Raw genomic sequence first — 118,888 nt, forward strand, 5'->3', positions numbered from 1 at the left:
TATCATGTATCCTATTCCTGAATAAGGTCACATTGGAGGAAACTTTTCATTTCTTTCTGCCTTTCTTAAGAAATATACTGTTTCTACAGTATTACAAAAGCTCTTGTTAAACAAATAAATACTTCGATCATTTTCATGCCCCTACTCCCTTGATTTATCTTCCTGAGTTTTGCATTTTTAGGAGGTTTCAGTGCATAATATATGTTGCTCATATCTACCTGCCCTTATATGCCCTCCCCTCTCTCTTATTCCCTTCCATTTGTCTAATAATAGTTTCTCTTCTATCTTCTTGTTATCAATTTTAGATTCCATGTGTTAGGGAAAAGATTAGATATTTGTCTTTCTGAGTCTGGCTTATTTTGCTCAACATGATAGTCTCCAGATCCATCGATGAAATGACTCCATTCTTCTTTACAGTTGAATAATACTCCATTGTGTATATATGCCTTTCATCTGTTGATGGGAATCTAGGCTGGTTCCATATCTTGGCTATTGTGAATTGTGCTGCAATAAACATGGGTATTCAGGTATCCCTAGAGGATGCTGACTTTAATTGCTTCAGGTGGTATAACTGGATCAAATGATAGCTCTATTTTTAGTTTTTCGAAGAACTTTCATACTGATAGTGGCTATACAAATTTTCATTCTGACCAGCAGAAACACTACCTTTTCAAAACCTCAACTCTGGTTAAATCCTACTGTCTCTTTATTCCCTAACTGCACATAAACAGTAAAAAGACAGTACTGCACTCTTGTTGGTCTCATTTGGAAGAAAATTTGGAAAGGGAGAAGTAAAACTGTGTTTTCTTTCCATGCCAGGAATTGAACCCAGAGCCTTGCACATTCTAGGCAAATACTCTACCATTGAGCTACATTTCCAGCCTGGGAAACTCTTTTTATATACACATGCCATGATGATCTATGTAGAAAATCCAGTGGATTCTATAAATAAGCTACTAGAATTAATGAGTTAGAAAAGTTGAAAGTTACACAATTGATATGAATATCAATTTTATTTCTAGGTAATAGCAACCAACAATCAGAAAAGAAATGAGAAAAGATATAATCTGTGATAGCATCAAAATATGAAATACTTAGTGACAAAAGTACACATATTGTATGATTCTGTTTATATAAATATCTAGAATATTCAGTCTAACCTATGATGACAGAAAGCAGATCAGTGGCTACCTGTTGATAAGGCATCAGGAAGGGTTCACTTGAAAATAGTTGACTGTAATTCACCAATAGGCTATGTGTGCTGTGCAACAATTATACTAAGTGGTCAGTCAATTCTCTCTCACATTCTCATTCACTGGGAAGTCTATCACACCATCTCCACTCTCTTCTGACCTGTAATATTCCCTTTCTATTCTCCTCATGATGACCTTGCATTTTATTTCATTGAGAAAACAAAGAACCTGGTGTGGTCTAGGAGGATGAGGAAGGAGGATGGCAAATTTGACCCCAGCCTGGGCAACTTAGTGACTTAGCAAGACCCTATTTCAAAATAAAAATAAAAGAACTGGAGGTGTAGCTCAGTGCAAATGCCCTAGGTTTAATCTCTAATACTACAAGAAATAAATAAATTTTGAAAAGAAAAGAAAAATAGAAGCAATTAAATGGAAACCACTTACCCTTATCTGCATCTATATTCTGGCTATGGTGCAGGGAGAGTCCTTCTATCAAGGGCCTTCCCCTTGAACTCTGCATCAATTTGCCTCATGTATTTGAAAACCTTGGCTTCCACCATTACCTCTTCTCTCTCATGCATATTAATTTCATCTTCTCTACTTCATCATCCCTGTGTGCAGATAAACATGCTCTAGTATTTCTTCTCTTTAAATGCCTTCCCCTGACCCCAGATTCTGTATATATTTGCATATACTTGATGTCAATAGGCACCAGAATATTTACATGTCCCAAACAGAATATTTCATTTCATCCTTTTTATTAGTCTTCAGTTATAAGAAACAGGAACTGTTTTGTTGTTTTGAGGAGCAAAGGACATAACACAAAGAATTAAGTGCTTACAAAAACCAATGGTGTGTGCAAGGCCTGAGATTTGAATACCAGAACTGAAAAAGAAAACAAAACTAAAAATCAGTGAAAGGGCTGGAGGGACAGGCTATAACTTCAGGCTGCAGGAATGACTCCTAGGACTTTGTCACTAAATAAATAGTTCCACCAGGGTGCTACAACTTCTTCTTGCAGTCAGCAAAGTGAGTAATCAGGAGAACTATTGATTGCAAGAATATAGCACCATAGCTGCAATCCATTAAATCTGAGCCACTACCACTGCCACCATAAACTGCTCCCCATTATCCATGAATTAGTGACTGGGACACAGGAGCAGAGTTGAGTTGTTGCCATTACTGTAATAATAGCATGACTACCACTTCCCTTGCTCTTTCATCTGAAACATAGGCATACACACCTGCTAATATATAATACTTCATACGTGTAAGGCACTATTCCAAGTTCTACTCATATTATTCTTACTATTATATCATTTTACAGATGAGTAAACTGAGGTAGAAAGGTTAGGTAAGTAGCCCAAGGTTGTACCACTAGTCAGTTATATATGCAAGCATCCACCCCGTTTCTATCTCTAACATGCCTTTGTCAGAGTTTTCTGTGTAACTAAAATTCTCTGTGAGCATTTTTTTTAAACCCAATAGTCTTTAAGTTTATGCTTTTCTTAGCTCTCACAATATTTAAAAATCAAGACATTTCACACAAGTCTATACTTTCAGTTCCTTTAAGCAGGGATATTCCTCTAAATGCAAATGCCCCTATCTGCATTCCTCTTCCCACAGCCACAGCACTTGCTGTCCCTTAGCTGCCTAGCTCCCAGAGGTGTCTGTCTGGATTAGAAGCTGCAGAGGACACTATTTTGCTCCCACAACTAAGATGTACACTTCAGCTCCCCCACAACAGACTGGTGTTCTAGAGCTCAATTTCCCCCTTGGGAAGGATGGAGGAACTCCTCCTGTAGGAGTGCAGAAGTCCTGCATCCACCCAGGAGTCTTAGGCTGTAACTGAAAATGGATTGCTGAGCCCATCTTGACCAGCTCTTCAACCTCTCTTCCGTTTCTTTTTCTTTTTGGTTCTCTTCAGTGCTGGCCAACGCTCTCTTCTGAATTCTGCTCTCTCCTTCCCTAGTCCTGCCATCCTTCTTATCTTCTTCATCACTTACATTCAAGACCTCATCCTCTCCAGGCTGCTGTCTTTCTTCTTGTTTCTTCTGCTTCTTCTGTCTCCTGCAGTCTCCTCCTCTTTTTCACTTGCTATGCACACGTCCTCTGCATGCTACTGCCTCTTCTTGCTTCTAATTGCATGGGTCGCTGTATACTTTGGTCTTCATTTTGTCCCGGTACCACCAGCACACTCCTTACTTCTTCCTCACTTACCCAAGAACCGTGTCTCCTCCTCCTCTTTGTGGTGCTACCCCTTTTTCTTTTCCTGAGGGACTGATCGGATTGTGCCCTGCTCTTCAATTTCCCAAATCCTGTAGCCCCTATCTCCTTACTCCCTGCAGTTGTTCCCTCTCTCATTTAACTCCTCCTCCTCCTCCTTCTCCTCCTACTTTTCTTCCTCCTCTTCCTTTACTAGGAATTGAATCTAGGGCCTTGAACCTGCTAGGCAAGCACTCTGCTGTTGAGCTATATTCCCAGCCCCAAGGTCTTTTTCCTTCTTGGTATCATTTTTTCTTCTTGCTTTTCTTGATGTTCTGGTTAGTGTATTCTGAGTGTTCCTCAACTGCATTCTTTTCAGTTGCTCCAGGCTCTTCCTCCTTTTTCAGCTTCCTTTTCTTTTTTTGGGGGGGGGCGTGCTAACAGTCTGTAGTTGAGAGGCCCCAGGGTCCTGGCCTTTGAGATGAGCCAGGAAGGCCTGCTCTTGAGCCTTGAGCAGAGCAAGCTTGGTCTTCATTGTGTTCTCAAGACTGGCAACTTTGTGTGCTGGTGGCCCTCACAGGCTTGGAGGGGCACCTCTTGGTCAGGACCTTTGGACCTGGCTGTTAGCACTGTAGCTCTCCAAGTCTTTACTTCTCTCCATCTGAAGTCAGTGTAGCCGTCTTCAAAAACTTCTGATACAGCAAGTGTAAGTTGGGCTTTGGACAATTATCATGGGTGGTCTCCTTTGAAAGGCACCTTATCTGCATTCTATCCTACCTAGTTTCAACTACTGAGTTGGCTGCAGTCTTGTTGTAAGGCACATTCCATCAGTGGTTGGAGAACTCCTTCACAGGGTCATGAATGTCTAGCTTCAGTGTCACCTTGACAGCCTGGTTAATGACATTCTTCCAGCCCAGGCCTTTACCTTGAGTCTGTCCGAGTTTTAGCAGCCATTCCTCAGTAAACCTCACCACATAACTCTTATTTTTTCCCTTAAATTCTTTTATTGGTACATTTTAGGTATACAGTATGTTGACATTTATCATTGGGTGCTTGTACCTTTACATGATTTATCTTGGTTCTTATTTTTTCCCCATTACCTGTGCGTCCTTCACATAGACTTTGTTTCCTTTTTTTTTTCTTTTCTCATAATGTTTTCTTTCCCTTCTTTCCTTTCCCTTCCCCTCCCAACACCCCTACACCATTGGACCTTTTCCTATTTCAAAGTATCAATTATTAGTTATTAAACCTTTTAATCCTTACTTACACTCTCAGTTTCTCACACTAGAGAAACTGTTTGGTATTTACACGTGTGTCTTATTTATTTCACTTAAGAGTATGGCCTCAATATGCATCCATTTAGCTATAAATGTCTCTAATTTGTTGTTCTTTATCGCTGAGTAGTACTCTATTTTATAAAAAAACTACATCTTCCTTACCCAGTTTTCAGTTGATGGGCACTTGGGCTGTTTCCAAGCTTTAGCTATTACAAACTGTGCCACTATAAACACGGGTACACATACTTCACTGTGGTATGATTCTTTTAATTCTTTTGGGAAAATACCCAGCAGGGGAATAGCTGGGTCAAATGAGACCCCCAGCCCTAGTTCTTTGAGGTATCTCCATACTGATTTCCATAGTGGTTGCACCAGTCTGCACTCCCACCAACAATGGAGAAGGGTTCCTTTCTCCCCACACCCCCACCAGCATTTGTTATTGGTTGATTTTCTTTTTTTTTGGTACCAGGGATTGAACTCGGGTCCTTGCACTTGCGCAGCAGGAGGTGAAACCACTGAGCTAAATCCTGGCTCAGTTGGTTGATTTCTTGATAGCAGCCACTCTTTCTGGGGTGAGATGGAATCTCAGTGTTGTTTTCATCTGCATCTCTAGAATGACCAGTGATGTTGAACATTTTTTCATATGTTTCTTTCCTGCTTTTACTTCTTGGTCTGATAAATGTCTGTTCATTTCAGATGCCCATTTTGAATTGGGTCTTTGAATTTGGGGGGCCTGATTTTTTTCAGTTCTTTATATATTCTAGATAGTAGCCCTTTGTCTGAGGTACAGCTGCTAAAAATTTTTTCCCACATTGTAAGTTGTCCATTAGCACTGTTGGTGGTTTCTCTTGCAGTGCAAAAGCTTTTTAATAAGATGAAATCCCAGTTGTTGATTCTTTCTGCTAGTTCCCATGCTATTGAGGTTTTGTTCACAAAGTATTTTCCTATGCCAATATCTTCAAGAGTTCTACCTAACTTATCTTCCAGCAAGTTTAGTGTTTCTGTCTTAATATTTATATCTTTAATCCAATTCGATCTTAGTTTAGTGCATGGTGATAGATATGGGTCTAGTTTTAGTCTCTGGCAGTTGAAATCCAGTTTTTCCAACACCATTTATTAAATAGGCTATCTTTCCTCCAATGAGGGTGGTTGGCTCCTTTGTCAAAGATGAGGTGGCTGAGTATGTCTGAAGTTGTTTCTGTGTCTTCTAATCTATTCCACTGATCCTCGGGTCTATTTCTTTGCCAGTACTGTGCTGTTTTTATCACAGTAGCTTTAGTAGTATAACTTCAAGTTGGGTATTGTGATACCCCCAGCCACGTCTCTGTTGCCCAGAATTGCTTTTGCTATTCTAGGTCTCTTCTGTTTCCAAATGAATTTTTGGATTGTTTTCTCTAGCTCTGTGAAATATATTGGAATTTCAATCAGCATTGCATTAAATCTATATGATAGTTTTGGAAGTATGGCCATTTTCACTATATTGGTTCTTCCTACCCAGGAACAAGGAATGCCCTTCCACTTTCTTATATCCTCCTCGATCTCCTTTTTCAAGGTGCTGTAGTTTTCAGTGTAGAGGTCTTTTGCTTTCTTTGTTAGATTGATTCTTAGATATTTCATTTTTTTGGATGCTATTGTAAAAGGAGTTGTTTCCCTAATTTCTCTCTCAGTGAATCTGCTATTTGCGTATAAGAAGGCTATTGTTTTTTGAGTGTTGACCTTATATCCAGCTACTCTACTGAATCTGTCTCTTAAGTCTAGAAGTCTTTTGGTAGAGTTTTTTGGGTCTTCTATGTAAAGTATCATATCATCAGCAAATAATGACAGTTTAACTTCTTCCTTTCCCATCTTTATTCCTTTTACTTCTTTCTCTTTTCTAATTGCTGTGGCTAATGTATCCAGAACTATATTGAACAGGAGTGGTGATACTGGGCATCCTTGTCTTGTTCCTGATTTTAGCATGAAAGTTTTCCATTTTTGACCGTTTAGTATGATGTTGGCTGTTGGATTTTCATAGATAGCCTTAATCAGGTTGAGATAAAGACCTTCTATTCCAATTTTCTGTAGCTTTTTTATCATGAATGGTTGTTGGATTTTGTCAAATGCCTTTTCTGCATCTATTGAGATGATCATATGGTTTTTGTCCTTGACTCTGTTAATATAGTGTATTACATTTATTGATTTATGAATATCGAACCATCATTGCATCCCTGGGATAAATCCAACTTGGTCAGGGTGTATAATCTTCTTGATGACACTCTGTATTCTGTTTGCCAGTATCTTGTTGAGGATTTTTGCATCTATGTTCATTAGGGAGATTGGCCTGTAGTTCTCTTTTTGGGTTGGGTCTTTCCCTGGTTTTGGAATCAATGTAACACTTGCTTCCAGGAATGAATTTGGAAGCCTTGCTTCCCTCTCAATTTCCTTGATGAGTTTAAAGAGTCATGGCATTAGCTCTTCTTTAAATGTCTTGTAGAATTCAGCAATGAAGCCATCAGGACCTGGGCTTTTCTTTGTTGGTAACATTTTTGTATTCCTAAAAATTAACCATGTATACAGGCATCCCTTGGTATTCATGAGAGATTGGTTGCAGGACTTCTTACAGACATCAAAATCCACAGATGCCCAAGTCTCTTACATAAAATGGTGTAATATTTCCATATAACCTACAAACATCTTTCCATCTACTTTAAATCATTTCTAGATAACTTTTAGTACCTAACACAATGCAAAAATCTATGTAGTTATACAGTTGTTGATGAAACAGTGATAAGAAAAAGTCTGTGCATATTTAGTACAGGTGAAATTCTTAAAAGAATATTTTAAATGTATTTTAGTATATAATAATTATATAGAATAAATGGGCTTCATTTGGCATTTTAATTCATATATATGTGTGACATTTTGATCATACCCATGCCCTTAATCTTGTTCTACCCCCCCATCTTTTTCTTCTTCTTCTTAAGTCTACTTCTGCTTTCATGTCCTCTTTTTTTTTTCTCTCCTACATTCCACATATGAGAGAAAACCTGCAAAACTTGACTTTCTGAATCTGGCTTATTTTGCTTAACGTGATGGTCTCCAGTTCCAGACCATTCATTTTTCTGCAAATGACATGGTTTTTGTTTTTTTATGGCTGAATAACATTCCATTCTGTATGTATACTACATTTTTAAAAGAATAATTTTGATTCATGGTTGGTTGAATCCAAAGATACTGAACCCTAGGATATGGGATTGACTATATGTTCTCCTAACCAAGTTGCTGGAGACATTTAGAATTTTCCAGAACTAGATGATGTTAAAAAATAAATTTTTTGTGGTGTTGGGGATTGAACCTAGGGCTCAGAGCATGATAGGTAAGTGCTGTACTACTAAACTACACTACCAGGTCAGTAATCCTTTTTGATTATGTCACTGTCTAAATAAAAGGAGCTAAGAGTAAACTACCACCAAGGTCACCACCAATAAGAACAGCTAACATTAACTGGTTGCCTAATATGTGTCAGACACTGTTCAAAGTGCCTTATAGAATAATCCATTCCTTATAACCAATAAGACCGGTACTTTCATTACACGCATTTTACAGAAGAGAAAACCAAGGCATCTTTGGGTTAAGTTGCTCAAGATCAGAAAAGTAGTGATGAAGATAAGACTTGAATCCAAGAAATCTGACTCCAGAGGCCGTACTCCTATAATTAAATACTATACTCCTTTCCATAATATGAATATAGCTGTCATTTACTGATTTCCTGCAGGGAGCCAGATTCAGAGCCTGGCATTTTGCAAAATGAGGTCATTATTACCTCTTTCCATTAGAGGAACTTGAGGCTCAGGAAGACTAAGTAATTAGCTCATGTTCTACAGGCAGAAACAAAACCTAGGCCATTAGTAAATGTAATTCTATGATGTCAAAAATAAAACAGGAATAGACATATAAAACAAAAATAGTAATATTTACCACTCCAGAGAATAATTCTACCTTAGTTAGAGAGAAAAATAGACTTTGGATGTGTTCAATGTTTGATGAAAAGCCATTCCTTTTCATTTCAGCTTTTTGGATAAGGAAACGAAAATAGTTTCCTTCTTTAGATTCTTCTCTTTGGGAACTAAAAAGGATATGAAAACCAAACACAGAATTGGAGCCTGACTTATTTGGGAACTTAATTTTCTCATTATGAGGATGTTTTCTCACAACATCAAAGTAAGAAAATTAGGCAGCTTCCAAAATTAGATGAGCTCTGGGAAGGAACCACGTCTTCAAACAAAATGATTGTAATATTTGAAAAAGTGAACTAAAAAAGAGCTAAGAAAAGTTTGAGAAAGGGAAATGATGCTATTGAAATATATTATGAAACTATAATGTTAAAACACTGTGTAGAACATTGATGGAAGAGAACAGATAACATAGAAACAAAACAAAACTGTGCGTATATAAAGATATGTATACATGCATATATATATATAATTTGTAAGGTATAGGATATTGCAAATCAATGGGAAATGGAGAGATGATTCAATAAGATGATTTGTAATCTGGGAAAAATAATCACATCGTACACCGAAATAAATTCAATATATATAAAGACAAAACTCTAAAAAGGAGAAAAGGAGATTAACTATCTGATTTCTGAATAGTGAAGGGCCTTTAGGCATACATGTGATAGAAGAGACCATAAAGGAAAAAATTGATTAACAATCCTACTGTTAGTGTTTATATCTAGATGTCCCTTCAAAGCCTCATGGGCTCATAATTGGAGCTTTTAGGAGGGTATTGGATCATACAGTGTGATGATCATCAGTGGATTGTTCACTGATGAGGTTATAACTAATTGTGATGTTGGGAGTGAAGCCTGGTAGGTGGGTGACTGGGGGTGTGGCCTGGAAGGGTCTATCTTCCCACCCCCACCATGCCATCAGCAGCTTTTCCTCTTCTGTGTCCCTCTGTCATGCTGCCCTGCCTTGGAGCCAGCTGACTATGGACTGAAACCTCTACAAACTGTGAGCAAAACAAACCTCTTCTCCTTTAAGTCATAGGTATCAGGTATTGTGTCTCCTTAATGAGAAAGTAAGACAAACAAAAATTAAGCCTTCTGGACATCAAGAAATAGCATGCACAAAATTAAAGTTAAAAAACCCAACCTTAAAATTTTTTTTTCAAGGGATTCCTTCTTGCTGGAGGCAGAAAGAGATGAGAATTCTCTTGTTATTTTTATTGACTCTGTTACAACTATAAGACAATATAGCATATACTTAAATACTTATCTCTATCAATTACTCTGGCCATAATTTATATTCATTTCTTGAGAAAGGCAGACCTGAGACAGATGGTAGAGGATTTGGCAGAGAGTCAGGTTTCTGGGTTATAATACTAAAATTGCTTTTTTTATTAGTGCATGTTTGCAGTACACAATGTTTACATTCCTTGTGTGGAATTAACACATGTACATTACACATCTTAATTCCTTTTTTAAAATTCCCTTTTCCCCTTTCTCCCTCCATCTCTCAATTCCATTCTCATCTGAGATAGAACTAACTCTGTACTTCCTTTATCTGTCTTTTATGTTTCCCATTATTTATAAGAGAAACTATGCAATATTTAAGCTTAGGTGTCTTATTTAATTCACTTAACATTACAGTCTCAAAATATAACCATATTCCTACAAATGACTCAAGTTTATCTTTCTTTATGGCAGAATAGTACTCCACTCTTTGTAAATACCGTATTTTCTTCATCTGTTCATCTGCTGATGAACATATGAGCCACTTCCAAGATTTAGCTATTATGAATTGTGCTGCCATAAACATTGGTATGCATGTATCACTGTAATAGGATGTGTTTAACTCTTGTGAAGATATTTAGAAGTGGAATAGCTGGGCCAAATGGAATTTCTAGTTTTAGTTTTCTGAGAAATCTTTATACTGATTTCCATAGTGGTTGTGTCAATTTAAATGTCCGCCAACAATGTAGAAGGATTCCTTTTACCCTGCAACTTTCCAGAATTTGTTATTATTTGATTTCTTGATGAAGGCTATTTTTCTGGGGTAAGATGGAATCTTGTGTTGTTTTAATTTGCACTTCTCTAATGTGCAAAGATGTTAATAATTTCTTCAGATATTTATTGCCCTTTTGTACTTTTATTTCTATGAAGTGTCTGTTAATTTCACACCTATTTTTTATTGGGTCTTTCATTCTGGGGGCTTAATTTTTTTGAGTGCTTTATATATTCTAGACATTAGCCCTCTTTCTTAGGAATAGCTGGCAAAATTTTTTCCCATTTTGTAGGTGGTCTTTTCGCTCTGTTGGTGTTTCTTTTGCTGTTCAGAGTCTTTTTAATTTGATACAATCCCATTTGTTGACACTTGGTATTATTTCTTGCCCAACTGTGGTTCTGTTCAGAAAGTCCTTCAGAAAACCTATGATTTCAAGAGTTTTACCTATTTTATCTTCTAGTGGGTTAAGTGTTTCTGTTTTAATATTTATTTTTTTGATCCATTTTGATTTTAGTTTAGTATGTAATGAGAGATATGGTGCTAGATTCGATCTTCTGCATGTACATAGCCAGTTTTTCCAACACCATTTATAAAAGAGGCTATCTTTTCTCCACTGTATGTTTTGGGCCTCTTTGTCAAAGATCAAATAGTTTAATGTGCTTTGTGGTTGTTTCTGCATCCTTTATTCTGTTCCATTCATCCTCATGTCTGTTTTTGTGCCAGTACCATGCTATTTTTATTACTGTAGCTTGTAGTATAACTTGAAGTCTGGGATTGTGATGCCTCCTGCTTTGCTCGTATTTACTCAGAATTGCTTTTGCTATTCTGGGTCTCTTCTGGATCTGTATGAATTTTAGGATTGTTTTCGCCAGTTCTGTGAAGAATATTGTTGGTATTTTGACTGGGAGTGCATTAAGCCTGTGTATGAATTTTGGAAGAATGACCATTTTGACTATGTTAGTTCTGTCTCTCTGGGACAAGAGATATCTTTCATTTCTTCATTTTATGATGTCCTGTAGAAGCATTGGATTTGGATTGTTCTTGGTTTTCTAGGACCTTCAGGTGTATTGTTAGACCATTTATTTGGGCTTGCTCTGTAGATGTGGCCATTGACAGCTATAAATTTTCCTCCTAGCACTGCTTTCATTGTGTCCTATAAATTCTGCTATATTGTACTGATATTATTGTTTACTTCTAGAGACCATAGTATTTCTTCCTTGATTTCTTCTGTAACCTGTTGTTTGTTTGAGTGTATTATTTAGTTTCCACACATTTGCATAATTTCTGTGATTTCCTTTGGAGTTTCTTTTTCTGTGGGCTTGCTTGGGGATAGGGCTGGGGCAGCAGGAGGGAGGCTGGGCCACACAGATTGTCTTCTTCTTTCCATTTTTTTAAAAAAGTATCCTCTTACTCCATTTCTTCATGCTGCAGACAAAGCCTGGCACTGAGGAGGCATGGAGAGAGTCACGTGGCACTCCTCTGCATTCAAAAGTGAAAGATGGTAATTGTGGGAAGCATGACAAAACTGTTAAAGGTGCTTTTATTCTCCTACACAAATTGTGAAACACAAGTCATCTCTCTCTTTGTTGTGGAACAGTATAAAAATGGAAAATTTAGCTGAGTGCAGTGGTGTGTGTCTTCAGTCCCAGCTACTTAGGAGGCTGAGGTAGGAGGATTCCTGGAGCCCATGAGTTGAGACCAGCTGGGCAACGTAGTGAGACCCATCTGAAAAGAAAGAAAGAAAGAAAGAAAGAAAGAAAGAAAGAAGGAAAGAAAGAAATTTATCCTCAAGCTTAAAAATTAAAAGATCACTAGTGAGCAATCTTTACTCTCCCTTAGCTCCTGCCAATCCTTTTAGGGACTATATTCCAGATAATTAACACAACTTTTGTTAACAGAATTGGTCTAGATTTTAGGGAATGCACTATTTTATGACTCTAACTTGTGATATCCACCATAGTTTCCACAAATGTGCTGAGCCCAAATTAAGTGCCTTAATTTCCCCTCTGCAGGAAAGGCACAGCAATAGTCCTTATCTTCTAGAATTGCTGGGAAGGCTAAATGAGATATTCGATGGGAATAAGGGTTTTAGCCCATAGCAAACTTCTCCCCATTAATAGAGTATCATTATTGAAATTTGTGGAGTGCAAATGAAGTTTTTTGGTTTGGTTTGGTTCTGCAACAGTAAGCTTGGAAAAGAGGTATTTGATAGGGGCAATGGAATCTTCCTACTCTCAGTACCCCTAAACTGACAACCCCTGAGGTCAATCCCACTGGGGTTGTTTTAACCATTATGAATTTTAAAAATGTTCCTAACCAGTCACAAAAACACTCCCACTTCTCCTGTCTAGGCATAAATACCCTCCAAATCAGTGACGTATTTTTCTGTGTAAATCAGCCTATAGAAATTTTTTTGAGGCAGGGTTTTGCTATGTAGTTCAGGCTGACCTTGAACTCACTATGTAGCCCAGGCTGGCTTTGAATTCATGGCGATCCTCCCACTTCAGCCTCCCAAGTGTTGGCATTACAGGCATGCACCGCTACACCCAGAAGCCTATATAAGTTTAAAACTGAATCATCCCTGCCTTCTTGCTTCTTGTCTGTCTTTTGGTGTTTGGAAGTATCCCACTGATTCCCATTTCTGATCTCAGCATTAACCTCCTCCTGGATTTGGTTTTCTAAGTTGGTATGCACTATAAGGTGGTCAAACTGGAAAGAGCTTTAGACAATAATTATTCTACTTCTCTTCCTCCTTTTACAAAAGAAAATGCACCAAAAAGGGGGGAGGGCTGATTTAACCAAAATTGAGCATTGACTTTGCGTCAGAGCCATGCACACATGGAAGGTTTGCAAACAGAGCCCTATATTAGTTCTCCAGGTTCATGAGGTAGATAGCCTTTGGTGTGAACAGCACTGTTGAAATGATTGGCCAGGCATGTCTTTAGGGTAGAAATTCAAATGAAGTCGTGAGAGTGGCCAAGAATGACTAGGAACTATCCCACAACAACTAACCCAGAGAGGTGTTTCTGGACTCCCTGCCTGAGCCAAGTGGCAGACCTAGCCTTGGACAGGAGGCAAGCTTGACTTTGGCACAAGTTCATCAAGTCTTTTCCTTTTCACTGAAGAACTTTGGCACCTAATAAACAATGCTTGGGAGAGTAATTATGCAGCCAGAGAGACAAGACAGTCTGAGAAGCTGTCTTGCTCTTTTATGGTGCCATGTGCATGGTAAGCATTTGACTTTCATATAGCTCTGAGGAAAAATCATTTCCCTGTAGTGTGGATGAAGATGTGGGCAGGGCTGTGCATCAAAAACACCTTTGAGAGCTCATTCAAAATGGGGAGTTGAATTAAATGGCAGACGTTGAGAAAAACTTGCTTGTGCCTAGAATCCCAGAGCAATAAGGTGAGCACAGTTCATTCTAAGTCAGGGTTCTTCAGCAGTACTATTGAGGCCAATAAAACTCTGGGTTATCTGAAAGATATGCACTCACTAATCACTTTTATGGAGTTGGTTGGGCTTTTGGTTGTGTTTTTGTAGTTTTCATTAAGACTTGTTTACCCTTTAGCCTCATTATGAGAGAAAATAGGCCTTTGTCTACTTACTTTACTTCATTTCCAAAGAGGAATTTGGACAACTTAAAAGCTATTGCTAAATATTAATATAGCAATACCAACTCTTAAGTGCAATTTGACAGTGAGAATGTAGCAACTTTCCAGTGGGCATACATATGTATAAGCTTTTTAGGAGACATGAATGCAATAATATAACTGACCACTTTTAAATAACAGCTTTATTAAGATACAATTTACATATCATAAGTTCATTCTTTTAAAGTGTATAGTCCAGTGCTTTTTAGTGAATTCAGAGAGTTGCTCAACCACCACAACTCTCCAATTTCAGAATATTTTCAACTCTTCACAAGAAAATGGTGTGCCTATTAACAGTCCCTCTCCATTTTCATCTTCACAGTCCCTGACAACCACTAATCTGCTTTTCATCTCTATGGGTTTGCCCATTTTGAACATTCCATACCAATGGAATCATACAATATGTGGTTTCCCTGGTCTCAATGTGATGTTTCACTAATGAGTTCTCTCTGTTATCCTTTAAGTACTTTTTCTCATGTCATTTTCTAAGCAACAAGCACAAAAAATAAAGGAGTGGTGATAGTGGATATTCTTGTCTTGTTCCTGATTTTGGTGTGAAGGATTTCAGTTTTTGACCATTTAGCATGATGTTGGGTGTTGGCTTTTCATAGATGGCTTTTGTCAGATTGAGGTAGAGACCATCTATTCCAATTTTTTGTAGGGCTTTTTTTTCATAAATGCATGTTGGATTTTGTCAGATTCTTTTTTTGCATCAATTGAGATGATCATATGGTTTTTGTCCTTGGCTCTATTGATATATTGTATTACATTTATTGATTTTCATATGTTGAACCATCCCTGCATCCCTGGGATGAATCCCACTTGATCAGGGTGTATGATCTTCTTGATGATCTTCTGCATTCTAGTTGCCAGTATCTTATTAAGGATTTTTGCATCTATGTTCATAAGTGAAATTAGCCTATAGTTCTCTTTTTCGGTTGGGTCTTTCTCTGCTTTGGGGATCAAGGTGATGTTTGCTTCCAGGAATGAATTTGGGAGTATTGCTTCCCTTTCAATTTCACTGAAGAGTTTAAACAGTAGTGGCAGCAGTTCCTCTCTAAATGTCTTGTAGAATTCAGCAGTGAAGCCATCAGGACCTGGGCTTTTCTTAGTTGTTTAGTTTTTAACTACGTTTTCAATTTCATCTGTTGATATTGGGTTGTTTAGAATTTTTAGGTCTTCTTCGTTCAACTTTGACAATTCATACATATCTAGGAATCTGTCCATTTCTTCTATGTTTTCCATCTTATTGGCCTATAGGTTCTGGAAGTAGGTATTAATGACTCTGAATTTCTGCTGGGTCTGTTGTAATTTCACCCTTTTCATTCCTAATTGCATGGATTTGGGCCTTTTCTTTCCTTTTTCTGATAAGGTTGGCTAAGGGTTTGTCAATTTTGTTGATTCTTTCGAAGAACTAACTCTTGCCTTCATTGATTTTTTTGTGTCGTTCTCTTAGTCTCCATTGCATTGATTTCTCCTCTGATCTTTATAATTTCCTCCATTGTATGAGCTTTGGGTTTGTCTTGCTCTTCTTTTTCTAGAAGCTTGAGATTCAGCATCAGGTTGTTTAATTGGGCTCATTCTGTTTTCCTAATATGAATACTCACTGCTATGAATTTCCCTTGTAAGACTGCTTTCATTGTGTCTCATAGATCCCGGTATGTTGTATTGTCATTGTCATTTAATTGAAGGGACTGTTTGATTTCCTCTTTAATTTCCTCTGTGACTCATTGGTTATTCAGAAGTGTGTTGTTCAATTTCCATGTGTTTCTGAAATTTTTGCGGATTCTTTTGCTATTGATCTCCAATTTCATTGCACTATGGTCTGATAATATACAGGGGATAACTTCAATTCCTTGCACTTACTCAAACATGTTCTATGAGTATGTGGTCTATTTTGGAGAATGACCCATGTGCAGCTGAAAAGAATGTGTATTCTGATTTTGTGGGGTGGAACACTCTGTAAACATCTGTTAAGTTCATTTGTTCAATAGTTTGAGTTGTAGTATTTCATTACTTATTTTTTGCCTAGTTGATCTATTTGTGACAATGGGGTATTGAGGTCCTCCACTACTATTGTATTAGTGCATATGTGACTTTTCGTGTCCGGTAGTATTTGTTTTATATATTTGGCCTCGCTAGAGTTTGGTGCATATATATTTATGATTGTCATCTCTTCCTGTTGGATTGTTCTGTTTGCAAGGGTGTAGTGTCCTTCTTTTTCTCTGTTAATCAGTGTTGGTTTGAAATCTATTTGATCTGCAAAGAGGATAGCTACTCCTGCTTTTTTTTGAGTTCCTGTCACATGGAGTATTGTTTTCTACCCTTTAACTTTCAGTCTATGAGTTTCATTTTGAATTAAGTGTGTTTCTTGTATGCAGCATATTGTTGGATCTTGCTTCTTGACTCATTCTGCCAGTCTATTTCTTTTGATTGGTGAATTCAGACCATTAACATTGATGGTTATAACTGAAACATATTGACTTATCATTGTCATGACTTTTTCTTTTTGTTGGAATCTCCCCCTTTACATTTAATTTCTTGCTGTGCCTGATGTGTTCATTCTGTCGTCCTTCCTGGGGTTGTGATCCCCATTGTCTTTTCCTAGGATATTGTGTAAAATTCTTTGGAGTGCTGGTTTGGTATTCATGAAGTTCCTAAGGTGCTCTTTGTCATGAAAGTATCTTGTTCTTTCATCAATTGTGAAAGATAGTTTTGCAGGGTACATCAATGTGGGTTGGAGGCTGTTTTCCTTTAGGGCTTGAAATACATCACTCCAAGCTCTTCTTGCCCTGAGGGTTTACATTGAGAAGTCTGCTGTGATTCTGATGGGCTTTCCTTTGTATGTAATTTGTTTCTTTTCTCTAACTGCTTGTAGAACTTTGTTCTTCTTTTGAGTTTCCGGAATCTTAATAATTATATGTCTATGTGTAGATTTTTTTGATCAAGGCTAGTTGGAGTCCTATATGCCTCACTTATCTGTAAGTCAATTTCTTTTCCCCTGCTTGGGAAGTTTTCTGCCATCACTTCTGTGAACAGGTTTTTTTTTTATGTCATCTGCACTCTCTCCTGTTTCTTCGTTGACTCCAGTCAGTCTTTTGTTGTTCTTCTTGGCATTGTCTAGCAGCTTCAGCCACCTCATCTTCAACAAAGGAGTCAAACACCCTCACTGCAGGAAAGATAGCCTCTTTAATAAATGGTGCTGGAAAAATTGTGTTTCAACTTCCCAAAGATTAAAACTAGACCTATATCTCTCACCATGCACTAAACTAAAATCAAAATGGATTAAAGATCTAAATATTAAAACAGAAATGCTGAACCAGCTGGAACAGAGGTTAGGTAGCACTCTTGAAGACATTGGTGTAGGAAAAGATTTTATGAACAAAGCCTTGGTTGCCCATGAACTAGCACCAACAGTCAACAAGTGGGATCTCTTCTTATTAAAAAGCTTCTGCACAGCAAGAGAAACCACCAACAGTGTGACGAGACAACTCACAATGTGGGAAAAAACCTTCACCTGCTGTTGCTCAGACAAAGGTCTACTATCTAGAACCTATAAAGAATTTTAAAAAATCAGACCTCCCAAATTTAAAGACCCAATCCAAAAATGGGCATCTGAAATGAACAGACATTTCTCAGACAAAGTAGTAGAAGTAGCAAATAAACATATGAAAAAATGTTCAACATCACTGACCATTCGAGAGATGCAAGTGAAAATAATCCTGAGATTCTGCCTCACTTGAGAAAGAATGGCTGCTATCATGAAATCAACCAATAACAAATGCTGACAGGGCTATGAGGAAAGAGGAACCCTGCTCCACTGCTGGTGGGAGTGTAGACTGGTGCAACCACTGTGGAAATCAGTATGGAGATACCTCAAAGAACTAGGACTGGAAGTCCCATTTGACCCTGCTATTCCACTGCTGGGGATCTTCCCCAAAGAATTAAAAGCATCTTACCACAGTGATATATGTGCACCCATGTTCTTAGCAGTACAATTTGTAAGAGCTAAAACTTGGAAGCAGCCCAAATGCCCATCAACTGGAGACTGGATAAAGAAAATGTGTGTGTGTGTTCTTTTTTATAAAATGGAGTACTACTCAGCCATAAAACAGAGAAATTAGAGACATTTATAGCTAAATGAATGCACATTTAGGCAATACTCTTAAGTGAAATAAATAGGACACACATGTGTAAATACTGAATAGTTTCTCTAGTGTGAGAAACTGAAAGTGCAAATAAAGATCAAAATGTATAATAGATAATGTGAAATAGGAAGAAAAGGGGCAAAGGGGAAGGGGAAATAGGAGGGGTAGGGGAAAGGGAAGAAGGGAATGGAATTAATATGAGAAAATGAAAAAATGGAAACAAAGTCTTTGTAAATAGGGAGGGATGGAGGGGTTGAAGGGAGATCAGGGGAAGGGTGAAAAATAAGAACCAAGAGAGATTATGTAAAGGTGCAAATTTCCAATGATGAATGTCATTATATTGTATATCTAAAATGTACCAGTAAAATTGATTTTAAAAAAATAATAAAAGAACATTGAAAATGGCAAGATTCCCACAACATTGACAAAGAAATAAAAATGGAGCTACCAATAGCCACTATAAGAAAGGAAACATGGTATCAACACATGTACTGTAGCTATCAAAGGAATAATGGGGGAGCATTTCAGACAACTCTACAGATAAATTTGCAATTTAGATGAAGTGGACCAATTCTTTGAAAACTGCAAACTGCTAAAATTCATCCAAGATTAATTGGATAACCTGAGTAGTCATATTATTATTAAAGAAACTGAATTAGCAATTTAAAACATGCCACAGTGAAATATTCCAGCCCAAGTGGCTTCATTCATGAATTCTACCAAACATTTAAAAAAAAGAAAATACCAGGTCTACCTAAATTTCTTGCTGAAAATAGAAGATGAGGAAACTCTGGTACCAAAACAGACTGCTCTAAATATCAATCAATTATTTAGTCAATCAAATTATTGACTCTTATGAATAGAAACAAAAATCTTTGATATTATATTATCAAACAGAATTCAGCAAAATATTAAAAAATACACTACAACCAAGCAGAGTTTATATGGTAATGTAAGATAGATTGTATATTTGAAAATCAATGAATGTAATTCACCATCTAAAGAAGGAATTTTAGGTACCTAGCCTAAGAGGCAAGTTGACTCAGCATCTCTGGGAGCAAAAGCAGAAGTCTGCATTTTGATAAGTCTCCCAGGAGTTTCTGAGGGTGTGTCGAGACCAAAGCCCTTCAGGATAAAGAATGCCATCCTTAGCTTGGCATATCAGGTGCTTCATTTGCAGACTCCTGCCTACCTGGAGGCCCTGCTCCCATCTCTTACTGATCCTCTCCTGAAGATGGAGAAATACTTAATAACTTGGAGTTATCATTGCCTACCATACACAGATCATGTTATCTCATTTGTCTGTTCTAAACCTCTCTGACCCCAGCCCAACCAAGCCCCGTCTTTGCCTTGTTAATTCATATTCTGCTTCCATAACTTGGGAGAAATATCATCTCCTCTGGGGCCCCTTCCCAATCTCCCAGGCTGGCCCAGGTACACTTCTTAAGGAGCCTGCTGTCTCCTTGGGTTCTTTTCTCCCAGATTTCACCTCAAACAGTACTGGAATTGTGTGTTACTTGTGTGCCTTAGCCATCTCCTTCACTCAGGGCTGAGTCAGCTGGAGACCCTTGACAGTATAATTAATTAGTAGGCCAAGATTCCTTGCAATAGTAAGAAGTCTAACTTATCTACTCTTAAAGTTATTTTTAAGTAAAACAGCAACTTCAATTAATACTCAAAAAGATTTAACTAAGTAGAGGTTCCCTTGACCTTTGTTAATGAATAGATAAGGTACAGTAATTAACACATAATTATCAAGCAAATTGATGCTACTTCTAAACAAGTTAACTGTCCCTCAGTTACTTTTATTCATTTTATTTTTATTTTTATTTTTTTGTACTGGGAATTGAACTCAGGACCTTGCACTTGAGAGGCGGGCACAGCACCACTGAGCTAAATCCCTGGCCCTGAGTTACTTTTATTTAAATGATTGATTCTCTCTCTCTCTCTCTCTCCAGACTGAACTACATCCCTACCTCTTTTTTATTTTGATCTTGATAAATCATTAAGCCCAGGCTCTTGATAAATCATTAAGCCTGGGCTGTGTTCAAACTTGCTATCTCTCTGCTTCAACCTTCCAAAGTGCTGCTGAGATCATAGGCGTGCGCCACCATGCCTGGCTTAGATGATTTTCTTATTTTGTTCTTTTTTACAGTTGGGCAAAGGCAAACTTGAGCTGTCTGTAATAGTACTTGTCAAGTAAGGTGAATCATGGCTCTTTTATTTTTTTTATTTTTTTTCATTAAATAAATTTATTTGTTAAAATAATTTAACTCCAAATACAACTGTTGAATTTGCATTGAGTTATAACTACAATTCATGTTTTAATTGAAATGTCAAGGTTTAACAACTGACATTGTTAAAAAACAATAAATGGTTGTTCAATTTTAAATGGTCAGTTGTATTAGAGCTCAACAACTAACTGTGAACTATAATCTCTGGGAAACCCCAAATCAATAGTGATAAGTCTGTTTTCAAAACCTACTGCAATCATTCTTGAAACCCTGATCAAGATTTAATAGATGCACTATGACAGTTAAAAAAAAAAGAAGAAGAAAAAGAAACAAAAAAACCCCATAGTCTTTAACATTTGATTGGCTAAAGAGACAATTAAAGCTTAACCAGTGCTAACACAGAACTACTGACAAGAACAAAAAACTAAAAAACAAAACCCAACAGAGAGAAACAAAACGCTCAGTTCACACAGACACTGACAACATTCATACGGGGAAAATCCACCCTTGAAAACAAATACCAGACATCCTTAGGCAACATTCCTTTATATAGAAAAGCAAGTATCAGTAGTTTTACCACAGAAAAATGATGGCAACTGTAGCAGAGAGTCAAAAGTTCAGTCCTAATTCTACAAACCAAAGGACAAAAATCATCAAAGCACCTTTCAACAGTTTAAGGAAAGATTTTATATAATACTTCTGATCAGATGCTGGCTTCTTTTGTGTAAGTTGAATAAAATGAAAGGCATCAGTTACCATCACTATCACAGCTTAAAGGAACCCAAAAGTCGCAACAGTAAAAGAAAAAAAATTTTAAGAAAAATGCTGCCCTTATATAAAAGTAAAAAACAAAAGAAAAGAAAAACCTGACCACAACAGCTAAAGAAATAGTGTGTCTTTGGATCAAACCATAATATTTTTAAGGCATGTTAGAAAAACTTTCACTTATCTAGATGCTAGTCTGATCAGGGCATAACATAAGCAGTGACCCAAGTCACCAACTTTCCTCTGTAGCCACTATGATTTCATGTGCCAACAAGTGTAATCGTCCTGCTCTTGAGCTTTTTTTTTTTTTCTGGATAAAGAGTGCTTTGCTTTTATTTATTTATTTATTTTTTGTATTTTTATTTATTTTATTTATTTTATTTTTATTTTTAATTTTTTTTGTATTAAATTCTTTTATTGGTACATTGTAGGTATACAACACAATTACATTTCTCATTGGGAATTGTACCTTTATATAATGCATCTTGGAGCTTTTTATTCCCATCTCGGCAAGCACATTCATTCTCGGCGATTTGGATTCATGACGATGACGGCAGAGGCAGGAGGCCTCCGTTTCTGGGAAGGTTTGATGTCTTGTCACTACACATGTAGGGCTGCTTGCAAACACTCATCAGGCGGCCAATCAGTTCTTAGCAACATCTTCACAGTAAAAGCCCACCTTACTGTCTGACAAACATTTCTAGTCAAAACTCCAAATTTGATAATCTTTTCCACCTCATTTTGCCAGACCTTTCACATTATTTCACCTATTTTTTGTGTCTGCATAGCAATCCATGATATTAAACTGTGGAGTCTGTAGGGCTGTTTCTAATACACAACATTAGTTGTCACAAATTGGTATTATGGAATTCTAAAACACAGAATCATTATTAGAGGTTAAAAGCTTCAAAACAACCAATTTACTAACAAATATTTCTATTTCAGTAGATAAATCATACTTCTTGAATCTTTGATTATTCTGTTTGGGTCAAATCAACTTTTACATGGTGAAATTTGCCTAAAGAAAATTGGTTAAAACTTTTTTGTCCTATAAACAAGGTGCTTTGTAATCGAAGATTATAAAAAATTTATACTGAAGAATGTAAATATTCACAATTCAAAGATTCTCTAACAAACATTGCCTAGTTTTATTCACATTTTTGCTTCAGTTTTCTCATCTATGAAAAATACTATCAACCCTTTTTCTACCTTTAAAGCCTGATGCCAGTTACTAAACACTTGGGGGTTACTGATGATTTCCAGGATGTAGAAAAGATCCTTAAATAATTTCAAAGAAAAAAATGTTTTTGATACACTGTATTCTGCAGTATAGATTCTCAGTATAGGCAATTATCTCTGACTTGTGCCAAATTCTTAGGAACGATAAACACACATGCACACACAGACACACACTCTTCTTTCAGTTATACACGGAAGACCAGAGGTTACTTGCACAAGACTGTGGAACCAAGAAAATTTGGGCGCTAAGTATACCACAGGCTCAGTGATATTGCAGTTCTGAAGGCCAAATTTCTCTCCAGAGGGTGGGCTCAAGATCAACGCTTCAGCATTTCTAACTCTGAAGTGAGGTGAAAACCTTTCCACATTTGATTGTAAAACTTTTGAATAGGTTTTTCCTGTGCCATTACTCATGCAAATGATAAATACTTCACGGCTATCAAAACCAAAAATATCAGAGCTTGAGCACCTTTTCAAAACAAAATATTCACTCCAGCTTTATTTGCCACTTCAGTAATCAGGGCAGAATTGTTATAAGAAAACCTTTATATAATTCTCCAGGAAAATTAAAGATAAAAGGCTTTTTGTCCCTCACCTTCCACACTATAATTTATGTTCTACTTTTAAGCCCAAATTATTTCACATGGTTATTCAATTGTTTAAATGCCTGCAGTAAAGCTCTGCTACAGCAAACTGGATTTCCAAAGCAATTTAGCCAAGGGTCACATCACACCATAGCCCTTAAAGGCGAGAAGGAATTTGCTGCTTTAACGAACATAAAAATGCCAGATATTTGTACAGTCCTGTGAGGTTTCTGCAAACAGGAACATGTGGCTGCAACATGGCTTCATTTTCCTTACATGATTGTACTAGTTAAGCTACTAGAATGCTTCTTGTTAGTAAGGCTAGACAATCTCTCCATCTCAGTTGCTTCCTTCTTGTTCAGGAAATAAAGACCATCCCTGCTTGGTTAACAGAGGATTTTAATTCCGGTCAAACCCTTGTGAGAGCCTCCATTTTCTGTGGCAAAGCAGGTGACTTAACAAATTCCAAAGCCAGACTGTATTTTCACACAACTTTGTTCTGACTTTTGCTCTATCAGGATTGATGTGTGAGTTAGTACTAGGTCACAAATTAGGATAACATCTACAATTAAGCATCAATTTTGAAAAACAGACATGTGTCAGCTGTGCAGACTCTCCCTGCAATGCTGTTGGCAGGCCAGCTGTTATGTTACTTGATGGAATACACTGGTTAGGAGCTCTCTTCCAATTCCTGAAATTCAGTACTCTCTTAGGAAAATATTCTCCTTTGGTTTATGTTTTTTGTAAAGAAGACAAAATATTTAACTGTGAGTGGTCAGAGGAATTCTGGTTTCTCCCTCCTGATTCAGTTGAATTTATACAATAGTTGCTCCTGTCAACTCAGCGACAATGCCATCATCGCTTTCAAATGAGATCACCCTGTAGATCGATGGGCTATGCCTTCAAGTTGCAGATGCATAAAGGAGGCTGAGGACAATGGTGAAAACTGTAGTTACTGAACCCACATGTACTCAAAGACATCAACTGACAATCACTGCTCATTTCTGAATAAGGGCTGCAGCGCACTGTAGTTGCACAATACACAGCCTGCCAACTCTGCAATGTGGTAGGCGAGGCCTATCGCCTGTGATACCGGGCAAGTCCTGCACAGGACGGCCAGATTTGGATGCTATTGTATGTTACAGGCAGAACAGCACGGATCATCTTTGTCAGGCTGAGCAGCATAGTTCATCTGCCTCACAATTTCTGCAAAGAGTTCGTCCACCATTGTTTTACTCTTAGCAGAAGTCTCCATAAAGGGACGGCCCCACTCTTCGGCAAGGGCTCGGCCTTCATTGGAGGATACTTCTCTCTCACTCTCCAGGTCCACTTTGCTCCCAACCAAGATGACTGGCACTTTCTCATACTGCTTTCCGCGGATGATCTGATCCCGCATCGGCTTGATGTCCTGGAAGCTCTGCTGGTTGACCAGGCTGTAGACAAGGATGAAGCCCTGGACGTTCTTGATGTACAGGTCCCGCATGGACGCGAACTGCTTGGTGCCCGCCGTGTCCAGGATCTCCAGCACAGATGGCGACGAGTCCACCTCGATCTCCTTGCGGTAGAAGTCTTCGATGGTGGGGTCGTATTTCTCGATGAAGGTGCCGGTCACGAACTGCGCGGTCAGGGCGGATTTGCCCACCCCACCCGAGCCCAGCACCACCACTTTGTACTCGCGCATCGTCCCTCCGCGGGCTCCGCCGCCGCCGCCCGCGACATAGACCTGCCCCGCGCCGCCCTGCTCACGGCCGCCGCGTCCCCCCCCGGGTGCCGGCGGCGGGGCGGCGGCTGAGGGCGCAGCCGTCCTGGGCATGGGCCGAGCCGGGGGCGATGCGGCCCCGCGGCGCCGGCAGGGACTGAGGCATGGCTCTTTTAATTGAGGAGACTTCACTCTGTTTTGCGAAAGTCCAATCAAGAATTCATGTTAATTTTTAAAAATTATCTATCTATCTATCTATTATCTTTCTGTTTATTTTTGATATGGGAGGGGCCCAGGCTGATGATTCTCCTGCCTAAACCTCCTAAGTGTCTGGAAAGAGCTCCATTTTAATGTTGTAAAGAGTATAAAAAGACGAAATCACGTAGAAAAAAATATATATGAACGTCCACTCTCTCTCTACCTCTTTCTCTGATACACATTCTCTCTCTCTCTCTCTCTCTCTCTCTCTGATACACACTTTCAATACTCTCCAGCAGAGAGAAATAATATACAATATGGGAACTGTGGTCATCTCAAGAAAAGGAGGTTTGAAAGCACTTCTAGGATTAGGGCTTATGTTCTGTAATGAGGGGAGGGTTTAAGGAAACTGGGGTATGCTCTTACATTGAATTCTGTCCAGAAGTGGGGCCAATTCTACTATTGGGTATTTCAATAAATTTTATCTAGAGAAAGGGTGAGCTAGTGAGGCCAAAGCTGTGATGGACAAAGCAGCAGCAAAGAAGCAGCAATCACTCCTATTAGCCAGGAGAGGGAGATGTTCTATCATTTCTGTGGTTTGCAATGTTCTGTTTAGTCCGTTTTAAGACATGATTCCAGTGTGGTCCTGTTTATACCTTGGTTTGTCACCATCACGGTGTGGCTTTGTCTGATATTGTTGCTTTGTGAGATTATTCATGTTAAACAGGTGATCACAACCCCGAGATCTGGCTGACCAATCCCTGCCAGCTTCTAGATATCAGGGGATACCTAGTTCTTTCTTTACATGTGATCTATATAATTATATTATATTTATACATACATATGCACATATGTTAATGTTTGTGTGTATATATCAGATGCAGAGTCAACTACAAATAACTTAATATGTTTCCTTCTTTAGTGCTTAAGTTTTTGTTTATTGGTCTTCTTTACATAAAGACTATAAGCTTGTTGTTTAGTTACCTTAGGAGATGTTGATTTCCCATTTATTTTTCTTGTTTTGTTTTGAGACAGGGTCTCACTATATAGTCCAGGCTGAGCTTGAACTCACTATGTAGCCCAGGCTGGCCTTGAACTCGTGGCAATCCTTCTGCCTCAGCCTCCCCATCGGTGGGATTACAAGCATGTGCCATAACTCTTGGCTGATTTCCCCTTTGAAACATCCACAAAGGTACTACCATTAAATTACCCCCTCCATAACATTCTTCAGGTCTTCTCTCATCTTGGTATGGGCTTTTCCCCTTCCAACCTGTCCATTTCTCTTTATGTTCACCTCAGGCAAACTCCTGTCCTACATGGCATATGCTTGAGATCCACTATGTGAGCACCATGGCATGTAGTCTCCCCTGAAAAGTTTTGCATTTTGGCCACTTTGAAGATCTAGCAGGTGCATACCTCACAAAGGATACAAGTGGGGCAAGGCAAAAGGAAGGATAGAAGTTCAGGTGTGATAAATAAGGGAAAGATTAGGTACCCTGACATTATACTGCTCAGATTTCAGGTCTCTTAGATGAAGGGTAGAGTTTCCCAACTTGGTGAAGGAGGAGGTTTGAATCCAAACATATGATCAAATTGGGATTCTCATCATCTTCTGGCTTTTTAGAGCTTATCTTCATCATACTGCCTGTCACCAGGGAAATGGAAACCTTGTAGCCTTATGTGAGCAAGTGCTGGCTGACTCCTGAGGATGGAGAGGTGCCCAGAGAAGTGACTTTTGGGCTCTTCAGGAAAGTCTTCCTTGAACCTTCCAAAGGTGGATCATGGGGCCCAGACTACACCTCGGTTTTTAATTTGGCTCTGCTAAGCTTCTTGACATTTCTGAAGCTATTTCTACCTTTTAAAGGAGGTACTAAAATATTTCCTTCTCTGTAAGATTTGTTGTGAAAATTAGAGATGCATGGTTCTCAACACATAACAGGTACTTATAGTAGCTCATATCATCTTCAACATCATCATCATCATCATCATCATCATCATCATCATCATCACCATCACCATCACCAACATTATCTTTATTATGGGTCTGCTTGCTCTGGCTTGTTGAACTGGCTTGCTCTGGCTTGTTCCCCAAAGGGTGAGGGATAGGCCTTGATGTGTTAGCTTTTCATAGCTGTGACAAATATCTGAGATAAACAAAGTAAGAGAAGGAAAGGTTTATTTTGGCTCACAGTTTTAGAGGCTCCAGTTTACAGTCAGCTGACTCCATTGCTGTAGGCCTGTAGCAAGGCAGAAGGATATAGTAGGGGAAAAGCTATTTACCTCATGGTAGCCTGGAAGCAGAGAAAACGAGAAGCTCTGAAAGAGTCAGAAACAAGGGAGCTGGGCACCAGATATAGTTCCCCAAAGTCACACCCCCATAAGCTGCTTTTTTCAACTAGGCTCTACCTTCTGAGTTTCCATTACCTCCCAAATGATGCCATCAAATTAGGATCTCATCAATGGAGCAGCCCATTGATGAAGACAGAGTCTGATAATATGACCCCCCATCTCACCTCTGAACACATGAGACTTTTAGTAGGCATTTTAGATATAAACCATAATAGTTGACATGATGTATTGTTCACACAGGCCTTGGCAGACTTACACAGGAAAGGTATACTTCTCCCTCTTCTTACCAATATTCCATTTCCTGCTTCCCTCATGTGAGAGCTTCCATAGTCTATACCTATCAAAAACTAAAGTAAGATTAGGGCTTTAACAGCACTAAGCTGAAAGACAGAAAATCTAAGGAGGAAAGCCAAGCATTGGCCAAAGGATAGGAAAGAACTAGATGGGGAAATATTCACCTCAGTGCCCCTGAAATCTCAGCCTACTGTACACATATAAAAATGTGAATTTTGAGGGGACTGCCTCAATTTGAAAAAGGAAATCTATGAAAAAATTCTAATGTTACATACTTTTCCTTTTAAACCATGAACAAGGCAAGGATGTTCCTTCTAGCCACTGTTTATCATCATTAATCCAGAAGTCCTAGCTAGTGCAATATACATGAGAAGGAAATTAAAACAATTGCCTTTGCTTGCAAGTGACCCAATTATCTCTGTAGAGAATCTCAAATAATCTACACAGAACTTCTAGGGACTAATAAGTGACTGTAGCAAGGGTATAATTTTAATATATAAAAATCAATTGCTTTCATGTATAAAAGCAATGCACAAGTAGGATATGAAATAAAAACATTAGCATTTACATTTAACCCTCAAAAATGAAATGCTTTGGTAGAAATCTAACAAAATATGTATAAGATCTATATTAGGAAAACCACAAAATTGATGGAAGATATCAAAGAACTAAATAAATGGAGAGATTTGATATTCCATGACTATACACAGGAAGATTTAATATTGTCATAATATTTGCAACTTCATCTATAGATTCAGTGTGATCCCAGCAAGTTATTTTTGAATGAATATTGACAAGCTGATTCTAAAGTTTATATGGAGAAGCAGAAGACTAGGAATAACCAACTCAGTATTGAAGGAGAAAAACAAAGTTGGAGGATCGAAACTATCTGACTTCAAGAGTTATTGTAAAGCTACAGTATCAAGACAGTGTGGTGTCGGTGAAAGAACAGACAAGTAGATCAAAAGCAGAGTAGAGACCCTGGGAACAGATTAACATAAATAGAGTCTGCTGGCCTTTGACAAAGCAGTGAATGCAATAGAGTAGAGAAACAAAATAGTCTTTGCAACAAATAGTGCTGGGAAAACTGGACATATGTATAAAAAATGAATCTAGACCCTACACTCTCTCACAAAAAATAACTCAAAATATATTACAGATCTAAATTACAAAACTATAAAGCTCCTGAAAAATATAGAAGACAATCTCTATGGCCTTTGATATGGCAATGAATTTTTTTATATAACATTAAAGGAATCCTGCGTGAAAGAATGAATAATAGCCTGGATTTTATTCAAATTAAAAGTTTTTTCTCTGAAAAAGATTGTTGTTGTTGTTGTTGTTGTTTTTGTACTGGGGATCAAACTCGGGTCCTTGCGCTTGCAGGGCAGGCAGGAGAACCACTGAGCTAAATCCCCGGCTCTGCAAAAGATTTAGAGAATGAGAAGACAAGCCACAGACTGGGAGAAAATATTTGTAAAAGACATAGCTGATAAAACATTGTTATCCAAAATACACCAAGGACACTTAAAACTCAGCAAAAAGAAAAGGAACAACTCAATTAAAAATTAGTCAAGGAGCTCAGTGGTGCCGCCACCTGCCTCACAAGTGCAAGGATGTGAGTTCGATCCCCGGTACCAAAAAAAAAAAAATTAGTCAAGGATCTTAACAGACACCTCACCAAGAAGATATGCAGATGGCAAATAAGCATATGAAGAAACATTCAATATAAAATCTAGAGCATTAAAATCTAAAATAATAATGATGGTATGGGGATATAGATCGGTAGTAGAACACCTGCCTAACATGTTGGTAGCTCTGGATTCTGTTCCCAGAACTGTAAAAACAAAACAAAACAAAACAATTTAAAATAGCAATGAGATAACATTGCTTACCTATCAGAATGGCCCAAATCCAAAACACTGACAATATCAAAGGATGGTGAGGACGTAGAACAAGATTTTACTTCTTGTCTCCTGAGGGTAGATTTTTATCTAGGGTTCATAAAAAAACCCCTACATCAATAAAAGAATTAGAGATATAAGTTCAGAAGGAGAAACAAAATCACTTTATTGGAAAAGGAAAAGAAATAGAGAACAAAGTCACTTAATTGGAAAAAGGAAGAGAAATAAAGAGATAGATAGCTACCTTGTCAGAGTAAGGTAGGGAGTCAGGAGCCAGAACTTGGGGATCTTTGTTCTCAACCTCTTTTATTATATGCCAAGAAAGAGACTTTCCCCCTTGAGAGTTGTTTTACCTTGATTGGCTATTCTGGGCTCTGAGAGCACCGATTTGGCCATTGCCCCTTCCACTGCCTCCGTGTGCATTCTTGGATGAGCATTTCTGTGAACTCTTTGTGATGTCCAGGTGCTTATCTTGTGAGATTTACAACAGAGTTACATCAAGGCTGAGTAAAAAGGTTACATGTGCATTTTAGGGTATTAATATGGTGAGAAAATAATAAAATATATGTGTGTGTCCAGGTGTTAGTGTGTATTTTATATACCGAGATTTCTATAATATAGCCCCCCCCCCACTTTTCCCTACTTTGTTTCTTTGTTTCTTTGTTCTTGTTTTTATGGTTAATTGGAGGTGGAGGAAGGAGGGAATTGGGGCCCTGGCCTGAAGTGAGCCAGGGTCTTATCAGCTCACCCTGTTTGTTTTTCTTAGCTGCTCTCTTTCTAGTAGGGGTTTAACTTTATTTGCCAGAAACCTCACTGAAGCTCTTTAACTTTCCCTGGCTGTCTCCCAACTTTCCCTACAATCAGAAACTCTCATTCATTGGTGGTAGGAATGTGAAATGATACAGACACTTTGGAAGATAGTTTGGCAGTTTCTTACAAAACTAAATATATTCTTACCATATGACCCAGCAATTTCACATTGTAGTATTTGAACAAGTGAATTGAAAAATGTATGCCCACAGAAACCTCCATGTGCTGTTTATAGCAGCTTTATTCATAATTACCACAATCTCAAAGCAACCGAGGTATTCTTTGTAAATAAATAGATAAATTAACCATGGTGCATTCAAACAATGGAGTGTTTAGTACAGAAAAAAATAGCAAGCCATGACAATATATAGAGGAAATTGAAGTGCATATAATTAAGTGAAAGAAGCCAATCTGAAGAAGCTACATACTATATTATTCCAACTATATGACATTATGGAAAAGGCAAAACTATGGAGATAGCAAAAAGATCAGTGGTTTCCAGAAGTTAGAGGGAAAAGAGGGATGGATAGGGGGATTTTTAGGGCGGTGAAACCACTTTACATGATGCTGTAATGATGGATACATGCTATTATACATTTGTCCAAAACCATAGAATTTATGTCACTGTTTTAGTCAGGTTTCTGTTGCTGGGACAAAATACCCAACACCACAATTTATAGGAGGAAAGGTTTATTTGCACTCACAGATTTTAGAGGTTCATTCCATAGTCAGCTGTCTCCACTGCAGAGATGGCATGGCAGAGGGACATAGCTGAGGAAAGTTGCTCGTGTCATGGTGTCCAGGAAGCAGACAAGGAAGGGAAGAGATAGGAGGGAGATACAGTCTTCCAGGTCATGTTCCTAGTGACCCGCCTCTAACCAGGCCCCACCTTCTAACAGCACATTCAGCTGTGGATTCATCAATGGACTAATTGCCTGATGAGTATGGCACCTCCATGATCCAATCATCTTCCAAAGCCCCCACCTCTAACACATAAAGCTTTTAGGGCTCATTCTAGATCGAAACCATAAGAACTACTAAAAGTGAACCCAGTGTAAACTACAAACTTTAGGCCATAATGATATGTCACTACAGGTTCATCAGTTGTAACCAGTGTACCTCTCTGGTGGAGTATGTCAATTTTAAGGGAGGCTGTGCAGATGGGGGGCGGGGAATATATGATCAATTTCTGTACCTTTTGCTCAATTTTGCTATGAACCTAAAACTGTTCTAAAAAAACAGTCTATCAATATGAAAAGGTTAGTTTTGGTCTGGAGGAAGTTATTAAAGAAGTAGCAGGGTCCTAGATGAACATAGTCTTTTCCACTGACATGCTACTGAGGGGTTCAGAGTGCCAAGGTTTCCCTGACATTCACACTTCAGACTTTCAGTCAAAGAGCTAATAATTTGTAAACAAATTCATAAATGCAAGCTGGTTATTCAAAGAACTTTAAGGGTCTTCCTTGTGTAACCCCAACTTCTAATTTGCATAATTTGTGCTCTTAATTTAAGAAAAAATCCCCATGAATATTGCAGCTAATTAGATACTCATGCAATTAGTTAATCTGTCTTCTCCATTGACTGGACTGTAAGCTCCCGAAGAGGCCACAGCTTTTCAGCTCTTGCTTGGATCTCCAGCTCCAGAGAATTGTCAGTGCTTTGTGTCTGCTCAGTAGATTATTCTTGAGCACACAAGTGCGGCTGACTAGTCAGAAGTTACTGTGCCTTTAAGGCAGGGAGGAACTTGGAAGAGCTATAGGGAGTAAGGGATTAGGGAAGGAAACTGACTGAACAGTTGGGTGTTCGGAGCCCTCTCTACAGCCCCTCTCCTCCTTCCCTAGTCAAACCGTCACAGATACTGCAGAGAGGGCCTGGAAGGGGGAAGGTTTTCATGAGGTGCTAGGGACCCATTTTTGAATCTCATATGTCTGCAAAACGTTGGCAGTTTCTTCAGGATTTTTCGATCTTGGGTTTGGCAGCACTGACTGAAAAGCATCTGTGGAATTTAAGGAATAACTTTTAAAGTGTGACAGCATGGTCATGAGAGGTCTCTTCTACTACCCTATCACAAGGACCCCTGCACCCCTTTCCTTTGTCTTGTCCTCATTAGGCAATAGAGAAGAATACCACAATATTTCCAGTGCCCGGCACAAAATAGACACTCCATAAATGTTTATTAAATGAAGGAATGCTTAATGAGGGAAAGAATGAATGAAAGAAGAAACGAAAGCTTAAAGTCCCACAAATTGTCTGGTAGCCAACACTGACTGGCCTGAACTTATGCCCTTGTCCTCGTAGCTCCTGCCTTATGTCTCTCCTGGGAGCTCTGCTCCCTCAGCCTCAACTGACAGCCAGTAGAAGGCAGGTGCACTGGCCACTGGGATACAAGTTGGAGCCAGATACAGAGCAAGCGCTCAGTAAGGAATTGCTGAACAACTTGCTGACTGAAAGGCTATATAGTTCAAGAATACTAGATGAGGCTATGAGTGTGGTGACATACAGCACTCTGGGAGGCTGAGGCAGGAAGATCAGCAGTTCGAGCCCAGTCTGGGCAACTTAGTGACTTAGTGAGACCCTGTTTCAGAATAAAAAAACCAACAACAACAGAAAACGGGGTTGGGAATGTAGCTCAGTGTGAAGACCCTGGGTTCAATCCCTAGTAAAGGGGTGAGGAGTAGGGGTGGGGAGGGAGCCCTAACTGCAGCCTTCACACCCACCCCACCCCTGCTGCATCCTCCCCGATTCAAACCTTCCTGGCCTCAGAGCTCCTCTCTGCTTTCCAAGTTGGCAAGCTGCAAACGATGAAGTTATTCCAGCACTTGCATTTTTCACTTTATCTTGGGGCCCTAGTTGGGGCAGCAGTGGAGAGACGGGCGGGGGGGAGGGTCCTTGTGGAAAGCATCCAGACCCTGGTGGGGGTTGGGGGATGGCAGGGGCTGCTATTTCCTCAGCCTACCTTGTGGGGGGGGGGCGTCCTGATTTTGTTCTCTTCTGTCCCTGGGAAGACTTCTAGGACATTCTGGGACTTTAGGGAAAGTTGAGAGGAAGAGCTGCCTTTCCCTCACCATCCCCAGCTTCCACCAAGGTGAGGAGGCTGGAAGAGGTGCTGAGAAGGCCCTGGAGAGTCACCTGTGAGAGATACCACCCGTGTGGGAGGACACCTCAAAGCCTCAGGCTGGCCTTCTCTGCCTTTAAACTCACTCCGAGTTGGGAGTGAGGGAAGCTGTTTCAAGCAGCACCCCCAAATATTTCAGGGACTCTATAAAGCAGCTCCTTCAGACAGGAGGTTGTGTGGGGAGGTCTGACCGCAACTCCCTGGGGAGAAGCTCTGGGTGGCCACAGTTTTCCATGTCTTAGCTTTTCCCTTTGGACACCATTTGTGCTGTGGAAAATATCTGGCCTGAACTTGGCCCCAGCTGGGTCATTGACTCACTCACTGTGTGAACCTTGGACAGGTCTCAGCTCAGTCTAGCTTCAGGGTTTGCAAATAGAGAACAGGGCTGATCCATGTTATTCCTGCATCAGAAGGACAAGGAAGAGCACAGGAGATTGTACTTTTGAAAGTTCAAGATATGAAGCCTTTTTTTCTCACCATGCCTCTCTGTTCCCTCAACTGGCGGCTTTCTTATTCCATGACTTCTCTGAGGGGAGCTCCAGGATGGGGATCTGTTTTGAGAGGCTCTTGAAAGTCTCATTAAGCAAAGACCTCTGTCTCTCCAGGGGCCGGAGCTTTCTCCTCCCACATTAAAGACCTCCTCATAAGCGCTTCGCCATTATGCACATTAACATGCACTCCCTAAGACATGGGCTAAGCCTAGGGATGCAGGGAGGGCTAAGGCATAGTTCCTTCCTCCAGCTGAATTAATGAGAACAGGAAAGGAGAAAAGGAGGAAAGAGGATCTTCTTTTTGTGTACTGTAATATCTATCTAGCTATAGATATAGATATAGATTTATAGATCTATATTTCTTTTGGGAGGATTGAAACTAGGGCCTTCACAGTCAAATATATCCCTTTTTAATTTTTTTCTTTTGAGACAGGGTCTTACTCATTTACCCAGGCTGGTCTCAAACTTGTGATCCTCCTGCTTCAACCTCCCAGAGTGCTGGTATTTTGGTTTTCATCTATGATTTCTGGCTCAAAAGCCTATCCCCAAGGCAGGCCATAAAAACTAGAATTTCTGTTCCCCAAGGCAGGTCACAGAAACTCTAATCTACCCCTGCTTTTCTGATAATAAGATCTGTGTGTTATTCAGCTTTCCATTACTGTAAAAAATACTTGAGACAATCAACATAAAAAGAGGTAAGGTTTATTTTGACTCATATATAGTTTTGGAGGTTTTGGCTTCATTGCCTTGGGCCTGTGATGAGGAAGCACATCATAGAGGGGAAAATATGATGGGGCAAAGCTGTTCACTTCATGGTGGCCAGGAAGGGTGGGGGGAGAGGCTGGGGTCCCAATATTTTCTTCAAGAGCATGACCCCAATGATCTGCTTTCTTTCCACTAGATTCCACATCTTAAAGATTTCACCAGCTTCCAATAGCTCCATGGGCTGGGGACCAAGTCTTTAATACATGCACCTTTGGAGGACATTTCAGATGCAAGTTATAGCACTTCTCCTCACCCAGAAGGGATCCTTCCCCTTACCTTGGAGGAAGGGATGCTACACATAGAGGCCAAGAAGAATCTAAGTTGACAGGTCTTGCTGCCTTTCCTCACCCATTCTATTAGTAATTGTGCTTACTGAATAAAGTCTCTCTAAAAGTCATAGGGTTCAGACAGCTTCCATGTAGTGTGTCCAAAGAGGGCATGAAAGCTCTATACCCCTCCCTCCATATTTCACTTTGGCACCTCTTATCTACAGATTAATATCCTTTATATTAAACTAGCCAGTGTCTTTCCCTGAGTTCCATGAGCCTCAAATTAATCAAACCCCAGGAGGAGATTGTGGGAATCCCTGTTTATAGTCAGTCAGGAGCAAAGGTAAAATCAATCTGGGGCTTGTGACTGGCATCTAAAGTGGGGAAACAGTCTTGGGAGGCTGAGCCCTCAACTTGTGGGAGCTGACCCAGTAAGTTTCAGAGCTGAATTACATTAGAGGAAACCCAGATGTTATCTGCTACAGAATTGCTTGCTTGCTTGCTTACTAATGCGGGGAAATCCTCAGAGCTTTTGAGGACATATAAGTGATCTGTGTTGTGAGACTACAGTAGGAAAAATGGAATTTGAGTTGGGGGTTTGCTTGTTTTTCTAACACATGAGTATTTTCATTTACCCCTCAGAGTTTTTCTACAAATGACAGAGAGGCTAAGCCATTTGTCCAAGGCCACAAGGCATATTGAGGCTAGGACTCAAAATATTCTGATTTTAAATTCAAGGCAGTGTCTTCTACAAGTTGCCCTTCCACAATTCCCAGGAAGCCCAGGTTTAGATATATAAATGGGAGTTGGGATAATGACAGGACATTTATTACCCACTAACACCTGCAGAAGGATTACTATAGCAGGGCCCAAGAGAAAGGGATAAACAGGAATAGAATGGCCTTTGTTTTTAATTAAACTTTTTTTCAATTTTAAGATAGAAGCACACAGACTTATAAAAAATAATAAAAAGAGAGCTCATGTACCCTTTACCCAGCTTCCCCCAGTGGTAACATCTTACAAAACGAGAGTATAATATCAAAACCAGGATATTGGCATTAATATGGTCAAGATGCAGAACATTCCATCACTGCAAGGATCTCTCATGTTGCCCTTTTTATAGTCACCCCCACTTCTCTTCCAGTCCAACTCCTTTCTTAATCCCTGTAAATCACTAACGACATCTCCATTTCCATAATTTTGTCATTTCAAGAATGTTGAACAAGTAAAATCATATAGTATGCAACATTTTGGGATTGACTTTTTTTGCTCAGCATAATTCCCTGGAGGTACTTCTATTTTGTTGCATGTATCAATACTTCATTTTTTTAAATTAAATTCTTTTATTGGTACATTGTAGGTATACAAAACAATTACATTTCTCATTGGGAATTGTACCTTTACATAATGCATCTTGGTTCTTATTTTTTCCCCATTCCTAGCCCTCCCTTCACCCCCTCCACCCTTCCCTATTTACAAAGACTTTATTTCCATTTTCTCCATTTCTCAGCATTTTTCCTTTCCCTTCTTTCCTTTCCCCTGCCCCTCCCACTACCCCTACCCCTTTGGACCTTTTCTTCCTATTTTACATTATCAATTATTCATTCTAATCACTGGTACATTTTAGGTATACAATATAATGACATTCATCATTGGAAATTTGCACCTTTACATAATCTCTCTTGGTTCTTATTTTTCACCCTTGCCCAGCCCTCCCTTCAACCCCTCCAGTTCTCCCTATTTACAAAGATTGTGTTCCTATTTTTCCATTTTCTCATATTAATCCCATTCCCTTCTATCCTTTCCCCTAGCCCTCCCACTTCCTTCCCCTTTGCCCCTTTTCTTCCTATTTCACATTACCTATTATACATTTAGTCCTTATTTACACTTTCAGTTTCTCACACCAGAGAAACTACTCGGTATTTATTCATGTGTGTCCTATTTATTTCACTTAAGAGTATGGCCTCAATGTGCATCCACTTAGCTATAAATGTCTCTAATTTCTCAATTTTTATGGCTGAGTAGTACTCCATTTTAAAAATAAACCACATTTTCTTTGTCCAGTCTCCAGTTGATGGGCATTTGGGCTGTTTCTAAGTTTTAGCTATTACAAACTGTGCTGCTATGAACATGGGTGCACATATATCACTGTGGTATGATACTTTTAATTCTTTGGGGAAGATCCCCAGCAGTGGAATAGCAGGGTCAAATGGGACTTCCAGTCCTAGTTCTTTGAGGTATCTCCATACTGATTTCCACAGTGGTTGCACCAGTCTACACTCCCACCAGCAGTGGAGCAGGGCTCCTCTTTCCCCACAGCCCCACCAGCATTTGTTATTGGTTGATTTCATGATAGCAGCCATTCTTTCTGGAGTGAAGTGGAATCTCAGCCTTGTTTTCATTTGCATCTCTCGAATGACCAGGGATGTTGAACATTTTTTCATATATTTATTTGCTATTTCTACTACTTTGTCTGAGAAATGTCTGTTCATTTCAGATGCCTATTTTCAGATAGGGTCTTTAAATTTGGGAGGTCTGATCTTTTTAAGTTCTTTATAGATTCGAGATAGTAGACCTTTGTCTGAGGAAGAGCAGGTGAAGATTTTTTCCCACATTGTGGATTGTCTCTTCACACTGCTGGTGGTTTGTCTTGCTGTGCAGAAGCCTTTTAATAAGAAGAGATCCCACTTGTTGATTGTTTGTGCTAGTTCACGGGCAACTGAGGTTTTGTTAATCAAATCTTTTCCTACACCGATGTCTTCAAGGGTTCTACCTAAACTCTGTTCCAACTGGTTCAGAGTTTCTGTTTTAATATTTAGATCTATAATCCATTTTGATTTTAGTTTAGGGCATGGTGAGAGATATAGGTTTAGTTTTAATCTTTGGCAAGTTGAAATCCAATTTTTCCAGCTCTGTTTATAAAAGAGGCTATCTTTCCTCCAGTGAGGGTGTTTGGCTCCTTTGTCGAAGATGAGATGGCTGAGTGTGTCTGGCGTTGTTTCTGCATCTTCTAATCTGTTCCACTGGTCCTCAAGTCTGTTTCTTTGCCAGTACCATGCTGTTTTTATCACAGTAGCTTTGTAGTAGAGTTGCAGGTTGGGGATTGTGATACCCCCTGCCATGTCTCTGTTACCTAAAATTGCTTTTGCTATTCTGGGTCTCTTCTTGCTCCAAATGAATTTCTGGATTGTTTTCTCGAGGTCTATGAAGTATGCTGCTGGGATCTCAATTGGAATTGCATTAAATCTATATAGCAGTTTTGGAAGTATGGCCATTTTCACTCTATTAATCCTTCCTACCCAGGAGCAGGGGATGTCTGTCCATTTTCTGATATCATCTTCAATCTCTCTTTTCAGAGTGCCATAGTTTTCAGAGAAGAGGTCTTTGATTTCCTTCGTTAGGGTAATTCCTAGGTATTTCAGGTTTTTGGATGCTATTGTGAAAGGAATTATTTGCCCTATTTCTCTCTCAGTGAGTCTGTCATTGGTGTAGAGGAAAGCTATTGATTTTTGTGTGTTGACCTTGTAACCAGCTACTTGACTGAATTTGGTTATTAAGTCTAGAAGACTTTTGGTGGAGTTCTTGGGGTCTTCTATATAGACTATCATGTCATCTGCAAATAATGACAATTTGACTTCTTCATTACCTATCTTTATTCCTTTTATTTCTTTCTCTTGTCTAATTGTCGTGGCTAACGTTTCCAGAACTATATTGAACAAGAGTGGTGATAGTGGACATCCTTGTCTTGTTCCTCATTTTAGTGTGAAGGATTTCAGTTTTTGACCATTTAGTATGATATTGACTGTTGGTTTTTCATAGATGGCTTCTATCAGTTTGAGATAGAGACCATCTATTCCAATTTTTTGTAGGGTTTTTATCATAAATGCATGTTGGATTTTGTCAAATGCTTTTTCTGCATCTATGGAGATAATCATATGGTTTTTGTCCTTGGCTCTATTGATATAGTGTATTACATTAATTGATTTTTGTATATTGAACTATCCCTGCATCCCTGGGATGAATCCCACTTGATCAAGGTGTATGATCTTCTTGATGATCTTCTGCATTCTGTTTGCCAGTATCTTATTAAGGATTTTTGCATCTATGTTCATTAGTTAGATTGGCCTATAGTTCTTTTTCAGTTGGGTCTTTCTCTGCTTTGGGGATCAAGGTGATGCTTGCTTCCAGGAATGAATTTGGGAGTATTGCTTCCCTTTCAATTTCATTGAAGAGTTTAAACAGTAGTGGCAGTAGTTCCTCTCTAAATGTCTTGTAGAATTCAGCAGTGAAGCCATCAGGGCCCGGGCTTTTCTTAGGTGATAAGTTTTTAATTACATTTTCAATTTCATTGGTTGATATTGGGTTGTTCAGAATTTTTAAGTCTTCTTCGTTCAACTTTTCTAATTCATATGTATCTAGGAATCTGTCCATTTCTTCTGTGTTGTCCATCTTATTGGCGTATAGGTTCTGGAAGTCAGTATTGATGATCCTCTGGATTTCTGCTGGGTCTGTTGTAATTTCACCCTTTTCATTCCTAATTGCATGGATTTGGGCCTTTTCTTTCCTTTTTCTGACAAGGTTGGCTAAAGGTTTGTCAATGTTGTTGATTCTTAAGAAGAACCAACTCTTGGATTCATTGATTTTTTGAATCGTTCTCTTAGTCTCCATTGCATTGATTTCTCCTCTGATCTTTATAATTTCCTCCCTTGTATGAGCTTTGGGGTTGTCCTGCTCTTCTTTTTCTAGAAGCTTGAGATTCAGCATCAGGTTGTTTAATTGGGCTCATTCTGTTTTCCTAATATGCATATTCACTGCTATGAATTTCCCTCATAAGACTGCTTTCATTGTGTCCCATAGATTCTGATATGTTGTATTGTCATTGTCATTTAATTGAAGGAACTGTCTGATTTCTTCTTTAATTTCCTCTGTGACCCATTGGTTATTCAGAAGTGTGTTGTTCAATTTCCATGTGTTTATGAAATTTTTTGAGTTTCTTTTGCTATGGATTTCCAATTTCATTGCACTATGGTCTGATAATATACAGGGGATAACTTCAATTCCTTTGCACTTACTTAAACATGTTCTGTGTGTGAGTATGTGGTGTATTTTTGAGAATGACCCATGGGCAGCTGAGAAGAATGTGTATTCTGATTTTGTGGGGTGGAAGACTCTGTAAACATCTGTTAAGTTCATTTGTTCAAGAGTTCGATTGAGTTCTAGTATTTCATTACTTATTTTTAGTCTAGTTGATCTATCTATTTGTGAGAGTGGGGTGTTGAGGTCCCCCACTACAATTGTGTTAGTGCATATATGACTTTTCATGTCCGTTATTCTTTGTTTTATATACTTGGGTGCACTAGTGTTTGGTGCATAGATATTCATGATTGTCATCTCTTCCTCTTGGATTCTTCCCTTTACAAGGATGTAGTGTCCTTCTTTGTCTCTCTTAATCAGTGTTGGTTTGAAATCTACTTGATCTGCCAAGAGGATAGCTACTCCTGTTTTTTTTTCGGGTTCCTGTCACATGGAGTATTGTTTTCCACCCTTTACCTTTCAGTCTATGAGTTTCCTTTTGAATTAAGTGTGTTTCTTGTATGCAGCATATTGTTGGATTTTGCTTCTTGACCCATTCTGCCAGTCTATTTCTTTTGATTGGTGAATTGAGACCATTAACATTGATGGTTATAACTGAAACGTATTGCCTTGTCATTGCCATGACTTTTTCTTTTTGTTGGGTTCTCCCCCTTTCCATTTAATTTCTTGTCATGCCAGATGGGTTCATTCTGCTTTGCTTCCTGGGGTTGTGATCTTCAATGTCTGTTCCTAGGATATTGTGTAAAATTCTTTGGAGTGCTGGTTTGGTATTCATGAAGTTCCTAAGGTTCTCTTTGTCATGAAAGTATCTTTTTTCTCCATCCATTTTGAAAGATAGTTTTGCAGAGTACATCAATCTGGGTTGGAGGCTGTTTCTTTTAGGGCTTGGAATATGTCCCTCCAAGCTCTTCTTGCCTTGATGGTTTGTATTGAGAAGTCTGCTGTGATTCTGATGGACTTTCCTTTGTATGTGATTTGTTTCTTTTCTCTGACTGCTTGGAGAATGTTGTTCTCCTGTTGTGTTTCTGGAATCTTAAGAAATTATATGCCTATGTGTAGGGTTTTTTTGATCAAGGCTATTTGGAGTCCTATATGCCTCACTTATCTGTATGTCAAGCTCTTTTCCCCTGCTTGGGAAGTTTTCTGCCATTATTTCTGTGAAGAGAGTTTTATGTCATCTGCACTCTCTCTTGTTTCTTCCTTGAGCCCAATCAGTCTTATGTTATTCTTTTTTGCATCATCTAGCAGCTGCTGGATTGATTTCTCATGTTCCTTTATAATTTTGAAGCAATTTTTCTTTTCCTGGTCACTAATTGCAATCTTATCTTCTATATCTGAAATTCTGTCCTCACATTGGCTCATTCTTCTGTGTAGACTTTCAATGGAGTTTTCATCTCCTGGAAATCTATTTGCATCTGTTTTATGGATTCCATTTGTTTCTTATGTTGGGATTCCATCATGTTCCTCAGCTCCTCTCTAGATTTATTAATTGTGTCTTGCACTAGGGGCACAATTTCTTCTGTTATCTGAGAAATTATTTCTGATTTCATTTTTTCCAGATCCCCTTTTGTTGCCAGTTCAGTGGGTCCAGGTGGTTGAGTATCAGAGTGTTCCATCTCATTTCCCTTTGGGGTTGCTATAGGTGATCTGGAAGTCTGGTTTTGAGACTTATTTATGTGTTTTCTCATTTCAGCTGGGGCGGGGGCTGTTAGTGCCTGCACAGATTACCTCCTCTGAGCTGGGAGAGGTGGGACAGGGGCCAGGAGCAGTGGTCGGGATGGTGACCCAAAAGCCCTTTCCTGTGGGCTGGGAGCAGCGGGAGGGATGGTGGCTGGGCAGCCCCTTCCTCTGGCCTAGGAGCTGTGGGATGGTGGCTCAGAAGCTCCTACCTCTGGGTTGGGAGCAGCAGGACTCAGTACCTTGGTCTGGTGGTCTGGTGTCCTCTGATTCTTTGTAGTGTGGAGCCAGGTGGCTGCCTGTCTGCAGCGGGGTGATACAGCGTCTTCACGTGCCTCGGGACCTCGGTAGGGCGTGGGCAGACCTGCCTGTCTGCAGCGGGGTGATTTGGCATCTTCTGCGTGACTCGGGACCTCCAATACTTCATTTTTTGGATTAAGTTTTTTGGTACATTTTAGGTATACAGTACAGTTACATTCATCATTGTGATCTTGTACCTTTACATGGTGTATCTTGGTTCTTATTTTTCCCCCTTCCCCTGCCCTCCCTTCAACCCCTCTACCCTTCCCTATTTACAAAGACTTTGTTTCCATTTTTGCTTTTCTCATTTTTTTCTTTTCCCTTCTTTCCTTTCCTCTACCCCTCCCACTTCCCCTACTCCTTTAGACCTTTTCTTCCTATTTCAATTATCAATTACACATTTCAATCCTTATTTACACTTTTAGTTTTTAACACTAGAGAAACTAGTCAGTATTTACACATTTGTGTCCTATTTATTTCACTTATGAGTATGGCCGCAATGTCCATTCTTTTAGCTATAAATATTTCTAATTTCTCATTCTTTATGGCTGAGTAGTGCTCCATTTTATAAAAAACCCCACATCTTCTTTATCCAGTCTCCAGTTGATGGGCAATTGTGCTCTTTTCAAGCTTTCGCTATTAGAAACTGTGGCGCTATACACATGGGTGCACATATATCACTATGGTATGATGCTTTTAATTCTTTTGGGAAGATACCCATCAGAGGAATAGCTGGGTCAAATGGGACCTCTAATCCTAGTTCTTTGAGGTATCTCCATAATGATTTCCACAGTGGTTGCACCAGTCTGCACTCCCACCAACAATGGAGAAGAGTTCCTTTTTCCCTACAACACCACCAGCATTTGTTGTTGGTTGACTTCTTCATAGCAGCCATTCTTTCTGGAGTGAGGTGGAATCTCAGTGTTGTTTTCATCTCCATCTCTTGAATGACCAGTGATGTTGAACATTTTTTCATATGTTTATTTGCTGCTTTTACTTCTTTGTCTGAGAGATGTCTGTTCATTTCAGATGCCCATTTTTGGATTGGGTCTTTATATTTTGGGGGTCTGATTTTTTTGAGTTCTTTATTTATTTTAGATAGTAGACCTTTGTCTGAGGAACAGAAGGTGAAGATTTTTTTCTCACATTGTGGGTTGTCTCTTCACTCTGTTGGTAGTTTCTCTTACAGTGCAGAAGCTTTTTAATGAGATGAGATTCCAGTTGTTGATTCATTGTTTTTTATTGTTGAGTTGCATTTCATGGTAAGGCTGTATCGGTTTGCTTAACCATTGACCTATTTCAGGAACATTGGGTTGATTTCCGTTTTTGACTATTATGAACAAAGCTGCTATGACATTTGTTCACAGGTTTTTGTGTGTGTGCATACATTTTTCACTTCTCTGGAATAGATGTTCAAGATGGTAATTACCGGGTCAAATGTTAGTCATATGGAGTGGCCAAACCATTTTCCAACGTGGCCATATCATTATACACCCCCAGTAGCAACATATGACTGATCCAGTTTCTTTGACTGTTTATCAGCATTAGGTATTGTCACTGTCTGTTTTCATTTACATTTTTTGATAGGTATCTCATAGGTATAACATTCATTTTTAAAGTGGTTAGTGGCATTGAACATATTTTATATAATCATTTACCATCTGTACATTCTCTGGTGAAATGTATGTTCGGGTCATTTGGCCATTTTTGAATTGGATTGCTATCTTTCCATCACTGTCACAAATACTTGAGTGAATCAATTTATAAAGAGGAAAGTTTTATTTTGGCTCATAGTTTTGCAGGTTTCAGTCCATGACCAGTTAGCTGCCCCAGTGCTTTGGGTCTGTGGTGACATTGTGATGGGAGTGCATGGCAGAGAAAAGTGTTCTCTTCATGGCCAGGAGGCAGAAAACAGAGGAAGGGATTGAAGTCCCACCATCCCTTCAAGAATATACCTCAGTGACCTGAAGATCTCCCAGTACCCTCACAGGGCTCCAACACCTCTCAAGAGTACTATGTTGGGGATCAAGCCTTTACTACATAGACCATTAGGGGACACTTAAGATCCAAACAATAGCAGATTATTTTTCTGCATTAAATTTGAAAGCCTTTTATATATTCTAGATACTAGTCTTTTATTGGACATGTGATATGCAAATGTTTTTTCCCAGTTGGTAGCTTGTCATTACAGACTCTTAATGTGCTTGTTACAGAGCAAAAATTTATATTTTGATGAAGTGCAATTTATCAATTCTTCCTTTTAGGAATTGTGATTTTGGTAGCAAGTCTAAGAAATCTTTGTCTAGTCCTAGATCCTGAAGATTTTCTTATATGCTTTTTGTTTCTAAAAGTCTTTTAGTTTTACATTTAAATGTCATCTACTTTGAGTTACTTCATTTGTTTATTTATTTATTTATTTATGGCCTATAGTACTTACTTGTTCTGGCACCATTTGTCAAAAAAATTATCTTTCCTCCATTGAATTGCTTTTGCATCTGTGTCAATAATCAGTTAAGCTAGGCCTAGTGGTGCATGCCTGTAATCCCAGTATTTTGGATGGTTGAGGAAGAAGAATTACAAGTTTGAACCCAGTCTGGGCAACTTACCAATTTAGCAAAATCTTTTCACAAAAAAAATTTTTTTAAAAGGCTGGGGATATAGTTCAGTAAAAAGGCCCTGGGTTCAATTCCTCATACCATAAAACAAATAAACAAACAAACAAACAAGCTTCAAAACAAAACACCTAGGCATATTTTTGTGAATCTAGTTCTGAGTTCTTTATTTTGTTCATTTATCTATGGTGTTTGTCCTTCTCCTAATACCACACTGTCCTGATTATTGTGGCTACATAGTAAATCTTGTAATCAGATAGAATGATTCCCCCCACTTTGTTCTTTTTCCAAATTGTTTTATCTATTCTACTTTCTCTGCCTTCTCATATAAATTTAGAATAAGCTTGCTGGGATCTTGCATTGCAGCTATATATAATTTTGGAGAGAATGGACATGATTTTTTATGTACAACCTTCCAACACTTAAAACTCAAATGTCTTTCCATTTATTTAGATCTTCAGCTTCTTTCATCAATGTATTATGGTTTTCAGCGAGCAAGTTCTATACATATGTTATAAGATTATGCTTAAATGTTTTCATTTTTGTAAGATTGTAAGTGGTATTATATTTTTTAAGTTTTGTTTCCATGAATTCATTGCTAATATAAAGAAATAGAATGAATTTTTCTGTGTGTATCTTGTATCCTGAGACCCTGATGAACACACTTCTTAATTCTAGTTTCTTGTAGCTTACTTGGGATTTTTTTGATGCAAACAGTCATGCTGTCTGTAAATAGGGACAGCTTTACAGGTTTGGGCCACAATCCCAAAAGACAGAATTCCAAATACTGAAAATCCAAAAGACTAAAATCTTTAAATTCTAAGATCCCCCAAGTTATACTTCTAAAAGATTAAATTCCTAATGTTGAAATCCTGGAAGCTGAAATCCTGAGAAATGCAATTGGAAAACAATTATGAACATGGTAGAATACAAAGACATGTAATAATGTTGCTGTTCATTCACCAATATTACATCTGCCAAATTTGTACCCTGCATATGAGTGAATTTAGTCTGGATTTTTACATACCCAAAACAACTTGAATGCATGGCAGAGAAGATGGGAAAATTTAATAGAGAATGCTCATGTAGGCATACATCAGATCATAGAAAAATTTCAAGAGGAACATTGTTGCATAACAAATAAATATGAATGTATTCTCCAAGAAGAGCTATGCCATAAAAGAAAAAAAATCCATTCATCTTGATGCAAGACTTCAAAATATAGCCAATGATCAAGAAAGTTAGCCAGCTCTTATGGACAACATCTTTGTAATGGGCCATAATCTAGGCCTATAATGCATATTTTCACATATCAAATTTTCCTTTTAGTTGTTTGGTATTTTTTCAATTTTTTCTTTCCCCTATTTTAAATTATTACCATTATATTTGTGATTCATTGTGTTATCTATTTCAACTTCACAACATTTTTAATAGTAGAGGTATAAATTCTGTAGACTTTTAGATGGTTCTAAGTAGTTTTATGCATATTTTTGCAAGTTTGACTCTACAAAAGTACATTATCACAAATTTGACTTTGTGTGTATATAAAAAATATCAAGACTTTCTCAAGAAAAGAAGAGAAGTCATGCATTTATGAAAGATGAAGTTTCTCCAGATTTCAGCTCTTTGGGTGGCTGCAGGAATGGTGGTGACACACTATGGTCTTTGATCTGTCTGTCAAAAGACTTAGATTGTCCATAATAATATTTGTGCCACTGCTCCCAGGGCAGAGGAGCCTTCCGGGCCACCGTACCACCACTCCTAGCACAGAGGAGGTGGGCTGCATGGGAGCCAGCAACAACGACCCCCCAGGCCAAATGAGAAGACACTTAAAGAAGTCTCAAAACCAGACTTCCAGATCACCTACAGCAACCCCAAAGGGAAATGAGATGGAACACTCTGATACTCAACAACCTGGACTTCCTGAATTGGCAACAAAAGAGGATCTGGAAAAAATGAAATCAGAAATAATTTCTCAGAAAATAGCAGAGATTGTGCTCATAGTGCAAGGCATGATTAATAAATCTAGAGAGGAGCTGAGGAACATGATGGAATCCCAACATAGGAAAAAAATGGTATCCATAAAACAGATGTAAATGGATTTCGAGGACCCTAAAACCTCCAGTGAAAGTCTACATAGCACAATGACCCAATGTGAGGACAGAATCTCAGATATAGAAGATAAGATTGCAATTAGTGACCAGGAAAAGAAAAATTGCTTTAAAATTGTAAGGGACCATGAGAAGTCAATCTAGCAGCTGCTAGATGATGCAAGGCAGAATAACATAAGACTGATCAGAGTCAACGAAGAAACAGGAGAGAGTGTAGATGACATAAAAAAACTGTTCACAGAAGTGATGACAGAAAACTTCCCAAGCAGGGGAAAAGAACTTGACATACAGATAAGTGAGGCATATAGGACTCCAACTAGCCTTGATCAAAAAAATGTACACATAGACATATAATTGTTAAGATTCTGGAAACTCAAAAGAAGAAAAAAGTTCTACAAGCAGTTAAAAAAAAGAAACAAATCACATACAAAGGAAAGCCCATCAGAATCACAGCAGACTTCTCAATGTAAACCCTCAGGGCAAGAAGAGCTTGGAGTGATGTATTTCAAGCCCTAAAGGAAAACAGCCTCCATCCCACATTGATGTACCCTGCAAAACTATCTTTCAGAATTGATTAAAGAATAAGATACTTTCATGACAAAGAGCATCTTAGGAACTTCATGAATACCAAAACAGCACTCCAAAAAATTTTAGACAGTATCCTAAGAAAAGACAATGAGGATCACAACCCCAGGAAGGATGGCAGAATGAAACCGTCAGGCAGAAAAAGAAATTAAATGCAAAGGGGGAGAATCCAACAAGAAGAAAAAGTCTTGACAATGATAAGTCAATACATGTCAGTTATAACCATCAATGTTAATGGTCTCAATTCACCAATCAAAAGAAATAGACTGGCAGAATGGTTCAGAAGCAAGATCCAGCAATATGCTGCATAGCAGAAACACACTTAATTGAAAATGAAACTCATAGACTGAAAGTTAAAGGGTGGAAAAAAATACTCCATGTGACAGGAACCAAAAAAAAAGCAGGAGTAGTTATCCTCTTTGCAGATCAAGTGGATTTCAAACCAACACTATTTAAGAGAGACAAAGAAGGACACTACAGCCTGGTAAAGGGAACAATCCAAAAAGAAGAGATGACAATCATGAATATCTATGCACCAAACACTAGTGCACCCAACTATATAAAACAAATACTGACAGAAAAGAAAAGTCAAATAAGCACTAATATAATAGTAAGGAGGGGCCTCAATACCCCAGTGTCACAAATAGATAAATTAGAAAAAAATAAGTAATTAAATACTACAACTCAATCAAACTCTTGAATAAATAAACTTAACAAATGTTTACAGAGTATTCCACCCCACAAAATCAGAATACACATTCTTTTCAGCTGCACATGGGTTGTTCTCCAAAATAGGCCACATACTCACACATAGAACATGTTTAAGAAAGTGAAACGAGTTGATGTCATCCCTTGAATATTATCAGACCATAGTGCAATGAAATTGGAGATCAACAGCAAAAGAAACCACAAAAATTTCATAAACAAATGGAAATTAAACAGCACACTTCTGAATAACCAATGGATCACAGAAGAAATTAAAGAAGCAATCAGACAGTTCCTTCAATTAAAAGACAATGACAATACAACATATCGGAATCTATGAGACACAATGAAAGCAGTCTTACCAGGGAAATTCATTGCAGTGAACACTCACATTAGGAAAACAGACCAAGCCCAATTAAACAAGTTGACGCTGAACCTTAAGCTTCTACAAAAACAAGAGCAGGACAAACCCAAAGCTCATACAAGTGAGGAAATTACAAAGATCAGAGAAGAAATCAATGCAATGGAGACTAAGAGAATGACACAAAAAGTCAATGAAGTCAAGAGTTTGTTCTTCAAAAGAATAAACAATATTGACAAACACTTAGCCATCCTTATCAGGAAAAGGAAAGATAAGGCCCAAATCCACACAATTAGGAATGAAAAGGGTGAAATTACAACCGAACCAGCACAAATCCAGAGGATCATCAATACCTTTGAGATCCTATATGCCAAAAAGATGGAAAACACAGAAGAAATAGACATATTCCTAGATACATATGAATTACCAAAGTTGAATGAAGAAGACCTAAAAATTCTAAACAACCCAATGTCAATCAATGAAATTGAAAACATAATTAAAAGTTACCAACTAAGAAAAGCCCAGGTCCTGATGGTTTCATTGTTGAATTCTACAAGACATTTAGAGAGGAACTATTGCCACTACTGTTTAAACTCTTCAATGAAATTGAAAGGGAAGCAATACTCCCAAATTCATTCCTGGAAGCAAGCATCACCTTGATCCCCAAAGCAGAGAAAGACCCAACCAAAAAGGAAAACTATAGGCCAATCTCACTAATGAACATGAATGGAAAAATCTTCAATAAAATACTGACAAATAGAATGCAGAAGATCATCAAGAAGATCATACACCCTGATCAAGTGGGATTCATCCCAGGGATGCAGGGATTGCTCAATATACGAAAATCAATCAGTGTAATACACTATATCAATAGAGCCAAGGACAAAAACCATATGATTGTCTCCATAGATGCAGAAAAAGCATTTGACAAAATCCAACATGCATTTATGATAAAAACCCTACAAAAAATTGGAATAGATGGTCTCTACCTCAAACTGATAAAAGCCATCTATGAAAAACCAACAGCCAATATCATACTAAAGAGTCAAAACTGAAATCCTTCACAGTAAAATCAGAAACAAGACAAGGATGTCCACTGTCACCACTTTTGTTCAATATAGTTTTGGAAACATTAGCCACAACAATTAGACAAGAGAAAGAAATAAAAGGAATAAAGATAGGAAATGAAGAAGTCAAATTGTCATTATTTGCAAATGACATGATACTGTATATAGAAGACCCCAAGAACTCCACCAAAAGTCTTCTAGACTTAATAACCAAATTCAGTCAAGTAGCTGGTTACAAGGTCAACACACAAAAATCAATAGCTTTCTTCTACACAAATGACAGACTCACTGAGAGAGAAATAGGGCAAATAATTCCTTTCACAGTAGCATCCAAAAAACTGAAATACCTAGGAATCAATCTAACGAAAGAAATCAAAGACCTCTTCTCTGAAAACTATAGCACTCTGAAAAGAGAAATTGAAGAGGATATCAGAAAATGGAGAGACATCCCCTACTCCTGGGTAGAAAGGATTAATATAGTGAAAATGACCATACTTCCAAAACTGCTATATAGATTCAATGCTGTCCCAATTGAAATCCCAGCAGCATACTTCACGGACCTTGAGAAAACAATCCAAAAACTCATTTGGAACAAGAAGAGACCCAGAATAGCAAAAGCAATTCTAGGTAACAGAGACATGGCAGGGGGTATCACAATCCCTAACCTGCAACTATACTACAAAGCTACTGTGATAAAAATAGCATGGTACTGGCAAAGAAACAGACCTGAGGACCAGTGGAACAGATTAGAAGATTCAGAAAGAACCCCAGACACACTCAGCCATCTCATGTTTGATAAAGGAGCCAAACACCCTCACTGGAGGAAAGATAGCCTCTTTAATAAATGGTGCTGGAAAAATTGGGTTTCAACTTGCCAAAGATTAAAACTAGACCTATATCTCTCACCATGCACTCAACTAAAATCAAAATGGATTAAAAATCTAAATATTAAAATAGAAATGCTGAACCAGTTGGAACAGAGGTTAGGTAGAACTCTTGAAGACATTGGTGTGGGAGAAGATTTTATGAACAAAACCTCAGTTGCCCATGAACTAGCACAAACAATCAACAAGTGGGATCTCTTCTTATTAAAAGTTTCTGCACAACAAGAGAAACAACCAGCAGTGTGAAGAGACAACCCATAATGTGGGAAATAATCTTCACCTGCTTTTCCTCAGTCAAAGGTCCACTATCTCGAATCTATAAAGAACTTAAAAAGATCAGACCTCTCAAATTTAAATACCCAATCCAAAAATGGGCATCTGAAATGAACAGACATTTCTCAGACAAGGAAGTAGAAATAGCAAATAAATACATGAAAAAATGTTCAACATCCCTGGTCATTCAAGAGATGCTAATGAAAACAATGCTGAGATTCCATCTCACTCCAGAAAGAATGGCTGCTATCATGAAATCAACCAATAACAAATGCTGGCAGGGCTATGAGGAAAGAGGAACCTTGCTCCACTGCTGCTGGGAGTGTAGAGTGGTGCAAGCACTGTGGAAATCGGTATGGAGATACCTCAAAGAACTAGGACTGGAAGTCCCATTTGACCCGGCTATTCCACTGCTGGAGATCTTCCCCAAAGAATTAAAAGTATCATACCACAGTGATATATGTGCACCCATGTTCATAGCAGCGCAGTTTGTGATAGCTAAAACTTGGAAACAGCCCAAATGCCCATCAACTGGAGACTGGATAAAGAAAATGTGTTTTTTTAAATGAAATGGAGTACTACTCAGCCATAAAAAATGAGAAATTGGAGACATTTATAGCTAAGTGGATGCACATTGAGGCAATACTCTTAAGTGAAATAAATAGGACACACATGAATAAATACCGAATAGTTTCTCTGGTGTGAGAAACTGAAAGTGTAAATAAGGACTAAAATGTATAACAGGTAATGTGAAATAGGAAGAAAAGGGGCAAAGGCGAAGGAAGTGGGAGGGGTAGGGGAAAGGAAAGAAAATGGAATTAATATGAGAAAATGGAAAAATAGGAACAAAATATTTGTAAATAGGGAGGAATGGAGGGGTTGAAGGGAAGGCTGGGCAAGGGTGAAAAATAAGATCCAAGAGAGATTATGTAGAGGTGCAAATTTCCAATGATGAATGTCATTCTATTGTATACCTAAAATGTACCCAACAATTAGAATGAATAATTGATAATGCAAAATAGGAAGAAAAGGTCCAAAGGTGTAGGGGTAGTGGGAGGGGCAGGGGAAAGGAAAGAAGGGAAAGGAAAAATGCTGAGAAATGGAAAAATGGAAATAAAGTTTTTGTAAATAGGGAAGGGTGGAGGGAGTGAAGGGAGGGCTAGGAATGGGAAAAAAATAAGAACCAAGATGCATCATGTAAAGGTACATGTTCCCAATGAGAAATGTAGTTGTGTTGTATACCTAAAATGTACCAATAAAAGAATTTTAAAAAAAGAAAGAAAGAACAGAACTCACCACTACTGCCGTTCTTTGTTTCCTAAGCTCGCTAGTCTGTATTCACTCCACCGTCAATTTTTTTTCATTTTTCTTTGGTTTTCTTTGGTTTTAATACATAATGCATGTGATGCATATCTCTCCAGCATTTTTGTTTGCTCTTAGTTGGAGGAATGGGAAAAAGTGCATCTATTTCATCTCCCCAGAAGTAGAAGCCTCTATAGGAAGGTTTGGTTGCAGCAAGTGACAGAAGGCAGAGGAAGGGGAGTACTGATTTTACCAGCCTGCAAGCCTGCCTAGATATAGCTGGCCTGCTTCTGCTGGGCCAGGTACACCACTGACTCAGGGTAAAGTCATCCCATGGGCCCTGGCGGTAAGAGGTGTTGGAAGGGATGCAAAAATGTACATGTGGGAGGCTCCAGTATGTGGCTCAGACTCTAGTTGTCCAATTAGATTATATTGAGGTCCAGGGTCCTTGGTGAGCCCTTCAGCAACCTTGGCCAAGATTCCCAAGCAAATCAGCCAGGCTTCCAGCAGTCTGTAGTTGGCATCTGGTATCAACAAATTCACATGTGAGCCTTTCAGGAAGCCCAGTGACTGTTGCCATGGCTGGCTGGTCCCAGGTGTGAGTTCAGCTGATTCACCCATTACCACAGGGTCTTACGGTGACACTGAGCCCCTTTCTCAGAATGCAGCTAGCCTGAATATGACTACTCAAAAAATGGAATGTTCTATTGAAGCTTTCTTGGGCAGGAAGAAACACTTTTTATGGAGGTTCTTTTTGAGGAAAAATTCTGGGTCATTAAAAATTAATTCATTTAGCATGAGGAGATTTTTGGTGCTGACCACCATTTATTCATGCATTGGTCAGATATTATTGTATACCAGGCATCATTTTAGATACCAGGGATATAAAATCTCTTTTCCCAAGGAATTTTCTAAGGGAATTATTTTTGGAAATCTTTCTCTTTCCGGTGATTAGTGCTTAACATAGATTTGCTAACTAGGGTGATTTTGCAGGTCTCAGGATGAAGATTCTTTTTTTAAAATTTCATTTTATTGGTACATCTTAGGTATACAATATAATGACATTCATCATTGGAAATTTGCACCTTTACATAATCTCTCTTGGTTCTTATTTTTCTTCCATTCCCCTTCCCTCCCATCAAACACCTCCATCCCTCCATATTTACAAAGACTTTGTTTCCATTTTTTCATTTTCTCATATTAATTCCATTCCCTTCTTTCCTTTCCCCTACCTCTACCCCTCCCACTTCCCCTTTGCCCCTTTTCTTCCTATTTCAAATTATCTATTATACATTTTGATCGTTATTTACACTTTCAGTTTCTCACACCAGAGAAACTATTTGGTATTTATTCATGTGTGTCCTATTTATTTCACTTAAGAGTATTGCCTCAATGTGAATCCATTTAGCTATAAATGTCTCTAATTTCTCATTTTTTATGGCTGAGTAGTACTCCATTTTATAAAAAAACACATTTTCTTTATCCAGTCTCCAGTTGATGGGCATTTGGGCTGTTTCCAAGTTTCAGCTATTACAAATTGTGCTGCTATGAACATGGGTGCACATATATCACTGTGGTATGATTCCTATAATTCTTTGGGGAAGCTCCCCAGTAGCGGAATATCTGGGTCAAGTGGGACTTCCAGTCCTAGTTCTTTGCGGTATCTCCATACTGATTTCCACAGTGGTTGCACCAGTCTACACTCCCACCAGCAGTGGAGAAGGGTTCCTCTTTCTCCATAGCCCCGCCAGCATTTGTTATTGGTTGATTTCATGATAGCAGCCATTCTTTCTGGAGTGAGGTGGAATCTCAGCATTGTTCTCATTTGGATCTCTTGAATGACCCATGATGTTGAATGTTTTTTCATGTTTTTTTGCCATTTCTACTTCCTTGTCTGAGAAATGTCTGTTCATTTCAGATTCCCATTTTTGGATTGGGTCTTTAAATTTGGGAAGTCTGATTTTTTAAAGTTCTTTATAGATTCAAGGTAGCAGAGCTTTGAGTGAGGAACAGCAGGTGAAAATTTTTTCCCACATTGTGGGTTGTCTGTTCACTCTGTTCGTGATTTCTCTTGCTGTGCAGAAGCTTTTGAATAAGATGAGATCTCACTTGTTGATTGTTTGTGCTAGTTCATGGGCAACTGATGTCTTGTTCGTGAAATCTTTTCCTACACCAATGTCTTCAAGAGTTCTACCTAACCTCTCTTCCACCCAGTTCAGCCTTTCTATTTTAATATTTAGATCTTTAATCCATTTCGATTTTAGTTTAGTCCATGGTGAGAGATATAAGTCTAGTTTTAATCTTTGGCAAGTTGAAACCCAATTTTTCCAGCACCATTTATTAAAGAGGCTATCTTTCCTCCAGTGAGGATGTTTGGTTCCTTTGTCGAAGATGATGTGGCTGAGTGTGTGTCTGGGGTTCTTTCTGCATCTTCTAATCTGTTCCACTGGTCCTCTGGTCTGTTTCTTTGCCAGTACTGTGCTGTTTTTATCACAGTAGCTTTGTAATATCGTTTCAAGTTGGGGATTGTGATACCCCCTACCTTGTCTTTATTGCCTAGTATTGCTTTTGCTGTTCTAGGTCTCTTCTTGTACCAGATGAATTTTTGGATTGTTTTCTCCAGGTGTGTGAAGTATGCTGCTGGGATTTCAATTGGCGTTGCATTGAATCTATATAGCAGTTTTTGAAGTATGGCCATTTTCACTATGTTGATCCTTCCTATCCAGCAGCAAGGGATGTCTTTCCATTTTCTGATATCCTCTTCAATCTCTTTTTTCAGAGTGCTATGGTTTTCAAAGAAGAGGCCTTTGATTTCTTTTGTTAGGTTGATTCCTAGGTTTTTCAATTTTTTGGATGCTATTGTGAAAGGAATTGATTGCCCCATTTCTCTCGCAGTGAGTCTGTTGTTCATGTAGTGTAAAGTATTGATTTTTGTGTGTTGATCTTGTATCCAGCTAGTCTATTGAATTTGGTTATTACATCCAGAAGACTTTTGTTGGAGTTCTTGAGTTCTTCTATATAGAGTATCATGTCATCTGCAAATAATGACAATTTGACTTCTTCATTTCCTATCTTTATTCCTTTTATTTCTTTCCCTTGTCTAATTGCCATTGATAGGTAAAAGTTTTAGATAACTTAATAGATTGAATATTAAGATAGTTGTAGAAGCAAAATAAGTAATGTATTCCTTTAAGATTTGCTTTCCCCGTAACTCTTGTTGTTTAAGGTGATGATTATCTGACTCTTTAACCTGTAACTTCATTATAGATGACATTTTAACCTAGAAAAACAAAGTTGCAATGCCTGGCTAAATTTACAATGTATATGTGCTTATCTCATTAACCGGAACTACTTGTAATTAGGAACTGGAATTGTTTACACATCAAAGACCACTAGGGATGAGATAATGACTAACAAAGTTATAAAACAGCAGACTAACAAAGAACGTGGTGCAGACACTGACCAGACCAGTTTCTGGTGGTCCTCCCTGCTTGCAAGTAAAACTTTTATTATTTTACCCAAATTCTGTGTCTCCACGTATTTCTGTGATTTCTGGAACATTTGGTTTCCTGAATGGGAAATTAGGAATGACATAGCCCTTTTGGGCATCAGCCCAAACCCCACTGGAGGGAGCGGCTCTCCATCTTCTCTAGAGGAAAGGCATGCCCATGGGACTAATTTCCTAGGCTCCCCAACAGGACATGGAGACTTGCTTGCTGGTTGCAGATCACCCAAACCCAAGACAGAGGATGACAGAAGGAGGGCTACTGTTGATGGTGTCTCATCTGTCTCTTTCCTTTGTTGGGTGAGAAACCCTGGGAATCCCCCTAGTCATTAACTTTTGGTTTCATTTTGGTTTCACTTTATGAATTTGTATTTTGTAACTTTGGGCAAATACAGCACAGGGGCCTGATCACCCCTTGCACTTTGCCATTTGGGAAGATAGCTCCTCCCATTTGATTTGGTTCACTTTGTCAACTTTGGGCAAAAATAGTGCAGGGGCCTGATCACCCCTTGTGCTTTGCCATTTGGGGAGGTAGCTTCTTTCTTTTGTTTTGGTCATGGTTAGGGCGTCACCGGGAGGAAATGTAATAACCTCTGAATGAATGAGTGAGTGAAAGAGTACTGGTTAGGAGAGTGAGTGGAACAAGCTGTGAAACCTTATAGGCAGTCTCATCTGTGGCACCAAGACAGTGGGACGGGGTGTTCTATGCTTAAAGAGCCCTCCCTGAGTTCTGGAGCTTGGGTGCAGTCTGTCCTGTGATTCTCTGGTCACATTTAACAAAGGCACAATGGTGAGCTTATGTGATAGCCCACCTTAGCCTGAACGGACCTTAAAGTGGCAGAAAGGCCTGCAGCCATGGAAGGTGAGCATGTGATCACTTCTCATAAGTGGTTCCCATCATTGTTTGTCTTGTGTCTCCATAAAAGGGCACCCATACACACATCAACACTCTGATCAACCAATCGTGTGGACAGAAACATCTCGTCCTACTGTTTTGGAATGCATGCTTAAGAATTTTAAGAAAGGTTTTACTTGAAATTATGGTATTAAGATGAAACCCCAAAAACTTAGAACCTTTTGTGAGTTAGAATGGCCCATGCTTTGCCCAGCTTGGCCAACTGAGAGATCCCTAGATAAGGGTTTCGTCTGGTCCATCTGGCTAACAGTCACCGCCTCTGGATGGGAACATGCAGATAAATTTTCCTATATTGATTTATGGCTCAAATTGTGCCACAGAATGCCTCCTTGCCTTCATATGTGTGCCCTGGAAGTAAAAAGCAATATCCTGGTCCTCCATCAGAAAGGGGACAATGCTGGAAAGAAACCAGTCCTTTCAGACCCTGAGAGAATTTAGACTTTCCCCCTCCTTTAGTGTTGCCAAATTCACAGGTGTGGAGGAGGTGGGGACAAAAGCATGAGAACTGCTTTGCTTTAGAGCACCAGAGGGTGCATCCTCCAGAGAGGATCGAATAGGGTTTACACTCAAATTGGAAAAAAAAAACTGAAAAGAGAAGATAAGTAATGGATTGAAAACCACTAAGAAAGCTCTGAAGGGCATAAAGCAAAGCCAGAGAAAGTAAGAAATTTTACAAGAGAAATCAAGTTACAAATTTTAACTAATTGATAAATGTATCTGTGTTTAGTTTGAGTTGATGTTTAATTGGTGTGCTTAAAATATTTCTTGTACATTGCAAATTCTTCACTTGTAATTATAGGGTTAACTTGCTGTTTTCTGTACTTTGTTGATAAAACTCAAGGTTACTACCATTCTATTGGCAGCCAACCAAATTTAAAGTGTAACAATCTGAGAACAAAAAAGGGACACTTTAAAATTTTAACAGCTAAAGACAAGTTTGTGATAAATGGTCTATAGTAAGTGAGATAAAAATATTAAAAAGCTATGAGAAAAATGATATAATTTTGATATAAAAATTTTTGAATGTTTGTCTTGTTAGATAAAAAGACATATACAAGATGAGAAGGCTTAGGTATGTCAAAAGATGTGCGAAAGTGATTTATCAAGAAAATATGTATGTTTGTTTGTTGGTTTCAAGTTTGTTATGAAAAGTTTAAATATGTGTACATTGGTCATCTTCAAAGGGTTTAAGAGACAACAGGTTACACTATGACCTCCTCCTTTATAGTGAGTTAAAAAAAAAAAGACTGTTGGGAAAAGGCACAAATATGTCAGACCAAGGTGCAATATTTGAGATTTAATTTAAAGAAAGGACAAAGGAGGCTAGGTCCAGAGAAAAAAAGTCATTTATTCTCTGCTAAGACTCCTCCAAAATGCTTCAGTTATTTGATTCCATCTTTGCTACCCATCATGCTAATTGGGAGGACTGTAAAGAAATTTGTAGAACTTTGTTAACCTCTGAAGAAATGCAGAGAGTTTTAGGAAAAATTAAAAAGATCAATGCTCCTAGAATGCTGACAGGCACACAAAATCCAGACCCTTGGCATGAACAGCAATTTCCAGTGAATGAGCAGCCCAATTGGAACCCCAACATCCCAGGATGCCAGGACAGCTTAATCGATTATAGGACGGCCCTCCTGGCAGGGATGTGAGCCATGAGTAAAAATAAACCCTACAAACATGATTACAGTGCTAGAAGGACAGCAGAGACCCAATGAGAGCCCTGAGAAGTTTTATGAGAGGCTCTGTGAAGTTTACAGAATGTACACACCTTTTGATCCTGCTGTTCCCGATAACCATCAGTTAATCAATATGACTTTTGTGACCCAGTCAGCTCCAGATATTAGAAGGAAAATTCAAAAGCAAGAAACTTTGGGGGGTATGAATATAACACAATTGTTGCAATTGGCTAGGAAAGTATATGTGAACAGAGAGTCAGTGCAAGAGAAGGAACAAGTTAAAAGGGAAGATAAATGAGACAAGAGGCAGGCCAAATACATAGCAGTGGCTATGGGAGCCAAGGTAGAGAAAGAAAAAGAAAGACATGGAACAAAATCAGAAGGAAACCAAAGAAAGGTTTTAAACATGAGAACTTAGATTGCGACCATTGTGCATATTGCAGACAGAAAGAACATTATAAGAAGATGTGCCCACAGCTCAAAGGAAAAAAAAAGCAGGAATTAAAGGAAAGAAAAGATACTGGCATGCTGTTGCCTGTGATGGAAGATAGTGACTAACACAGACCAGGCTCTATGCAGTTAGGCCCCCACAAGCCCATGGTCAATATAATGATTGGGTGCCAAAATATGTCCTTCATGGTAGACAGTGGAACAGAGCACTATGATTTACTGTTGTGCAGCCCGACCCAATAATAATGCTGGGAAGACACAAAAGTATTATTGTTACACTTGCGGGGAATTGGATATAAAATATCATGGAAGAAAGCCCATATTTATGTACAGCATGTTAAATATTTAGGATTTCAAATAACACAGGACATACATTATCTAGGAAATGAAAGAAAAAAGGTTATCAGCGCCATTCATGAACCCCAAACAAAGAGACAGCTGAGGGAGTTTCTTGGGGTGACAGGCTTCTATAGAATTTGGATTCCTGGTTTTCCAGAGATCACTAACCCTCTTTATGAAGCCCTAAAGGGGAAAGAAGAAAATCATTTACTTTGTGCTATAGAACAAAAAGAAGCTTTTAAGAAACTAAAACTGTCCTTAGCAGCTACCCCTGCTTTAGGCATACCTGATGTAAAGTGGCCTTTTGTTCAATATGTGACTGAGAAAAACCATGTGGCCCTTGGTGTATTAACCCAAGAAGTAGGCCCATGGAACCAACCAGTGGCATACTTGTCTAAAAATTTAGATCTAGTAGCAAAAGTGTGGCCTCCTTGCCTTTGGGCCTTAGCAGCCTCAGTTTTATTAATCCAAGAAGCAGACAAGCTAACTCTAGGTCAGAAACTGACTGTGCAGGTTCTACATGTGGTCCTAGAGCTGTTGAACACAAGAGGGCATTGATGGCTCTCAAATAATAGAGTTACCCATTACCAAGCCCATCTCTGTGAGAGCACCTTTTATGGTTTATTCCTGTAAAAGTTTTAAATCCTGCTACCTTCTTGCCCATGGAGACAGGCCCTCCTGACTGTAATTGCTTGACATCACAGATGAACTCTTTTCCAGGCAACCTGACCTATAAATGACACCCTTGTCCGATGCTGACCTCATTCTGTTCTTGGATGGGAGCAGCTTTGTGGAAGATAGGCTTTATCATGCTGGATATGCAGTAACCACGAAGGATGAGATGATCCTAGCTGGGGCCTCTTCCTATTGGTTGGTAGGCACAACTGGGCTGAACTCTGGGCACTCATACAGGCTCTCCGATGGGCAAAGGATAAAAAGGTAAATATATACACAGATTCTTGCTATGCATTTGGTACATTGCACATCCATGGCATGATTTATCGAGAAAAGGCCTTCTCATAGCAGAAGGGAAACAAATCAAGAATAGACAGGAAATTGTACAGTTGCTAGAGGCAGTGTGAGAACCTAGCAAAGTTCCGGTAATACATTGTTCAGTACATCAGAAAGGCAAAGACTTCATTGCACAAGGTAACAATAAAGCAGACATGGAAGCCAGGAAAAACAATGCACTCAAACCCCTCCTATCACCACTCTGGAGGCTGGTGAGTCAACGCACAGCTGAAGAATGGGAGCACCAACAAAGACGACATGGACTACTGTGCTATGCCAGATCACCACTACACTAAGTTTCTTTGTTTTTCAACTGTGGGTGTTTAAGCCTAGTGATGAAAAATTTGATGAGCAATATGTGACTTTTAAAATGGTAAAATGGGAACTGGAAGGCTATCTGTTTACAATGTTCTTTAATGCCTGCCCAAAGGAACATTATGGGAGACTTGGGGTAGCTTCTGACTGTGGTGGCTATTCTAATGAGAAATTATATTGCAAAGAGAAAACACAAGTTTGGATCAATGCCTCCTTTGTTGGATGAGACACTGGTAATTGTAACAATTGTAAACAAGGTCAATGTAATCCTATATCTATGTATATGCCAGGCCCATGGGATCCTATTTGGCTTCAAGGAGTAATGTATCAAATTTATATAGGAAACTATGCATTCACTTCTAAAGTACCCTTCTAGTGTTATTGGGAATGGAACATGTTTCCTTGGGGAACAAAGAAATAATGGGGTAAATAATACTTGTACAAATTTAGCCTTGTTAAAGGAAGAAAACAACTATTTAGCACCTAATGGGACTTTTTTCATTTGCAAAGATGGAGTATATAGGGTGATCTCTGGCAGAATCACCACAACATGTGCTATGGGAATTTTAATCCCAAATTTATCCGTTTACACACCAACATCCATGAGGAAGGTACCCTTACAAATCACCTCTCCAATGCAGCTAACTAAAACAAGAAGGGACCCAGTAGTGATGCCCATCCTAGCTGGCTACACAATTGTAGGAAGTCTCACTCTAGGAGCAACTGACATTGACCTAGGAAAAAAACAATGTATTTAATTGGGACAAGAAATTAGAAAAGATCTTGAGGAAATTCAAGATGCACTTCAGACTTTAGAAATCCAACTAGATTCACTGGCCAATGTTGTATTACAGAATAGGTGAGCTCTCAATTTCCTAACAGCCCAGAAAGGAGGGACTTGCTTATTTCTCTGTGAAGAGTGCTGTTATTATGCTAATAAATCTGGTGTAATACAAGAATCGCTAGACAAACTGAAGATCAGATCAAAGCTCTTGGTAATGACTTTGGTACAGGAGAGACATCCTATGGAATTAACTTTGCTTTGACAGGATGGAAAACTTGGATAGGACCTCTTCTGAGTCCCCTTCTTGTTATAATATTAATATTAATGTTTGGTCCTTGTGTCATCCAATGGATTTCAAAATTTATACAGCACCACATTGCTGCAGCTCAACACTACCAAATGCTAGTGTTAAGAAATGTAGATAAGGGGCAGAGAAGCTGAGGTGGTCCCAGCACCCAGAAGGAAGCTCCCCCGCCTCCTTTCCACATTCCCAGGGCAGAGAAGCTGAGCTGATCACAGCACCTGGAAGAAAGCTCCCCCACCACCATTCCACATTCACACAGCAGAGAAGGTGAGGCACGCGGGTGACAGAAGGACCCCCACCCCATGGAAATGAGAAGACATGTAAACAAACCTCAAAAACAGACTTCCAGATCACCTACAGCAACCCTAAATGAAAACGAGATGGAACAATCTGATACTCAACCACCTGGACTCTCTGGACTGGCAACAAAAGAGGATCTGGGAAAAATGAAATCAGAAATAATCACTCAGATAACAGGAAAGATTTTCCTCATACTGCAAGACATGATTAATAGATCTAGAGAGGACACAGATAAAAAAAAAATAGAGTATCTGAGGAACATGATGGAATCCCAACATAGGAAACAAATGGAATCCATAAAACAGATGCAAACAGATTTCCAGGAGATTAAAAACGCCATTGAAAGTCTGCACAGCAGAATGAACCAATGTGAGGACAGAATTTCAGATATAGAAGTTAAGATTGCAATTAGTGACCAGGAAAAGAAAAATTGCTTTAAAATTGTAAGGGAACACTAAAAATCAATCCAGCAGCTGCTAGATGATGCAAAGAATAACATAAGACAGATTGGAGTCAATGAAGGAACAGGAGAGAGTGCAGATGACATAAAAGAGCTGTTCACAGAAATGATGGCAGAAAACTTCCCAAGCAGGGGAAAAGAGCTTGACATACAGATGAGTGAGGCATACAGGACACCAGGTAGCCTTGATCAAAAAAAATCTACACATAGGCATATAATAGTTAGGATTCCAGAAATCCAACAGAAGAACAAAATTCCACAAGCAGTGAGAGAAAAGAAACAAATCACATACAAAGGAGAGCCCATCAGAATCACAGCAGACTTCTCAACACAAACCATCAAGGCAAGAAGAGCTTGGAGTGACATATTCCTAGCACTAAAGGAAAACAGCCTCCAACCCAGATTGATGTACCCTGCAAAACTATCTTTCAAAATTGATGGAGAAATAAGATACTTTCATGGTAAAGAGCACCTCAGCAACTTCATGAATACCAGACCAGCACTCCAAAAAATTTTAGACAATACCCTAGGAAAAGACAATGAGTATCACAACCCCAGGAAGCCCAGCAGAATGAATCCATTGGGCATGACAAATTAAATGCAAAGGGGGAGAAGCCAACAAAAAGAAAAGGTCATGACAAGGCTTTTAAAACTTTTAACTTCATCTCCCTAATGATTGTATAATTCAATCTTGCTATTGTACTGATTGATATTTTTCTGATTCTAGAGTTGCATATCTTTCCTTGTGCTTTACTGGCTATTTATCATCTTCTTATGTCTACTTTTTAATTGGGCTGTCTATTAATGAGCTGTAAGAGTTCTTTATATATTCTGGTCATAGGTTATATGCATTGTAAATATGGTCTGTTTAAGAACTACTTTTCATTTTAATGATGTCATTTAAAGTTCTAAATTTTGATGGAATCTCATTTATCAATTTTTTTTCTTCTATACATCATGTGTTTTGTATCCCAGGTAGTTCTTGCCTACCCTAAATTCATAAACATTTTCCCTTATAATTTCTTCTTAAAGTTTTACGCTTTTAGGCTTTCAAATTTAGGTTCATAGATCCCTTCAAGTTATTTTCATGTATGGAAATAAAGGGTTGAGGTTAATTTTTTATATACGGATACCAGGTGTTCTAGTGCCATTTACTGAAAACACTATCTTTTCCTTGGCTCTTGAATTGAGTTTATATTCTATAAAATGCTAATGTTAAATAATCTTTCAAAACTCAATGGACAATATATGTGTGGTTCTATTTCTAGATTCTCTGTTTTATTCAAATGATCTATATAGCTTTCCTAACACCAACACTGCCTTGATTACTGTAGCTTTAGAAGAAGTCTTAAAATTAGGTGCTAAACGTCTTCCAATAGTATTTTTTTTGATTTTTGTTTTTTGTTTTTTAACTTTTCCAGGTCCTTTGTACTCCTACATAACTTTTAAATTTCAATATCCAGTTCTTCATTTATAGCAAGTATACAGAGACCTGAATTTTTATATATACCTTGTGTTTTCTAATCCTGCTAAATTCAAATACAAGTTCTAGGGACTCCTAGAGATTTCTTAGTATTTTCTCTGTAGATGATCATTTCATCTACATATAAAGATTTTGCTTCTACCTTGCCAATCCTATCCTAATTGTGTCATTTTATTGCCAGACTGTTTTGGTTTGGGCCTAGGTTTCAAAGTTTATTGGACAGATGAAGAGTAGGCATATCTGCCCTTGTTCCCCACCTTAAGGAGAAAGCATTGTATCTTCCCCATTCATATAAGGCATTCTCACTGGAAGTATGGAGTACATGTCTTTAATCTGTTGAGAAGGTTCTGTTCTATCTCTAGTCTCTTGATAGCTTTTACCATGAACAGCTGTAGAATTTAGTCCAATACTTTTTCTCCAACTAGTGACAGGATCATATGGCTTTTTCCTTTCCTCTGTTAAAATGATGACTTTTGGGGGTGGATCTTCCAATGCTGAACCAACACTGCCATCCCTATAACAAAACCATTTTCTACATCCTGCCAGATCTGACTTCTAATAGTTTGTTTTGTTAAACAAATTTCTATCTATGTTCATACTTTTTTCTTCTATTATATTTATCTAGTTTTAGGATTAGCACAATGTTGAGTTCCTAAAGTGAGGGGAGAAGTGTTCCTTTTTTTTTTGCTTTAAATTTGATATAATTCATCAGTTAAAATGTATACAAGCCTGTTGTTGTCATATAGGTAGGTTTTCAAGCTAGGAATATACTTTTTTTAATAGGTGCTATTCAAATTTTATATTTCCTCCAGAGTTAGTTTCATTAATTTGTCTTCCAAGGTACTTCTTAGAAGTTGTCAAATTTATTTCAAAACATATTTTTGAAATATGCTTTCTATATCCTTTTAAATTCTGTAAAATCTGTAGTAATGTCTCATAGGTCTTGATATTTTAATTTTAAAAATGTATGATTGATATTGTGTAATAGGAAGTAAAGGTCTAAAGGAGCAGGGGAAGTGGGAGAGGTAGGGAAAAGGAAAGAAGGGAAGATATATGAGAAAAGAAAAAAATGGAAAAAAATCTTTTCAAATAAGGAAAGGTGGAGGGGCTGAAGGGAGGGCAGAGGAAGGGGAAAAAGTAAGAACCAAGATACTCATGTAATGGTACAAGATCCCAATGATGTATGTAAACATATTTTATATCTAAAATGTACCAATAAACTTAATGGGGCAAAAAAAAAGAAATGTAGATAAATTGGATAGAACTTATAATGGTTAGAAGAATTATCCCGAAGTAAACGGAGGGAGAAATGATAGGGAAAAGTTTTAGATAACTTAGTAGATTAAATATTAAGATGGTTGTGGAGCAAAATAAGTAATGTATTCCTTTCAGATTTGCTTTCCCTGTAACTCTTGTTGTTTAAGGTGATGATTATCTGACTCTTTAACCTGTAACTTCATTATAGCTAACATTTTAACCTAGAAAAACAAAGTTGTAATGCTTGGCTAAATTTACAATGTATATGTGCTTATCTCATTAACAGGAACTACTTGTAAATAGGAAGTGGAATTGTATTTACACATCAAAGATCACTAGGGATGAGCCAATGACCAACAAAGGTACAAAAGAGGAGACTAACAAAGAATGTGGCACAGACACTGACCAGACCGCTTTCTGGTGGTCCCACCTGCTTGCAAGTAAAATTTTAATAATTTTACCCAAATTCTGTGTCTCTGTGTATTTCTTTCTGTGATTTCCAGAACACTGTGGCCAATGTTCCAAGACTATATTGAACAGGAATGGTGATAGTGGACATCCTTGTCTTGTTCCTGATTTTAGTGTGAAGGATTCCAGTTTTGGGCCATTTAGTATGATATTGGCTGTTGGTTTTTCATAGATGGGTTTTATCAGATTGAGGTAGAGACCATCTATTCCAATTGTTTTTTTTTTGGTACCAAGGATTGAACTCGGGTCCTTGCACTTGAAAGGCAGGCAGCGGAACCACTGAGCTAAATCACCAGCCCTATTCCAATTTTTGCAGGGTTTTTATCATAAATGTGTGTTGGATTTTGTCACATGCTTTTTCTGCCTCTATTAAGATGATCATATGGTTTTTGTCCTTGGCTCTATTGATATAGTGTATTACATTGATTGATTTTCTTATGTTGAACTATCCCTGCATCCTGGGATGAATCCCATTTGGTCAGGTTGTATGAACTTCTTGATGATCTTCTGCATTCTATTTGCCATTATCTTATTAAGAATTTCTGCATCGATGTTCATTAGTGAGATTGGCCTATAGTTCTCTTTTTTGGTTGGGTGTTTCTCTGCTTTGGGGACCAAGGTGATGTCTACTTCCAGGAATGAATTTGGGAGTATTGCTTCCCTTTCAATTTCATTGAAGAGTTTAAACAGTAGTGGCAGCAGCTCCTCTCTAAATATCTTGTAGAATTCAATGGTGAAGGCACCAGGACCTGGGCTTTTCTTAGTTGGTAACTTTTTAATTATATTTTCAATTTCATTGATTGATATTGGGTTGTTTAGAATTTTTAGGTCTTCTTTGTTCAACTTTGGTAATTCATATGTATCTAGCAATCTTTCCATTTCTTCTGTATTTTCCACTTTATTGGCATATAGGTTCTTGAAGTAGGTATTGATGATCCTTTGGATTTCTGCTGGGTCTGTTGTAATTTCATCCTTTTCATTCCCAATTGCATGGATTTGGGCCTTTTCTTTCCTTTTTCTTATAAGGTTGGCTAAGGGTTTGTCAATTTTGTTTATTCTTTCAAAGAATCAACTATTGGCTTCATTGATTTTTTGTGTCATTCTCTTAGTCTCCATTGCATTGATTTCTGCTCTCATCATTATAATTTCCTCCCTTGTATGAGCTTTGGTTTTGTCCTGCTCTTCTTTTTCTAGAAGATTGAGGTTTAGCATCAGGTTGTTTAATTGGGCTTGCTCTGTTTTCCTAATATGCATATTCACTGCTATTAATTTTCCTCAGAAGACTGCTTTCATTGTGTCCCATAGATTCCGACATGTTGTATTGTCATGGTCATTTAATTGAAGGAACTGTTGGATTTCTTCTTTAATTTCCTCTGTGACCCATTGGCTATTCAGAAGTGTGTTGTTCAGTTTCCATGTGTTTCTGAAACTTTTGCAGTTTCTTCTGCTATTGATCTCCAATTTTACTGCACTATGGTCTGATGATATACAGGGGATAACTTCAATTTCTTTCACTTACTTAAATATGTTCTATGAGTGAGTATGTGGTCTATTTTGGAGGATGACCTATGTGCAGCTGAAAAGAATGTGTATTCTGATTTTGTGGGGTGGAATACTCTGTAGACATCTGTTAAGTTTATTTGTTCAAGAGTTTGATTGAGTTCTAGTATTTCATTGCTTTATTTTTTGTCTAGTTGATCTATCTATTTGTGACACTGGGTTATTGAGGTTTCCCACTACTATTATATTAGTGCTTATATGATTTTTCGTGTCTGTTAGTATTTGTTTTATATAGTTGGGTGCACTAGTTTTTGGTGCATAGATATTTGTGATTGTCATTTCTTCCTCTTGGATTGTTCCCTTTACATGGATGTAGTGTCCTTCTTGTCTCTCTTAATCAGTGTTGGTTTGAAATCCACTTGATCTCCAAAGAGGCTAGCTACTCCTGCTTTTTTTTGGGTTCCTGTCACATGGAGTATTGTTTTCCATCCTTTAACTTTCAGTCTATGAGTTTCTTTTTGAATTAAGTGTGTTTCTTGTATGCAGCATATTGTTGGATCTTGCTTCTTGCCCCATTCTGCCAGTTTATTTCTTTTGATTGGTGAGTTGAGACCATTAATATTGATGGTTATAACTGATACGTATTGACTTATCATTGCCATGACTTTCTCTTTTTGTTGGATTCTCCCCCTTTGCATTTAATATCATGTCATGCCCAATGGATTCATTTTGGTGGGCTTCCTGGGGTTGTGATCCTCATTCTCTTTTTCTAGGATATTGCCTAATAATTTTGGAGAGCTGGTTTGCTATTCATGAAGTTCCTAAGGTGCTCTTTGTCATGAAAGTATCCTATTCTTCCATCAATTCTGAAAGATAGTTTTGCAGGGTACATCAGTCTGTGTTGGAGGCTGTTTTCCTTTAGGGCTTGAAACACTCCTAGCTCTTCTTACCTAGAGGGTTTGCGTTGAGAAGTCTGCTGTGATTCTGATGGGCTTTCCTTTGTATGTGATTTGTTTCTTTTCTCTAACTGCTTATAGAACTTTGTTCTTCTGTTGCATTTCTGGAATCTTAATGATTATATGCCTATGTGTAGATTTTTTTTGATCAAGGCTGGAGTCCTATATGCCTCGCTTATCTGTATGTCAAGTTCTTTTCCCCTGCTTGGGAATTTTTCTGCCATTATTCTGTGAACAGTTTTTTATGTCATCTGCACTCTCTCCTGTTTCTTCATTGACTCCTATCACTGTTATGTTGTTCTTCTTTGCATTGTCTAGTAGCTGCTGGATTGATTTCTCATGGTCCCTTATAATTTTAAAGCAATTTTTCTTTTCCTGGTCACTAATTGCAATCTTATCTTCTATCTGAAATTCTGTCCTCATATCAGCTCATTCTTCTGGGTAGATTTTCAATGGAGTTTTTAATCTCCTGGAAATCCATTTGCATTGGTTTTATGCATTCCATTTGTTTTCTATGTTGGGATTCCATCATGTTACTCAGCTTCTCTCTAGGTTTATTAATCATGTTTTGCACTATGTGCACAATCTCTGCTGTTATCTGGGAAATTGTTTCTGATTTAATTTTGTTAGATCCTCTTTTCTTGCCAGTTCAGGGAGTCCAGGTGGTTGAGCATCAGAGTGTTCCATCTCGTTTCCCTTTGGGGTTGCTCTAGGTGATCTGGAAGTCTGGTTTTGGGGCTTGTTTACCTGTCTTCTCATTTTGATGGGGGGTGGTGGCTGGGGGTACTTCTGGTCCCCACGCAGCTCATCTCCTCTGTGCTGTGAGTGGTGGAGGATCACGATTCTGAAGGATTGTCTAGTGTAGTGGTTTCCAATTGGGGATGCATCTCAGAATTACCTAGGAAAGAAGGGTAATTTTTAAAATGCATCTTCCTGGCCCTTATCCATGATGTACCTGAACCCGTTCTCTTGGCTTTTTGTCTATCCTTCTGTCCTTGAATGAACCAAGCACATTTTGGCAGGGTCTTTGCACTTGCTCTTCCTTTTGATATAATACCTTCCCATAGCTTGTTTGTGTCCATTTGGCCCTCTGTTGAATATCATCTCCTCAGAGAGGCTGATGTGATCACACTCTCTAAAAGCACAACCCATCTCACATCCATATTGTATCTACTTTGTAGCACTTAAAGATACCTGGAATTATCTTTTTTCCTTCTTCCCCATGTTTCTTGGTAGGTAAGCTTCATGATGACAAGTACTCTTCTTCCCTGTTGGATTCCTAATGCCTACAACAGTGACTGCAACATTTTAGGTCTTTCCTGAATATTAGTTGACTGTCCAGGTGAGTGGGGTGAACTTGGGTCTCATCTTGTTAAGCAAACACTCAAATGATTCTGGTGCCCACTGAAATTTGACAACCAACAATCAAGAGCCAGAGATAGAAAAGTGGGAAACCATGATGAATATGGTGTGTTAGAAATGTTACTTATTTTAAATTTTTATCACTATCTCATGATTTAGCTTCATTTCCTATAAAGGGCTGAGGCAAGTCACAAGAAAATTACTGGCTATTTAAAGTTGTTGATCAAGAAAGCTTTAGTTCATGGATGTTAAGGTCTACTTTCAAGAGAAGTAAAATATTTTATATTTTCATCTGAGAGTTTATTATAACATGTCTATGCTTTTTTAAAGCATTCCTGACTTAGACTCATAACAAAAACTTTTGTGATCTTCCTGTTTGCCTTGTAATCAGCAGTAGAAATTTAGGAAGCAGAATGAATAACTCCAAACCAGAATTTAAAAAAAATCTTCATAGCAATCATCAAAACATATGGTTCCTGCATGCCTGAGGAAAAATGAACTTTGCTGAGATTCTTGCCTAGCTCTGTGCTCTACCTCATGACTCCCTCCTTAACAGTTGGATCCAGATTGCCTGGAGGAAGCAGATGCTTTGCTAACATATGGCTTCCTGTTTCTGCTCCACAAGTGTGGCTGTTACTTTGATATGTTGCATCAGGTTAAGGGTAGAGAGATAGTGACATTAAAGGCATCCAGAGATATTGGGCTGCAGGGTGGTAAGTTGGTGGTAGAGGGTATCCTTGGGGAATTGTTCAAAAGGTAAGATCCTGCTCTGCTCCTATGGTGGTCAAGTGGTTGGGTATTGAATGCTTTCACTGTGACAACCTCTGTAAGTGTGGCAGAGTGCAGATGCCACCATTTCCCATTTATGGTTTCATCAAGACAGTGAGACCCTGCCTGTGAAGCCCTGAGTTCTGGGAAGAACAACTGGTCTAGAACAAAGGGCCACTGTTGGCTAGAACGGCTATTATTAGAGAGATATTAATGGTCTCTTTGAGCTCTGGGACGCACGCAATTTGTCATCTATTGACTCCTTCTCACCAGGCTTCAAAACCCTGTGACTCTTCGCAGATGTAGTGTCCTGTGTTTTAGGGGACTGTGGCTGTGGCCAATGGAAGTGGGGCCTGATTTGTTATGAAGCTGGACTTACCTCAAGCATGTTAGTTACTCTCTCTTTATGGTTTTTGTTACATCTACTAAAGAAAGATTTATTTTAATTTTTAAAAACTCAACCAAGATTCTATTTAGGGAAAATCAAATATTCCATGATGCTTATTCACCAGGAGTGATGGAGTATTCTTTTGGTGTTTGTTTAGGTGCTACTCAGCTGCCATACTTATTAAGTAGCACTTAGAGCAGGAGTGGGTTATAGGACTCTACTTATGGTGTTGTAAACTAGCTGGACTATACAGTGCATCCTTTAGAGAGTTGGACATGTTAAAAATGCCTTCATGCCCTCCTTGGTAGAAAAAAATGTTTAAAGAACTGAGCTGATAGTTGTAGCACATGTCTATAATCCCAACTACTTGGAAGACTAAGGCAGGAAGATTGCAAATCTAAGGCCAGCCTAGGCAACTTAGTAACACTTAGTGTCAAAAAAATTAAATAAATAAATAAATAAATAAATAAAAAGGACTGAGAATATAGCTCAGCAAGGAGGTGCTGAGTTCATGTCCCAGCACCACAATTTTTTTTAAAAAGCGCTGGAGATGTACCTCATGTTATAGCACCCTTGGGTTATATCTCTAATTCCACAAAAAAGAGAGAGAAAAAAATAATGAAAACTATTATAAACAAAACCAGTTAAAGCTAGGGAATAAAGAAGTGGTAAGTTTTGGAAAAAGTAACCACTGTTCCACTTGCCTTTAACATGATGGAGACTTTGAGAGAGGGAGCAATTAGCACTTGAATGGTGAGGGGCTGATTCAATGTAATGTATTAGGATTTAAATCATTAAATTTGTAATGTTGTCAGATTAATGGCCATCCATCAGTGAAGATTGAAAATGGGCACCAGATTGTGGGCATTTTCCTTTTGCCCTTATGCATATCCATATAACATTTTTGGGAAAATGTCCATAAAAAAAGCATGGAGACATCACCAATGGGGACCAAGGAACAGAAAGAGAATGGGCAACTCACATCAGCATGTGTAGGTTGGACAGAGCAGATTTGTAGTTGTTTTAAGCCCTGCTGAGTTCACTGCTTTCTTATCCTCATCTCCCTTCTAATTCTATTTCTCCTTTCCAAACTGTTGCCCTTGGATCACTTTAGCAGCCTGGTCCCATGTGAATCCAGTGGGAGAGGAAGGTGCTAGATGGATGCTTTTGGCTGACTCCACCATATCCAAGGATAGCTCAACTATCCTTGTACAGTAGTGATCTGAAGAAAATAACTCTAATATCTAACATTTGCTGAGAAGCTTGCTATGTGCCCAGGCCCTGTTTGAGGTTTTTACCGAGAAAATCTCATCTCAACCTCAGGTCAAGGCTGGATATGCTCAGAGATAGAGCACTTGCTTAACATCTCTGAATCCCTGAATTTGAGCCCCAGCACTGCAAGAAACAAAACAAAGCAAAAACTCCTTACATCACCTCTCTGGGGCAGGGATCATTGTCATTCCCTTTTGAAGAAGAAGTTGGGGTGGCAGAGAAATATATGATGGAAAAAAAATGACGGTGTGAGCTGGGCATGGTGGTGCACGTCTGTAATCCCAGGACACCGGGAGGCGAAGCAGGAAAATCACAAGTTTGAGCCCAACCTGAACAACTTAGTGACTTGGAGATATTTTGTCTCAAAATTAAAAAACAAACAAAAAAAGGCCTGGGGATGTAGCTCAGTGCGAAGGCTCTGGGTTCAATCACCAGCACCACACAAACACACAAAAAGCCCATGATGTTTTTTATTGGGGAGCATTATGAAAGGGGGCATTTTCAGCCTCCAAGGCAAGAAAGAGGAGGGAGCCTCCCTGCAGATGTTTGCACATAAGTAGGGATGTGACTTTTCACCCTCACTCCCATATCCTTCTGTATGGAAACCTTGCTGGTGATAATTCCAGCGTAGGTCTTACTAATAAATTCCATGACCAATTGCTAGCTTTAAGAAATGTTCCTTTGAAAATTCATGTAGAAAATATTTTTCTATACCAAATTTTAAATAACAGTGAAGAAATACTGTTAATAGGATGTCTGCTTCCTCTTTTATCGAGAAGGGTATTGAGAAGATACTGATAAATGTTAAGTTTCTCTTTGCTGAGTGCTCTCCACATGGAACATAAGTGACAACAACCATTATTGTGCACATTATTAACATAGTAATGTCTTTTATTAATGGCAATTTACCATTGTGTTAGTGGCCTTTCATATACAGCAACTCCTATTAACTCCTTAATGAGGCCTGCCTGGAGTGGTTTCAGCAAGACAAAGAAGTTTTGACTCTCTTTGTGATTTTAAGGAACCAGCAGGAAGTAAAGTAAATGATGTTCTCTTGGCCTATGTAGTATTTGTCGATTGGCAGATTTAGGCAGGTATAGATAAGGTGGCTATTTTATTTAAAGCAGCTTGATTGACATATAATCATGATTCACGTATCATATAACATACTTTAATTTTTTATTCACTATTTATTTTTTATTGGTACATGTTTGCAGTATATAATGATTACATCCCTTTTTGGGAGTTAGTACATGTACATAACACCTCCGAATTCTTTTTGATCCTCTTTCCCTCCCTCCCTCTCCCTCCCTCCATCTCTTGACCCCCTTCCCATTTGAATAAGATCTACTTCCCCACTTCCTATTATTTCTTTTATTTTGCTACTTATTTATATTTTGGGTTTCTCATATAAGAAAAATCATATGATATATAAGTTTGTCTGATTTATTTCACTTAATATGGTCTAAAGGTGTATCCATTGTTCTACAAATGACTCAACTTTATCCATCTTTATGGCAGAGTAGTACTCTATTGTGTAAAAATACAATATTTTCTTTATCTCTTCATCTTTTAATGGGCATATAGGCAACTTCTAAAATTTCTCTACTATGAACTGTGATGCTATAAACATGGGTATGCATGTATCACTATAATAGAATGTCTTTAACACTTAAGGAAGATATCTAGAAGGGGAATAGCTGGGTCCAGTGGAATTTCTACTTTCAGTTTTTTGAAGAAACTCCATACTGATTTCCATAGTGGTCTTACTACCTTACATTCCCATCAGCAATATAAAAGTGTTCCTTTTCCCCTGCAGTCTCACCAGCATTTGGTATTATTTGATTTCTTGATGATAGCCATTCTTTCTTGGGTAAGATGGAATCTCAGTGTTGTTTCATTTTGCATTTCTCTAATGGGCAACAATGTTGAGCATTTCTTCAAGTATTTATTGGCCATTTGTATTTCTTCTTCTGAGAAATGTCTATTAATATCAGTTGCCCATTTTTTGATTTGGTCTTTTTTTTAGGCAAGTCTAATTTTTTGAGTTTTTAATATATTTTAGATATTAGCCTTCCATCTAAGGAGTAGCTGACAAAAATTTATTTCCATTGTGTAGGTTGTCTCTTTACTCTCTTGGTTGTTTCCATTGCTGTGCAGGACCTTTTTGATTTGACATGATCCCATTTATTGATTCTTGATACTACTTATTTATTTTTTTAGTTATTAGTACATATGTATGATACATAATGTTTATGTTCCTTGTGAGAAGTTGGCACATATACATAACACATCTTAATTCCTTTTGAAACCCCTTTTCCTTTCCCTCCCTCCCCCTTCCATCCATCTCTTGATTCTCTTCCATTTTTTGAATATGTTTGCAATACATAATGTTTACATTCTTTTTGTGGAGTTGGTACATGTAAATAACATACTCTAATTCCTTTTTTAATCCTCTATTCCTCCCTTACCCCTCCTCCCTCCATCTCTTGATTCTCTTCCCCTGTGAGAATGATCTATCTCCCTACTTTCTATCATCTATCTTTTATTTTGCTCTTTATTTTTACTCTGGGTTTCTCATATAAGAGACACCATGCAATATTTAAGCTTATGTGTCTGATTTATTTCACTTAACATTATGGTCTCAAGGTGCATCTATGTTCCTACAAATGACTCACGTTTTTCTTTCTTTATGGCACAGTAGTACACCATTGTGAAACTAACCACATTTTCTTTCTCCATTCATCTGTTGATGGACATATGGGCCACTTCCAAGATTTAGCTATTACGAATTGGCTGCCATAAACACAGGTATGTATTTTGTCTTAGTTATTTTTCTTGTTGCTGAGACAAAATACCCAACACCCAAAGTTAAAGGAGGAAAGGTTTATCATATTTACAGTTGTAGGGATTTCAGTCAATAATTTGCTGGCTACAAGGCAGGGCACCATGGCAGAGGGACATCATAGAGGAGAAATAGTCCATGGCAAAGCAGGCAGGCAGAAGGCAGCTAGCAGCAAGTAGCAAGTAGCAAGCAACAAGCAGCTACAACAGCAGCACTCTTTCTATCCCTTATATTCTATCCAGGCTACCAGCCCTTAGGGCGGGTAGCACTCACACCCAGGATGAGGCATCCTTAATTCTAGCATCACTGCAGGATTTTTGCATTTATGTTCATTAAAGAATTTGGCCTATAGTTGTCTTTTCTGTTGGATCCTTGTTTGATTTTGGAATTAGGGTAATGTTAGCTTCCAGGAAAAACTGTAGGAGTGTTCCTTCCCATTCAACTTCATTAAAGAGTTTTAGGAATATTGGCACTAGATCTTTCCTGAAGTTCTTATAGAATTCAGCAGAGAACCTGTCTGGACTTGGGCTTTTCTTAGTTGGTAGGTTTTAAAATTACTGCTTCAATTTTATTGCCTGTTATTAGATTACTCAGGTTTTTATATCTTCTAGGTTCAGTTTTTGTAGGTCATATGCATCTAGGCATCTATTAATCTCTTCTGAATTTTCCAATGTATTGGAGTATGTGTTTGCAATTAGTTGCTAATAGTCTTCTGGATTTTGCCAGTGTCTGTTGATTTCACCTTTTTTATTTCTATCTTCATTGATTTGGTCTTTTTTTCCTTTCTGGTAATATTGGCTAAGGGTTTGTCTATTTTATTTGATTCATTGATTCTTTGTATTGATTTTTAGTCTTAATTTCATTGATTTCTGCTCTGAGTTTTATAAATTGCTTCCTTGTAGTAGCTTTGAATTTAGATTGTTTTTGATTTTCTAGAACCTTGAGGTGAATCATTAGGCTATTTACTTTTATTTGGGCTTGCTCTGTTTTTCTGATGTAGATATTCACAGCTATAAATGTCCCTCTTAGGACTCCTTTCATTTTTGTCCCATAAGTTCTGGTATGTTTTACTGGCATTATCATTTAATTCTAGAAACTGTCTTATTTCTTCCTTGATTTCTTCTGTAACACATCAATTAGTCAAGTGTTATTTAATTTCCATATGTTTGCATAATTTCTGTGGTTTTTTGCCATTGATTTCTTTTTTTGTTGTTATTTTTTCTAAGTTAATTGTATTCATTTCATTTAACAAAAAATAATAAAATCATATATTGAATGTTTACAGTGTGATGTGTTTCTCTATATTGTGAAATCACCACAATCTTTTTTGGTAGCATTTGCATCACTTAACACAATTACCTTTTGGGTATATGGAGAAAACACTCAAAACAACTTCCAGCAAATTGTAATGCTATGTGGCACTGCATCGATCATAGTAGTGACTACAGGATCTATGCCACTTTGTACTCTAAAAGAAAAACATTGTGCTTTCTCATTAACATCTATCAACTTACCCACTCACACACATGGCAACTATCATTAGACTCTCTGCCTCTTTAAAGTTGTCAATTTTAGATGCTAAAAACAAAGGTAATTAAGTTTTAATTTGTCTATGCATGGCACACTTCACATAATGACCTCTTGGTTAATCTACATTGTCACAAATGGAGGATTTCCTTTAAGACTCAATAAAATTTCACTGTGTAAATAAACTTTTCTTTACCTTACAACTAAGGCAACGGTTTGCATGTAAAATGTACCTTGACAGCCATGTATTGAAGACTTGGAGGCAAGGTGCTTTGTTATTCTGAATTTAACATTATAATGCACTTTCCAACCTCATCAGTGCATTAATCCATAAATATATTGGAGGAAGACAAGCTCTCTATGTGTGTTTTGAAACAGTCCATCTCATCCCTAACACACCTATCTCGGTCACTCTGACTCTTAGCTCTCCCACGTTTGGCATTTGTACTAAATCTCATTTTGAGTTTGTACATGTTGTCTGATGTTATGAGAATCACAAAAAGCATTCACACATTATTTACATATGCTTTCTCTTCAGTGGCAGTTCTTTCATGGTTTTCAAGGTATGTGGAAAAATGGGAGGGTTTCCCATATTTGTCCGTGGCTTTCCTCTCTTGTGAATTCTTTCATGAACTTGAATGCATTGAGAAAAATAAAACATTTCCCACACTGTTCACATTCTCTTATTTATGAAGTTTTTCAGGGATGTAATAATACATGTGTACTGAAAGATTTTCTTATGTCCCATATAAAGAAAGAGCTTCTCTGCACTGTCATTTCAGTTCAGTGCAAGTTACTTTATATATTCAAAGTTAATTTCCTCTCCTTAATTTTTTAAATGTCTATGAAGATTGAGAGTAACTGAAGAGCTTTTCTATATTACTTACATACATAGAGTTTCTACACTGTGATTACTTTTGTGCCTTTGACAGTCCTTATGAGCAGTGAAAGCTTTCCCACACTGCTTACATGCATAGTGTTTCTCCCCAGTGTGAGTCCTTTCATGTGTTTTACAATGACTCTGTCTCTTGAAAACTTTCCCACATTGTTTACATATATAGGAATTATCCCCAGTGTGAGTCCTTTAATGTTTTGAACAAGAACTACGTGTGGTGAAAGCTCTCCCACATTGCTTACATACATAGGGTTTCTCCCCAGTGTGAATTCTTTCATGTATCTTACATTCACTATGCCTGGTGAAAGCTTCCCCACATTGGTTACATACATAGGGTTTCTCCCCAGTGTGAGTCCTTTCATGTGTTTTACAATCACTCTGTCTCTTGAAAGCTCTCTCACATTGCTTACATACATAGGGTTTCTCCTCAGTGTGAATTCTTTCATGTATCTTACATTCACTACACCTGGTGAAAGCTTTCTCACATTGGTTACATACATAGGGTTTCTCCCCAGTGTGCGTTCGTTCATGTTTTGAACAAGAACTACATGTGGTGAAAGCTCTCCCACATTGCTTACATACATAGGGTTTTCCAACAATGTGAGTTCTTTCATGATCATCAAATGTAAATTATTTAATGATTCCCAACAGTGTTTATATACAGGGGATTTTGTTCCAGTGTGAGCTCTTTTATGTTTCTGAATATCATGGTGAAAATTCAAACCTTTCCATTATATATATATATATATTTTTTTTTTCATATTATTGTTATTTCTTTCCTGGATTTGAACATAGTTGGGTATACTGAAGGACCTCACATCTTGCTTATATCCATAGGGTTTTTCTCTTCGGCATTACCCCCTTCAATACAATCATACGATTTTCCACATTGCTTATATCCGTAGGGTTTTTCTTTAGGATTTGTCTTTGCATGTTTCTGAAAGGATTGAAAGTCAGTGGAGGTTTCCTCATGTCTGTTACAGTTAGACAGCTTTTGTTCAAATCCATGGAGCTCATATGATTTGAGTCCAGTGTTATGTATGATAGGCATGGTTGGTGATGAATAACCAATCAGAGGCTTTCCACATGCAAGGCCTTCACCTGCTTTTATACCAAGAACTTTTATGTGCACATTTGTATCAGGAATCATAAAAACCATTTTTCTATGTTGATACCATAATTTATATCGAGAGCATTTATCTACCTCTGCACTTCTTAAATTTTTCCTGAAATTTTTGTACTCATCTTCAATTTGCTGGTCCTTCCAGTTTTCTCCTATAGAGTCACATTCCTAAAGTTTTCCCACATCTTGTCTCTGTGGAGCTTCTTCTGGGATGGATCCAACAAAGCCCACTCTTCCATGGTGAAGTTCACAGCCACATCCTCAAAGGTCAGTGCCTTCATTGTCACTGGAGGGTCTCCCCAGGTGCTTCCCACAGTCTGCAGCCAGTAGAAATCCTAAACCAGGACACCCTAGCCAGCTGGGCCTTTCTCAGCACAGTGCCCAGGATCTGGGCTTTGAAGCCAGTAAATGGGTGCAATTGATTTCTAATTTCTTTGTACTTTGATCTGATAATGTGCATTGGATAATTTTGATTCTGCTACATTTACTTAAGCATGCTTTATTGGCTAAATATAAGGTCTATTTTGGAGAAAGTTTCATGTGCTGCTGAGAACAATGTCTATTCTGTTGTTGAGTAGAACACCCTGTAGATATCTATTAAGTCCATTTGTTTGAAGGTTTTGTCCAACTGTGATATTTCTTTGTTGATTTTTTTTTATCTAGTTGATCTGCTTATTTGTGACAATGGGTTAGTGAGGTCTCACACTGCAATTGTGTTGATGTGTATCTAATCTTTTATGTCTAGTTGTATTTGTTTTATGAAGTTGGGTGTGCTGGTATTTGGTCCATATATGTTTATAATTGTTATCTTTTCTTGTTGAATTGTTCCCTTAACCAAATACATAATGACCTTCTTTGCCTCTTCTGAACAGTTTTGGCTTAAAGTCCACTTTGTCTGAAAATAACATAACTTTTTCTGCTTGTTTTTGGGTTTCTCTTGCATGGAATATTGTTTTCCATTCTTTGATTATTTTTTTACTCTGTGGATTTCTTGGGTTAAATTTGTTGCTTGTATACAGCATATCACTGAGTTTTGTTCCTTGACCCATTCTGCCAATCTGTGTCTTTTGATTGGGGAATTAAGACCATTCATATTGAAAGTTATTACTGATAAGTACTGACTTTTCCTATCACTGAATTATTTTTCTGTTGCTGATTTTTTTCCTTTCTATTTAACTGCTCACCCTATCTGTTTTATTCATTCTATTGGACCTTTTGGCATTGTTAGCTTCATTGTCTCTTCCTAGTATATCCTTGAGAATTTTCTAGAGTTCTAATTTGGTGACAATGATTTCTTTAGGTGCTCTTCATTGTGAAATATTTTGTTTATCCATCAATTTTGAAAAATAGTTTTGTAGGGTATTGTCAGTCTGGAAGTTGTTTTCTTTAAGGGCTTGAAACACTTCATTCCTAGCTCTCCTGGCCTTTAAAGTTTGTGTTGAGAAGTCTGTGGTCATTCTATTGGATTTACCTTTATAAGTGATTCATTACTTTCTCCAGCAGCTTTTTAAATTCTGTTTTTGTGTTTGACTTTTTGGATTTTGACTATGATGTGTGGTGCAGAGGTTCTTTCCTGATTGTGTCTATTTGGGATTTTACATGCTTCACTTATCTGTATGTTAAATTCTTCACCCATACTTGGGAAGTTTCTGCTATTATTTCAGTAAATAGTTTTTAAATATCATTTGTGCTATCTTCTGATTCTTCACTAATTCCAATTAATTTTATGTTAGACTTTTTGCATTATCGAACAGCTGTTGGATCCATTTTTATATTCTCTTATTCTTTTTAAAGTATCTCTCAATAATTGGTCATTGATAACCTGTCTTCTAGTTCTGACACTCTGTCCTCACATTGGTTGCTTCTACTGCCCATATTTTCAATAGCATATTTTATCTCCTAAATTTCTGTTTGGTACATTTTCATGGACTATTATTATTTCCTAAACTGAGCATTCATGTTTTGTATCATTTTGTTTAGCTCAGTTAACTTTTTATTAGTTTATTCTGTGGACTCGCTGATTGTTTTGTTTATTAAGTCCATTATCTGTTTAGTTATATCTTCTTTGAGCTTGCCAAGCACCTTATTTTTATCTCTTCTGTTATCTTTTCAAATAATATGGTTGTATGGCTTTTGATTTCCTCCCTTGTAATGCCACATGGAGCTGGGAGTTCTTGGAGGCATTTTGTTGCCTTGCCTTCGTGTTTCTTTTTATTTCTTTTTTTGTGCTAAGGTTTATAGGTTAATTATAGTGGAAGACATTGTTGCTAGTATGGAGACCTTTTTAGTTAGTGCCTGCTTTTCAGTGATTTGTACTGGACATGGCTAACTATAGGCCTTTGCCTCTGTCCCAGAATCCAACTACTTCCATATATTTGGGAAGGGAAGCAGCAGTGTACTTGGTCCAATACCCAGTTCTCTGGGAGTGGGCTGCAGTATTGTTAATGACACAAAGACAATCTAGATGTTGGGATACAAAGAAAACTAAATAATAGCAACAACTCTGTCAGCTTGTCTATAGTCATAAAATCAGCAGCAATAATACTGTTAAAGACTAACTGGATATTGACCAACCTGTAGAATCAATAATATACCACACTTTACCATAAAAAGATCTATATTTATAATATAAACACTAAGCAAAACCAAATATTGACCTATGGTAAATACCTACTAAATGGCCCAATTTTACCTCCATTAACAATAAAATGGTATTCAACACTAACAGCATAGAGTTCACTATCTCAAGATTAATAACACTTAATGGTTATACTAGGAAAGACAGAGTGGGTGGGGAACTGGAGAATGAGGAAAGTAAAATTTGAATAATTAATGGAAAATGAGAAAGAAGAGAGAAAAGTGAGATAAAGCATCCTATTAAGGAGTAAAATGAAATTAATAGTATTAGATAACAGTGACAGAAAAGAATGACGAAGAAAAAAGAAAAAATGAAGAGCAAAATAAAGGACAAAAAAAAAAAAAGAAGTAAACACAGTTAAAAAGAGAAAAGAGAAAAAAAAAAGCAGAAAAACCAAAAAAACCAAAAAAAAATTAATGGAGAAAGAGAGACTTTTTTTAAAAAAAAAAAGAAAGAAAACTGAGTCAAAAATTCCCAGGATCTGCAGTCTTGGATTCCAGCAAGTCACGATTTTCTCTACCCAGCTTTATGATCTGTGAGCCTTTATGGTTTATGAGACGCTCTCCCTGCTCCAGATGCCCCTCTGTTGGTTTACCTCAGACTGTGGCAATCATCCAAGCTGATGAACGTCTTTGTTCACATTGGTAGATGGGAAAAGCAATCAGCCCTCTAGTCTCTGCTGGATATAGGCCACAGGTCAGGGGTTCAAACAGACTGTTGGACTTAATGCCAACACTTTCATATCCAGTCTTTTCTGAAAGCCATACTTGCTGGGCCTGGTTTCTCACTATGAAAGGCAGAGCCTGTGTCATTCTCAGCCTGAGCTTAAACTTCTCAGAGGGTCTCTGTCCATTTTACACCCTCTCTGCAGCTGTCTCTTGTGGCTCTCTTTCACCCAGCCACTGTTGGAGGGTAACGCTGGAAACTCTGAAGTTGAGTTGTTCTGTGGTCAATCATAAACAACCCCCTCCTAAAATAGAGCTTGATTAAATTCTCTCTGGCAATACGGCAGGTGCTGCCCTGGGTTTGTTCTCCAATGTTAGCTGGCTGTGAAGGCGTCACTTTTGGAGTAAAACCCCACACTGTTTTGGTAGTTTACAGTGACTGTGGGCTTTTCGTGGGGCTACTGTTGATGCTCAGGTCTGTACTTTCTCCGACTCTGCTGAACCTCTGGTTTTACTTTCTCTCCCTGGGTGTTGGCTTCATCCATGATCAGGTTGGTCAGTTATTTAGTGCCTCTGCTGCCCCATGCCAAAGGGAAGCAAAACATAGAACTGGCTAGTAGTTGGTGGATGGTTGCAGCCAGAGTGCAAAATTCACAGGCACAGAGATGGTTAGGAACCAATGCTTGCAAGCTGCTGCATGGTCTTGCACCAGGGCATGGTTCTCACCTTAGTTTTTAAAACATTTTGATTACGGATATTTCTAAAAATGCACAAAGTAGGGAACGGTAGAATGAATTCCTGTATATTCACCTCCTAGCTTCAACATTGATCAACTCATGGGCAATCTTATCTATCCTGACATTCCCCATGCCCTCCACTCCCTCATACCTGGGATTGTTTCAAACCAACCTCAGACAACATAACATTTCATTTTGGATGCTCTATTATGCACCTTTAACATAACAACAGAACCACTGGACCCAGTTTCTGAGGGCCAGACTGGGACTGTTTGTGTATCTGTTCTCTGGTGGCTGACATGCATGTAGGCCATTTTTCTTCCCAGAGGCCTGTGGCTGCAGGGGTAGGGGAGTCCATGGAGAGCTAGGCCTGAGGTATAGATGTTTGTGCCCTTCTCAGCACCACAGAACTTTAACTGTCCAGAATCTTGGGAAAAGGACTTAGTGGAAATTTCTGAGAAACTAAGGCTCAAGAAGAAAGCCCATTTTGTCATCCTTTCATGACCTCAGCCTAGATACTGTAATGAACTTTTACATAATGGTCAATCTTCTTGGTTGTTTGGGATCACTGCCCATGCTGGGAATAGACACCTACAAAGTGTAAGATTGTGACCCCAGTATATGTCCAGGTAATTCTGCATTTGTGTATGTGTTTGTGTGTGTGTGTGTGTGTGTGTGTGTGTGTGTGTGCACATGTGTATTTGTTTTAGAACATTTATTTTTCTCTCCAAAGGAGAGTTAAGAAAGATGTTTGAAGAGTCCTTAATCATCCTAAGAATCTTTCAAAATCGGAAAGCAGTATTTGCGGAGGGCTGTCAAGGTCAACTCTCCCTTGGCACTCTCAGTTAGACTAACTTCGTGTTTCTTTGTTCATTTCATTTTCTCATGGAGAAGTAGTACAGGGCTAATCACTGAAGAAACCTTATAGGGCACTGCTGTGCTGGATACTATAGAAGATGCAGAGCTAGGAAGAGAGCCTACTGTCAGCCTCTGATGAGCTACTTGAGAAGACACAACATAGATCTAGCATGGGGTAGAGAGTTCTCAAGTGATATTGTTGTGCCCAGATCGCGATGTCCCAAAGACCACCAGGAGACCGTTTCCGATGTAAGCACACGAGGGTCGTTTATTCAAGCTTAAGCAGGGACTCTCAATTGTCACCGACGCAGCGGATCGAGATTGAGAGCCCCGAGCCTCGAAACTAGCAGGGTTTTTATTGAGAATACAACAAGCTTTGGTTATTAGTAGCCAGGTGATTGGTTAATACTCAATACATATGAAGTGTAGGGTTTTGATTGGTTAGGCTTAGGGGGGGTTAAGGGGGTTACGTATAGATTTTTGCAAGGGAGAAGGGGGCAAAGGTTAGTGGTCGACTGTCATAAGCTGATGGTTAGCAGATCCACTGACTAATGGTCACATCTATCTTTTGTGGGCAGTTAGCCATTAACTGCTTACCTTATAGATAGTGTGTCCAGAATGTCCTTCCTGAGTACACAGATGGCTGGGTAATAAACTTAGGAATTTTGAGTGGATAAGCACAAATTTGAGAGAACAAAGGAGACAGCTCCAAAATGGAGTCACTCTGGCTCCACAATATCCCCCAGATCCTTATTCGGATTTCATGAGTATGGCCTAGGAATCTATTTTGATCACACTTCCCAGAGGAGTTCAGGCAAGTCACTTCTCTCAGCCTCTCAGGCACAATGAGACAGACCAGATTTCCTGAGGCTCTTTCTGCTCTGACAGTCTCAGATTCCCTGGAAAGTCAAATAACCCAAGAGGTGGTCGACACTGGATGCCAGACTTGCCCAGGCAATGAGGCTTCCAGAAGTTGGGAGAAGGAATACCTTGCTGGCCTAGGATGAAAATGGTCTTTCCTAATGAGAATGGTTTTTCCTTTTTTCTCTTAATGAGCAAGGCCTCAAGGGTTAGAGATAGGACTTGGAGAGGGTAGAGGAACTATGTGATCAAAAGATCAAAGCAATACCAGTGCTGTTTCTCTTTTTGCTTCTTATCTGGGGAGTGGAGATGAAAGAGTTCAGCAGGCAACTCATAGTAACATTGAGCACTGCCAAGGCTAGGCCTCATGTCCCTTAAAATTCATCACATTCTGTCCCTTACAAGTCAGGGAACACTCATTATAATGCACTGACCTATTGTTATTGGGGATAGGGACTTAGTGAGGCCATTAACTCATTTCACAAACTTTTACTGAGTACCTTCCTTGGGCTCAGTCATGTGTTGAGTGTTAAAAATAGAAGTGAATAAAATATGGTCCCTACCCTGTGGAGAGGCCTCAGTTTGAACAATTACAGTGTGGTGGTTGTGTTCAGGGCACATTAGTGTGCAAAGGAGAACCTGTAGCGAGGAGACAACAGTGAAGACCTCACAAAGGAGACCAGGTTAGAGCAAGTCTTGAAAAGTGGGTAAGATTTACCAGATGAGGAAGGAGAAGGGTAGTACTTCCAAGGTGGATGTGGCATAAAAGTGTAAAATAGCAGACCAATATGAATTAGGCCATTCACAGGCCTATAATCTCTCTCCTCTTGTTGATATGAGCTATCTGATGCCCCCCAAAAGAAGAAAGCATGTTGGATACAATTTAGCTGGGGCCATGGCTTGTGTCTCACCAAGTGTTTTCACTCCAAAAGTCTCTGGGAAGACAGGGAGGTGTTTTGAAAGCAGGGAATTAACTTGAGCAGATTTGACTTTTACAAAGTAGTTTTGTAGACAGTGGGGTTGGAATGAATTGAGTAATAGCAAAGGCACTAATGAGAAGAATATTGCTCAGGCTCAAGGAGGGTCGAATTAGAGCAGTACAGCAGAGAGGGCAAGCTGTGGGTGGATTCAAGAGCTGTTTTGCAATTGAAATCCACAAAGTTTGTTGATTATGTGACAGTGGGATGTTGAGAAAGAAGGTAGAGCTGAGGTTAACTTTCCAGTTTTTGACTTGCAAAATTGGGTGGTAAGGGAAGGCTTAAGGAATTGTGGATTTAGGGGAGAAGCAGAGTTCTGTTTTGGACAGGTTGAGTTTGAAGTCCTTGGGGAATTCCAGATGGAGATGTCTAATAGGAAGCAAGAGGTCCAAGGCTATGTTGCTCAGTGGTAGAATTCTTATGAACCCCAGAACTATCCAGCCCGGCAAAAACAGAGAGAGGGGAAGAGGGTGAGGAAGAGGGAGAGGGAGAGAGAGAGACTTAGAAGCATTGTGGAGGAAAAGTGATTTCTGGATCCTAGGTGAACGGTGAATTTTTTTCTTATGTATCCCTTTGCACTCTTAATGTACTTCTGAGAACAGAGTTTGGTGATATTAAAAGATTTATATTTTATCTTCCTCAATGTCCTCATGTTCACCATTTATAACATGTGACATATGCACTCTTGAGTTCCCACAATTCTTAAAGATATTTCTCTAAATCATGAGAGCAACTAAAGAGGGACCTCACATCACCACTTCCTGACTCCTTGTAATCAAGTGTGGATATTCCAGAAGGCAATAAGGCATTTGTGTGAGATTCTAGTACTCACCTCTACATTTTTAAGAGTGAGAAGAAAGTAACAGTGGCCCAAGCCTGTAGACATCCTCCTTGATGGTTGCCCTCCTGGCATGGGTGCCATCATCATCATCACCATCAGAGCTGACAGCTTGAAGCACTTCCCAACTGCTAGGCCTCATGCTGAAGACTTCTGAAGCATGATTTCACAGGAACTTGGTTACAGCTCTACAAAGTAGGGCTACTACTGTCCCTGATTTTATAGAGAAAGCTGAGGCACACAGACGGCAAGTGACTTACTCAAGAAATCTCATTTAGTATTTAGTAGAACCAGGTTTCAAATTTTCCGGCTGTCTGACTCTAGACTACTTGTTCTTAATTTTATTTGACAAACTTAGGAAGGTAATTTAACTGTAATTTCTGCTGCTTTTCTTTCATACATCCTTGCAGTTTCTCCTCAGTAAGTAACGGCCTGATTAGTCAGCTCATCATCATCAATCAACTTTATGGAGTACATAAAGTTTAAAAAAATTTTTAAATGTTAATTAATTAATTTCTGTGGTACTGGAGATTGAACCCAGGGCCTTTGTACTGAGCCACATCCACAGTTCTTTTTATTTTTATTTTGACACAGGGTTCTGTTGAGTTGCCCAGGCTGGGCTTGAATTTGTGGCCCTCCTGCCTCAGCCTCCCAGAGTGCTGGGATTACAGACTTGCATCACAATCTTGGGCTTACATATTGTTGTACAGGGAAAGCTCTGCTACATGTTGAGGGTGGGGTGTGAGAAGAGAAAGCATGGTTCCTGTACTCAAGGACCTACCTATAAAAAGGCACCCATGAAATAACTTGAATAGCATTTTGCAGTTTGGGGCTAGGACTGGACAACTCATCATAAGGCATGGCTTTCTGGTGGAGGTGAGTGCTAGCTGCTTCCCCACCTAGAAGGGAGACAAATGGAGTGAAGCATTTCAGGTTCCTGTTAGGAGAATTTGGAAGGACCAGAAAAAGCATCTAGTTACTAGGTCTGGAGCAAAGTTTCATATTCTACATGAAAAAAAAAAAAAACAGTACCAAAGGAGTGGGGAGTGGGGAGTGGCCTGTGTTAGGGCTCCTGACATGCCAGCCAGGGTGCTCTCTTTGGGGCAGGAGAGGTGGCCGACCAGCATGAGCAAAGTCCTAGGGGTGCTAAGAGACCAAGAGCAAAGAAGGATCAGCCCAGGCACAACCACAAAGCTACCTTGTTCAGAAAACATTTTGGCAGAGCTTGGGAAGTTTGTTTTGATTTCTGTCAACTCCATAGATTTCCTTTGACCCTGGCAAAAGTGTGCCCCTTGCTCTTGCCATGTACCTCTGCAGGCCAGGCTGATTATGTCTATCCATGTCGAAGTCATACTATGAGTAGAACATGCTTCTGGGTCCGATTTACCCAGCATAGAATATTTCCAGTCAAGAACTAAAGCTGCTTTATTCCAACAACAACTTAACGTATTTTCAAACAAAGAAACCAAAAGTCTTCATTTATAAACTTTTGACTACTCTGGTCTTCGGTCAAGAAATACCAGTTTTTTACAGTGTGTCCAAAATTAATCAACTTCCCTTTCCTCCCACAAAAATATTGCTCTGTAGATGCAAAGATGTGGGGGTGAAAATCGCATCTCACTTGGCTCAATCTACCTTGTCTTGGAGACCTCGTAAATCAGAAGGCCACCCTTTCTTCTAGGCCTGTGTTAATCTTTGCAGGTGAATAGAGGTCCCAAGTCATGGCAGAAGACTCTCTTTCTGACTTTGGAATCTGGTGACAGTTTTTTTCCTGCTTCCAGTGAGGCAGGACTTTAGGGCTGTAGCTATTTGCAGTGCCTACTCTGGAGTAGGTATTTGGTGTGCCTATTTTCCTGTTTCCCAATCCCAAAGCTTTGATCTCCACTCTGGGCTTTTTGGATTCCAGTTACCCAGGCCTCTACCATCCACCCATGGCCTTTAGTCTCTTAACCCTGAGTGTGGAGCTCAAAGCATCTGCCACCCTCAGGGTGTAGATACCCTGAGGTGTCATGCTCACTGGGGTAAAGGGTGGCCTGCCTCTGGGTAAGCACAGCACAATGCACCCCAGTTGCATGGGGAGGGGCACTCAAGAGACATAGAATTGAGAGCCAAGTTGAGATATGGAGAGACAGAAGCAGAGTTCCTATGACCCTGTCTCATCTAATCAGAATCCAGTCATCTCAAAAGAAGGGGCTTCAAAGAGCTTCCAGACCCAGAGAAGCACCCCACTGCTTTTATTAAGGATTATTTTGTTTTTAACTTGTAAATAAAGAAATGTTATTAATTTTAAAAAGAGTTCCAAGAAATTTAATAGAATTCCCAGCAATGATTATTTCGGAAGTGCATGAGATTTGAAACATAATTCTAAAAGGCTAAAAACCAAAAGGATCCCTTTTGCTTTTTCCTTTTAAAAAATCCGGACAATGTGTCACATCAAGAAAGTTCAGCAAGTTGAACTGAAGCCTTAGTCACACCTGGAGTCACTGTGCTCCCCATGGGGACAGTGCTGTACTGAGGGTAACAACATGTCTTCAGTGGATTAGTGCTCTCCTTCAGGTCTGTCTTGATTGCTGTGGACTTAGTTTCTACTCCAACTCACCCCTTGCCAGGGGCATGCTGCCAAACATTGGAAGATCAGTGAATTGAGCCATGGTATCACCTTCAAGGTAAACAAATATGGTACGCAGATTCCTATCAGGATAATTGGGTATGCAGATTATTGAATGGCTTTGATAATGGCTTTGACATTAGGAAACTTTCTGGCAAGTTCCCTGAAGGGTGGAGTCATTAGGGCACAGAGTGGAAACCCTTGTTTGTAAACGTGCAAGACTGCTCACAAGCCCTTACCAGCTTTGGTAACTTCTTGAACACGATCCTTTCCTGGGATCTCCAAAACTGCTCCAAATGTATTCTTCAGTTGAGTTGCTTTCTATTCTTTCAGTCTTCCCTGCTCGCACATTGCAATAAACTGTTCATCCTTTTCATTAATTCATCTTCATTAGCCTCCAGCTCTTCCAGGGTCATAGCTTCATAAGATTTCCCCACCCACTGCTGAGGGACTTGCTCTTCCTCTTCTTCTACTTCCTTTTCCAATTCTTTCAGACTTTCCTTTCTGTCCAAGATATCATTCCACTCAGGGTCTGAATGAGGGTTAGTCTTGTTTTTCAAGGATTCTTAAGATCAGAAATCTGTTCTTTGGATACCTGACTGTATGCCATTCTAACTTCCTGGAAATATTTCAATTTGTTTGCCACTCATTCTTTCATTTATTCAATAAATATTGAAGTTTTCTACTATTACCCGGCACTGTCTGGCAACAGTGATAAGCAAAACCACAGATGGTCCCAGCCTTTATGAAACATAGTTTAGTTGGCAAGTCAGGCATTAATCACATAATCACAGAGATGAATGTTCAAATATGATTGTGGAGCTGGGCATGGTGATACATACCTATAATCTCAGCGCTCTTGGAGGCTGAGGCAGGAGGATCAAGAGTTTGAGTCCAGCCTGGGCAATTTTGTAACTTATCAAGACCTTGTCTTAAGAAAACAAAAGGGATGGGGACACAGCTCAGTGTGAAGGCCCTTGTACAATTTCGAGTATTGAGAAAAAAGGATTGGTAAAGTTTTAGAAAAGAGAGAGATATGCAACAAGAACATATACTATGGGCATTATATGTTGATTTGAGGACATCAAGGAGGGCTTCTTTAAGGCAGTGGGGATGCTTCGACCTGAAGGATGAGTTGATTGGTAGCAGATAAACAGTGGAGGAAGGTATCTCAGGCCAACAGAACAGTTTGTGTGAGAGCCAGCCAGGAAGGGAGTTTGGAGAAACAGGATCAAAGGCAAGCAGGATGGCAGCTGAGGCTGGCAAAGTTAGCATGCCTCCAAGGCCAGACCATGACAGGCTTTGAAGTACTTTCTAGGGACTTGGATCTTAACCTTAGATCTTTTGCAAATGGGAAGGGGACCAAGGGATGGAGGTAGGGGGAAGGGAGAGGAGGGGAAGGGGATGAACAAAGAATTTAGATATGTTATGTACTTGCACCAGGTTCCCACAAGGAATGTAATCATTATGTATTATACACAGGTACTAATTAAAAATAAAAACTGAGAAAGAAAAAAGAGCTATTGGCCAGTCTTGGTGGAGTGCCTTTTGAAAACATCAGGCTGTTGGAAGGGCAATTTATTACATAGGAAAGGAAAATATTTTCTTTCCTTCAATATGCATGGGTGTATTAACATGTAGGTACCTGTCATTTACTGCTGTCTTGGGTTCCAAGAGAAGAAAGTCTTCCTGAAACTGGGCAGAAATTTTTAGACTGGGGAGAACCTAACAAGATGATGAGACATATGGCATGCTGGGAAATGTGAATCTGTCCTTATTCTTTTAATAGCATTTTCTTGATTCTGATCTTTTCTTTACTCTGGCCTATGTTTCTGTCTCCCCTGTAGCCACTACACTAATTTTTAAAAATTTAAAAATTTTGGCAAAATACATGTTAACATAATGGTTACCACCTTAAGAACTTTTAAGTGTGCAGCTAAGCAATATTAACTACATTCATATTTTTGGGCTTCCTTCACTGCCATTGATCCATAGAACTCATTAGACAGTGTCTCCCACACCCTCCTCCCGTCAGCCCCTATAAATAGCCATTCTACTTTCCATCTTTATGAATATGACCACCCTTGATATCTCAGAAAAGTATATTCATATAATAGTTGTCTCTCTGTGCTTAGCTTATTTCACTTAGCATAATATCCTCAAGGTTTACCCATGTTTTAGCATGTGTCAAAATTTCCATACTTTTTTTTTTTTTTTGGTCCTGGGGATTGAATTCGTGACCTTGCGCTTGCGCTTGCAAGGCAGGCGGAGGATCCACTGAGCTAAATCCCAGGTTCTCCATGCTTTTTGAAGGGAACCAAGAGATAGAGGGAGGGGGAGGGAGAGGAAAGAAGGGAATGAAAAAGAATTGAGATGTGTTATGTACATGTACCAACTCCCCCTGAGGAATATAATCATTATGTACTGCAAACATGCACCAATAAGAATAAAATTTAAAAGAATAGCAGAAAAAAGAATTCCCATCCCTTTAAAGAGAATATTATTCTCTCTTGGGAATGTTAATTGTATACTCAGTATTCATAGCATTATTCACTATTCTATCTTATTCTAATATGTATATACCACATTTTGTTTATCCACTCATCCATCAGTGGACATTTGGGTAACTATTGTGAATAAATGCTATGAATACTGAGTATTCAAATATCTCTGCAAACCCTGGCTTTTGTGTGTATATTCAGAAATGGAATTACTAGATCATAAGATAATTCCAATTTTAATTTTTTAGGGGTCATCATATGGCTTTCCATAGTGGGTTACCAATTTGCATTCCTATCAACAGTGCACAGGGATTCCAATTTTTCCACATAATTGTCAACACTTATTTCCTATTTAAAAAAAATAGTAGCCATCCTAATGGATGTGAGGTAGTATCTTACTGTTGTTTTGATTTGCATTTCTTTAATAATTTGTGATGAACTTCGCTCCATGTGTTTGTTGGCATTTGTATATTCTTTGGAGAAAAGTCTATTCAGGTTTCTCGCTCAATTTTTAATCAAGTTGTTTGTTTTATTGTTGAGTTATGGGAATGTTTTATATATTCTGGATATTAATCTTTTATCAGATATATGTTTGCAAATATTTTCTTCTGTCCTATAGGTGCACTTATTTTTTATAGAATGACTTTTCTTAGAATAGGGTCCCAGTTCTGATCCCAGTTCTACAATTGACTAAATTGGGGGAAATGCACCTTGCCACACGCCCCCAGAAAACAGTAACAAAAATTTATCAAGCACTTACTAAATCCCAAGTACTGTTATAAATGTTTACATATATTAATTAAGCTAATCTTAACAATAATGTGAGGTAGGTAACATTTTATTTTCATATTTATTTTTCAAGTGAAGAAAGTGGGTTGTAGAGAATACGTGATTTGTTACCAAGCAGCCTAGCTTTAAAATCCATGTACTCAACCATTCTGCAGTGCCATGTCCTTTACTCTGCTCTTGTGAAAAGCTAAGGTATGAGGAAGGCTTCTTGTGAACTGTTAAGTGCTGCACAGAGACAAGAGATGGTTTTCTTTTGTGAACATAGTAGGAGAATAGCAAAAGTTTGCCAACATAGAAAAGCTTCTTCTGAGCACTCAGCTCCTGAGGAGTCAGAGAGACTTTTGCAAGGGGCAGGGCCCATGGAGTAGACTGTGAACTGTGGAGTCCAGCCTCAAGACACAAAGAACCATTGCCCTCCTCCTTTGGTCTCTCTCTGCTGGGACTCCCATTGTAAATTTATATCCCCCAAGAAGAGTTTCTTGCTACTGTGTAACACTTAGAAAATTAAGCCCAGCTTCACAAATATTATTTCATCGATCTTCGTAATATCTGATTATCCAGGAAGAGTGCAGGTTTTGTTACTATTTTACAAATAGGAAAATTGAGACTCGGCAAACTTATGTAGTGAAGTCAGAAGACAACAAAAGCAAAGACCCTTGGGCCATTTAATTTGTTCCTCAATAGATATTTTTGCACACGCATCAAAGGAATAAGCATCCTTTCTCCTGGCCATGGGCCAGATGGGCAAGGAAAGTCAGAGCCTGACCCATGATTCCCACATGAAAGCTTTTCAGGTCATTGACTGTTCTCTTCTCAGTCCACTGCTCAGAGCGGATGCTTGGCTAGGTCCACTGCTCTGAGGGCTAAGGACTCAAACATTCAAATTATTCTCTTGGTCAAGTTTCTTCCTTCTATGAAAATTCCCTCTACTTGACATGAGTGGAAAATGAGGGTAAATAACATATCTGAGGTCATGAAACCAAGCACCAAGTCTTCTGGCTTCAATAGTAAATATTTATTTTTTATCACAACTCCAAGCTACCAAGCTACCAGACAGTGGGATGGAGGAGGGTACTTAAACATGAAAATGCCATATTACAATGTAGTTGAGACTATTGAAATGTGCCACTATTGAAATTGTGGGCAGCCCTGGCCAGTGGTAGGGAGCAAGCTGGAGCAGGCAGCCAGCTATGTGGTAGGTCACTGTGGAATAAATGAAAACCATCCAAATGAGAAGCAAATGAGGCAGTTTATTCAGAGCATACTATAGCAAAGGAGTCAGCCACCATCACTTGCATTGGAGGAAACTCAAACATAGGGAGAGGAATAAAAAGCTTTACAGTGAAAACCTGAGAAGGCTACAGGTCTGCCCTGACTGGAGGCTATTGGCTTTGGGAAGCTGGAGACAAGTTAACTGTAAATGTGTTCCAGCATGATTGGTTTGCAGGACATATTTTACTTTCTCTGTTTTTTCCTGAGGAGGAGGGCAGGAGAGTGGCAAAAATAGAGACTCTGACATATAGGACTGATCGTGTCCTGCTTGTTCAGGGGCATTTGCTGTAGAGGTTGTGGGTCAGAGTTCTGTTGTCACACATGGTCTGGCTATTGTCCATTTGTATATTCAGTCTCTCAATACAAGGATTGACACAACTGTCCTAACTAAAAAATCTACTGCTGTGGCTAAAATGCCCATTATTTGCATTAAAAAGAATGAAAAGATTTCCTAAAGTCCTTGTGTCTTCCCCACAAGTTCATGGTCCTAAGATTCTGGAAATTTTTAATATCAACCCCAACGGAGTCTCACTGACCCATATACGTCTCTATGTATCAGAAAGCAGTTCCTTGTGTATGAGGGAAGAGAGTGCAGAGAGAAAGTTCTGTTGGAGCTCCAGGGGTGCAGTGTCTGGGGTCTCAGAGCTGTGCTCAATCTACTGAGGATAAGCGGGGGGTCGGAGGAGGGCATTTAAGAGTGAGTGCTCCCCAAATTACATCGGACTGGAGTGAGAATCATCCAAGACATTTTTCAACAAGAACCCTCCATTTAGAGCACCTTTGTAGCGAATTGATTGTTTTTATTCTCCAGTGTCATGTCCCACTGGGGGGAAAAGGTATCTGATCCAGAGGTACATTGACTTGGAAAGGAAAGATGCTACCCAACCTCCATCCTCACTCAGAGGTAACCAGCTATCTTCAACTGAGAAGCCACTTGTAAGTGAATCCTCTTCCCCTGTCTTGCCCAGAAGGTTAAAAAAAAGGGGGGTGGGATTAGAAGTCCTTCCAGCCTGGGATGTTGTTGCTATTTCATTTCTTTGTTTGCTTTGGAACACAGGCTCAAGTTTCTGAACAAGTCTGCCTACCTCCTTTCCATGCAGCAGTCAGCCTTAGTGCCCTGCCAGGCCAAGGCAATGCCCAAAGCTCTGGATGAATTGTTAGTTTCTGAACCTCAGCAGTCTGTGCAGATGTTCTTGGACTCTGCTTCCACTTTGAAGAATGGGAGTCTTGACATTATTTTCAGGAAAATTTATCTTCCATCAGGATAGAGCCTGGCTGGAAAGATCCCATCTGTGGTTTGATGGGTGGATGGCTGAACAAGTCAGCAACAGAAAAGAGTGAAATTTTGATGCATGCAATGACTTGGATGAATCTCTAGAGAATTATGCTAAGTAAAAACAATCCCCACAGGTTACAGTTTTGATATCACACTGTTTTTTATAAGATATTTCTATGGAAGAAACTGGATAAAATGTACATAAGATCTCTCTGATTCTTTACAACTGCATGTGAGCCTATCTCAAAATGAAAAGTTAAATTAGAGCAAAGTGAAGTGATGTATGCCTGTAGTCCCAGCTACTTAGGAGGCTGAGGCAGGAGGACCACCAGAGCCCAGGAGGTAGAGACCCCATCTCAAAAAAAGTTCAATTTAAAAAACTTGTTACTTTTTTATCCCCTTCTCTCAGACTGTGGTGTAGGTGGACACTGAGATGTTAAAAGTCATTGTGAGGCTGGCAGTAATTCAGCTGAGTGGTAACTTCTGTAATTGAATGGGTGGCATGTAAGTGGTAGCCTGAAGATCTACACCTTTCCTCCCCCTACACCAACTAAAATAGCCTCTGCATTGGCTTCACCATGACACTGAATTTTGCGACATTACCACCACTCGTTGGGACCCTCTTTTGGCAAACCTATGCTCTTTGTGGCTTGAGACAGGTAATGTGTTGGTTTATTGGCTTGATTACTATTCCCAGGTATTGTTGCCTGCCTCTGACGTACTTAGAAAGCAGGATAGAAATTTTGAGGTTGAGTATAAGAGAGGCTACTGTATCAGTTCTCAAAGTTTCATTCCCAAGGATCACTTGAGAACCTTTTGGTGTCCAGTTATTAAAGTATAATCATGCATCGCATAAAAGTATTTTGGTCAACAGTGGACTGTATATATATATGATAGTGGCACCATATAATTATATCTCACTCAATAACATCATAGCCATCTTAATTTGTGTAAATACCTATGATGCTTTCACAATGAGAAAGTAGCCTAATGCCGCATTTCTGAGAAAGTGCCCCATAATTAAGTGATGCATGACTTATGAGGGACTCTTTGGCCTGTGACAAGATAGTGAAAAATGATGCACATGTGTGTGCATATATAAATATATGTATACACACATATAAACATACACATATGTGCATGCATGCAAGCCTCTTTTTTTTTTTTTTTTTGCAGTGCTGGGAATTGAACCCTGGGCCTCACAAATTCTAGGCAAGTACTCTACCATGAAACTACACACCTAGCCCAAGTCATTTGTTTTGAGAAGGAACACAATAAGAAAGATAAGGACTTGGTGGAGGTGAAGGGTAAAGGTGGGGTTTCATAATTTTATACTTTTGTGTACTGTTAGAATTTCTAATCAGTTTTGTTTTTCTTTCTTTTTAGGGGGAGTGCTTGGAAGCTAGCTACCCTGGCTACATGCCTCTATCTATCCTACTGATCACCCATTCATTTCACTTTAGGGTGTCAGGAACCTAGAGGAAGGACCGGGAACTCCTTCTCTGGGATGTTAAGGGAGGAAGGAAATAAAATAACAGCAGGAGGCTCTTTGGATAAGCCAGTGGGAAACACTGATTCCAGATCCAAGGGGTTGCTTTCTGCTCAGTTGCATGGGCAAGGAAACCAGAACAGTTCTTTTCTTGGTCAAGTGGTAAAAATCCCATTTTCTGTGCCAAGTAAGCCACCTTCTGCCAGTGGGGTGGCATCTCTGGCTTGGCCTTTCCTCCACAGGCTAATGGTTGGGTGGAGGAGCAGAGTCGGCCTTGGATAGAGCTACCTGTGGGGGAAGTGCAGATTGGCCCCTGCTCTGACCTCAAAGGTGCAGCTGTGGGTCACAGGAGCATCACTACTCCAAGCTCTGGAGTGCAGTGTGCACCGGTAATTGTGTGAGCTTTCTCTTTCCTGATGATTTTCAGATTGGAGATCATTACTTTGGCCATGGCTGGAGGTGAGAGGAAAGAAAATTGGATTCTTCTTCCTTCCTGAGTACTGGTATATCCAGAATTTCTTCTTTCTTCTTCTAAAAAAATTTTTTTTATGTGGGGACACTGGTTTTAGAAAGTTGTCAGAGTAGACCTAGCTAGGCAATGTTTAATGAAGTTTACAAATGCACACACAGGAGAAATCTCGACTTTTTAAAACTTGACTCTTCAAAGTCATTTTTAAAAGCCAACCTGTGTCTACATTTGCTTGGCTTCTTACACTCCCACTAGACAGTTCGAAAACCAAACTACTGCACATTTGTACATCTCAGATGCCAGGCCAGGAACACTCCTTTATTGAACTGGAACTAAGAACGATACCCTACTGGGTCTTCTGGACAGCCAATGCTAGGTCACATTTTTGCTCTCTCTCAATCTCTCCAGTACTTTTGGTTTTCTGCAGACACATTCTGATCAGTCATGTCTCTGAACCTATGTAATATAAGCCATGGTATAACTGGGGTGCTATGCATAATATGTAACAGACGGGCAAGGAGAGACTGGGGCAAAGCTATGTGTTGTAACTTGCATGAGTCAAAAATCCTAGACAATGTCCATATATATATATATATATATTTTTTTTTTTTTTTAATTTTTGGTAGAGACTTTCATCTGAAGGGCAGGAAAGATTCCACAACTTTAAGCAAATTCTTGATTTTTTGGTTTGTGGTCCCAGAATGGCTTTGGGAGAAGTTTTCATTAGATTTGAGCAAGAATAGTTTAGATGGGTCAAAAACAACCTTCAGATCAAAATGTAGATTTTTGCAGTCTTGCTGTTTAAATTTGCTTTTTGCCCTCCCCCTCATCTTCCTCAAGGTCAGTACCACAACCTCACCCCAACCTCCAAAGTTTAAAAATGCCAGAAAGCCACGTATTTACAGTTCCTTCCCATAGCCTTCGAGTGTCCTTTCCTGGCAGGGTAGAAGATTGTACTTTTTCTTCAGGACCTTCCCTCCCAACTCCTCCTCACACTTATTAGCCCTGCAGGGGTATAGAAAGGCCAAGAAAGAGCAAGCTGTGGGTGGGAAGGTGTTGACAGTTCCCAATTGTGTAAGGAACTAGCCCAGCTCTCTCTAGAGATAGTTCAGAGGCCTCGAGAAGAAACTTCATCTGCCCGCGGCTTTGGAACTGCGCACATGTGGTAGCTTGGAGTGCAAAGCTGCCCTCACCTGGCAGCCCCCAAGGCGTGCCACATTGAGGGCTCCTCTGCTCCCCAGCAGCCCGCAGGGCCTAACCTGCCAGTGGCTCGCCAAGAAGTACCGTGGCTGGCTGGTATGGTTGGCGAAAGACTTTAAAGTGGTGAGTGCAGCTGGCTGACTTCCACTAGAGTACAGGGTGGCAGAGAGCCGGCCAGCTGGCGGGACAGGGACCTGTATCCGCCATAGCCTGGCTTTTGCTGCGAAGAGGAGCAACGAGGAGTGACTTGGAGGTTGGAGGGGCAGCACTCCATCTCTGGGGCTCGAACTTGGGCCGTGGTGCAGCCACTGGGCGCGGGCAGGGTGCTCCTGGGAGAGCTCGCCCAGGTGTGCGGGTAGGAGAGAAAGCGCGGGGGCGCCTTTTGCAGGGCTTCCAGGACTTGCGGAGTCGCGGGAGGAGGCAGAGACAGGTCAAGCTCTAGCCGAGCCTTTGGACGCCACCGCGAGGCTTCTCTGCCTTTCTTGTTCCCTCTCTTTCCCGCTGCAGCCTCTACTTGCAACACTTGAATACTAGGGAGCAAGGGGCCTGGACAGAAAAGGCGGGTATTTTCCCAAAGCTGCTGCTATTGTTAATTAATTTACTTAGGCAAGAAGGAGGGAACCACTAAAGGGGAAACGACTGAGCCGCAATAACTGGATTGGGAACAAACTCCTGTTTGTGAGATTTACTGTTGTGTACATCGTGATTCTGGACTTCTCGGTGCAGTCACTTTGTGGCACTCCTGCAGCCTTGGCTTGGACAGAGTTCATAAGAAATGGCTCAAGAGTCTCAGAAAGGAGAGCTGCACAAGGAGGGTGCTCATGGAACAGAAGGGCAGGGAGAGACTGGGGCAAAGCTATGGCTTGTGTCTTGCATGAGTCAAAACTCCCAGCCCACATTGATTTAAAGCACTCCACAAACTTGGATTTTAACAAGGTTAAATTGATCAACTAGTGACACTATTAAAATAACTTTTGCAGTAATAATTCCACTAAATAATGTGCTGTAGCGACACTGAAATATCTTATTCTGGCACCATTCAGCAGCCAGCCTGACTGAAAGGATCTTGTAGTGAGATATAAGAAGTGGAAGAGACAAGAGAGGAAGGTGGAGAGAAGGATGGAAAGAGCAAAGAGAATTTGGATTCAAAAAAATCACCTTGAATTTTCTTAGTTTTCCAAATTTATTCCAAGCTGTACAGTAGGCAGTCTCCCAGTTACTCGATGGGGCATCATCTCCAAGCAGTATACTTTTAGTATGTGCCCATGGTGGTTGTAATGCTGTGTGTGTTTCAAGCAGTGCCAATGGAAAGAAGATAACCAAAGTAGATTTAGTTATATGGTTAGTGAATACAGGAGCATACCTGCTCATTTGCCATTTTCACTTGAAGCTCACTCTCTTCTCCCTCGGTGATTACAACCAGGAATCACAGCTGACACACTGCAGGTCTCCATAGTTGAAGGTTGCAGGGTTTCACCTGACTTTGCAGTTCTTTCCCCTCCAGGAAAACACTATGGACAAGGGCTGGCAGTCTCTAGACTGCAGGCCCAAAGTGCATTTCATGGGATTTTGAGTAGCACTCCATTTGGGGTTGTGAGAGAGGTGGTTTGGGCATGGATATACATTGCTGCTCCTTTCTGCTTTTCTCCCAAGATCAGTACCACAAGAGGCTCCCACTCTCCTGGTGGTGAGATGGTTTGCACTCCTGGCACTCTGCTGTCCTCGGAAACTGTTTTAAAAGCCCATCTCCAGGGCTCTCACTTTACTGTTGTGCCCTCAAGCTATGGACTTAGATGGCTGCTGTGGAAATTACAAGGCTTTCTCCATGTAACTCTTGATAGAACAGATGACGGAGAGGTTGGCTATGAATGCTTTGGGATGACGAGGGTGATCAGGGGGATGATAATGGCCTTGTTATTGCTCCCAGGTGAGCAATAAGCCCCTCTTCCTTGGAGCTCAGTGCTAGGCTATGTTAGATTCCCCTACTTATAAAGCAACAAGGGGTCTTTCTTAGGGCCCTTCCTCTTAGTGTCCGCTTTCCATGGAGAAGATCTGGGGCAGCCTGAGGTCTTTGGGGTGGAAAAAGGAAACTCTGGACCAAAGGGCCTATTCTCATGACCATAGATAAAGAAGTCTTGACCTAAATGAAATCTTGACCTAAGTTCAAGCAATGGTTTACTGAATCTGGGATGAAGGAGCAGAAGAAATGATAAGAGAACACTTGAGGAGAGTAAGGAGCCAGGGCCTCTATGGATAAGTGACATGAAGTCTCTTGCAGGACCTAAAAGGTATCTGAGATTCAGTCAACAAAAAAGTAGGTACCACTCTATAGCCAGCTTTGTGCTGAGCCCTCTGGGAGAAACTTCCTTTCCTCTCCTGGAGTCAAGCAAGCACAGTGGCTGGCACTAATATTCACTGATGGAATGTTGTTTATTGAACCGAGATGCACTTGAGGAGCTTGACCCCTTAGGGGGTAGCCAGCCTTGGAAATGGCAGTTTGCAAGAGATGGAGTATGCAGGCAGAAGAGCAGGAGAAGGGGATGAAGGGAGGGCAGGAGCAGGAGGAGGAACTAGAATCCTCTTCTCTGAGCTTTTTCCTGGGCTCCAGGGGTAGCAGGAGAGGAAGACTAGGAAAGAAATTGTGCCACTCAAACATTCACTGGTTTCCTTGTAAGCCTTGGACATGTTTCCACCATCCACCTCTCCCAAGCTCCTCCCCATGAGGTTTTTCCTAGAATTATAACTTGATCTATCAGCAGGGTTGTACCTTTTCAAGAACCCCAGTAGGCCTTGTAAGAAAAATCTGGTCAGAAACCCAGGTTTGATTCACAGACTCCTCTCTGGCTCACAACTGCATTCTTGAGTTTATATATAGACACATATGCTTATTATATGAATTGAAGAGATTTGGCCAGTGGTGGAAATGGATATGTTCAGAGCCATTCAGATCCTTGTGGGTCTTAACTCCATGCCAACAGCTGCGGTGGCATTTTGCTCTAATCAAATGAGTTGCTAGGATACCAGTTTTGGTGTATAAGTCTTGAACAGGTTATTGTACATACAGCTTTTGCTCCAGATAGCTAATTATTAGGTTCTGTTATTTTCATAGACATAGAATGACAGTAGGCAACAGGGATCAGCAACTATGCTTATTGGAAGAATGGAGAAAAAAGCAGTGGTCTTGAATTATGTGACACCATTTTGCAGAAGTATAGAAGGAAATGAAGGAAAAACCAAAAAAGTCTTAATCTGACAGGATTCTGTAATGGTGAAATAGATGACAATGTCTTCATTTTAAAGGTGGGGGCGGTGCCCCAGGTAAATAATTCTTTTCGGGTCACACAGTCAATGACAATTCAAAGATTAGAATCCTGAGTACCATGTGTCTCCCAGCATAGGGCTGTACATCCAGGAATAGAGAAAAGACCAACTTCTGAGCAGTAGACCAAAAGCACACTTCAAAGGTACAAGGCACCTAGCCGGGGATGCTGCAGAACTTGATTCAGCCTAAGGAAAACAGTGAGCTAGGACAACTTTGATTTTGGAAACTCCAGTCTCTCCTGTGACAGCCCATTTCCCATTTCAGCACCCTTTCCACTCCAAGTCTTCTGGGCCTGATCTTCCCTCCTCACCAGGCCTGTCTTCTCCAAGCCTCTGGCATGCTAAGCTGTGGACTTGCTCTTGGCTAACACATTGCCATCCTGTGGCCCAAGGACTACTCAGCCACACTGGCTTGTGATAATAGATTTGTGGGCATTAATGGATAACTCCTGACAGTGTATGTTTTGGTAGGACCTGGATGCTTTTGTGTCACTCTAGTAGGACCAGTGGTCATTTGGGGATATGGGCCAAGTCGGTGGGCCCCTTATATCATGCTAGTTAGATTCTATTAGTCTAGGAATCAGATTCAGGAAGGTAAGGCTGAGAGCTCTGTTACACACTCCTGACTCTGGAGCAAGGAATAACTGTTTTCTGTTATGTTCCAGCTTGCTCCACTTGGCTGCAAAACCTCCCTGATGCCCCCAGAACCAGTGCGGGTTGCTATTTGAGATTAGAAACAATAAATACTGACTTTTAAATGAGTTCCAGATGCTGGTATTCGGGGTGTGGCATGGATTTTTTTCTTGGCCCTGGGACCCAGATACTAGACCCTGCAGGTCTGTCCAGTAGCCCATAGTCTTGTGGCCATTTTTCATCTGCAAGCCTTTCTCCTGAACCTGAGGCCTGCTGCTTGCCTAGCTGCACCCAGGGAGCAATGAAGAACATGAATTCTTGTTCTAGGTGAGCTTCCAGCTGGAAAAGGCATGTCCAGGCTGTCAGAAAGCACCAGCAATGTAGAGTTGCAGTTTCTCAGCCTGCCAGCTCAGAACCAACTTCCATCCCTCACTGTAATTTTAAGTGTCTAGTGTGGTCATTAAGATTCCGGTGGCATTTCAATTTCTTCTTTCTCTCCCTTCTTCCCTGGTTTTTCTTTTTTCCCAATTAATTAATTAATTAAGCAGTTCTAGAGATAGAACCCAGGGCCTTGTGCATGCTACACAAGTGCTGTACTACTGAGCTACAACCCCTTTTATTCCCTAGTTTTAGGAGAAAGGCTGTTAACTCCAATTCCCTGGAGAGGGCGCTGACGAAGTGGCAGGTATACACGGGGTGAGGGGTGTTGTCTCCCGGCCACTAGCCTTACCGTTTGTGGGAAGGCTGGCTCTTGGGCTAGTTTTTTGAGTTTTGGCTATTTATAGCATGAAACATTTGTCTTTGTAAAAATTCATGTAGGAGAGAATGGTTTTGAGGGAGGGAGAGAGGAGGGAAAGGGGATGAAAAAAGAATTAAGATGTATTATATGCGTGTACCAACTCCCCACAATGCATGTGATGATCAGAATGTACTGCAAACGTGTACCAATAAAAAATTTTTTTTAAAGCTTTTGGAGATTTCTCTGAAGATACAGTTGACAGGTTTCATTTGGTCTAAGGAGTTCCATTTGTTGTAAGGAGATTTAATTTCCTTGGGAAAATATTAAAAATGTGGAAAAGTATATATAATCAGGAACCAAAACTTTAGCATACTGTGTAGGAATGTATACGCTAGTTTCTTTTTAATTTTTTTAAAAAACAAAGTTAATAAGTGAATATTTTACAGATTTATGGAGTACTTTATGATGTTTTGATATATGTATACATGTGGGATGATTAAATCAAGTTAATTAACATATCTTCTGATGTATCTATCAATAAGCATGTACTTTTTTGTACATTAGTTTCTTTTGAATCCTTTGAAAGTTCATTTTCTATTGTTCTAACTTTAACATTTTGGAGATTATTTCACCAGTTTCTCAAATTGCATAATTTCCTGTTGGTTGTTATTTTTGGAGATTAGTAGCCAACATGTAGTATGCCAAATGGTTAGTTGCTCCTGTCATTTCCTATTTGATGTTCTATTTTAACACTTTTTTAGCTTTTTAAACCAATCTATTTCTTATCCTTCCTTTACAATTTCAGTTATGGCTACCGGTAGTAAATTTGGAAATGAGTCATATAATACATTGTACTAATCCCTTTGTAGCATCTTCATTCTGGTTTGACAGCCTTATATGGTTTTACTTTAATGAAATCTTTAATAGCTGTTAAAGCCATTCACTAATACATATTGTTATAAGCTGGATAACTTGCCAGAAGAAATGAGTGCCAGTGAAAGCCAAGTTAAGTTAGTGAAGTCTTGCCATTTCATTAGTTCAAATACATATAGAAACTGAATCCAGGGGGTCGAAACTTGGGAGGGCAGTTTTATTCCTCAGAGGATATTTGGCAAAATCTGGAGACATTTTTGGTTGCTACAAATGGGGACAAGGGGTGCTACTGACATCTAGTGGGTAGAGGCCAGAGATGCTGCTAAATATATCCCCGCCATGCACTAACTAGTGTGAGTGAGGAACTGGGTGTTTAATTTTATTTCATTGAATTTAAATTTCAAAAGTTACATGTGGCTGGTGGTCTCCATTTTGGACTCAATTGTAGAGACATATAATCTAGTCCTTAGCTTGTGTCCACAGTCTACCATTCCCTAGCATTATAGCCTTGAGTCTGTCACTTAAGCTTCTGAGTCTTGGTTTCCTCCTATGTAAAACAGGAAGCAATAGTATGGCTTCTAGGTCTTTTGGCTAGGATCAAGTGTAAAACAGGAAGCAGTAATGAGACCTACTCTTCAGGACTTCAAGTACCAAATGAAATAATGTATGAGAAGTAAATTATGTAGCAATTTCCAGTGCAGCAAGCATTTGAGAGAAGTCTAGCAGTTATTCCCAGAGATTTATGATTAGCATAGTACTAATTGTTGCCATGTGAACAGGGCTTCTGAAGGGCTTAAAAACAAGATTTCCCTGGGATAGTATCTAAAGGCCATTTCCAAGGCAGAGCCCTAACTGTCAAACCTCACAACATTATTATAGGCATGTTCCCAAGACTCTTTTGACTTGGGCTTTCTCATTCATTAAGTAAGAACAATAAAAATGATAATCATAGCATCACTGTTTCCCTAGCTGTCCACAGCATCAAACTGTTGGCTGGGGAAGTGCCTGGCAGAGAACAGAGCTTTCTCTCAGTTTAACATTTGTGCTATGAGTTTGCACACAGCAGCAGTGTTTTATCCAGATTGAGTGCCAAAGTTCTGCCTCGGTAGCACTATCTTCAGTTCTGAATGAGAGTGTCTGAACTGGGGAGGTTGTACTGGTGAACAGCAGGAAGACAGAATTCTGGGGAAGGGGCCAGTCAGGCCCTGCTCTGCTGGTCACCAGCTAGTAGAGCCCAGGCACCACTTTAAGAATGCATCAAAGCTTCCTTGGCATTCAGAGTTTGGAAACCAGGTTTCTGACAAAACAGCAGGGCATCTGGCCCAAGGGGTAAGAAGAGGAGCTTGTAGTGTGCTATCTATCAAAAGCCAGACTGCCCAAGGCTCAGCCAGCCCAGCAGAATGCCTGGACCAAGAGATACACACCAAGCTGGACATATTCAGGCACCATGTAGTAGAAAGACCATGAGGCTTTGGAGTCAGACCTGGGTTTGAATCCTTACAATGCTATTTACTGGCTGTTTGGCCAAAGGTGAATGCCTTAATCTTTTTGAGCCTTAATTTTTAAATCTGTATAATGGAGATGTTTCCTACCTCACAGAATGCTCACAAAGACTACATCAGGTAACGGACAGACACACAGAGTTTCTCTTCAGTAATCATGAGTGAGTTAAACTTGTTACTTATTGTTGATAAAGAATGACCACTAACCAGTTAAATAGTCACGATTCCATTTCTGTTCCTTTGGGATGGAAAAAGGAAATGCAAGTTTCTGCTGTTGGCATAGAAACACCGTTTAAGACTTTCTTTTCTTTTCTTCTTCTTTTTTCCTTTTGTGGTACCGAGGATAGTATCCGGGGGCATTCTACCACTAAGCTACACTTCAAGCCCTTTTTAGCTTTTATTTTGAGACAGGGTCTCACTAAGTTGCCCAGGCTGGCCTTGAACTTTTGCTCCTCCTGCCTCAGCCTCCCAACTAGTTGGGATTGCAGGTGTGCTTCACAATGAGCAAAAAGGGAGGATTCTCCTAGCAGTGCCATGTCCAAAAGAGCAGTGTGAATCGTTTAGGCACAGACTAGGGTGAACTACAAAGCTCGGGGCTCTGAGGTAATCATAGATACAGTTAATGAGCAGCTTGGGCAGTCTTGCCTTGGATTGAGAGTCCTCCCCAAAAGTCACTCTGTGTGCCCAGAGAGAGGCTTTCTGGGAGATGGTGGGTTTCCCAGAGCTTTGGAATTTAAACTCAAGCCGTATCTGTAGCTTGTTGATCTGCTATTTGAGGCGACTAATAAACCAAGTTCACAGGTTGGATCCAGTTAGCTTTGCCCTCACACAGCCATGGCTCCAGGCTTCAGTGCACATAACCATTTTATAAACCTGCTGGTCACCAAGGGGCTGCTGAATAGAGTATAGATGACTGTAAGAAGTCTCATGTCTCACTTTTGGGAAACCAATGAAGAGCAGGGAAGTTAGGTCATTAAATTTATGGGAAGGGCAGCCTTCCTATGGCAAAGGGAAAGTAATAATAATAATAGCAAATGTAGATGGAGTATTACTATGTTATGCCCAAAGCCAAGAGTTTTGTGTGAGTGATTTTGACAAATTGTCTGACAAAGGTTCCTTCTCTTTCTTCAATGCTGTTCTGAGTTCTTCTCAGCACATAGCTCAATAAAGAGTTACTAAATGAGTGATTCCTCATAGTTAGCCCATGGTAAAGGTACTACACTTTTTTATGGCTGAGTAGTACTCCATTTTATTAAAAAAAACACATTTTCTTTATCCAGTCTCCAGTTGATGGGCATTTGGGCTGCTTCCAAGCTTTAGCTATCACAAACTGTGCTGCTATGAACATGGGTGCTCATATATCACAGTGGTATGATTCTTTTAATTCTTTTGGGAAAATTCCAAGCAGGGAAATAGCGGGGTCAAATGGGACTTCCAGTCCTAGTTCTTTGAGGTATCTCCATACTGATTTCCACAGTGCTTGCACCAGGCTACACTCCCACCAGCAGTGGAGCAGGGTTCCTCTTTCCCCACAGCCCCGCCAGCATTTGTTATTGGTTGATTTCATGATAGCAGCCATTCTTTCTGGAGTGAAGTGGAATCTCAGCCTTGTTTTCATTTGCATCTCTTGAATGACCGGTGATGTTGAACATTTTTTCATGTATTTATTTGCTATTTCTACTTCTTTGTCTGAGAAATGTCTGTTCATTTCAGATGCCCATTTTTGGATTGGGTCTTCAAATTTGGGAGGTCTGATCTTTTTAAGATCTTTATAGATTCAAGATAGTAGACCTTTGTCTGAGGAACAGCAGGTGAAGATATTTTCCAACACTGTGGGTTGTCTCTTCACACTGCTGGTGGTTTCTCTTGCTGTGCAGAAGCTTTTTAATAAGAAGAGATCCCACTTGTTGATTGTTTGTGCTAGTTCATGGGCAACTGAGGTTTTGTTCATAAAATCTTTTCCCACACCAATGTCTTCAAGAGTTCTACCTAACCTCTGTTCCAACTGGTTCAGCATTTCTATTTTAATATTTAGATTTTTAATCCATTTTGATTTTAGTTGAGTGCATGGTGAGAGATATAGGTCTAGTTTTAATCTTTGGCAAGTTGAAACCCAATTTTTCCAGCACCATTTATTAAAGAGGCTATCTTTCCTCCAGTGAGGGTGTTTGGCTCCTTTATCAAACATGAGATGGCTGAGTGTGTCTGGGGTTCTTTCTGAATCTTCTAATCTGTTCCACTGGTCCTCAGGTCTGTTTCTTTGCCAGTACCATGCTATTTTTATCACAGTAGCTTTGTAGTATAGTTGCAGGTTAGGGATTGTGATACCCCCTGCCATGTCTCTGTTACCTAGAATTGCTTTTGCTATTCTGGGTCTCTTCTTGTTCCAAATGAGTTTTTGGATTGTTTTCTCAAGGTCCGTGAAGTATGCTGCTGGGATTTCAATTGGGACAGCATTGAATCTATATAGCAGTTTTGGAAGTATGGCCATTTTCACTATATTAATCCTTCCTGCCCAGGAGCAGGGGATGTCTGTCCATTTTCTGACATCATCTTCAATCTCTCTTTTCAGAGTGCTATAGTTTTCAGAGAAGAGGTCTTTGATTTCTTTTGTTAGGTTGATTCCTAGGTATTTCAGTTTTTTGGATGCTATTGTGAAAGGGATTGTTTGCCCTATTTCTCTCTCAGTGAGTCTGTTGTTTGTGTAGAGGAAAGCTATTGATTTTTGTGTGTTGACCTTGTAACCAGCTACTTGACTGAATTTGGTTATTAAGTCTAGAAGACTTGGTAGAGTTCTTGGGGTCTTCTATATACAGTATCATGTCATCTGCAAATAATGACAATTTGACTTCTTCATTTCCTATCTTTATTCCTTTTATTTCTTTCTCTTGTCTAATTCCCGTGGCTAATGTTTCCAAAACTATATTGAACAAGAATGGTGATAGTGGACATCCTTGTCTTGTTCCTGATTTTAGTGTGAAAGTAGAGACATTTATAGCTAAATAGATGCACATTGAGGTGATACTCTTAAGTGAAATAAATAGGACACACATGTATAAATACCGAATAGTTTCTCTGGTGTGAGAAACTGAAAGTGTAAATAAGGACTAAAACGTATAATAGGTAATGTGAAATAGGAAGAAAATGGGCAAAGGGGAAGGAAGTGGGAGGGGTAGGGGAAAGGAAAGAAGGGAATGGCATTAATATGAGAAAATGGAAAAATAGCAACAAAATCTTTGTAAATAGGGAGGAATGGAGGGGTTGAAGGGAGGGCTGGGCAAGGGTGAAAAATAAGAACCAAGAGAGATTATGTAAAGGTGCAAATTTCCAATTCTGAATGTCATTATATTGTATACCTAAAATGTACCAATGATTAGAATGAATAATTGATAATGCAGAATAGGAAGAAAAGGTCCAAAGGGGTAGGGGTAGTGGGAGGGACAGGGGAAAGGAAAGAAGGGAAAGGAAAAATGTTGAGAAATGGAAAAATGGAAATAAAGTCTTTGTAAATATGGAAGGGTGGAGGGGATGAAGGGAGGACTAGGAATGGGGAAAAAATAAGAACCAAGATCCATCATGTAAAGGTACAAGTTTCCAATGAGAAATGTAATTATGTTGTATACCTAAAATGTACCAATAAAAGAATTTAAGAAAAAAAATTACTACACTTAACAGTTCAGAACATTTAGGTTTCTGACAGGTCATCATCTTCCCAAGATCATAAATTAGAGTGATCAAGAATCAGGATTCAGACCTCGATCTGCCCAGCTCCATAGACTAACTGCCGTGCAACTATGTTCTACTTCTTCCTCAAAAAGCCAAATTACCACATTCCTCTTCCTGTGACAAAGTTACATCTGCTCAAAAGGTACTAGATAAGAGAATCAAGAGCACTGCAGAAAGACATGGCATTATGTTATCCATACCTTCTTCATCACATCTATTTCTTCCCACCTCCCCAATTCTGTCCCCTGACATATCGCATTAGGATTGCTCTGTAGAACAGAAAATTGGAGCACAAAGAGATTATATGACATATGCAAGCTACACAGCTTGTCTGGATCTGCATTAATTTAAAATTTCAATCCTCAAAAAATGCCACCATGCATAGCATTTTTTTATTAGTACATGTTTGAGATAATGACCCATTCATTGTGGGGAGTTGGTATATATATATATATATCTATATATCATATCTTAGTTTTTTCACTCCCCCTTCCCCTTTCCCATCCATCTCTAGATCCCCTTCCCATCTGCAAAAGATCTACCACCTTGTTTCCTATCATCTATCTTTCATTTTGTTCTTTGAATTATTTATATTTTGGGTTTCTCATGTAAGAGAAGCCGTGTGATTTTAACCTTCTGTGTCTGATAGGAAGAGAAAGTTTCATCTAATTGAACCAAGGTTCAATAGGAAAAATAGTTATCAAAGGGCTTCATTTTATTAAAGAACTTATTTGAATTTTTAAAAGTAGAAACATAAAATATTTTACTCATTTAATTTGAACATTTAGAGCTGACTTCTTTGTTAGAAAAACAAATAATAACAATATAACTCAGTTATGAATTGTAACATATAAAGAAAATGCTTGAAATGAGGGATAGAAACAAAAGAAAAAAAGAAGAGATACAGACATGGGAAAGTCTAGATATGGATAAGAAAAGAGTAACAACACAGTAGGCATTGTATTGTAGACAAATATTGCTACTAAAGATTGATAAAGTCATGTTGCATTTTTACATCAACAAGGTCTTTTAAAAACATTTCCTGTCCTGTGGATCTGATGTGTCAAAGACCAGCTCATTCTACAAGCCAAGGATCATGTTCCTTCCCAGTCCTTATTACACTTCTCTTTTCTATTAACTTAATTGTCCCAGGAAAATGGAGAGGAAAGCAAGTCAAAGGGGGACTCTTCTGAGACCCCTGGGGCTTGGGAAAAGGAAAGGAGTCAGATGTATCTGTCCATTCATATTTTAAGGGCACCCCAGTAGATTAGGGAGAAAAGAATAATTTGTTGAGCCTATCACATGTACAGAGGTTGCTGTATTAGTTCATTGCTCTTTTGAGTTCTTCGTTTTGTTTTTTTGTTTATTTGTTTCTGTTTTGAGGCAGGGTCTTGCTATGTAGTTTAGGCTAGCCTTGAACTCACTGTTTAACCCAGGCTAGTCTCAAACTCCTGCCAATCCTCCTGTCTCAGCCTCCCAGGTGCTGGGATTACAGCTATGCACCACATGCCCAGCATCATTTAAAAATTTTTTTATTAGTACATGTTTGGGATACATAATAAACACATTCATCATGGGGAATTGGTATATATATATATATATATATATATATATATATCACATCTTAGTCCTTTTTACTTCCCCTTTCCCTCCATCCCTAGATCCCTTTCCCATCTGCAAAAGGTCTACCTCCCTGTTTCTTATTGTCTGTCTTATATTTTGCTCTTTAAATTATTTGTACTGTGGGTTTCTCATATAAAAGAAGACGTGTGATATTTAACCTTCTGTGTCTGATTTATTTTGTTTAGCATTATGGTCTCAAGGTGTATCCATTTTCCTACAAATGACTCAAAATTATCTTTATGGCATGATAGTAATTACATTGTGTATAAATATCACATTTTCTTTATCCATTCATCTGTTGATGGATATACAAGCTGTTTCCAAGATTTAACTATTGTGAGTTGCACTGCTATAAACATGGCTATGCATGTAACACTGTGGTATGATGCCTTTAACTCTTTTAGGCAGATACCTATGAGGGGAATAGCTCAGTCAAATGGAATTTCTAGTTTTAGTTTCTTCAGGAATCTCCATGCTGATTTCCATAGTAATTGGACTAGTTTACATTCCCATGAACAATGTAGAAACATTTCTTTTTCCCCACAACCTCACCAATATTTCTTATATTTTAAGTTCCTGATGATAGCTGTTCTTTCTGGAATAACACTCTAACTGCTCATTTGTGATAGCTAAAGGTGTCTCCAGAAAGCCTTTAGGGTAACAGGAGGGAGAAATAGCTATTAAACCTCTATACTGTATTTTTTTCTTTTTTTGAGACAGGGTCTCATTATATAGGTCAGGCTGGCCTTGAGCTCACTGTGTAGCTCAGGCTGGCCTCAAACTCAAGGCTAGCCTCCTGCCTCAGCCTCCCAAGTTGGAAGAATATAGGTGTGTGCCTGGCTTCCATCTTGCATCTTTGAAGAGAATAATTTTATCTTTACCTGTAAAGAATGTCTGTTTATTCCATTCCTGTGGCTCCAGAAGCCAAATATCCATGATCCAAAGACCTTATTTCATGGAGAAATGGCTTATGTTTGTTTATTGAGAGTTGCAGGAAGAAGGAAAATCTGGGATGAGGTAGTTAGTTCTCTAACAGGGGTGAACTCCTAATTTGAAAAGATTTTTTAAAAACCTCTTTAGAAGTGGAGAAAAGAATGAGTGGGAAACTTTAATCAAATATGCAACTCTGTACATTTGTAAATGAAAAAAATAGCTTAGGACCCTAAACATTGGAAAGCAGGAGATTGTTCTGAAAGTACTGAAAGGCTTCTAGCTAAGTCCCCACTGGCCAACTCAGGATGGGCTTGTAGTGACTTTCTGCTTCTCCAGAGTGAACTGGGGACTTTGAAGGGGGATCTCAGTAGATCATAGGATCCTAAGATGCCTGGGCTAAAAGAAAGGAAGACTAGGCTTCAAGTGTAGCTCACCCCTTTAGCTGAGGCCCAGAGAGAGGACTTGATGTACCCAAGCCCTCACTGCTGTAGTGCTGGCGTTGTTACTCTCCAAAAAATGCTGGGGTCCTCAATGGAGGCTCAAGTTTTATTTCTCCATCAATTTTGAAAGATAGTTTTGCAGGGTACATCAATCTAGGTTGGAGGCTGTTTTCCTTTAGGGCTTGAAATACATCACTCCAAGCTCTTCTTGTCTTGAGGGTTTGCATTGAGAAGTCTGCTGTGATTCTGATGGGCTTTCCTTTGTATGTGATTTGTTTCTTTTCTCTCACTGCTTGTAGAATTTTGTTCTTCTGTTGGATTTCTGGAATCCTAGCTATTATATGCCTATGTGTAGATTTTTTTTTGATTAAGGCTAGCTGGAGTCCTATATGCCTCACTTATCTGTATGTCAAGTTCTTTTCCCCTCCTTGGGAAGTTTTATGCCATCACTTCTGTGAAGAGTTTTTTTATGTCATCTACACTCTCTCCTCTTTCTTCGTTGACTCCAATCAGTCTTATGTTATTCTTCTTTGCATCGTCTAGCAGCTGCTGGATTGATTTCTCGTGTTCCCTTACAATTTTAAAGCAATTTTTCTTTTCCTGGTCACTAATTGCAATATTATCTTTTATATCTGAAATTCTATCCTCACATTGGTTCATTCTGCTGTGCAGACTTTCGATGGAGTTTTTAATCTCTTGGAAATATGTTTGTATCTGTTTTATGGATTCCATTTGTTTCCTATGTTGCAATTCCATCATGTTCCTCAGACCCTCTATTTTTTTATCTGTGTCCTCTCTAGATTTATTAATCATGTCTTGCACCATGAGCAAAATCTTTGGTGTTATCTGAGTAATTATTTCTGATTTCCTTTTTCCCAGATCCTCTTTTGTTGCCAGTTCAGAGAGTCCAGGTGGTTGAGTATCAGAGTGTTCCATCTCGTTTCCCTTTGGGGTTGCTGTAGGTGATCCAGAAGTCTGTTTTTGAGACTTGTTTATGTATCTTCTCATTTCCATGGGGGGGTGCTTCTGGTGCCCACGCGGCTCACCTTCTCTGCCCTAGGAGCTTGGGATGGCAGCGCGGGAGCTTCCTTCTGGGTGCTGGGACCGGCTCAGTTTCTCTGCCCTAGGAGCCTGGGATGGAGGCGGGGACCTTCCTTCCGGGTGCTGGGACTGGCTGAGCTTCACTGCCCTAGGAGCCTGAGATGGAGGTGGGGATCTTCCTTCTGGCTGCTGGGACCGGCTCACCCTCTCTGCCCTCTGGAGGCTCAAGTTTTAGAGATGTTCAATAGAAAAAATAACCTTTCTTTGTAGTCACAATTCTCTCTAGATATCATTGTAATTGTTTTTTCTTCAACACCCTTGTCTTGCTACCCATTTCTTACAGCTACCCATTTAGATTTTCTTTTTAAACCATGCCCAGTGTCCAACATGATTGACAGCAGTGGTTCCTTAAAGCATGGCCATTATAGACTCTACCTCAGACTCAGCTGGGAGCTCCTGGAAACACCTGTTCCTGGGCCCTGGCTGCATTGAGGAACCCAGATCACTGGGGTCTAAAGACTCCATGATTCTCAGCACACCCTTCCTCCCTCTGTAGACTTACAACCTTCCTCCTTGAATTCTTTACTTGCACCATTACCTTTATCTGTAGTTGCGAAAACCTTACCATTTATTGAACTCTTCCTTTGTATCAAGCGCTTGATACAAAGTGCTACTTGTTGTGCATTATCTTATTTCTCAGGTGCTGGCTGTGCCCTTCCTCTCACTCTAAAGCAGACAAGAGAGCAGTGTCCAGTGGGACAGAGGCCAGCCACATCCTACCCTTGCTTAAGTGCTCTTCCCAGGCATTGTGAGAACAGTGGAGACCCTACACTCAATGTGGCTTTTGCTTTTCCTAAGACCTTCTGACTGGGAATTCTTGTGCCTAACATTTAAGGAAAATCAAGAGAATTATGGTTCTGCTTTTCACTGTCACCCTGGTGGGAAGGCTTTTGGACACACAGTTTATTTCTTAAAAGTGGAAGCTTGATTCTTTTCCCTGCCTAGGAATGGTGTGAACTGAATGAGTGAATGAGTGTGAAAATGCTTAGAATGCTGCCATTTAGGGTTCTCTTTGTTTCTGCAGAGGAAGCGGGAACCAGGAATCTCCTTTCTGCACTTAGATTTCTGGGCCTTTCTCTCCTCCCTCACTCGCTGCCCTGTAGTCTGGCCCCAGATCTGGGCCTTCTTACAAGTGATCTCTCTTTCTCTGCCTTCTTGGTATCCTGTTTAGCCCCAGCCCCTGTGGCTCTCTATTTTCCAACCCATTGCTACTTGGTGCTCCTTACTCACCCTGAAGTCTCTTTCTTTGACCTGCCAGTGTTGCTCCAGAAGCTTCTGGTATCTGCTGCAGGCCCTGGTACAACAGTCCAGTGGGAGAGCCGATCTGACTGTGAGCAAAAGGGATATGAGTGAGACAGATGCTTCCCAATGCATTATTGTCCAAAGCACATCATTCCAGGCCAGAGTCCTCAGGCTTTTCCTGGCCACCTAAGGTTTAGGGCTGTCATTTGTCCACTTTGTCCCCATTCCCAGCTCACTTATGCTGAACCCCAATGCCTCTGTGCTCAAGCTGTCTACAAATTTGGCTGCCTGGCAAATGGCCTATCTGGAGGTCAGCCTCTTTATTAGGCCTTTCATGATTACTCCAGCCTGCACTCAGAGATTCCTTTTAGTCCCCTCTGCCACTTTAAATGGAGCCATCCATAAAAGCAACATCTAGGCTCTCCTGTGGCTAGACTGCCTCCTATACCTCCAATTGTCCCATTTTCTATTCCCCTTTACTCTTATTTTCTCTTGTTTTTTTGCCCTACTTTATGCCTAAATCTCAGCATCCAGTCTGGGGTTTGCCAAATCCAGATTTGTGATGTATTTTGGACATGCTTCTCTGGCTTCACCTTAGCTCTCAGCCTCATTTTTGCCTTCTGGCCCCCTGTACACATATATGCAAGCCACATAACCTGTAGACTCTTCTTTCATAAATCTTGCTGCCTACAGACCCCATGTATATGTAATATTCATATATATATATATATATGTGCAATATTCACACATATTCAGTATCCTAGAGTTTTATCCTGAGAATCCTTGCCATAAAATATCATAAGAGAATGGATAATAATGTTGTTTTGTCTCCTTGTTTTACAGATGTAGGAACTGAGGTCCACAAGGGGAGTATGGTCCAGGCAACACTGCAATGATAATTTGTTGGGAGGGCAGAAGCAGAAGCTAAGACTTCTGATTTCTAATGCACTATTCTCAAATTTTTCTTGCGTATTATTTTTCTCTTGTCATCATAAAGAGGGTCATTTTAGGTAGCACTATTGGGCTCTGAAGTCAGATTAACTAGGCTCAAATCCTACCTTTAGAACCTGAACATATCATGTACTTGCCATGTGACTGCAGGCAGGCACTTAGCCTTGCAGCTTTCTCACCTACAAAATGAAGGGTGAAAATAAATTGTATTTGGGTCATTGCAGTGCTCTGGGGACTAAATGAGACGATATATGCAAAAACACTTCAGTGATTGCACATATTCAGTGTCCAGTAAATGTTAACTATTTTTGTTTTGTCGTTACCTCCAAACCACTGAAAACAGATTTAAGCACATAGTAGTTGTTCATAAAGACTCTGGGTACTAAAGAGAGAGGCCTTGGGGAATAATGTTTTGATTTCTGGTTCAAGCAGAATGAGTCCAATGGTGGATATTTTAGGGCAGGTAGAGAAATAGAGCATGAGACCGTGGCTGGGATAAAAGGAGAGCTTGAGGGCCAGAGAACCAAGGGATTACTCTTCCCACATTCCTCTTTGCCCAGCTGTAGGGTGTCCATGGGGCTATGAGGTAAGGGAATTCAAGCTCCTAAATGCTCGCAGGTATCATCTTAACTGAGAATGTCTGGGGATCTCAGATTCTTGGAGGCATTTTTATGCCCATGGGCATTTGCCTTATGGGGACAACAGCATCACCTCCCTCCTTATGGCCATTCCCTCCTGGTTAAGATGAAGGTCACTCAGAGACCTCTATTTCATTCCAGAGCGGAGAGAATGAAGGCTATTTATGATAATCATGGGGTGAAGTTGTTACTCCAGGCTCCCATCCTGTAAGCTAAGAGGAAACCAAAAGTTACAAGTTGCCTTCACAAAGGGCACAGATAAGTCAGTTTAGGATGGGAGCACATCCTGGAAGCCTGGTTTCTTATCCTCCTTTATCTTCCCTGCCTCCACAAGCCAGGGAGTGACTACCACATCCCTTCACCTTGGTGCCTTTGGAATTCTAAGGACAGGAAATATCTGTGTCAAACCCACAGAAGACAATGAGCTATGGACAATTCATACCCTGCACCAGCACCCCTCCCTTTATTCTACTGTGATTGTTTTGTGTTTGCTTGTTTTTGAGATGGGCTCTTGCTATGTTGCCCAGGCAGGCCTCAAACTCAAAAATTCCTCAGCTACAGCTGGGACTACAGGTGTGCACCTCCATGCCTACCTGGCTCTCTTCTTGAGCCCCCCAATGTCCTTATGCTTTGCTGCCTCCCTCACTACTGGTACACCACTTAATCCTGAGGATTCCCATGCTATAGGTCCATCCCCTTTAAGATCCCCATAACAATATCTAGCAGGACTCTTCATTGTCAAAATGATCACCAGATCTCTGCAAAGATGTTGGGGGCAGATAATAGCCTGGTGAGTTACCCTATCTTCAGTACAGGAGATTCTCTGGGGGCAGGAGTGAGTGGGCATTTCACACTTTACCAGATTTTGCCATGTGAGGCAGGATGGGAGTTTAGTGGGCAAATGATGGGCTTTGAAATCAGCCAGAACTGGGTTTCAGTCCTAGCTCTATTACTTAAAATTTGTATGACCTTGCACAGATTATCTAATTTCAGCAAGACTTGGTTTCCTCTTCTGGGAAATGGAGATGAAAATAATAGGAACAAAATAACAATGTCTATCTCAGAGGGGTCTTGTGAGGATTCAATGAATGCATGTAAAATCATTTTCCACAGTGCCTACCTTGCACAGAATAAAGACTCAGTAATTTCATTACCACTGAGCTACACCCCAAACCTAATTGTGTAATACCAATTGCCTCTGATTGAAGGCAAGGGCATAGCTTTAACCATAGCGTGGATCAAAAGACAGAATGAGATTCCCTGTCAGCTAGGCTCACTGGAGAGATGGCAGAAAGATCATTTTAGGCCACATTTTTAGCTCCTGCTCAGGACCTAAGGTGCTAGGGGAGGCACGAGATTGGTCTTGCTGAGCTTCTGCTGGGTTCTTCTTGGTGGGGGAGTTGTAATGGGGAGGAAAGAAGGGCAGTGCTGGAGGAGAGGCTGAGAAACAAAACCAATGGAAGAAGAAAAGGCACAAAGAAAGGAAAAGAGCCAGGCATGGTGGCACAGGGCTGTAACCCCAGCACTGGGGAGGCTCAGGCAGGAGGCTATGAGTTAGAGGCCAGCCTGGGCTACATAGTGAGTTCAAGGGCAGCCTGAACTACCTAGCAAGACCCTGTCTCAACAAACAAACAAACAAACAAACACAAGGAAGTAAAAGATGGAAGAGAAGGAGGAGCAGCAAGAGGAGATAGAGGGAAGGCTGCAGCTGGTGTGCAGCCCGCAGCTGCTTCTGTGGGAGGAGGAGCTGAGTTTATTTCTTTTGTTTCCATAGGAATGCCCTTACTAAATACCTATTTGTTTGCACCATCCAGAGGCCTAACTGTGACGGGAGCCCACCTGCAGCACCTTCTCCTGATATGAGACACAACTGTTTAGCTGAGCCGACCTGTTCTCAGGACTAAGAGACTGGTTCAGTAAGATATGGGACAATATATTCAAGGTTATTCTTTTCTGCATATTCTAACTTAAGTTTTGCGTCTCACTCGCGAGCCTCTTATCTCAAAACTTCTAACACAAATCTCTCCATAGTTACTGATCCTAATTTAACATGTGAAACTTTCTTTCTTTCTTTTTTTTTTTTTTGGTACGAGGGATTGAACTCAAATCCTTGCACTTGCGAGGCAGGTGGCAGAACCACTGAGCTAAATCCCCAGCCCTACATGTGAAACTTTCTGAAGATAAACTTTCAAAGAGGGCACTCTGGGAGACCAGAATATACCTCCTCAAAATATGAAGGACTTTTCCAGGTATATTGATGTATACTTGTAACCCTAGCACTCTGGGAGGCTGAGGCAGGAGGATCACATGTTTGAGCACAGCCTGGGCAACTTAGAGACTTAGCAAGACTCTGTCTAAAAATAAAAAATAAAAAAAGGGCTAGGGATGTAGCCCAGTGTGAAGGGCCTGGGTTCAATCCCCAGTGCAGAAAAAAGGGACTGGCTCTCTGCCCTCCATTTGCATAAAAGCAAGGACAAAAGCTACTTGCATACCCTTAACCCCCACCAGGATAACAAAAGTTAATCACCAAAGACATCCTTAGACCCTCATCAATTGTGAGAGGAGAGACCAGAGGAATTAACATTAGCAAGCTTTACTAGATTTCATCTGCCCTTTGTTCTTTCCCCCAAGTTTCTGCTCTTAGAGACTCATAGTCCTTTTCCGTTGTCTTGTCATTTAGCTAGAAATTTATTATTTATTGAAGGTACTATAGAAGCCAGAGCTCTGAGCCACTGCTTTGAGTTAGCTTTCATTGTGGTTTCTCCCATGTGGTGTGAATTGCACATGAAAATAAAATTGCTTGCTCTTCTCTTGTCAATCTACCTTTTGTTATAGAAGTCTGTCCCAATTGCAGATTTACGAGAGCTAAGGAAAAGTTTTGTTTCCCTTTGCTCTATTTTCCTAGTGCCTGGATGTTACCTCCAGAGAAATGTTGAGCAGGCTTCTAGACAAGACAACCTATCCTTTTGAAGCTGCATCTAGTCTCCAGGTCAAGTTCATGGTCCCTGGATGACGATCGGAGTGCTCAGAGGCATTCTTGAAAAGGACGTCTCCATAGTGAGGAAGTAGAGAGGGTAGTTCTCCCATTATTCTTTGGCCTCTTGGAGTGTAAGAAAGGCCTTGGTGACAATTACTCTAGAGCAGGAGGCTCATAGAGCATGGATGGACATCTGCTTGATGGTCCAAGTGGTCAGATGCCCATGGGTAAGGGTTTGGGATGTACAGAAGTGACCCTCTCTCCCTGGTATATCTTCTCACTGACACTCACAAGCATTTTGTGGGCTGGCTTAGCAGAAGTTGCCACAGATTGCATTTTAAATAATGTGTCACCAAAGCCAAACAGCATTTATGCTTTGGGTAGATATCCATTCAGGGCTCTCAGAGTCCGAATAAATGGCCACCAAGATTATCCCTTCTAGGTTCCCAGGAGAGTACACACGCCTGCCCCAGGGAGCACACGCAAACAGAAATTTGAAAGCTAACTTGTTGGCCTTTGGCTTGCTGAGAGCTGCTGCTGCTCTTAGTCTCTGCTGGGAAAATGCTAATCATGCCAACTACCTTGAAAAGCCCTGATTTTTGCATGAAAGTAGTTGTATCTTGGGTGAAACTTGATATCAAACCTCTACCCAACAAAATGAATTCTGCCAAACAGTGGGATTACTGTCCAAAATAGAGCCATACTGATTACTGGTATGCTCATAGAGCCCACTGTGCCATCTGAGGAGCAGTTGTCCTTATCAGGGAGTGTTCAAGGGCTGCATTCCAAAGGCTGGCTGACCTGCCAACCTCAAGCAAGGAAAGAGGAAAGAAGAGTGATTATAGCTTTGCCTCCACTGCAGATTAGTTTATTTTACAATTAATAAGGAGTATAGGGGGCCGGGGATTTAGCTCAGTGGTTCTGCCGCTTGCCTTGCAAGCACAAGGACCCGA

General features: G+C 39.5%; 1 protein-coding gene and 3 pseudogenes across 1 annotated transcript; all 4 read right to left on the reverse strand.

The window, feature by feature from the left end:
* Positions 1-3,290: 3,290 nt before the first annotated feature.
* Positions 3,291-21,968, reverse strand: LOC110347148 (G patch domain-containing protein 4-like; annotated as a pseudogene).
* A 1,041-nt stretch (positions 21,969-23,009) lies between these two features.
* On the reverse strand, positions 23,010-24,995 carry LOC101725684 (ras-related protein Rap-2a). The gene has a single exon (XM_004872150.3). The coding sequence runs from the start codon at positions 24,965-24,967 to the stop codon at positions 24,416-24,418; it is 552 nt and encodes a 183-aa protein (XP_004872207.1). The 5' UTR covers positions 24,968-24,995; the 3' UTR covers positions 23,010-24,415.
* A 33-nt stretch (positions 24,996-25,028) lies between these two features.
* LOC147821558 (uncharacterized) lies at positions 25,029-78,392 on the reverse strand (annotated as a pseudogene).
* Positions 78,393-88,096: 9,704 nt separating this feature from the next.
* Positions 88,097-108,282, reverse strand: LOC101705298 (phosducin-like protein 3; annotated as a pseudogene).
* Between the last annotated feature and the right edge of the window lie 10,606 nt (positions 108,283-118,888).

The sequence above is a fragment of the Heterocephalus glaber genome, unplaced genomic scaffold (genome assembly GCF_053883595.1).
Source record: "Heterocephalus glaber isolate CG9 unplaced genomic scaffold, H.glaber_assembly_v1.0 deba00001730, whole genome shotgun sequence".
Classification (NCBI taxonomy): domain Eukaryota; kingdom Metazoa; phylum Chordata; class Mammalia; order Rodentia; family Bathyergidae; genus Heterocephalus; species Heterocephalus glaber.

Excerpts from the sequence above, each read along its gene's own strand:
- LOC101725684 (XM_004872150.3), bottom strand. The coding sequence starts at position 24,967 with ATGCGCGAGTACAAAGTGGTGGTGCTGGGCTCGGGTGGGGTGGGCAAA.